Source organism: Acanthopagrus latus, chromosome 21 (genome assembly GCF_904848185.1).
Source record: "Acanthopagrus latus isolate v.2019 chromosome 21, fAcaLat1.1, whole genome shotgun sequence".
NCBI lineage: Eukaryota > Metazoa > Chordata > Actinopteri > Spariformes > Sparidae > Acanthopagrus > Acanthopagrus latus.
The window spans coordinates 13,738,065-13,880,301 of NC_051059.1; the positions used below are offsets into that span (position 1 = coordinate 13,738,065).

Here is a 142,237-nt window from a genome sequence, read left to right on the forward strand (position 1 = left end):
TAAGGAGAGAACAGCCTGAAGCTTCATAAATCAACCAAGACTACAAAAGGACAGAAGTGGAGGTTTTTTTTTTTTTTTTTTATAGCACAGGCAACGTTAACAGACATCTCAATTTGATCCTAATAGACCAGAGGAAACCATTAGGAAATACATTTAAACCCACACATTATAGAACAGTTTGTTTTAGTGATATCCTCGGTTCAAGGAAAGCCTCAAATAAAAAGAATACAAATTACAGTATGAAGAATTTATAGCATGTCAGAAGGAAAACGAAGGGAGAAAAGGCCTGGAGATAACTGGAGGAGATGGGAATAATACATGGGTAAGGAAGAAATAAGACAATCAATTCAAGGTTACAAGGTCATCTTTCTGTTGGAAAAACACAAATCCAATATTTTTTTACTTGAAACTGAAATGTATACAAACAAGCTTCCAGAGTCAGAACCAAAGCTGGAGGCAGTGTGGTAAAATAATGCCTTGGCTTGACCTCTAATTTCTGCAACTATTTTTACAGCCAATCTATAAATCGTGTGGCTTTTCAAGCAGGAATTCTAAAACTTTGCTCGTAGCCGCTTCATTTTCTGCTTGGCTCTGTTTCATATGGTTGAAACTGATTATGTTGAGGTTTTGGACTGTCTGATCTAGCAGAACAAAACATTTGAAAACATTTTTTATTTCTGAGATGTTGTGACGGGCCTTTTTCACAGTTTTTTTCACAGAACTTTTTCTGGTGATCCATGTAATAAGTCTGATCAAATGTTTGTCTCTCCTGTGTTTATGAGTTGAGAACTAGTGGGGAAGTGAAGTTTTGCCAGGATAATCCCTTTTTTTTTTCATCACTGAAATTTCTCAGGAGGATTTTCTACGGTTGTGTAAAAAAACAAGTGAAAGTCTTTTTCATTTTTTTTTTTTTTTTAATGAGGGACACTAACACACTGTTGGAAAAGAATCTCTTGAATTTCCTAAACACATAAGAAAAGAAAGAAAGGAATTTCTCCTGAATTTTTCCTTAGTTGAGCTGCTGAAGTGTCGGACGTGCACCCTGTGACGAAATGGGTACTAAGGTGACCTGCACTGACCTACACTGTGTCAACCTGCTGATGTGGTTATTGAAAATATCAACACAGTAAAAAAAGAAGATAAAGTAGAAGAAGAAGGTGGGAGAACAGAAATCAGTTTGGTACCTGTGGGATCTGCAAGAGTTTTCAGGGTTCCCACACCTTCTTGAAGACCAAATTCAATGACTTTTCAAGAACTTTCTATACCCAATGCCCTCAAATTCAAGGACCCAATTTTTTATAACTCGAGACCTTTTTAGAATCTTACAGAATCTTTTAGAATAACTTCCATTTATATTAAAAATATTTCAAGGCCTACTTTTTCCCACTCAAATTCACAAACTTCAAGGGATCTTAAATGCAACATGGGGAGCCTGTTTTGTTTTTACGAACAGACCCCAGAGCATCAGCTCCTGACTTTCATTCATGTTGTAAATGTGGTGACCTTGTATGATATGATTTATTCATGCTAATAATAAATCTCTGCTCTCTGCTTTACATTGTTTTATAAATTCATCAAGGTTTCATTGTCGGCCTGTGTCGTGATCGATGACATCTCGATTGTTGACAGCGGCGTCCTCGTGCTGTCAGCCTAGATCCCGAGAAGTTGCGCAAGACCTCATCACATTCATAACAAAAAATCTTTGTTATCAAATCTAATCCCAATAAACTTGTTTTTAAAATCACATTAGTTCACACTAGGTCTCCATTTCCTATTAAGCAGTGCTGCAAAAGCCAGACCCGTCCTCGACCTAGTCTTGACTAGTCACGCCTCGACTTGACTTGCTCACTCGCCTCACAGAATTCTCTCTATCTCAGTTCCAACCGCTCCGGGGCGTTAACAGCAATAAAACTTGGATCACACGCTTCCAGTTTTAAGTTCACTCCTCTCCATTGGCTTCCTATTGAAGGATTGATTTTAAGTGTTTGACTTTTGGCTTACAGAAAACAACACGGTCAGGCCCCTCTGCACGATGTTGTTATGCCCTCTAACCACTGGGAGGAGTTCACATCCTCAGAGTAGGAATTTCTGGCTGAATATTACAGGTGAGGCAACTGCTGTTTGTTTTCTCTGGCTTTCTCTTGATTTTTGGTTTCACCTTATAGTTTGTAGTTTGCGACATGTAGACCCTTCACTTCCTTTTTCTTATCTCCCTCTCTTCCTCCCAAAAAGCAGTGTGAAGCTCCAGTTTGTAAAAGTTCTATTTTCTATTTCCACAAAGTTTCACTTGTGTAGCTGCTCACAAAGAGTTCCTATAAGTTTGTGAAATCAAAGTGAGGTGAAACACTTCATGGAAAACCCCTTAAAATTATGCATATTTATTCTGCATACTGTCCCTGTAAGGTTAAAATTATTTTCATTTTGTGACTTTCACTAGACCACCGACCGCACGTATTTACAGGAGACACCATAGAAAAATAGAGTAACCACAGAAATGTAGATAAGGAGGAGAGTTTGGGAGCAGCAACTATGTTTCCTAGTTTGGATGTATATGATTGTGTCGGGCTGTTTTGATAGATACATGCATCAAAAATTCATGACCTTGGGCATGATGCACACTGCACATAAGCAAGTTTTGCTCCAACTCCTGCCCGATGCAGTCAGAGCACAGCATACATCAACCTGTAGGCCAGATCCAACACATGAATACAAAACAGATGAAGCACCTTCCCTGTCTAAAGCTGTTGTTTTGATTTAATACAGCCACAGAAGACTATGTCAAAACCATACATTGATATCTTACTCTGACTTTGGATTTTAAAGTTCGTATCTTGCACAGAGAGCCATGCGTCAGAAGGAACAATCCCAGATGTCAGTCCAAAATGGTTTATTTTGTAAAGGGGGCAGTTGGAGGAGATGAGAAAACATGGTGCGCTACTAAATGATAATATATTCAAATGTACATGACATTCAAAAAAGGTATTACAGTTATCACTCAAATTTTCCACACATGAAGTTAAGTCTTCATTCCAATACGATTTCCAAATGTAAATGGATAAAAAGTTTGTATATTTTTCAAAATAAAAAAATATGTAACACAGTAAACCCTTGGGATGCTGAAAAGAAAAGAAATAACAGTTACATGCAGAATGTAGACTGATGACTTAAATTTTCTCGACTTGGGAAAAAAAGAATTTAAAAAAACACAAGGTGAATGACTAACGCATCTGATTAATTTAGAGAATAATCTGAAGTGAATCCTTCTGCTCTTCTGTCCTCACATAATTAAGTCACATTGTCGCATTGTTTCACTCGTTTATTCAGTATAATATAGGTCAATAGGAAATATAAGAAACTGCTATTAATGACAACATGAGTGGTCTTGGCTAGCCAACACAAACGGCACATATGTGTTGAGATGCCTCATGACAATGATGATCCAAAATAAATTACATTTGCCAAAACCAAAACGCACGCACTGGTTGGGATGGGGGGAATAGGAGGGCTGGGCTCAATGTAGGAACAACGGACTCATGACTAGTCAAATACACTGTGAATGAAGCTCCTCTGGATGTGTGGCGTCCAGAGATACAACTGTAGAGTGAGTAAAAAGGTCCCAAAGTAGAAACTGCAGTCTTAACATGTGCCATACTTTAAAATGTAGAGGAATACACCCTTACACTCATCAATATGATGAGCAGAAAAGTCCCAAACCAAAGCTTTGAAGTCTTTATTTTTGCTATCGGGGAGAGGAAAAAAATACTCGAAAACAAAAATAAAACACAAAACAGGAGAGGGAGGGAAGAAAAGACTCCAGATATTACGCTGAATGCAGAGAAGATGAACTGCACGAGTTGGGTGAGACACTCCGGCACAAGGGGTTATTTCCTGGAGCTAGACTTCTAATATCCAAAAGTACTGGTCTGGAGGACCCATGTTGGTCAAGGGGTGTCCATGGAGATGCCTACAGCAAAATGCCTCAACAGCAGCATCTTAGCAGGCTGTCCAAGAGTGACGCTATGTGCTTCCTGCTGCCTGGCTCTCTCCTCCCTCTGAATTACCTGCAGGAAGAAAGTGACAGCAAGTTTTTTTTTTCTTCCTTCTGTGGTGTGAATGTATATCACAAAAAAAAAAAAAAAAACCTGGTGCAAAATGAAGGCTCAAACGCCACCAACACTCCATATGACCACATTCATTTGACTTTTAAGGAAGTAAAACATGGAATGTTGAAACACACACATTAAGGATAAAAGTCACTCACTTGTAGCAGGAGTGGAGGCGGAAGCTGAGGCAGAGGCATTGTCTTCCTCATCGCTGTCATCCTCGTTGGACTGCGGTACCTCAGCCTCAGGGATGGTTGTTGTTGGAGTCTCAGGCTCTTGCTCTGCCCTGCTCTTCAGGGCTAAGATACGGTGATGTAACGCTGCAGCCAGTTGACCTACGTCCTTAGAGCTACCCTGAAAAAAGGAGAAAGTGGGAGAGACCATTCAGCCACATCAAAAACAACATAATTCATCTATTTACATTAGACAATTGATATCTTGTGATCAGTGGAGGAACTCAAAGCTCCATGAAGATGTTTCCCAATTTTGCACCAATTCAAGCAAAACAGGAGCTGATCGGGAAGCAGTAATGCTTCTTACTGAATATGAAAATACAGTATAAAGGCCTGTCATGAAGATGAGCCCATCTTAAATTTGGCCCCGATTCCAATTTCGTGCCTCAGTATCTCAGCACCCTCCAAAGTTTGAGACTGTTCTAACTCAGGACAGTTACCTGGCTCTCGCAACTTCCAGCAAATTAAATAGGGTTGTTGATTGGTGAAATGCTGATTCTACATATTCACTGAATATTTGAATCGGTTACAATATTCATCTTCTGCAGAATAGTTACAATAATGCGCGGCGCCTTCTTGCTCTCTGTTCTCTCTGACACACACATAAATATTTTTATGGCCTGCTCTAGTATAATGTTTGGCAATACATACCGATATTAGGAAGACCTTGACCCCTTGGTCCTCTGTGTCCATGGCAGTGATTCGTACGCTCTTCTCGCTGGCCTTGTCCACCTGCATCTGGGGCCAAAGTTTAGTGTTGAGGATCAACCGGAGGCTGCCCTGGGTCCTCATCACTGGAAGGGTTTAAACACAAAAACACAAAAAAATGAACCACAGGCCTAAGCAGCCACTTGTTTGACTATAATAATTTGTAGTCCAAGATAGTCTACCTGAATCTATGATCTCAGCTCTGCAAGTTATGTTCAAGAAAGATAAATTATATACTCTTAATAGGAGGAATAACTATAGTCCTAAAGTGCCAGCAAGTGTCCTTTCAAAAAGTGACAGGATTTTTTTATTTGCCATGAAAACTAATTATATGTGTATTAACCAGGGTAAATAAAGTGTCAAGATTTTAATCTATGCAATTCTGGTCTGAAATCAGTTGGGGTTATGCCAAAAAGCCTTTAAAAATCCACTTCTCAGGAAAGCTTTGTCCTCTTTTCTTTCTTTGATGACCCAACACTTCATGCTTCACATTCCACCATTAGTGTATTTAACAGCATGCTGTGGTGTCTAAGCTACATACATGTTTAACAGAGGAGTGGCTCCCCCATGTGTTCAAAGTCAGGTATTGTAATAACAGTGGCACTGAAAAGCAGGTAGCAAGTAGCTGAAAGCATTATCTATTCATCCCATGTCTAGCACAAACATTCAACTTAAAACATTACTATGCACTTTTCAATTATTGAACCATGAATGAATGAAGCTGTGCACATTCTTCACAGCAAGATGTTAATATACCTTTCTCAACTTCCATGAAAATGAATACACAAGAACACATGAACATTTGTGAGGTGTGTTTACCTAAACGAGACTGTAGCGTGCCGTCGTCTGTTGATGCCATGTCGTTGAGCCTCAGCAAACCTCGACCTCTCTCTATCCACGACTGAGCAGTCTTCTCAAATACATATAACTTGCACTGCATCTGAAGTAAGAAAGAGACGAGAAACAAGAATTTAACTTCTTTCTGCCATTATTTACTGCATGTGTTAAATCAAGAAATAACCTAATAATCTACCTGTAAAACATTGCTTTCTGATTCTTCTCCAGTTTTGACATCGACCTTCTCTAAGATGCACTTCTTGGCTGTGGCTTTGGTGTAAGCTGCTGCAGACTCCTCCAAAGACTCTGACACACTGTTCACTGCTGAAATAAGAAACAGTTAAATTGTGAGCGTTAAACTGGGTTACTGATATTTGCTTTCATCAAAAATTGATGTTTGAGAGTCTCCTCTCACTGTGAAGATGTTTTATATTGACACACAAACGACATTCTGCACAGTAGATTTTGTGCTAGCTGGCGCTGAAGGGCGATCATGAAGCACCCAGGCTGGCACTCCATCACTTAACACAGAAGCTGCACAGGCTGCTGCAGATCATTTGCAGAGAAGAGCCACTTCACTGCTAAGCCAACATTAATAAATGCCTATGAATGCAGCAGCCATGAAAAGCTGAATCTCCTTTCATTGTCACTATACAAAGAGTCACTGAAACACACAAAAAATGCATGTACAGTATCATCTCTGTAGATGACGTAGCCTTGTATGTTTCGCATAAGAACATGAAATTGTTTCCACACATTGACCTTGGATACAAAGCATGAGATCATGATTGAAACCAACTAAAGGAAATGTCATTCTCCAAAACAGAGCTACACAGTACAAACTACTATACTACAAACAGTAGTATAGACAAACATTTATCAGGTCAGGTCAGACAGCATGAAGTCTTGCATTTATACTGTGTTGTTTTTCTCCTAAAAACAAGCAGACCTTTTTTTCTCATCTGAATTATTTTTTCTTCACACTTTGGGCAGATGTGGAATAAAATCTGTTGTACCTTATTTCTGTTTGGGAGTTATTAGCATTTGCTGAGAATAAACAGGGACTCTGATTATCTGATTTGGTCGACAGGTGTTGTTTTTACATGCGGTCTAGAATTAGACTTAACTTTGTGTCACAAGATATGATTATATCAATGGCTTTACAACCAAGAAAAAAGGTACCACTACTCCTCGAGTTATCAAATTCAATGATAGTACTTACAGACAGACTGTCTGGGAAATGTGCGATATATCACTAGTGATGCATCTCAACTCACAAAGTGCAGTGTTTATTACACCCACAGCTCTTTATGGAGTGCTAATCAAACACAAGTGCCCAACTACATTTTAAGCAGATATTAACAGACTTTACATAACTTGTTGAGGAAATGTAGACATTCTTCAGTGAGTGTATCTGTTGAACTGCTTATTTGACTGTCCCAGGTCTTGTTTTTCTCGTTTGCTGTCATCACTTGAATGTAGCCAAGTGACTTAAAAATATCAGTCATCAAGTCGAACATGAAACTTGTATTCAACAATAAGTGGCTATGTGTCTTTACCCTTCTCTGGGGTGGTTTCCTGTGATGATGGCTCTGAAGCTGGGGGAGCTGAAACTTCTTTATTTTCCTCATTTGAGGACTCACCCTTCGGGGGACTCTGAAAAACAACAAAGCTGATCATTGGCACTCGTTCAAAGCGCAATCATTAGGCAATTTGTCATTGTGGCAGACAGTAAACTCACTACCCAACAAGCTCTAACTCACCAGGACTCGTTCGGACATGTTCTGCCCAAATACAAATTTTGCCCCACTGTCTGTACTGTTTGTGGCATTTTTTGAACTGAAAGGACAGGAAAGTAAAAAAAAAAACATTAGTGAGAGGATGGAAGTTAATCATGAATAAAGAGGATGGCTATAAATATTCAAATGATGACACAATTTCATTACCTTGGGGTAGAGATGTACTGTAAGAAATAATTAGTGCCCTCTGATTGCGAGTCCAGTGGCACACCATCCTTTGACTTGCCTTCTGTACTGTTCTCTTCCAACTAGAGTAGCAAACAAATTAATTAAATTTGGAGTTATGCCTACAGAAACGACCCAAAAGACAAGTAAGATGACAAAAGGTATATTAATCTGTGTTAATGAAAATCCTTTAACACAACAGCTGCAGACTGACCACATCCTCAAACAAAATCATTAAAAAAAAACAAAAAAAAACTAATTAGACATTGTACAAACATCACAGGAAATGCACCTCTAATCAGGAAACGGAATCACAAAACAACAGGAAATTCTCTAGGCAAGGAAACTGAGACCCTGTTCGTAATGTTACTAAACATACCTATAAAAAGGCAACTCAATATTCAGACTCATCTAAAAAACCCTCCTGCTTCTCTGTCTGCCAAATTCAACTGTGTTTCTGTTTGTCACACATTCTCGCCTCAAGTTTGCATGCTCACTGTTGCAGGCAGAGGTGTAAGAGAGGAAAACAACCTACCTTTGCTCTGTCTTTGATATTCTGACCAAACACAAAAGATATTGCTACATCTGCCTCCTTCTTCTCTATTCCGCCTCCATCTTTGTTACCACTTGCTCCATCTTCCTCATTTTCATGTTTCTGAAATGGGAACCAAAAAAATAGCACACGGTCAGCTTTACATTTCTTTTTCTATATGGCAATTCTCCAACAATACTTTTCTGCTCTGAACAGAATAAAAGCATATTTACTAACAAATGTCACTTCCAATACAGCAATTCTAACTAACATTTGCATAACTTTTTGTGAATACTACACTCAATATACTTCCATTACTAAAAGGTGCATGAAAACAAGCTCTTCTGCAAATGACCCACAGCTTTATACTTTCCCACACTCTCTGATGTCTTAAACAAAGCCTGTACTGAGCTGACTGGCATTGTTTTTTTAATACCAAGCCCTTGATTATAATACGCAGAGATTAGGCCACTCCTAACCAGTGACTTGGCCAAGGAGGCTGAGTGCTCTGTGTTGTTCAGGAAGAGGGACTGGGCCCCAGGTGCCCCATCTGATGACTTTTTCACACCATTGGTTCCACAGCTGGAATCTAAATGAACAGACAGAATGGACAAAGATCATTTACAGGGTTTTTCTGTATTTATTTACTGTGCTGAAGAAAATTTAGAGTGAAAGGCACATGCAGAAAACAAACTCTGGAAGTTAACAATATTAAACATTAAATGAGAAGTCAGGGAAAAAAGATGTTACAGGTTGACTGAGAATAATTCTAAGCTGCACTCACTGGACTCTATATGTGATTTAGAGGGTGGTGCCTGGAGAACTGCAGGGCGGAGGACACTGCGTTGCTGTTCCTTAGGTTTCTGACTTGGGACACCTGAAAAAGAACCAACTTGTCTCATACTTTTCAAATACAGTATGATGTTCTGTGTCTACATGTTGAGATGTTCCATTTCTAAAAAGGGGGCATATAAAAAGGGTGCAAGGCTAGGTTCAAATTCAAGTCTTTCTTTCCATTTCAATAAAGTCGGTGTGTGAAAAACAACAAAGAATGCTCTCGACTTCAAACACCAACCTGAACTTGGTGCCTGTCCATGTATGAGAGTTGGTGGCTTTAAACGGAATCCCATAGGCTTCTCCTCTGGTGAGATGGAACACAAGAGCAGACAGACATTAAAAAAAGATCCAAGAGTCACACAGCAACTTCTGAAGGGTACGTTCCTTCTGTCTTTGCACCTTTCTAACCAAAGGGCCTGTTACCACAGCAACCCTTATAGAGCCTCAGGAGTTGCAATCCAACTCTTGTGCAGTAACATGGCGGGCTCTAGGGCCTCTGATCTATTTCTACCACTGACTCTCCATGTCGGTGGCTTTATTAGCCCGACATGACCTGGCCCTAATCAGTGCTAAAGCAAAAACCTGAAAGCACTTTCAGAAAGTGCATCCTCCTTTCACCAGGTTCACTACCGTGTCTAGTGAACATCAATATTGAAAAGAAAACTTAACAACCTAGACCTCATTTTCATTTTACTAAAAGCTGTACAGAAAAACAATGACAAAAGAAAACTAAACTGCAATTTAACCAAATGAACAAAATCACCACATACTTATAAGATTGATCCTAAATTTATGCTAAAAATTGTTATCAATTGTTCTGTTTATTTGCTGAAGTAGATGCCCCCTCCTCTCTGTAAAGCTGTGCTAATGGCAGAATGAGTAAGATTTGTCTGTTGTGGTTTGTAAATGCAACATTCAGGGTCTGCCTCTCCTCCCTGGCTCAACAACACCAGAATTACATACCCCCTGACTGCAGTTGCCAGAACACTGCCCAAAGTAGGCTACCACCTGGTTACTGTTTTAACAGTCCTGCTATTGGTTACTGGCTGGGTGCTACACACCCACTTCTAAGAGGTTGCTGCCCAGAAACATCCTGAAAACAGCATATTGAGAAAAGAACAGCACAGATCAGTGTCTCTGCAGATAAATATGGACACACTTCCAGTGGGTCACAAGTGATGACTGAGAGGGATTACTTTTGAGTTAGTCCAAACACTTTTCCTACTCATTCTGCCTTTAACTGGTGACATCATCCCTGCAACCAAAACAAGCAAGCAATCTGGAGCAAAAAATAAATAAGACATCTTATGAACAAAACTTACACTTCAAATAATTCACATATTACACAGTTTGTAAGTCCCACTGCAGTTGTGATTTTACCATATTTTCATCTTGCCTATATAACACAGTGAAAATTGCGGCCTGTTTTTAAGTAATGTGAATTTGTGTACATTCAAATATGACTGAGATGCCTCATCGACAAAATATTTTAATCGGTTTTGAATGTCTTTGCATGTCTAAAACAAATGTTCTGCCTGAAATGGTGAACAGCATACTACCAACTGTTCCATACACTGTATGTGTGACCCACAGAGGATAACCAGCAATTTGAGACACAAACCGAAAGCAACATTGTATTCCTCTTATTTGGGAGAATGAAATGCTTTTTCACAAATACAAAACGACTAATGTGGGAATGGCTATAGGACATGTAAGGTCTATACAAGGCAAGATAAGACACAGGAGCCCACCAGTGTGAAACAAAACAGTCTAAGGCTTTCCTCTGACTCAGTAGCACTACACAAACTGCAGCCAACAACCAGCACATGACACTATGGCGTCTTACAACAATAAACCATCTGTAGCTACCAATATCAAGCTTACTTTTCTTCACAATATTGCCATCATAAATTTGGCTTGTAAACGCAGAATTTGTTTCTCAGCTCAACCTGGCAGTTCACATAGTCATAATCCAGAACAGAACTACATTATGTACTGGCAAGACTACAGGTCATACAAGGTCATAATGTTCCCAGTACTACCAGTAATTCTGAGAAGCTAATCTTTAGCCAATTGTTTTTCATTTAATACTGACCAATAAATTACCCAAACGAATGCAACTAATACATTTCACCTCTCTCTGCTGGGCATACTGCATGTTTTACTTGCAACACATGACACAAACTGCCACAGACCACTGGTCCAGCCATACACAGAAAGAACGGAAGACCAAATTCTTTTGAAATGACCAAACCTAAACCAAAAGCTTAACACAAGTAGTACGCTGAGCTGTGCATTCTGTAACTGCACATTTTCCTCCATCCATTTCCTGAATTATGTCAGACCTCCGCAGGAGATACTTAGCGGTTTAGCTCCTAAGTATAAATACAACATGTGAACCTTCACTGACATCTTATATGCAGCTACTTATGTGCTGAAATTAGGAATCCTTAACACATGTTCACAAATCATCACGCAATCAATGCAAAAGTTATTCTTTACCAATCTCAGTCAATTTATCAGGTTTGTCGATATGTCTAACCATTGAAGGTAAGATTTTACTGCAGGGGGGCTTTAAGCTGTGAAGACTAACTAATGGCGGTCTAGATGCCTCACCTGGCTCAGAGTCAGAGTTCCCAGTCGGAGACTGGCAGAAACTTGAGGGCATGAATACATTGTTCTTGGGAACTGCAAAGTAGCAAACAGGCATTGCACTCAGCATACAAATCAATGTGTACACCACAAGCAAGAACCAAGAATACACAAATGCTCTGCTTAGTCACCACGTGCCCTTACCAGAATGTGGGGGTGGGAACGATGAGGTCCTTTCCCTTTTCACAGGGGGGATATAGCTTCCCTCGTCTTTATCTGAATCTGGAAATGGTGACAAAATATTAATAAATACATCTATGAGAAAGATAATATTAATAAAGAAAGTAGATGGTTTGACATTTAGATTTACCTTCTCCATCCTCTGCACTTGAGCCCTCCGCAGATCGCTACAAGAGAACACAATGAGCTTTTTAGTTGATATTAATTCCAAAAGAGTAGTCTTGGTCATTCATATTATTTAAAAGAATACGGCCACTTCAAAAAAAATAACACTAGTCTGCATCTTGCTTGACCTCAGTGGTATTCAGTCTGGAGCTGAAATAATAGGAAACATTAAAAAGTGGTATCAATTCAAGCAAATGTACCTGATGTCACTAGATTTTGACATTTCATCAAGACTTTTAACAGCCCTGCAAACGATCAGAGATTTTAACTACCAAATCTTATGCAATGTGTCAAGAATGCAGTCCAGACTCAATAAACAAAGTCTGCAAATCATAATAATGATCTTAATACATGGCTTCAGCTTAAACAAATACTTGAATAAGATAGAGAAACTTACCTTCTGTGCTTTATCTTTTTGGAAAACAAACACAGGGGGCGCTATGGCAGGCTTGTCTGTTAAGAGAAGATGTAAGCTAGTCATCCAAGCACTCAAAGTGTAGCAAGTAATCCGGTCTGTTTGGTTCTTCTTCATAGTTTACAGTGGAAAACAAATGAGCTAAGGCTGCAGCCTACTCATTTCATGGCCCTGATACTCTTCTTTAAAAAGCAGTGGCCACATGGGTCTTGATAAAGCTAGTTCTAAAAGCATAATCATTAAGGACTGAATCCAACACCAAAGTCCTATTGCACATATGATACCAAAAGACATCCAAAATACGCAGACGTGAACTTAGACATCCCATTTTTCACAGATGGTATATCAGGTGATATTTTTGTTTAACAAACCTGTGGCGCTTGCCTTAAGAATTACCTCCACTGTTATGAATTTTCCCTTGGGGTTAAACACAAATGCTTACAGTATATTTGAATGTCAGATTTATCCGGGGTCAGTGTGAAAACAATCTAGTGTCTCAAAAGAATACTGCTGAACGATGTGTAATTTCAATGAGCATCAGCAAGTAAAATGAAATCAACTCCTTATCAGGCTATACAACAGTTAATCATGCAATCCTATTAGGAGCACCAGGAAAATGAGATCACATTAAGGCAGTATGGCCTTAAAATAAAAGACAATCAAAACCACCAAAACCATCAAATCACAATATTTTTTGACCAAATAAGCCCAGTATTTTTATTATGACACTATTGTAGGAATGACTATTGGTAATTTCAGATAACATTAAAAACAACTGGGTTTATGATACATGATCATCAGTTAGATGGATAAAGTGACAGAGTCGGTAAAGACAAGTATTAGTACAAGTCTGGAAAGTTCAGAAAATTACATAATTTTACTTTGATGCAGCCTTTAAAAAAAGGAAAATACCACACTTATGCCCTATCAGGATATCATGGTCTCCAAATCTCAGATGGTATATAGTCTCATATCTCGATAATGATATACATTGCCCAGCCCTAGATCACATAATGCTCACCTAATCTGAACAATTCTCAAATACCAAAACAATACGGCCGAATGTAAAATTAACTTATGTAAATACCCATATATCAAACAACCATCCAACTTTCAGCCATTCCACATGGACAAGCAGCACCTATAGCTACTTTTGCCATCAAAAAGGGAGTTTTATTTAGCCCACCACCAAAGATGCTGTTGCTGCTAAAAGCCATTTTCATGATCATAACACGAAAACCAATCGCCATCCCAGGTAATAACTGATGTCACCACGCGTCTACCTTCACACTGTAACCTCTCTAAGATGTGTAATCCTATAATGTTAGCAGACAAAGGTTTTCCTCCGTCTGGGTTGGGCCTATTAGACTGAGCAGGTGTAGCATCGTTGTCGTTGTGAGCCTTGCCGGGGCATAAAGGCATGCGGTAAAAGCAAAGTAGCCGACAGCACACGGCCAGGATTGTTTACTGCACCGACGTGCACCATCTCTAACACAACCCGTCGTTGCTAATACAAGCTGTTTATGTATGGAGCGCGTTTTATGGCAGAAAACTTGAACATGCTGTGTGACCTATATTTAACATCAGGTTTTGCATCTCCCTGTGACGTGCAGTTAGCTATTTTGGCCACTGAATGCAATAATTCCAGCATGCAACACTGTTATTCATATTAGACATTCAAGCAACCCGAGATGTTCCCGGCGTATGTTAACTAGCTAGCATTTACACTATATGACCCATTCCAGCAAATAGTCGGCGCCACCGGTTGTTCCCCTAAGCACCGAATGTAACCTAGCTTACTGGCTATAGTTAGCTTGCTAATTCGCTCCATCCCGCATGAGTCATCTCGCCTGACAAGCAAAGGCAAGATTCTCACTAATTTCTCCCGTAGTCAACAGATCATCACAATGACAAACATGTCTGATTAGACTTAATGGAGAGCACACAGGAAACAGTGATTACAACCAAAGCATCGTCTCTTAGCTGACGTTTTTCTCTCTGCGCGCCTAAATGTAAGTCAAGCAATCATGCAACTGAGTGCTAACTGCATAAAATAACAAGTCGATGTCGGGCTACAAACGTTTCCCATCACAAGTCACAGCATATATCTGCCATGGAGATCATATATGAGCTTTTCCGCTTTGGCCTAGCAAGCTTTGGTTTATTCTCACATTAAATCTTTTAGCTAACCACAAACGGCAAAACACACAGCCTATAAATAGCCGGGTGCTAGCGTGAGGAGGGAAGCCAGCTAGTGACAGGGAGCATTCGAGGGCGTTCCGAAGCATTCCAGGTATTACCCGCAGCCCAACCGTTAGCATTGTTAGCCCGCTTGCTATCGTTGTAGTCTAATGAACGCCGCGAAGCTATAAAGCTCCTGAACTCGCGGTTAACATGCGGCCAAGCAGCTTCATTCCAGCAATCAAATGTGCAGACAATGTATAGGCGCCGTTCACAACGACACAGAAGCAGTATTGTTTTTCTTACACTGCCACTTACTCACCTTCGTTTGCCAAGTCCGCCATTTTACTTCGACGCTCACACACCCACAACCCACCGCGCAGATAATACAAGTTGAGGCAGAGATGTTTCAGTGGCGGCGAGCACATTGCCGCCGTTTACTGGTGCAGCCAGCGACCCCCTCTCATCTCCAGTGCCCCCCAGTAAGCCAGAAAGATACTGTCTCCACATGTCTGTCAGTGACTATGTTTTCTTTATTGAAAATAGCGTCTTTAGCATCCCCAAGCAGCAGCTTAAAGTTTGTTTGGATAGCCCAACTCACCCAAGGCCCATACCAATATGAATAAGGTGATATGCCTTTATCCTTGGAAAGAGCAGCTAAAATTAATTAAAGATGCAATATGTCTTTTTTTTGGGGGGGGGGGGGGTAAATCAGAAGAGACAAGTCTTCAAAGACTTTTTTTTATTATGGTATTATGGCTAAATACACTAAACTAAGACTGAACAAACTGAGTGCAGAGTGCAACAATATCAGATGGATGAGACCTAAAAGTGAAGCTGATTTTTTGTTTTTGTTTATACTCAATCTTTAGCAGCAAAGGTAAGTACTACAATTGTATGTCACAGGGAGGCAGGTGAGTCAACGGCAAAGGTGGGTCATAAATAACTTATAAAGTATATTTATACATTATGTATAAAATGGACTGAGGAGAAATGTGTCTGTCTTCCAGTGGATTTTTTCTGACACCTTTTCCACACTGAGTCATTCTATTCATGGACATAGCTTTCATTTTTATTTATTTATTTTCCTTTCCGGTTGCAGCTGTAGCTCTGCACGCTTCTCCAGAAATGTTACTCAACAGGTAGTGGTGCTGGTGGTGGTATGTAGTATGACAGCCAAAGATGAGAAGGTAAACAAACAAGGCATACCTCATATTTCATGGATTCAGATTGTGTTTCTCCGATAATCATCATCACGTCTGCATTTATACACATTGAGGCGCAGTGCCATCTCACAGTGAGGATGTTGACAGCTTTAAAGTCAACAGGAGAGGTGTGCCTTACTATCAGAAAAATATCTTAATTATGAAATAAAAAAAAAATGGTTCTGATGTTCACCGTCATGGTTTCAGATGTTTTTTCACAATGGAAATTAGAGAAATAAAGAAAATTAAAACAAAAACTGACAGCCCTTTGGCAAATGGTCTGCAGTAAGCTCAAGAATGAGTGATTACGAAACAGATTCGATTAAAGGAAGTATCTTGAGTTTTATCGACGGCCATTGTTCCCACTGAAAACAATTATGTGTGTATCCTTGAGGTCTGACATACATGGGGAATACATTCACTACCTCATAAGCCTTTCTGAATGTTTTGAAACAAGCATTGTTTACACCAGCTTGCGCGCTCATTCTCATCTTTTACGGGTGCGCTACCTTTTATTGCCATGTTGTGAATCAGACATGAAAGCCTCGATGGGCCGTTCTGCTGTGCTGATTGGTTCCCAGAACTGTAAACACGGAAAGGCCACTTTACTCTGATCGGAGCCAGGAGTGCCACATGCTCAGACACTTAGTAATCAAGTCCAAATTCACAATTTGACTCCTTTCAGTCTGTCGTTTCTGCACTTCATTGCTTGAAGTATTTATCAGACCCACCTGTTTTCATGTGGATCTCTTAACAGCTCTGTGTTGTTTACATACTGTCTGAGCTGACTGGCCTGTGGGATCTTTTTCTAAGCCAATGCGGTTCCTTTAACCTGCCACCAGAGGGGAAAATAGTACTGAAAACTGGAGGTACAGTGAGTCTTCTTTACACATAAACATCACATACTATAGTCTGTATCAGCTTTTCAGAGATGTTATTCAGAACATACAAAACGTACTAATTGATCACTGCTTTACATTCCAGTGGTTTGTGAATCATTTTATACACATTTTCCAACACAACACAACGCAACTTAACACAACATGATGTAACTTAATATAACATATTAATGTATACTTTTCAGTGCCTTTAATTATTGAGGTTTGCGAATACTTTTATACACGTTTTCCCCACATAACATAATTTGACTAAACATGACATAATGTAACATAATATACAGTTCTAATGTATAGTTTTTCAGTGCTTTAAATTCTCTATCTTTAGATGCGTTAGATTATGCTTTAAATAATCTCATGCACATGTCCTCCATAAAATAATATAAAATAACATAACATAAATAAATGACTTTCCACGCTTTAAATTCTCGAAGTTTTAAATAAATCCTGTACATTTTTACCATATAAATGTACTTCATTAAAAATGTTCAAGATTCAAGATTTTTTAGGAGAACATCATTACGTTTGCGTGTGAATGGGCTCATTATCGCAATCCGTTGTCACACACCCTAACGCCTAACTGCCTTTCTGTAACCTTTTTTTTCTGGTGGTAAATAGAAAGTTAACCTTTTTTCACAAGAAAATGGCACTGGCATCTATGCATAATGAGATAATAATAATTTGAATCGTAGCTGCTCTCTGTTGAGGAATGAAACCTACTTTTTGCCGGGCTCTGTCTCTCATCCTCATGTGTTGTGTAATAAGGGTCAAAGCAACACCTCCAACACAAACATGTTTTAAAATGTTTGAGTAAGAAAGTGACCATGTGCCAGATAAAGACACAAGTTGGTCAGAAAACCAGGGGCAAGTACAGAACACACATAAACATAAACCAGTTGTTTGTCTTGTTAGTTCAATTATGGGTAAGGAACACAGTGTAGAGCATGTTTCATAAGAGTTTGTGTTGCACAATACCAACCAAATGTTTTCAGAAAGAATCATTCTGCAAATTTCCCCTTCAGGCACATCTCAAACAAGCCACCGCTTGTGTTTTATGCTGTTTGACACAGAATGCCATAGTCTGTCAGGAGAGCTTGGCTTGTGCTTCGAGCCATAACAGTTTCACTTCTTCTCATCTTCAGTGTAGCCAATGTCCAGTGTCCGCTGTAAACCAGTGAGTCATCATTTGTATTAGTCGTAGGCCAGTGAGCTTGACTCAGATCAGAATATAATCATAGCCAAGCTGAATGTTTGTAGATGTCTTGTTGTGCTTGACAAAATGTCCCAACTGAGTGTAGCAGATTCCCAAACAGGCTCTGTAACACTGTCCAAATTGTACGAATGGCTACCTAATCTCGTGTATAGTATGCGTGCAACTTTGAAGACCACCTCTGACACCCTCCGTTATATAACAGCCTTCCTTTTTCCGTTTGATTGTAACTAATATCTAAAGATGAAACCCCACAGGAATTCCACTGGAAAACAACAGGGGTTATTATGACGCAACCATTCTTCCACAAAACCTCAAACCATCTCATTTGTTGAGTGGGTATAATATTTGATCTTATCATCTGAGAAGTGTGACCTGAAGAACACAGTGTCTGGGTAGTGCTAAACACAGCACAGCAATGAATATGTTTACAATAAAAATGGAAATGGTAGCTTGAAAGCTGCACTCACAACAGTGCAGTGGATCAGCTCCAAAAAGAGTAACTTAGCCACATTTGGTATAAAATGAGCATAAATATTCATACCCATGTGAATTTTCTTTGTAAGCAACACTGCAGTGGTGTGGCGTCACAATTTGCAAGTGATACTGAGACGTAGCTTTTTTTGTGTGTGTCCCCATCCTGATGCCGGAAAGAATTCTAATATTGGAAAACCACAAAGTCTATTACTTCTGTCTGCAATATCTGATTATGGTAAAGGATTTTAAAAAAAGATAGAATTAATTACAGGTTTCATAAGGGACAGGACCTCTGGTATCAAAAGTCAGACGCAATCATACACCAACGCAACCACTAAATCCTTTGTTACATAAGAGTTTCACTACTTTCTGCGTTGGCTGGCAAATGACAACTATGCTATGCGATAAGTATGCTATGTTTAGACTTCTGTTCCAAAGCGCTTTTTGGAATTACTTGTAAGAGGATGATATTACGCTATTGCAAAAGATAACCAAGGAAGGTTGCGTTGATTTAAACAACAGACATTTAACTCTTACTGTTGGAGCTTTTTGTTTGTTGTTATTGATAATGTTTGATTTGTAGAATTTTATTTTGATTCAGTTGGTGATATTATTTTCTATTATTAGTAATTTGAGGTAAATATTTTTGTTTTGTTTAGCTAATTTAGTTTTTTGTCCTCTTTGTAAATTGGTAGCACTGGGCACTGGAGATTATGTAGGGATGAATGCAGGTGGAGGACCAGAATGCACCTGGGTAGGCACATGGTTTTTTACTAGCGCAAGAGAGGCATGCAGGAAACAAGATTTGTTTGTTTTATTGTTTTGCTTGCTTGCTTTTGGGAAAAATAAATCATCAAGAAGAAACGAAGAAAGAAGAAGAAGAAGAGAAGAAAGAGCTTTTACTGGACATTATGACTTGCCTGCGTACGATTCGACCCCATGGTGCCAAGTGGCCCTCTTTGATTTTGATAAGTGTAGTTATTGATTTTGGACAAACGGCCACTATACTTACATTTGTTAAAGAGCTCTGAAATAAGTATTTAATCCAATCTTTGGACAAAGTCACCAAACTTATGAGTATGAGTAACTGTATGAGGTTTTGTATCAGAATTGACTGGTGATTTTATTTATATGACACAGTGACCATTGAAATTGAAGCTATGGTCTTGTTTATTCAGATATGGGCCAGGTCCATTAGCCTGAAAATAGCGATGGAAAGATGGCTGCTGAGTGTCTTGTCTGAAAAGGGGACTTTGAAGAAGTTTGATGATGTGTGGAAGTAGTGTCATGGGATATTTCACTTTTCAGTAACACCCATTTCCAGTGAAAATGAATAGTCGTTCCGATATGAGCAAGCAACACAAACAATAAACAATGGGGGGGCTAGCTAGCTAGTTCACCGACTATCTTCCGAGCTCTCTGACACATCATCTCACATTTCACCTAGAAGTTAGAGCAGCTGAAGTTGGTCATGAAGCTATTGACACGCAAAACAATGTGCAAAAAAAGTCAAGTTATTGTTTGGCATTATAATGTGTAAATGTTACATATTATGCACATCACATCACATATTATTATAACAAATACTTCACTCTAAAGATTCATCAGTCGGGGTCTAATGTCTCAATCTCAGCTCTCCACACGAGGATAAACATCCCCTCACAGAGGTAATGATGCCATCTCCTGTGAATATACTTGTGGCTGTCATTTATCTCTATGTCATGTTGTTTATAGTCTCTGAAAATTAATGGCTGGATTGTATTGAAGAGTGCTCTCTACATTAATGCCCCAAGAGTGAAAAACCTCACCTAATGATGTTTCCTAACCTAAAAAAAGCCAACGTACATTTATCATGTTAACTTATCTCCAGACACCTTTGACAATAACATAGACTTTTTTTCTTGTTCCTGTTCCCAGCATAAGAGAAACTACTGATTTCACAACTCCCTGACTTTTCCGTTTGTCATCCCCCCGACCAGGAAACCACCCTCTGATGCTTCATAATCAGTATAAAATGAAATATGACAACCGGAAAATTATTTTTTGATGGTTTGCTTCCATTTTTCTCCTCCCAGGGGACATGCAGTTTACAAATGGATGGTTGCAACACAAGTAAATGTTAAATAAGTGTCATCATTCAGCCTACAGCAGCTTTGAGACAGCTCTGTGTACATCTCTCCAGCCTTTTTCTTCTGTGTGCCAAGATAAAGTTTCTCACACACGGATAAATGGCTTCTTGGACATGTCTCATTCATGTGCATGCATAACGACAGTAACAATGGTAGTATTACACAAAGCACCATATCGTCTGAAAGGAATGCTGAAGACAACATACTGTATCATCGCACGTTCTCAGTCCAGGTACCCTTGGCAGTGGACCATCCTTCTTCTGACAAGTATTAAATTCCATTAATCCATCAGGATATTTCAAATATGCAATCATAACCAGGAACAGAGAAAATCACAGCCAACTCTTTTTTTTGTTTGTTTTGTTTTTTTAATTTATGGTCTGTTTTGGCAACGAGCGTTAAGATCTCTTTCATGCTGTGCTGTGATGGAAGCCACGCTGCTAGCAGGGAGCAAGACCAGAACTGCACAAAAAGACTGAGGCAATTTATGGATAAATCATAGCATGCCAAATTTATATGAAACTCTTGAAAGCTTGGGTGGCAAACGGGAAGGAGCGCTGAATTCTCCGCTTCTTTCTGTACAATGCACAGCCCTCCATTCTGTGAGTGGAAGTGTAGTAAACAACTGAAGTGAGCCCCAGTATCCTGCAGGCGAGGGGGAATGGGAAGGGCAGGCCTGTGAAACGCCTCATTGACCTTAAGCACGGTGTTTGGATGTGAGTGTTGGTAAGTATAAACAGTGAACAGTGCTATCGGATGTCCACTCAGGCACTCAAGGCTCATTAATATCTGTCACAGAGTGCTCAGCCAAAATCTCTGTGAAAAGTATACTGTGGCCTGTTTGCAGGAACTAAAAGGAAAAGCTTTGGGCGGATATGCAATATGGCAACGCTGACAAGTGTTTTCAATGCAAGGCTTTTCAACTGTCAGATCCCAATGTGACGAAAGGAAGAATTCTTCATGTCTGATTCTGCATAACTGATGATTCATATGCCCCAAGAGTCAAGTCCGGTCAGTTGTATTTATACAGCACGGAATCACAAGCCATATTTGTCAGGAAACACTCCCACAAGTGTTTCATTCATCACACTTTACCTGAGTTGATTTAACTAACATCAGGCTAATTGACACATGTTGGCCCATTAATTCTATAATGACAATAATAAAATGCATTGACCAGTGCCAGCTGTTTGGTCTTCTTTTCCCGTCAGCTCCAAGGGTCAAAGAAGGGCTATAATGATTATCGGAAATGGCCTTTATGGCCTGATAAACCTGTGTGCCATCTGTTGGGGAATTCCATACACATTAAAAGTCAATAAGCAACAGCAACACTTTACTGTGTGCACCAACAAAATGTTCTCTAATAAAATCTAGCGTTTATCTAACGTTTCAGGCCAACCACAGACAGTGAACAAGATTTATTCTCTGAATCAGTATGAAATGTAACATTGTTGATTTATGTAAGATAAATAGAGGCTTCATGTGCAACTACTAAAATAATACCCATAAAACGGTGACAGTGTAATTTCTGCGGTCGAGGTGATCATGCTTCATGTCATCAAATGAAGCTACGAGGTGATTTCACAACAGATCTAAAGACTGAAATTGTGATTGAGTCGGAGTGCAAACAACACAAACCCTGCTTTTAAGCTTTTAAATCTTAAACATACTACAATGAACCTTTAACTGGTAATAAAACAGTCCCTTCCTGTGACCTGCATAAGTAAACAAGTCCATCAGCTAGAAGACTGGCTATTTCTGTGTAATCAGCTCCACTGAGGAGATCATGGTTTCACCCGTCTCCATATGTTGGTTGGTTGTTTTGGCAGCAGCATTACACAAAAACTACCTAAAGGATTTCCACAGATCTTGGATGTAGGATGGGTCTCAGCCCAGAATAGACCCCATTAATTTTAAGCATGGATCCAGGATTTTTTTCTTACTTTCTTTAACGTTGTGAGAAATGTTGTCACAAATCAGGTGAATCAATCTACAAGGGGGTACAACTTGACACAAATCTCCGATCTGCTGAGCTAGGTAAGCAGTGTGATTGATACAAGACTGTTGAGTCTGACATGTGATTAGGCCTCATTCGATTAAAGGAGACTGTTGGGCCTTGGTATGGTATTCAAACAGCAGTGGTATTAATTAATGCTGTTTCACCATCCTCATTTTCTGTCCAAAGGGACATCCAGAATCAACAGAATATCTGATCTGTAATTATGTTAATACATTACTCTTAAAAGTAAGCCATGGATTTCTGCAGGATAAGCTTCAACGGCTGCATCTCATAGTACAATAAGTCACTTGTTTTGGCCTGTTATTTCAACCTTTTTGGTTAAATGCTGTTCTTAACCACTTGGATTTTCTCAGCAAAACCATGTGGACACAAACTGAGAACAGGTTATGTAAGAACAATGGCAATAAAACCCTTCATTCAACAGTCGTCATTCAAGACTTAGTATTTCTCAACATGTTGGTGTCAATGTGAGGGGCTGTTCAAACCTTAAAGTGTTTAACAGGCCAGACTCCAATTACAACATCCTAAGGCAACATGCAAGATTATTTTATGGGGAGATCTGTTTCCTAGGAGACTGAGAAAGACACATGTCATTTGTCTACCACCACTACATACATGCATTTACAACTTTCAGAGAATTCAATGTCGACCTATTCAGCTAATTTTTTTTGTTGGGCCAGATCTGAAGAAAGCGAGGTGCCAGGAGCTGGAGATCCCTATGTGTGACCTGTACAGCTCATATTCAGATGTGTTAAAACAATGCAATACTTTTCTGTTTATTAGTATCCACAATTAAGATATAGGTTATATACACAAAAGTACAGGAAAGAAAACAATGCACATTTTTAATCTTATGAGTAAGTTGTTGGTTTGATTCTTGTAAGTTTCCACTGCTTGACCGGCCTGGGTTAAGCTAGATGTGTTTTTTTGCGATACATCTAATAAAGTGGCTGATGAGCCTACTACAAAAATGATCAAAAGGCCAGAATAAGGTTGTTAAACGACTGCCAGGTGAATAGGCCTGATTTCAGGGACTCTAACTGCGCTCGTTTAAGTTGAATCACAAGCCTCTCCAGCTCTCCCTCTAAGAAACCCCTACATCAGGTGGGGTCACACGGTTAGACTACTATTTGGATTCAGCAACATAAAAAAAAATCCTCACATGTTTATCATGAACTCTTGGGCGGAACCCTTTAATGTCAGGTTGAAGTGAAAGAGAAAAAAAAAAGAAAAGAAAGAAGGATGAGTACAAAGGTGCGCTGCGTGAAACAAGATCCATGATCGAGCGGTTTATAAGAGCGCCTCGCCTCACCTGCACAGACACAAGACGAGAGCTGCAAATCGCACGTGCATCTGAGCAGCAGAGGTGAGTTACCTGTAGTCCTAAAACGAGACACGGCACTCTGTTCTCAGGAAGATTTATGTGACTATTATTATTATTAGGGTTATTATTTACTTTTCTTTCTTTTACTAAAATATGTACATAAATGTGTCAGATTTAACAGCTTTATGTTTAGAGTTTTGTTTGTTGTGTTTTATGCCTTAAATTAAAAAAAAAAAAAAGAGTTCAGAGTCAGTTAGCAAATGTGATCTTTATTTTTACATTATCACATTAATTTAGATTCTAAGTTTGATATTGTTTTTCACCAAAATGTGTTTTAAAAAGCGAGTAATGAAAACAATTATGGATTCTTAATGTTTGAGATTGGCTGCTTTATTCAGCATTTGCCTAATGAGATCTGTTTAACAATCAAGAGTTTTCAAGTTAAAGAGGTCAAAGTTGTTAGATACTATAGGACGCACATGTGCACATACACCCACAGAGCTGATAGGAAATATTTGCTCAAGGCTCAAGGTTTTGAATGTGACCAGGGAAGGTGTGGGAGTACAATAATTACAGAGCGATAAGGCTTATTGCTGGCAAACTTAATGGCAAATTGTGATTCTTTGCATCCTTCTGGCTTTTTTCAGATTTGGGACCACAGACTGCGCCATGGGGTTCAACACGCTGTTTTTCCTGCTGATCACATCTTGTGTTTGCCTTGCATTGGCACAAGGTAAGATACTGTAAACAGGACTATTCAGTATGATATTATATCGGACCACATGTCAGAACCAGGAAATGTAGATTAGAAATTCATTTTCAGCAGCCTTTTAAAACCTGTGTGTAGCTTGTATATAGCTAGTTAGTTAGTATGTGGTGATTTTTTTTACGTGATATCCATAAGCTATCTGTTATGTTTACATATTTTGTAAAACATGAGGTTTATGTATGCTTGACCACTCTGAGGTTGCTCCCGAGCCAGATGTGGCCAAAGGACGCTAATTTGATAGGCCTCCTGTAAATGATCAACTTATATCTGTAAGACTGTCATTTCATGGCATGTAATATAAACCTGTGAACGCACTGCAGAGATAAAATGAGGGTCAGTCAGGAATTTATTGCTAAGTACGTGCGTGGGCAGACACGCCTTCACTGTGTGCTTTTGTTGAGTGCATTTAGCAGTCCCTAATTGTGTCGATCACCTGTCTATTGATTTACTTGCCGTGATGGACTTTGTCTATGTTATACAAGTGATGTTGCATCAATTTCTGACTCTATTGCTGGATTTCTGTTCCCCCAGTAGCATATGATGACTGCTGTTTGAAATATGTGACAAAAATGGGCCATGGCGCAATGAAACATGCAGTGGACTACAGAGAGCAGGTGACTGATGGAGGCTGCAACATCCCTGCTACAATGTAAGTAGATGATAAAAACAAAAGACTTCCACAGTTTCCTATAATTGACACTCAAAATTAATGTCTGTTTGCATCAATTATTCTCTAGCTTCAAAATGAGGAGGGGGCGAGAGGTATGCACAAACCCCAGAGAGTTGTGGGTCATAGAACTGAAGGAGAGGATTGACATCAAGAAAGCCAGAAGGGGGCCCTTCAGGAAGGTGGGTGATGACTGAAGTTTTTGCAAAACATTCTGTCTTATCAAGTCATGACTGTCTATAATTGAGTCCCAACAACCTTGTTTTCTTAGATTGAGAGAAAGAAGAATGTTTATATACGGCAAAAGAAGGAATAAGGCATTTGCTCCACCAGTATCAATAAAAATGATGAAATAATGTGACATTTGCTCTTCACAGGCTGGTTCACGACGCCCGTATAAAGGCTGAGGGCAGCCACCTGCAACAATGATTCCTACTGTCCTCCCTCTGCCAGATCATTAAGCAACAAGCAGTTTTATGGTATCTTACTGGAAGCCAAGCGAATAAGGCTGGCCAAGGAAATCTTGTAGCGCTACTTTTACTTTCACTGTGCCCTAAGACAAAGGTCAAAAGCTTGGATGGAATCGCAAAAGCGATTGGACTGCTGATTCGACTGGCCAGCGCACGCTACATAAAAGATATATATATGCCTAGCATGACTGCTTTGACCGCTTTCTTGCCTCCTGAGACATCAGATATTGAATAAGCTGTTAATTAATGGTGATGGATTGTAAAATGATGATACATATTTGTAAGACTGAGAGTATTCGTTGCACAATGTTTCCTGATGTCGATCAAAAACTTGTTTATGTGAAAGCTTCAATCGTTAAATGTAAATGCCTCTCCGAATGTGTGTCATAGAAAAGGAGAAACTGTCTTAATTGTCTTCTTAATGGTTTATATGTCTTTTTCATACATTTTGTGTATAGATATTATTACAGTATGTTTGTCATATAAGCATTATTGCAATAAACTTACTTAAAACTATCCGATTTGTTTTTTTCTTCAAACAAGCAGTGCCGTGTAAAAGAAAGGGAACGTTATCTAATTAAGTCAACGCAAACTCTTATCTCTTTATTCAATCATTACATATAAAGTTAAGGTCAACTTCCACATAAAGATAATGTGCTTTTTAAGTATTGTACATAAAAGTAATAGCACCTCTAGTAGAGCAAGTAAGTAAAGCAAATACAAGCAAGTATTTGACAACCTGGGAATTTGACTTAGTCATCAACTGTCCTTTTGAAAAATTGTCTACTAAAGTTTAATTTATTCAGTACGGACTTTGTTCACTGTAGATATAGACTCATCAGTATGGACCATGTTGTAGTAAAAGTGACCCCTTACATTGAACCCATGTAATGGAATTAGATGGGAAAATGATTTTAAAATACTTAAACTCAAACACAGCAAATTATTAATTGAGTGTACTCTCACCTTATGCAAACCTTTGAATACAACCAGTTATACATTACTTAGCACTGCAGTCAGCAGCCAGTTATAGTAAATGAAGCACTGAAGTGACGCATTTACCATTTTTACACAATGTTTCACCATTTGTATACAAATTCAGTCACAAAGAAGTTAATGTGAATCTTTTCACATGTTGTGCCCATTATGCTGCATAAAGTCATGCATTTTGATGCTCTTGCACCACATGTTTCTTCTACATGTTTCTTGCGTTTCCCTGATTCCCAGCCAATGCACGCTGGGATAAGATCCATCCCCCGCTGTAACCTCGAGCAGAGGTTATGTTATGGTTATGGTTGAATGGTTATGGTTGAACATTTTTCTTGATTTGGGTTTTTCTTCTCTTCTCTTGCCATGAAAATTTCACAGCCAGCAGGGCTTTGACTGCTTTGCATAGGATGCACAGCTAATAGGACCAAATAATGAAGAAGTTAATTCAGCAAAATCCCCCAGATTTAAATATGCTGATTGCAGCTGCAGTGCAAAATGTCTGCAGAAAGCGAGCAGGCACACAGAGCGCTTCAGTGAGGCATCTGTGAATGTGTAGTGCTGATTTACAACCTGCAGAATCTGATCTGACATGATGCTGGATTTACTCACTGATCTATTTTTTTTGTGGTCTCATTTTCATGGGTATTCACACGAACTGCCGGGACATGCAACAGATAAAATCTTTCACTGAGTAATGCAATGTGTTTGACTAGTCTGTCTGTGTAGATTGATGACCTCTACACATCCGTGCCTTGCAGAGACTTTATCTTGCAAAATTTGAGTTACAGTGTGCCTCAAAAACAACACTATCAGACTCTACAGGCCCCTGCAGTACACTGTATCAATTATTTGATGTTTGGTGATTAAAAAAAAGGTGCGAGTACAGTACGGTTTGAAAGTAGGGCAATCAATGTTGAAAACAGAGAATCCCCCACACACGCAGTTAAAGTATTTGTTTGAATAGGCAGCCAACTTTGCCCAAAGGCAACACTGATGGACAACTTGACAAGTACATAATAATTATTAAGACATTATTGGCACATGCAATACTGATGGACAACCAAATGACTAATGGATGTACCACCTTCAGAGGTCAAAGAATTGGGTTGCAGCTTGGAGAGGGTTTTGGTGCCGAGGCTTCGTTTCTTCTTGTTTATATGACAACAATGCTGACAAATGTGCTGCACTCTTTGCTCTTGCATGCTAGGGCAGAAAGAAATAGCTGTCTGGCATCGTGAGCAGTCATTTTAGCCCTCTTTTATCAAAGGGAAAAACCATGAAAGGAAAGTATGAGATTGAGAAACAAAATGTGGGGGGGAAAAAAAATCACTTCACACTGAAACAAATGCGATGAATTACAGGAAACAGGATGATTGAGCGGAGAGAATGGCAGAGAGAATGACTTTCTGGAGTGTTGCAGGAGGTTTTAAAAGACAAGAAATTAAAGTGTTTAAAAGATGCAGCGCAGACCTCTTGTTTCTAGCTGTGGAATCTTTGCCAACTTCATGGCAAAAAACAAAAAAAAATACTGTAGCCTGTACATGTTTGGCGAGATTGACACGTGTCTCATGAATGAATCACTGACTCCTGAAAGTGAAAAGTAGAAAGGGCAATAGCTGAAGGAAGATGAAAGCGGTTGTAAAACACTGCACACCACAAAGTTATTTGGAACTGACATTATATTTATTGCCATAATATTACGTGCTGTTTAACCAAACCCCAAATCCGTCAGAACACTTTTCTCTCACCGTGAGCTGTGAACTCTCTTTGTCAAATCATAAATCCCCAGACTATCTTATGGTAATATGTGACATATGAGATGAGATATTTTGCACTGCCATGAATGTACTGAGTAGCGTTTGGCATTTTTAAAGGTCAGAAAAGGTCAGTGCGCTGTATGTAGGCTTGAGGAAATCTCTCAAGGTCAAAATATTTGATTATGAAATATTCATAGGTACATACATACACATATTTTAGACTTTTTTGAAAGTCAAATTAAACATACAGTACATAGAAAATATATGGCGATACAAGAAAAAACCCCATCAATTTCCAAATTCTGAAGACTTAAAAAGGATCAAATTAAATCGCCTCCTCAATCCATTTAATCATCTTATAAAAAACAAAATAGCTAACACAAAGAATAAATAACCTATCATCCAGCAAATTTAATTTATTTACTAAAATGGGATTGTTTAAACACTTACAGATCCCTAGTAGTCATCAGTATGGCTTGCTTTTCTCTGATTGATGTTTCATTCATGAATAAAAAAAACACCTTTGTATGGTTTTGATTTCCCCACATTCCTATTTCCTGACTACAAGGGGGATCTCAGGGTAACTGTCAGCCCCCTTGTGAAACTGCTTTCATGCTCAGTTGATCTTGTTGCTCATACTGTGAAAAGTTGGATTTTATCATAGTTGACAAGAGTGCCAAGGATGGTCACAGAATATGCCATCGGGTCTCCACTTTCACAGTGCCATTCAGAGTGATTTACTTAAGCGTAAGAATCTGTATTCAAAATCAGACTGGAGTCAAAAACCACTTACATGCCTTTTAACGTTGCTAAAAACAGTACAGTTATCAATAATTCAACATTTTGGGATATGCTTGTTCATCCACTTCATCCAAGAGGTGATTAGCCTAGCTTGGTGTAAAGACTGGAAGAGGGGGGAGACAGCTAGCCTGGCTCTCTCTAAAGTACGACCGCTAGCACTGTTACAGTGAGTAAGTTACACGTTGCATTTGGTGTTGGTGAATATCAGCTGATGAATCCAACCAGCACTTTGTGTGACAAAAAGGATTCTAGGCAGACATTGCTTTTACCTCTTGTCTAACATGTATTTCATGAGACTTAACTTTCCCCTCAAACCACACATTTTGTTTTGAATGGACAGGTATGTAAGATTAAGTACCATCTAGAGGTGAAATTGTAACCCACTCAGCACTCTATTCGCCTCACCCTTCCCGATGATGGCCACTAAAAATATAAAAGTCAACTAACTAGCCAGTGTTTAGTTTGTCCATTCTGTGCAACTGTAGAAACATGGCAGGGCAACATAACGGTCTCTGTGGAGGAGGGCCCACTTCCTGTGTAGATATAAGAGGCTCATTCTAAGGTGACGGAAACACATCAATTTGTTGTTTCAGGTGATTATGCACTAATGACAAGAGAATTATGAATATCATAATCCATCTCTGCCTATTGATCCGCCTAAATCCTAAACACTGGACCTTCAAAATTGTTGTTTATGTCAGGATTAAACAAACAAAATAACAAACAAAAATGTGTTGATTGCGTTAAAGTGTTAAAAGTAATGCGTTGTAACAGCAAAACTATTATTTTCCTCTCATACAGTGCGCCTGGGCTGTGATCCTGTCTTGCTCTGTCTGTTGCGTTTTCTCTAGCGGTTTTTAGAAATTTGAGTATTTTCAGCCTTTTCCGCAAAAGGCGCAGAGTCACATTACTTTTTCCATTCATTGCACATAGTGGCTGGTTGGGCTCCCAGCCCTGCTCCACAGGCGCACAGTGCTGTTTTGTCCAAAACACACTTTTCCAAGGCGTTGCTGAAGCGAGCCTCTGTGTGATCAGGGTCTTCGAGGTGCTCATAGATCTGTATTTGTAACTTCAGTGAGGGCAAGACAAGGTGGCAGTACAACGGTAAACAACATGAGACTAATGCACACCAGAAATAAAACCAACAAAAAGATTAAAATTATACAACAACTTCAATATAACGAGAATTTGACAAAATAAATACGAGATCACAAAATTACGAATATCAATTACAGGAAATAGAACATTTTAAAGCATGATTATTATAATCCCAGTTTAACATACAAACATGAGAGTGCTATCAATCTTCCCATCCAACTTTTAGAATGACAGCTACTAAGAAGATTTCCCCAAATGTTTCTTTAAGAGGCTAGATTACATGACGATACAGACCGCAGAGTGTCGTTTGCTCAGCAGGCCATCGGACCCTGCTCTCGCTGTGAGTCTGTTGTGAGACCCCCTGCTATACAACTGGCTGTAGCCCACGGCTTCCACAGACCTCCTCTTCTGGATGCGGTGTAGCAAAATCCGGTAAGTTCCAGTGACGGGGCTCCTCAAGTCCACGCCGTTGTTCAGGAGCTGGACCTTGTTAATGCCGAGGTCCTCCAGCGCTGCCTTCACGCTCAGCTCATCTGAGCTGAGGATGTGGGAAGGCTCGACCAGGTGGTGGGGTGTAGGGCTACAGGATGGATAGGCCTGGGGGTATTCAATACCTCTCATCCAGTCACTATCTATGATGTCTGCCAGAGTGAGGCGATCCACAGGAACCGGCCTCAGGAGGCCCTTAATGATCTCCTGGCATGATACAGGTACATAAGGGGGGATTTCATAGGAGCCCTGCAGGATACAACATTTGAGCCTGCCTGTGTTGGTAGCTTTAAATGGCATGGAGGCAGTCACCATGAAGTACAGCAAGATACCCAGCGCCCAGATATCTGCGTACTGCCCAATGTAACCCCTCTCTTTGAAGAGCTCGGGGGCTGCATAAGGCGGAGAGCCACAGAAGGTGTGTAGGACATCGAGGGGGTGGCAGGAGGTGCTGAAACCAAAGTCGCCCACTTTAATGCAGTAGGTGTTGGTGTAGAAGACGTTCTCAGCCTTCAGGTCCCTGTGCACGATGTTGTTATCATGCTGGGGAAAGAATAAGAACGTTTAAGTTTGTACTTTCATGTGGTTTTCTTACAGGATCACAAGAAAGTTAAACAGCTCTTGTTTTATTTAAAGTACGAGAACTTTCAAATGTGACATCGCAGGCATTCTTGAGTGTCACCTTAGCCACTTTAAAGTATCTCAAATTGATGTTCAGGATTTTAAAACCCCCTTTGTTGTCATCTGAGACTGCTGGTCTTACCATGTGCCTGAGTGCAGACAGGACCTGAGAGAACACAAGCTTGCTCTCCAGGTCCGACAGGCGCCCCCTGGTGCTGATGCGGGAGAACAGCTCTCCTCCGCTGGCATACTCCATCACCAGGTAGAGCCGCTTGAACGTCTCCACCACCTCGTACAGGCGCACTATGTTGGGGTGAGCCATCTTCTCCATGCAATAGATTTCAGAGGGGAAAAGCGCCTGCGATCGCTTGTCCAGACGCACTTTATCCAAGACTTTTACTGCCACTCTCTCTATCAGATGAAGACAGATATGAGCAGAGGCGGTGAGGCAACAAAGAGTAATCTAGTACTGGAATGTGACCTGGCAAACTTACTCAAATTATGATCTTGAGTGCAAAATAGATACATCTGTACTTGATATTTTCTTCTAATGCCAATTTATACTTTTACTCTGCTGTAACTCAAAGGGAGATGTTGTACTTTCTGCTCCACTACATTTATCAGACAGCTTTATTTACAAGTTACCTTACAAATTAAGATTTCTGCACACAAAACATGTGAAAATGTACAACTACACCTGAAATGATCAGTCCATTCATATGAAATTAATTTGCAACTGTTTCAGTGATCGTTCCAGTCATTTTTTCATGCAAAAACATTTCATGGTTCCAGCTTCAGGAATGAATTGTCACTTCTGCTTCGGATTATTCTTATTCATTCTGAGGTTGCTGGCTGTGAAGGCTGTAGACAATATGGATTAGTGGACAGCCGGTTGATGTCTTCCGACACCTGGACTAACCCAGACTGGACTTACGTTGTGTAATATGACACACTGAGCTGCCTTAAGTGTCTTACATGAAATGAATTGATATCTGCACACTATATGTTTTGACTAATATTGAGTTACTTGCACTTGCAGAAAATCCTCTGAATCTACAACAGTATGAGCCGCAGGGAGATACAATAACAGTTTCCTTGTGAAGACCATGTAGATGAAACCCTGCGTCTCTAGGCTGTAAAAGCATTATGGCGATATTAAACTTTATCTACTGTCTATATTGCATACAAACCCTCTTTTTTAGCCGATGCATCACTTTATTCAGCATTGTTCTACTACAGCATCATTTTTATGATATTTAAAGGGAAATGCTATTTAACACAAATGCCGATAACATAAACACTTAATGGAAAAGTATTCAAATTGAAGAAGTGACAGATGAGAAGAGCTCCAGAGCACCTATCTGAAATTATTATATGACCCACTCATAATGCAGGGGTGGTTCAATTTAACCTGGAGGAGATATGAGAGGTGTGGCCTGACCAATATGTCATTACTTTCACAGATGTACTGAAATAACTCTGTTGCACATGCAATTTAACTACATCGGCTCCAGACAGAGACCAACTAAACTCATCATAGTAGTTCATCATTTTTAAGCATCTACAGAAAATATAAAATGCGGGAAGCTTGAGCAGTGTCCCTTTGACCAAAAAAGTTTTTGATTAAATCTTTTGCAGCAGTCGAGGTGTCAGTCGACAGCCTCGTGTCCTAACTGATGTATGAAAATTTGAAAATTGGTGTTTAAAAACACTAATCTCACCTTTGGTCAGGTCGTGTATCCCCAATTTAACCTGGGAGAAGTTTCCGGAGCCGATCTCCCCTCTCAGCTCGTAAAGCCCCACCCGCCGTCCAAAAGTCAGGTCATTCATCACTTTCTCCGAATGGGTCAGATCGTAGAAGGCCTTCTCATACACAGTGCGCTGCGTCTTCTCCTGCTCCTCCAACATGTTCTCCTTTGTTTCCACTTTCCCTCCCACGTTGTGGGTTTTCAGGTTGATGATGTCCTCCTGACGTGGAGACGTCTTCAAGTGAGTCCCTGAGAAGGAGTAAAGAAGAAAGTTGGTGTCTGTCTAAATCATGAAATAAAATAAAAATTTAATTCATCTAAATTCTGTGGTGTGTCTATACTCACATGATTTGCCTCTCATGCTCCTCTTTTTCCTCTCTGTGTTGATGCCGTTATTTCTGTTGCTCAGATACATGATTTCCAGGCGCCTGGAGGTATGTCGCTGCTTTGCTTTGCAATCTTCTTGAAAATTTTAGAAAACAACAACGCGGTAAATCACCAAGAAAAAAAACTTCCACTAACCAAAAACTGACAGAAAAACCTGACTGGAAATGACGTGAGCCGCATGATATGAATTCAAAACCATCCACGTGCATGGGTACAAATGTTTCCCTTGTCCAGATGCTGTTGTAGAACCACTGCTCTTTTCGCCTGCCGCCTCCCTACATTGCAGTCTCGTGTCCCAGTGTATAATCCAGAACTGCTGCATGACATCCTGTAATCCCAGAGTGTTGGACTCCTCCCAAGCAGACAGACAATAGACAGGCTTTACAGAGGCTTCTTTAACCCCTAGACCGATGCAGGTGCATGAGTGAGACATTGATGGGATTATGTCTACAATAGACTATATAACTATCATTACTGTTAGAGGTCATGGGCCTGAGGGGAGTTAATACATCTGCAGATAAAGTCTTTCAGTGTCCTGTACTGGACTGGCTTTGAATTGCTTTTTATATAAGAATTTAAACTTTATTAACTATCATTTTTTCCTGCTTTGACAGAGACAGGCATTTTTTTTTTGTTGATGGCTGCACTAGTACCAAATAAATCAATGTTCTTTCCTCTTTTACCACCAAACCAAAACAAGCAAAAAAAAAGCTACTGTATCTTCACAAACCCCATCAAAAACTAAAGGAAATTGCGTTCAGAGAGTCTGTAATTGCGGCCTTCGGACCCGACCACACAGTCACACACTGACCCAGACACTGACCATGACACCAGACGGACACAAGCCCAGACGGCCTGACCAGACGTACTCATGGATCTCTGCTGCAGAGACTTGACACACTGGGACTGTCGGACAGTTATCATACATAAGCTGCGCAGTTATGCCGCAGGTGACTCATTATAATCCAATCATCACCTGAGCGATCATCTCAGCACGTGCAGTGTGGAATTAATACCAGGAATCTACTGAGCAAGGGTTTGGCTGGGAGGGGAGAGAGGCGGCTAACAAACAGGTGTGACTGTTACAAAAGGTGGGGGTGATGGTGGGAATGAGAACAACAATATCAGCTGCTTGGTTCTGAAAAGATTGACCCAATTTAAGATTCAGGGTTTCTCATTTTCTCCCAGCCCATATAAGTGCAGCAGAAGGAAAAGACACCAATAAATATCTAAAGCATATCTGGAAAAAACTAGAACATAATCTAAAAACGGTACCACGGGTAAAAGTAAAAACAGAACAGTTAGCAGAAGAGTGTGCCAAAGTGCAATTCAAGAAAATCACTGTGCAGTGTATTATGTGTGCTATTTATAAAGAGGAACGAGAGATGAGTGCAGATGTAAAAATGCTTCTAAGGTGTCTCAAGGCAAATTATAATATATAGGAAGCCAAGACAGAGATTAATAAGCAAAACTGTATGTGACACCAATTTTATACAGCCAAATAAATAAATAAATAATAACTTTTAGATTCTAAAATCATCCATTTCCAAATGTCAAAGACAAATAAAAGCATGTTAATATAATACAATGACATGATATTATATTTGTATGGTGATATGACACTATATATTATAGATCTAAGATATTGGTGTATTGTCGGGGTTGTCTTTTTCCTGGATTTAAGTCGTTGGTATCCACATTTTTGATGATTATTTGTCAGAAATTGCACTGTCACCAATAGTCGTCCCTACAATGTTGTCGCAATACTAATTTGGAGGCATTTGGTCACGATCAAATACACAGCATTTAAGGACTAAAAGTTCAATACAGTTGTTTAGGCCCTCAAGAGCCTGAAACCTAGTTTGAAACCAATTCATCTCCACAGAGTTTTATAGTTTTCTGTTAACATATCACATGATCAATGTAATTAAATCAAGTAATTAACTACTAATCTGGGTTTTAGCAGGATTATGATAGAATTTCAATAAGATTTGTTGTAACTTTGTGAAAGGAATCAACAATTGAAACTAGTTGTAGGCGTTACCTTAATCATGGTGTCTGAGTGCTGACGGCTCTCTGAACGATGATCCGTTGATCCCGCTGAAAATGAGGGGATCACATCAACACTTCAAAAGGAGGACTAACACCTTATTAGGGTATGGATGGCAAACCAGTGAATGGCAACATTGTAATAAAGCTAAACTTTTATTCCTGTCACTAAAATAAGATTATTCTAGTCTGACAAAGGAAAAAAAGAGTATTGAGACAATGCAAGTTTCCCCTTCAGATGAGCTGCATTCTGGGCTGATTTCGCCAGTTGACTTTGTTCTTAATCAAGTTTCCATTTCACCTTTACCTTTAAACGCGTCAGAAAATGTCACACATACAGGAAATGTTATCACAATTCTCAGTTTTGCCTCCTTCCCCTGTAGAGAAGCTGAGGTTTGAAGGGCAGCTCTGAGGGGTCTGACCATTTGGTGTCATGTTGAATAAACACAAAGGTGCTGGAGTTTTCTGAAGGGCCCCCACGCTGATCCTGTTTATGTGTTTGGGCCAGGTCTTGTTTTAAGTCGGAGGTGCTAAACACCTTCCCCCTGAGATAAAAGATGATTAATGCCTTTGAATGAGAGACGCTTTAATGGCTCGAGGCTACTTAAGCACTTCATTGGGGTGAGCTCGGGCCTGTCGACACACTCGAGCCACTGGGTCTCTCGCAGCAGAAACAGAAAAGCTGGAGAGCTTTCCTTTGAAGTCGGCCCTGCTTGTAAGAACTCCATCCCACAAAGCATTCGGCATGGAAATTTGATTAGCTCCCACTTTTTTTTTTGGCTCCACACCACTTTGTTTTCAGGTCACATTTGGGGCTGAAGCTCGATCCCATAAATATCGGCGGTATCAGAGAGCAGAGGGACACTCAGGATCTGGCAGCTGAAGAGCCGATTTGGATTAAAACAATGGACTTACTGCAACCATTCCTTCTCCTCCTGTGTGCCCTCCACCTGACCCGTAAGTACTGTTTGCTCTGTTCTAATCTACTGCTGCTGTGATGTGTAAAGAGGAAGCTCTTTACCAAGTAGACTGACACCAAACCGCTCAAATATCCCTGTTCATCCGCTGCAATATGACTGGAAACAGAGAGTCGTAGAAGAGGGTGTGATGCTGGGAACCGAATACTTCATAAATATTGAAGTTCCCCATGCAAATTGAATATGAATACTTCACATATGGGACTATTATGTACTATCTACTCAAGGACTTTTCAAGACATTTGTACTTAATTTGAGTATTTCCATTTCATGTTAATGTTTACCTCTCGTGTGGTTTTCACAGGGCAGCCACGCTGCAAACATATGATTGTCTAACAAAATATGAGCAAGTTGTAGGTTAAACTACACAAGAGTATATAAAGTAGTTAAAATTAGCCCAACCCTTAACTTCTAGAGCGGCAAAATGACACACACACATCAATGGAGCAGTAATATGAATCCAAAAAGCTCCCATACCATGGTAAAACACTGATGGGCAGCATTCTAATGTATAATCAATATATACTTTTACTTGAATGCAGGATTTTTTTAAACTTTAATTGAGTATTAAAAAAAAAAAAATCCCAACACTGTTTGAGGCAGTCATAGTCATGTCTGATACACAAATTCTTTCAAAATAAAGTAACTGAGAGTGACTTTTTTCTTGGAAAGCCATTTCTAAATATTCACACACTCTCTTCACTTCATAAACAACTAATGAATAAATCACTTTATTTAACAAAGGACCTCAAAGAAAATATTGTGTTCTTGTAAGTCTTAAACTGCTCATCCATCATGTTTTAAATCAGTCTTAAAAGAAACATGTCAAGTCAAACCATGCTCATGGTGTTGCTCTGTTTTGTTTTCCAGTGACCGCAGTGTTGAGCAAACACATAGATCACAGAAACCTGTTCACGCAGAGAATGTGCTGCAAGAGACAGAGCCACTTCGTCTACGTCGGACAAGGTAAAGCACCACATTACACCACATGGTCAGGGTCACCACAGATATTTTAATGTCCCTTTAAACACACATTCACAATTCACCAACGGAAACCAAAATAGATGATCTGATCAAAAGCATAAAAAAAACTTGTGTCTGTCTGACATCCGATTTGAATTTCTGCATGCCTGCACAGACATCTCTGGGAGTCCTGTCAGTGTTGATGTGGGGATGTGCAGGTCTCACTGTGGGGGAGCATCCAGGCCCTCACCTGAGGCAGGACAGCAAGAATATTCCAAACATTCCTCAATGCTGGAATTTCTGAGGAGCAAGAAGGTGAGTGGCGTTTCCCCCACACGGCCACAAGGGCGCGCTGTGACTTTGTGACTGTCTGCAGAAGTTTATGAAACTCCAACAATTGTCATTACCTCATCGTTAAGATTTTACTTAAAGACTCATTTTAGTATCCAAAGCACCATTCATATAGTTTTAAATAAATAAAACTAATCATAAACTACAAGTGTCAAAAAGACTTGACTCTCCTAATCATTTACATTAAAGCACATGGAAAACATGTTGTGACATGTCTGAGCCGAGCATTTATGTCTATGTCGCCTCGCTGAAGATGAGAACGCGCGGACCAGCAGCCGCAGAGCGCCCGGAGCCGCCGCACCAGCTGCCCTCCTGCGGGGTGAACCACGTGTGCGAGCCGACCGGGATGCGCGTGGACCGGGTGCTCCTGTTCGAGGGGCCCCGGGAGGTGGAGGTGATCCAGGACTGCAACTGCGAGATCAAGCTGACGCAGTGCATCCGTGTGCCCGCACTCCGGACGTACTACTCCGAGACGCCGTATGAGACTGTGATCGACGTGGGTGGATGCTCCCGGTCCAAGGGCTCACCAGGTGTGTGTGTGTGTGTGTGCGCGCTTACCTGCAGCGAGCCTGTTTGCTTTAAGTAGCAAGGGATCAAGACAGGAAGAGCGGGCACAGCTGAACTGGTCGACCAATTAGCCTGTTTATATATATATATATATATATATATATATATATATATATATATATATATATATATATATATATATATACTGATGTCAGGACAGTTTCAACAATTTAGAATGATTTAAAAACCAATTTCACTGGAGAAAAAAGCCAATTAAGTCAGCCTGACTCACACAATTTAAATTTTATGTCCAAAAAAACTCAACTTTATTGTTTGTTTTAGTGCATTTGAACCTGTAAAACTCACAAGGCGGTGTCACTGTGTTGATGCACTTCTTACAGCACACATGCTTAGCACTGATAATTACCAGAGGCCTTCAGTCAAAGCAACCCACTGCTCAAAATAAAGGTCTAATCCATATTATAGCATCTAAATATTTCAGCTTGGAAGTATAGACAATGTTCAAGTTTAATTTAGTGAGGAATGATCAGATATGTGGCATTAAATAATAGTGAAACTTATATGTTTGTCCTCAAGTGTTTTAAAGGTCCGTCTGTCAGTTTGAGATGGATGAACATCAGAGGTTATGCTTGTTTACATCTGCTCTTCCTGCCCTCATTAAACCCTCATGTTTCTGTTCTCAATCCTTCACAGAGGGATTCTCCTGTGTCCCCACAAAGTTTGACTCAGCCTTGGTGGAAACCCCCAACAAAGCGGACCTCATCCAGACTGTGGCGGCCTGTGAGCTGAAGGAGAGCTGCTACCGGGTCCCATATGTGGAGTATTACTATGAAATAGTCCACCATGAAGATGGAATCAAAGAGGAGAAGCTTAAAGTAGGTCCCAACCTCTAAACATGTTTTCCTTTTTTTACTTCAATCATAAGTCATGTTGATCCCCAACAGAAGTGCTCGAATCTAACTTTGTATCTAAATCCGTCCTTTCACAATAAGCTTAATTTCCTCTTAGCAAGACATAATTAGCACTAGAAGAGTGATTCATTTGCAACACCGGTTTCACACCCTCTTTTATAATCAAGTTGAGAGGAAATGGGGGCTCTAGTTGGGCGCCAGACAGTAATGAAGTATCTTTATTCATCAGACACATGTGTTGAAAACAACACTTAATCAGGCTAATCCACTGGCCCGGTGGCTGGCACCGCACAGCCTGGTGTGAAGGACTCCAGGCTGTGCTTATTCATGCAACAATACACATGATAGACTGGCAGATCTGAGTGCAGTCCCAGTTCATTTTTGATCAGGAAGATACAATTAAAACCTGATTTAAGCTGTGTGTCGGCCATGCCAGATTTAGACTCATTATTCTCCCTTAAACGTCCCGTGGTTCACCAAAGTCCCGCTTTAAAGCACGTGCTAGGAGCGGTAATCAACAGCCCTCACAATATCACAGCTGTCAGGGTAATCGCTTGTGATTTTAACACCAGACTTTATGTGCTAAATAACATATTAGATGGAAATTTGAAAGAAAAGACGAGATTTAAGCTGAATTCCGGCATAGTCTGTCCCCTGCTCCAAAGGTGCGAGCGCAGCGCAAACACAAATGGCCCCCGCAGGTGTCAAAACAAAGCAGTTAACTTGCTCAACAGCAGCTGGTGACTCAACCGGGTCAATATTTGTGAGCAGCTGTGAACTGATTGCCCTCTCTCTGTGCTGCTAATTTTCCACAGGAAATAGATGTGGGCAGATGTTTGGGAGGCTGCACTACAGGAAACCGATGCCTTCTCAGGTACGTTTGAACACAGCTGCCACACACACACACACACACACACACACACCCTCTACCCCTCTCATAACAATTGCCTGTGAGCTCTGACACTTTCTGCACTCAGCATGTGTCAGCACCTTTTAGTCCCCCACCAAATGTCCCTGTTAAACCTTCGGCTTGAGTTTGAGACTGAACAGGATTGTAGCAGTGAGTGATTTTAGTTCATCTTTAATATACGGTTAAAAAATAAAAGGTTCACACAAAATTAACACTAACAATGCTTGAGTCTCACTTCCAACCTGTCAAAAATGTACAAATAGAACCTTAAAAGTTTTTCATCGTGTAGTTGTACTGCACGAACAAATACAGAAAGTCCTGAATTTGCTCAACCCCTCATCGTACAGTTTTCCCCATTTATTTCCATTTAAAGCTCTTATAAAGAACTGTCATTATTTGTTGATTCAGGCGGCCCCTTTGGAAAAAAAGATAATGATGGTGAGACAAAAACACAGCAGCCTCTCTCCTCAGGCTGTCAGACTCCTCAATTCGTCCACAGCACTCAGCCATAAAAAAGTAGTTTAAATTTATGACTTCTCTGACCTGGGTGAGTCAAATTTTAATGACAGGCATCAAGACTTACTATAGGACTTCTGTAGAAATGTTCCTTTCAGTATGTTAAAGTAGTGTTACGGTTGTAAAAATACATAAATAATCTCTATCATCCAGTTCCAACACTTCCCTGGAGCCATATGTTGTTTACACTGAATTATCTGTGTTTTTATGGCCACACTTTTCTATCAAATGTAAATATACAAGATGTATTGTATCTTATTTTAGACATGTTTTCCCTAAATTGTGCCTGCCATAATCTGTTTCTTTGGAAACTTTTGGCTCAGCTACAATTCAAAACAACCTTTTGTGCTATTTATGGCTGCATAGCATGAGTTTGTTAGTTGTGAGTGGAAGGTCCTATTTGTAAATGGTGGTGGCCAGGTCTGTCCTACAATCCCAATGTGTCAGTATTTAACAAGCTGGGAATGAGGTTAAAAATCAACTTTTCTTGCAAATAGGTCCCTAAAGATGTTAAAACATGGGAGTAATTTTACCAGCCCTTTATAAAAGCACAACCTTATATATTGCATGATTGTAATACACTTATATCAGCAGATTTGTGATTTATCATAATACCTTCATAAAAACTTTACTGAGGAATCATCCCAGTTGAAACTGACAGCAAAACAAAAATGGCAAAATGCCAAATGATGACTAGAAACGTAACAAATACTCAATTTAAAGCTCGAGATAGTAATACTTTTGCTGCTGGGTTGTATGAGCCTCAGTATTCTAACAGTTGGGCATAATATCAACTATCAGGACCCCAGGATTTTTACATTAAATTCAAATTTGAACTCTCAACATGTCAGTACCTACCAACAGTAGGCCATATATTGATAAGGTGTTTAATTGATATTTTTTGTACCCTTTGGGCGACACATACATTATATCATGTGGTCCTCTGATGTAATGCACATGGTTTTAATGTTCCTGCCATTCTCTGCCGCAGGAGTCCATCTGATCCAGAAATCTGCCACTTATGGGCCGAGCGACAGCCCAGCTCCTGTGCTCCTCAGGGCTACGACAGCCACAGCTTCCTGAACCAGCATGGACAGATACGCACTGTGCTCTCCATCACCTCCTGCATCTGCCAAGACTGAACACTGCGCCCCCTACTGGAAGGAAACACAACAACCTCCGGTCGCTTCACCATTAGTGGCTGCAGCACATTGGAGACCAACACCATATGCTGTGACATTTATCTCAGAATTTGCTACCCTAAAGTATTATTGTATATTATGTAATATATGTAAAAATGATAATTTTGTAAATAAATTTAATACAACAAACTGCAAGGACTCCTCATTGGACACCTGTTCAACACGGGTGTCCCAAACTGCAAATAAAACATTTGCAAAAGATATCCCAGGTACACTTGTAAGAACATAAAGTTTAAATGGCACTGAACACATTCTTCCACAGAACACATGTCCACAGAATGTATCCTTCTTTAAAATGATTGTTTAAACAGAAAGCAATTTCAACAGAAACAGTCTTTTAAACGTCTCAACTAATCGAACCATTGGATAAAGTCTGAATGAACTTTGAATCAACAGGTCAACAGGGTCTGAAGTTTCAAAGAGCCTAACTGAAGCTTGGAAGAGCTGGATCACATCAAGAGTCCCTTTGAACAAACACACGTGCAGTCGATAGCTCCTGAGTTTGATATGAACGTGTGAAACAACACTGCCGTTTCTTCTGTCATCTTAACAGAAGAGGTTTTATGACTTGCTTTCAAGGTGTCAGAACAATAACTTTGATCTCTTAAATGTTTATTACAATGGGGGGGCAAACCTGTCTTTCGCTTGTGCGTAACTGTGCGTAAGGATCAAAGTCGCCAAACGGCACAGTGCGCTATTTTTGAGTTTCCAAGGGAGGAATCGGGGAGTCAATGAAAAATGACAAAGCTGACGAAAATAACGTGGGTTTGGATTTGTGCTCAAGGTCAATAATAACAATTAAACTAACAAAAAAATATATGTGTAATTTATGTTTTTATTTATCCAAAGCCTTGAAAGATAAACTCAGTGTACAACCCATCCTCCATGTAACATTTTCAAGGAACTCGTGAAATGCGTTCAGGTCGAATTCTGCTTTACAAGACCTGAAGAAAGTTGTCTTCTCATGGGACACACGAAAAACCACACGGTGCAGTTGGAGTTCTCCCCAAAAAAATGTAACTGCGAATTTGGTGATTATCCAGCTGTGACTGGATAAGCGATTATGTAAATGCTGCGACGTGTAGACAGCGACACCCGTCTCTTTATCGAAGTAATTGGTTTCCACCTAAGACACAGTGCCCATTATTCTACATTAATGGATTCATTTAGGCGCAGTTAACCTCCCGTGGTGAGTGCACTTCCTCAGGAGATCAGCTCCAAATTGTCTTCATTCCATTTCTCTATGAAAATGATGAAAAATTGACAACGATGGAGCCACTTGTCCATGAGCACCGAGCTTGTCCAAAGGCTGGATTTAGTTTATTTGAGCCTTTATTGCCAGACGTGAAGACAATGGCCCTGAATAAAATCTCCACTCGGGTTCACACCTTGTTAACACCGCCATTAGTCTCCCTTTACATTCCCTGATTGGTGATTTACATTTGCGACCAAATAGCATCTTTACTGCTGTTTACCGAGGCTTTGAGGGGCGCCGAAGAGTGAAGGGGAGCATTTCATATAAAAAGTGGGCCTTCCAGGAGCCTGCAGTCACTCCAACTCCAAGCTGCTGGACGGTTGTGTGGACCGAGGACCCCGAAGCGCCAGGAATCTACTCAGACCCCCGAGATGTTGATGTTTGTGATCAGCTTTGCGTCTCTGCTGTGCGCCGCCGCCGCACGGCCTTCGCTCAGCTACCTGGAGAATCACTTCACCGCCGAGAACGAGTCGGAGGAGGTCCGCTCGGCTGCCATCAAGAGGCTCCTGGAGGTGTTTGGGATGGAGGACCCCCCTGCTATCATCCATGGGCACAAGCAGGCACCCCAGTACATGCTCGATCTGTACAACACGGTGGCTGACGTGGACGGCGTGACCAAGGACCCGTACCTCCTGGAGGGCAATACCGTGCGCAGCTTCTTTGACAAACGTAAGATCAGATTTCTGCGCGCACACTGTTTGCGCCTTACTGTAGAATGTGAGCCACGGCCGCGTTTGTTCTGGTGTCTAATCACACAAATTCCCATTTGCAGTGCGCAGCGAGCAGGTGGAGTACAGGTTCAATTTGTCCACGGTGGCCAGGACTGAGAAGATCCTCACTGCAGAGCTCCATCTCTTCAAACTGCGACCTCAGGCCTCTCTGACATTCAACAGGCATCACTTCTGCCAGGTGTGTAGCATTAAATACAAGAAACTGATCAGCCTCGTGAGTTAAAGTGGAGTCCATGTCTCCTTTGGACATTGCTGTAATCCTCCACATCTTTCTGTTTTCCTCCAGGTGAGTGTTTATCAGCTGCTGGACACCAGCGTGAGCAACAACACACAGGAGAAGAAGCTGCTGTCCTCTCGCCTCATCCCAGTTCACTCTACTGGTTGGGAAGTGTTCACCATCACACAAGCTGTAAGTACCCACTTCTCTTTAAGGCCTGTGTTCACTCCTAAAGGGGAAATCTGTACAGAACTGCTTGAATTCTGTGTTTTAATCGACCCATGTGAATTATTATTGTTTGTTTTTGTTTTGTTTTTTTTCATGAAGGTTCGCTCCTGGATGATAGATGAAGGCAGCAACCTGGGGCTCCATGTGGTGGTTCGGACCCTGGGAGGAAGCCAGATGGATATGAAAATGATCCGCTTTGCTTCAGGGCGCAACCACCACCAGAGCAAACAGCCCATGTTGGTCCTGTTCACTGATGACGGCCGCCGCTCCACTTCTCTTGAGAGCTTAGGTGAGACTTAAAAATGCCATTTCAATGCACCCAGTGACAGTTAGAATACACAGTTCTGGCATTTTTGTGGTCTTACTCAGGATGAGCAGGAGTGTAGATTAGAATTATGCGGCCTCAGGTAAACCATGGGTCCCCCAAACACCTTTATCTCTTCATCACTGTTACTCAGTTTGTACATTTTATACTTTACAATCAATTATAAGATGTCTTTCTTGAGAAAGAGCTGACATCTAATGTTGATCAGGCTACGTTATTGTCAGCTGTCTGCTGTTAACAAATTTGTTTAAAGGTGTTATTTGTAAGCAAAGTAGATTTTTGAGTCTTATAACAAATACCGATGCATTGGGATTTTAGGTCGGGCACTTGTAAGCCATCTCGCTACACTGCAATCCTAATCATTCCAGTTTGTCACAATTAAACCAAAATTTGCTCTGTCATAGTCATGAGGAAGTTCAAGTTGATTTCAGTTTTTTAAGAGAATTGTGGGAAGAAAGAAAACAAATATTTAGAAAACAGAAGACCACAAACGGTTCTTTCACTTGCACACCAATTCACCTGTAACACCTGTAAAAACTCTTATTACTCATGACACATACTGTATAAATAATTTGATTTCTAACAAAAAAAAAAACTTGTCTTTCCTTCACCAGACCCAAACGATACCACTGCCACGTCCAGCCTCCCCCAGGCCCCCATGTCCGGCCCACCCTCCCGCAGCGCCCGCTCCGTGGACTACAGCGAGGAGGAAGGTATGTCCTCGCCCTGCCAGCGCATGCCCCTCTACGTCGACTTCGAGGAGATCGGCTGGTCGGGATGGATCGTGTCACCCCGGGGCTACAACGCGTACCACTGCAAAGGCTCCTGCCCCTTCCCCCTGGGCCAGAACATGAGGCCGACCAACCACGCCACCGTCCAGTCCATCATCAACGCCCTGAAGCTGATGAAAGGCATCGATACGCCGTGCTGCGTGCCGGACAAGCTCTTCTCCATCAACCTGCTGTACTTTGACGACGATGAGAATGTGGTGCTGAAACAGTACAACGACATGGTGGCTGGAAGCTGCGGCTGCCACTGACGTCAGCTAGTCACTGGTGTCGGACTGCACAGATGTTCATAAAAATACAGACAGGGCCCACTGTCCTTTAAAACTCAATCGCAGCTAATGAATAATGTGCAGAGTGCCATGTGTGGCATTGTAATATATGTAAATATCCATAAATTATAATATATGGCAGTGATATCCTGTGAGAGATGTGAATGTGTATATTTTATGATTTCTGTTGTGAATTATTACAACAAAAAATAAAAGATGTAAAAAAAAAAAAAATTAAGTTTAACATGATTTCGTTCTTAAAATACTTTATTTCAAGAACATCTGAAATAATAATGACAGCAGAAGAAAGTATTTAACCATCAGAACAATCCGTATGGTCACCCACTGTTCACTGAGGGTGGTTTATTTATAACCTTGTAATGACAGGAACGAATCAACATTCACGATCTTTGAAATACACCCAGAAAAAAATGGTCAAAATGGAAGAATATTTACAATCTTTTAAAAGGATAACAGTTTCCATAATTTGATGATGTCGAAATGTTACCAACCAACTTCAAACTAAATTAATCCTCAGTCTTCAACCAACTTCTCACCTACATTACATCAGGGAAGTTGTTGCAGACCTGGGATTTGTATTTAAGACAGTGGCGTTGCTCTCATAGAACTATGGGGGGAGCCAAATCACACACTCAATGCCAATTTCTACATAACGTTGCTTTTAAGTTCAGTCACTAGCTATCTTTTCTATAACGCAGACTTTATTTAAGACCACATCCAAGTAGAGGTAGCTGTAGAAAGTTATTGTTGTATATTAAAAGTAATTTGAGATAAATCTGTACAGGCACCATCAGGTATTTCCTCAACATTCCTTTTGCTTGGCATCAATAAACAAAAACAAAAGTCAAAACAAAACTCCACAGGGACTGAGGAATAGGAGGGGATGCTCTCTGGTGTCGCGCCTCAGTTGAAAGTCGTCACTCGGTTCTCTGCCACGAAACACTCTTCTGTAGAACCGTGGCTCTGCAGCTCGTGTTTCGAGAGATGCTGCACCACACACACGCCGATGCAGTCACCAAGCACATTGGTGGTGGTCCTCAGACGATCTCTGTCAACAAACACACGGGACGTTCTGAGGTAAGGAGTCTAATGCGTGACAGTAAACACTCCAGCAAGACTGCATGGTTGACAGCAGATCGTACAATGTTAGCAGCACGTGTGCGGACTCATCTTTTAAATGACCTTGCCGCAGACGCGCGAACATGACTGGTCGCTCCCAGCATGCTCACAGACAAACAGACACACACTTACAGCATCCAGTCGACTGTGATGATGAATGAAATGCTTTCAAGGGGCAGTCCAACTGATGTCAACACGATCGTCATGGTTACAATGCCGCCCTGTGGGATTCCCGCGGCCCCGATAGCCCCCACTGTGGCTGTGATGCTGGAATTACACAAAACGCATGTATTTAGGAAGGTTTCGTTTGCAAATGGGACGGGGAAAAAATATCTAAGCATCGTACAAAAAAAGACCCAAATTAACAACTCACCCAAAGACCAACACTTGAACATTCTATGTAGCTGTTGGCTACAACATTTTTATATGCCTTGCTATAAATAAAACACATTGTTTTACTTATACTGTCCAACGCGTCTATTTGCTCTCTGCCTGAACGCTCTGCTCGAAGGCCTGTCTCTTTAAGGCATCTTGAAAAGTCCCACCACATATTGTCAGTTGTTACTTAGCTTAGTTTAGCAGTAAGAAAGTGAATTTAACAAATTATGTTAAAGTAGTTTTTAGAGGTGTAGCAACAGAACATGTGTACACTCTGCATTTCTTCGTACCTGATAATGATGATTTGACCCAATGTGAGCTCCACATTATGAACTTGTGCTATGAATATGGAAGCTACTGCCTCGTAAAGCGCTGTGCCGTCCATGGTCATCGTGCTCCCTACAGGCACCATGAAGCGCGTCACCCTTCTGTCCATGTTTAGATTTTGCTCCAGACAACGTATGGTGATGGGTACGGCCACAGAACTGGGAGAGGAAAAAAAAAAATCACATTTATCTAATACAGACTATATTTTCATAGTCCAGAGGCATCTTGCCTTAAATGTGTGTACTATAGCCTGTAAACAAAATGAAAGAGAAACGAACTTGGATGAGGTCCCAAAGGCAGCGGTGAGAGCCTCGAGTATGCCACCCACTAACTCGAAGGGGTTCTTGCGTGTGAAGATGATGTAGATGAGGTGAAGGGTGAAGAAACAGTGGATCAGTAGGCCAGTGATCACAGTCAGAGAATACATGGCAAGCTGCAGACCGATAACGCTAATGTCCTTCGGCTGCAAAATCTGTCCCCCAACCAAGAAGACGATCGCCACTGGGGAATACCTGTGGGATTCAGCAAAGGCAGCATATATTTCAAAGACTGAGGCATTTTGATTATGTGTTGCAAAACAAAGTCAACATGTTATAATCTCCATTTTCACGTAGAAGCTTCTTGTTCTTACCAGATGACTATGTTGATAAGATGGATGATCGCTTTATTCAGGCAGTTGACAAAGTCTCTCACAGGTTTTCCCTCATTCTCCATATAGCCCAGGATGAGGCCAAAGGCGATGGAGAGGACTAATAAACCCAAAATATTGACCCCGTCTGAGGTGCCTGACATCGGAACTGTGTCATCTGTCGGGGTCCAAGAAGTGCTGTTACAGGTCATGATAACAGCCACTCATGAAATAAAATGAATGCATCACAGTCACATGAAGGGACACTAAAAGTCCCGGTGTACTCACTCGTCAGATTGATTTTGGAATAAACAGTTTTATACTGGAAATAAAAAAGAAAAAAAATCATCACTGTCAACAAGTACCATAAGGGAGCACAAAAACCAAAAACGTTTCACGATTGTATCTTACATGACTGTGGTACTATTGCATGGTCAAAACCTGTCCTCACACAAAATCCTACGCTGGTAGTTCCTGCTACGAAAGGTGTATCCAGGACCAAATTCTTACGTGATGACACACACACACACACACACACACACACACACACACACACACACACACACACACACACACACAGACCAAAAAACTGAAAACATTACCAGCTGGCGCTGTTAGGGCTGCTAAAGCAACCATGACCGCTGCAGCTCTCACCTGTCTGAAGCAGGCAGCCACCACATTCGGGGGAAACATGTTTCTGCGAAGCAAAACCACTGAGTAAGCTTTGGACTGAATGCTGACATCCGATTGAGTGGATTGTTCTCTTTTCAAAGAGACCTGATCAGATCCAGAAAGGCATCCACAATCTGCACAGCCTCCACTTGACCACCAGAGGACGTTGATGTGTCACGGGGTAATTTCCCTGGCCGGATAAGAACAACTAGGACGATGCCTGTGGACACAGCCATGGTGGTGGTCCCGATGTAATAGCAGAGAGCCCGAAGTCCAATTTTCCCATAAGACTTCCTGTCCACAGATGCCATGCCTGAGATAAAAAGAAGTTGTGTCACTTTAACATAACTCCATGTATGTAGAATAGCAATGTCACAGTATGGAGATATTAGATTTAAAAAATAAAATTTGATGTAAAATAATATGCATTAAACGGTTATATATGACAAAAAAATTCTACTAGAAATAGAAATATAAAGATGCATGCCTCATGATAAACTCGAGCAAAAGAGTTAATAACATTGAGTAAGGCAGCAAAGAAGGCAGACATCTCATCTAGACAGCTGAGCTCTGCAACTCACACCAAAACAATCCAGATGGGTACATAACACTACAAGTAGAAAAATGTGGCATTAAATCCGCCATGGTTAAGGGCATTTTTCCCAACACATCAAACAATGCTAATCGTGTGCAAGGTGACATGTCCGGGATCTAACCTGAAATCACACTGGTGGTGATGAGAGGAAGCACCAGCATCTGTAGCATTTGCAGCAACAGCTCTCCAGGAAAAGTGAAGTATTTTATAGCTGTGGGTGTCATCTTACTGGGCCGCAGAGCCAAGCCCAGGCCAACCCCTCGTAGAAACATAGACAAAGGTCAACATGTCACCGGTGGCTATCAAATGCTAAACACGCTGATTCATGCAGAGAAAATGACAAATGCAGTAAAATCAAAACAAAAAACACTGCAGGAATAATATCATTGCATCTCATTACGGCACCAACTCAGTTGCAACAGTCCACAAAACGCAGAAATTGACGCACATGACAGACAGAACAACAGTGTCAGCCATAGTTTGTTAGGTACATTCCTGACGTACTGGCGGCTGGCATGACATGAAACTTAACAACACGAGTTAGCGTTCAGGACTAAAAGATTAGAGGACGTACTGTGTCAGAGAGATCAATTCAAATAACTGACAGTGGTCCATAAAGAGACTTACCGATAAAAATAGCAGCTGTAGTGAGAAGAACAAAAGCACTTCTGCGGAGAAAACCTTTAATGTCACATTTATTCTGGTTTAAAGACTCCAGACTCGAGGACTCGGAAAGCTCCCGGCATGTCTCGGTAGTGTGGAGATCTGCGATGTCCATTGTGCTCAGCTTAGGCAAACCATTAGAGAGGAGAGGCATCACCTTCATGGTTCATGCAGTGACACAATATAAACTGCAAAAGAGAAGACAGAAAGGACATTAATCTTCTTGATGGGGCATTACAAATTATGCCTGTTCATGACAATTATCTGAAATAGTGTATAATATTGAAAAGGGAGGAAAAGAACAGGATGTACTGTTTTTAGTGAAAGAAGATGCAACAGTACACTCTGTTCAACATGAACATGGTTAGAAAATAATACAAGTGAAGACTACAGAAGTGAAATCCCCTTATCATTTTCTATCAGTCCCAGTGAAGAAATCAATGAGTCAAACCTTTTAAAGACTGGAAGGTTCCAGATGTCTTCCTCTCGCTACAAGACTCGGTTTTACTGTAAGTTCAGTACTAATATTCTTCTTTTGATCTACTTTCTATTCCTCCCATTCCCTCGAGCCATCTGTTATCTCATAGTTTGCCTTTCCATACAAGTTTGTTGAACAGGAAACACTGGATATTTGACTTCAAAGAAAGTACACATCTGGAGGCAGCACCACTGTTTGACTTCTCGGCACCGCTCATGCTCCAGAAGCTCTTCGGGAGCAAAACTATGCTGACAAACATGACTTTGTAAGCCATATCCTTGTTAGAGGGTCAACTCAGGAACATAAACCCTCCAGGCAGGGAGCAAACAAAGGTGGCGGCTGCTGGAGGAGAGGAATCTCGGCAAACAGCAGCAAAGCACACCTCGACTTAATTCTCTTTATTCTAAATGTGTATAAACACAATTTCTTTATGCTGGAAGACATTTTGGGTCCCCCCAGTGTGTCCAAACTTACAGAGAGCACCCTGACTACTTTATGTTGGATTTTACATGCATCCTTTCTTTTTGTCACTTAAACCACTAACTGTTCCACTTAATGTCTGTAATTCTACATTATTATAGCAGGATAAAAGGCAATGTTTGCTTCCCCTACATTTTCACGTTTAGTTTAGCTCAGCATTGTTTTATCTGACCTACATGTAACATCTGACCTAAAAGCAAAACTGAAAAATGTTTTAAATAACTAGATTAATATCCAGTGATCTAGTTCTCAGCTGAAACAAAACTTGTCTCGCATCAAAAAGTCTATTTGCCGGCTACAAAACCCTGTCTCTAAAGAGTGTAACCTGAGCAGTGACCGAGGCGTTGGCCATAGAGTGGCACTAAAGGGGGTTGATACCACTTGGCATGATGCTGGACGACAGCCCTTATTCATTGTCAGAGGGGCTGCTATTCACAATGGAGAAAACGATGAAATGCTGCCATTATAATGGGGACCAAATGGCCCTGTGGCAGCCCGACACCTGATCTCCTCTTTGGCTCTGGCTTCCTTTTGTCCCAGTATTTCATATCTGACATATCCACACACCCTGAAATAAGCCTTGGATGTCGGAGCAGCGATGGACCTGAGGCTTGGTGTTTGCGCGCTCAGACATGGGGAATAAACAGACCATCTTTTCGACACAGCAGCTGGACGCCTATCAGGTTGGTGTCAGTCCTGTTTCTGTTTGAATGAGACGATTAGCCTCAGTCACTCTAACGGTGCTTCTCTTATCAATTCTAGCTACCAGCATCTGGAAACAATCTTATCAGACTGATTTGCTTTTTTTTTTTTGTTTAGTAACAAATTCCAGAGTCGTGTGCTGCACCTCCTCAGGCAGCAGAACAGTGTTGAACCAAGTCAAAGCTCTCCTGATAGTGTTTGTTGATTTGATATATATATATATATATATATATATATATATATATATATATATATATATATATATATATATATATATATATATATATATATATATATATATATATATATATATATATATCAAATCAACAAACACTATCACTATGTATTTGTCTTTAGAAATTTTACAGTCATTTGCTCAAGGGATGCATTAACTTAAGGGTGCACTATGTAGTTTTGGTGACGACATTTTAACAAGATGAGAAAGATTTTCCTTTACTGATATTTGAATGCATGACAATAAATAAATAAACAAACTCATTGTTTTCATGAGGGAATAAACATAATTTCAAACTGTTTTACTTTGTTTGTATGTGGCGGGCCCTGCCACCGCTCTTGCTTCAAACAGTATTCTGGGGGAAAAAATAAATATTTATGAGTTTGTATTATTACCTCATTAATATCATGAATATTAAAACTTTGAGTTTGAATTTATTTGCCAAACAACATGGTGGCCATATTTTAATAATCAAACATTTAAACATTTTAATGATACTATCTGTATTCGTATACATCCAGCGATGGAAGGTTACTAAGTACACTTCCACTACTCGATGACCTTCTTGTGGTAGTGTACTTTATTTTTATTTTTTATTTATTATTTATTTTTCAGGTACTTTATGTAAGTATATTCATTTGATGCCACAATGTTTCAGAGAGAAATACCGAACTATTTTCACTCAACTCTATTTATTTCATAGCTTAAGTTTGTGGCTACTTTGAGAATTGAGATTTTACCACAAAAAAAAAGGAAATGAATATCTTATACATAAAGCACTAGATGGATATAGAAGTACATAAAGTAGGTAGACAAGTGCTTACATGTTAAAGGTGCAATATGTAAGAATTTTTGTTAAAAATGTTCCCAAATTAACTACAATTATCAACAGAATGTAAAGAGATGACAGTTTAGATGTCACTGCGAAGACATCTCGGTATTGTGTTGCAGAGATATCAGCCGGAGTTAGCATGCTAAGTAGCAACAGTACTATCGCTAACTAACAGTAGCGATAGTAATGGATGCATAAACAGGATACAGTCAACAATTATTCTGGTGATATGCTGCTACTATACAGTGAGCATGAATTCAACAGGTGGCCAATTCTTACATAATGCACATATTAACCAACAATGTAACAACATAATCCTGCCGCGGATAACTTTGCATAATCACTTATTTCTGATTTTGCTGCCAATATATCTGTAGTTCTGCCACCTGAAACAATAAACCAACCTTAAGCTTAACACTGATGTAGCAGCAGCAGCCTGTTTGAACAGCTACATTGCAATGCTTGTTGGAATAACTCCACTTTCCTGCCATGATCTCACTGTATTTGCAGGACTGCACGTATTTTACAAGAAAGGAAATTCTGAGGTGAGCAACAATGTCACTGAATTCAAAAATATACTACATTTTAACACACATTTGCATCACTGGTGTGAAACAAACACATTTTTGTTCTGCTCTGCGCAATAGTGTACTGTAACTCTAAACTACAGTATCATTACACCCAGCAACCGTTGAGACAGCGTGGTGTTTTGAAATCTCTCTTTTCGAATTTTACTGTGCTGAAACTTTCACTCTATTCTCACTCTTGAGCACAATAGAGAAAAATACCCTGCATCTGAACAGGGAATTCTCTAAACTTCCAAATGCCAAAAATAAAACGTGCAGCTACATGGAAGATATCTTGTAATTTAATAGTAAAGTAAATTTTTTAAACGTTTCCCTAGGCTCTTCTACCGCTATCGGGATTTGGCTCCGCAGCTCGTTCCTCTTGACTACACCAACCACCCAGATGTGAAGTTACCATATGAGCTGATTGGCAGCATGCCAGAGCTGAAGGTAGACCCACTGGTCCACACACACCCGGCAGACCCGCTCTCTCCCTGTGTTCCCAATCCATAATTAATGGCCAACTAATCGACAGAATTCTTTGAAAGGTTATACGTTACCCGACTCCTTTAAACTTGAAGAATGCTGGTGAGTCTCTCGGGGCACACTTGTTGGAAATGAGTCAATTATATGCCTCTTTACACAATGACAGCATGGTAAACATCTGTGTGTGTGTGAACATGCTAACATGTTCTGAGAAAGAGAGAGCAAGGGTGTGAGGATTATACTTTCCCTTGTGGTACTTGATCAGTCCAATCAGATCAGTCTGATGATGAACTGCACTAAATAGTGTGTCTTCTCTGTCTAGGACAACCCGTTTCGTCAGAGGATTGCTGAGGTTTTCTCCGAGGACGGTGAGGGGAACATGACACTGGACGACTTCTTGGACATGTTTTCAGTCCTGAGTGAGATGGCTCCGCGGGACCTCAAGGCCTACTATGCTTTCAAAATTTATGGTAAAATATTCAAAGGAATGGTTAATTAAAAAAAAAAAAAAAAAATCATATCAACTAAACTTTTAATTCTTGCAAGTCTGAGACTGAGACCAACTTTCCCCAATGAGCATGCGCTACAATAACAGACTGCCTTTTAACAGGCAAAAACCTCAGAGCAGATGCAAACTTGAGGTGGGGGCAATCAGACTCGACTGGTTGGGTTGAAAGAAAGAGAAAGATCTTGAAGTCCCACACACCCGACTGATGTGTATGAGACAAAAATCAACACATTTTTTCTTTTAAATACCCTCCTGCTTTTGTTCACACCTCATGAAAACCCACCATATGGAAAAGAACATTTGGTGAAGGTGACGAAATACAAAAATGAGCACCAAAAAATGATATTTTACTCTTTGTTAAACTTCAGTACCGGAAATCCAAACAGACTTATTCAGAACTTGCTTAACCCTACCTAATTAACCCTTAACCCTTACCTAACCCTGAGTGTGAACGTAGGTGTTCACTATATTTAGCATCCATGGAAACAGTTAAGCTGAAATCTCTCATCGAAGATTGAAGTCTTTTTGCCTATGCAAAGAGGGCCTTGAGTTAGCATGTTAAGAATAAATATAAACTAAAATAGGATTCTGAAAGCCTTCACCTGAACAGCTAATATTTACCCATGGAAGTTAAGCTCAAGATATCATTTTTTTTTATCTGAAAGGGGAGCGGGGTTGAAGGGTTAGGAGCTGTAAGCATGGCGGATCGTGCATAGGATGTTATAAATGATTAAGTAGCCCATTACAGAGGCAAAGAGCTTGTCAATGCCCAGTTTGTGCTCAGCACCAGGGTCCCCCCTAATTAACAAACGCTGACTGATGAAGAAGTTACGTACACATGACCATGGTCATGGGTCAGGGAAACGTTTCATTTATTATTTGGACCAATAGAGGAGAAAAAACAAGGGAGGGGTGACACGCAACAAAGGTGTGGTGTGTTATGAGTGAGACTGATGAGGATGCCTGAGGTGAACTCTCTAACAAAGGACTGAGCGTGTTGAGTAAATATGTGAGTCTTAGCAGATATGTTTTAGCCATGCTTTAAAGGGGCATTACAAAAGAATTGGCCTCCTGTTGAATGAATTACTCAAAACTGTCACTACAGTAGCTGCTAACTGCTGCTAATTCTAGCTGCCAGCTAATTAGCTCAGTTAGCCATGCAGCTAGCAGCCCAGATTAGGAGTTTGGGGAACCACAGGATTGTTGATCAGGATGGGACAGGGATAGTGGGTTAGCATGCAAACATAGGTAGATATCTTTGTTACATAAAACATAAACAACATGGCTGTTACTTACACCTTGTTGATAATGAAAGGTAATTTTCTTAAAAATGTTTTCAACTTAAATTTGAATATATTGCTCCTTTAAAGCATATCAATATGGTAGTTTAACATTGCAGTTTGCACACTGACAAAAATTGGGATGCAATTTTAAAAATCTAAATACCTTGTTTTGTCCAACTTGGCTGACCACTTTTGCAAAAAATAAAAAATAAATGACATAAATGATTAACTGAACTGCTTTCTTCAAGATTTCAACAACGACGACTTCATCTGTAAGTCAGACCTGGAGAAGACGCTGAACAAACTGACCCGTAACGAGCTCACAGAAGACGAGGTGAGGATGGTGTGTGAGAAGGTGATAGACGAGGCTGACCTGGACAACGATGGGCGTCTGTCACTTGAGGACTTCCAGCACATGATTGTTCGAGCTCCAGAGTTCCTCAGGTAGGCCAATCGGAGCCACAGAGGGTAATTCCATGTCAATACAAAAGAAAACATTTATTATAACATATATTTGTTATTTAATCTAATGTGCATTTACCTGACTGCTAATGAGGAATTTAAACTATTCTAATTTCTGTTCACAGCACTTTCCACATAAGGATATAAAGGACTGAAGGAATCATATGTACATAACTACATACATACACAGACTTATTTTGATGAAGAATGTCTGGAAAGTGAGGGGAATCTTGACACCGCAACACAAATGATTATCTTGTCAATGTCTACAGTAGATTTTTGCTTTTTGTGTTTTATTTTGTAAAAGATGTATAACCAAAAACATTCTGATCTTCATCACAGATCATCAGACTTTGATACTTTGCATCCAGAGTAAATTCCGAGTAACTATCAATGTTCTTGTCTTTCATGGGGACATCACTGTACTTGTATTTGTTCGACCTGTACCAACACACCGAGCCCACATCCGATTTCCTTTTTAAAATTGCAAATGCAGAAATAACACCAGTCATGGTGTGACTGCAGGTCTGTCATCAGGTGGCAGCATCAACCAATCCATCAAGACAAGGCTCATTAGTTATGACCATCAACAGTAGATTTGTGCCTTGTATCTGAAGGGGTTCAGTTACATCAGACTATAAAAGAAACACATGCCAGAATATTCCAGTGGCTCCCAGCGAGCCAATAAAAGGAGAGCCATTTGTCATGGAAGCAGTCAAACTCCATTGTGAGAGCACGGGGTCAACTGACGGCGTAGTTTCCTCTGACAGTCAGCCAATAAACACAGTGAACATTACATTTTATAATCTCGTTTTATTAAATCAAAAAGTACACATATCTACAAATTGTAGATACATTTTCATATTGGGTTTAGAAAGTACAGTACAATTTAAGTAGATCTCTTTTTTCAATGTGATATTTACAATGTTTTTTTTTTTCACCTTTTTTTTCCAAAACTTATTCTATCACTCTCCCTGTGTACTTCACAATCGCTGGAATGAAAATATGGCTGTAAAAAGGGATGTACAGTATATGATGATGTGATAGGAGTCTTAAGAAAAAAGGATATGATTTAAAAACAAAATCAATGAGGGAGTATCATTTCAGTTGAAAATGATACAGCTCAAGTCCTGCAAACATCTGCTCCCTATGTTTCTGTTTAAGACTTAAAGCTACAGAATCACTCGAATGAGACGACAGCTACCTCCACATTTCAACGCCCAGGACTCTTCCTACTTCATCTGCCATCATGCTTAAGATTTGCTTGCACTGATGCAGCCATTTCTCCAAACAGAGCGTGTCCTGTTTTTGGCTCAGTGAATGACAAAACTAAAATAAACAACAAAAGAAAAAAAAAACCCCATACATTCAACTGTACAGGTCTACAAGTATGTCTGAAAATTGTGTTACACACATATGCACAGGTCCAAGATTCACAATGCATAGCTCACCTATGACAGAACTGAGTATTAGCGGTTAAGACAAATGGCCATGGTCGTCATGAGGTCCCAAATTATTTGATATTAAAACAAAACATAAAAAAAGGTGCAGGCAAGCAAAAGCAGATCCTCCCTCGATATTGTGCATACAGGAGTTTGATTTTCAGACGAGTAACAAATGAAGGAAGGAAACGTGAGGAACAATGGAAACAGACTCAACATCAACGTTAAATAGTTGGTACACGTTTGGATCGCACAAGTCTAGTTCACTGTGGCTCGAGCTCTTAATAAAATACTGGATAGAAGAGTTCAGGTGGTCACCTATAATGCATACTGTGCCTGTGGTGCCACCTAGCTGGCAAACTGAAGTCCCACAATCAAACACACACACACACACACACACACACACACACACAAGTGAAAATGTACAATACTAATGGGAACAAACTTTCAGCTTGGGTTAAGCCAGCATTCATGTAATAAGCCAAGAAAACACCACTTTTAAACTAGAATTTGGCAGGGCAGTAGCATAGAAACAGGCTTGCAAATTCTTTTTTTTTTTTTCCTTTTTATAAATATATAGATAGCTGTTGAAGTACATTAGGGCAATGTTTTTCAGTGAACACTGGACAGTGGATCACTAGCAGTGAAATAGCAAAGGAGATCATCAGTAGGTGTAATAAAATTTAGGAATTATGCCCATTATACTACCAAGACTCAATAGATCAACACAGTTGTAACTAAGTCATCGTATTGCAAATCTATCACTTGGCACAGACTACACACAAAACACGAGTTACTGGTAAAGTGCAAGGAGAGCTGCGTGGATAGCAGGAGACGGGACTTACAGTGTGAAACTTTAGGATAAGTGATTTAAATTGGTCAAATAACCGAAGACATCATTTAGCTTCACTGTGAATCAGAGCTGCTACAAGACCTTCAAGTCAAATTAAAGGCAACGCTTAAGAGTCATCTTATTAAGAGTTGAAACATTTAGTCAACTGAGAGCATAAAAAAAGTTTAGTATTTTGATATCTGACAGTTTTAAGTGGATTTTCAAGCAAGAATGTCAAACATTTTCTGCCGTCCTGTCTTATGTGATAGTTCACAGAATTTCTATGCATTCTATGACATCTGAAAACGTCATCTCGAACTTTTGAAAACTTTTAGAAGCATTTTTTAAAGACTAATCGGGGAAAATAAGAGGCAGAATAACAGATTATAAAGAGGACCAATTAAATGTCATTCTATTTGTATTATACTGTACTGAATTGTGAAGGTTTATTTAAAATATACAGCCTGCATATCTTAATATTGTCCTAAACTGTGTTCTTTGAATACAATGTGCTAACACTGCATTGTTACCCACTCTACAATTTTGTATGTACAACTCGTTGTTGCTGGTCACTACACCAGAGAAAGTCTAAGCAGAAATGTCAGCTCACAAATGTTCTGATGATTTGATTAATCTAGAGGAGAAGATCTGGATTACATCTATTTTTTTTGTAACCAAACTGTCTTTGAACACCTGAAAGCTATTGCAGAAAGGTTAAATACAAATGTGGGTGGTGTGTAATGATCTGAGCGAGACCACACACATTTTTAGTCATATTAAATGATTGTCAAGGACTACATGCAAAACCTTTTGGTCAAATTCCTCTCTGATCCTTGACTGCAATACTCGTGACAGGATTCTCAACTGCTGTGATGAAAATGAAAGCATGTGCAACTCTGTTTCACTAGAGTGTAAGCCTTTCAGTCGCAGGTTGACATAACTTAAAAAAGGAAAGCACTAATAAAAATATATCTAAATATCACATTTGTATTTGCAATCCCAAAACCTTGACATTAATTTAATGATTTCTCATCCTCGGTTGTGCTACTGGCTGTGTGAAATGTAAGTGCGCATTACAAAGAGACTAACATTTGAAGTAAGAGCCTGTCTTTTGTGTGATAAGGAACATCTGGACAATGCTCCTGGTTGAGTCCTCGACCAGTCAAGCACTCTGACCCATGAAAACAAAAGATCTCCTTAAAATGGAAGAGATGCACCACTGGAAGCTTTCAGAAGAGGAAGAGAGGAGGAGGATTCCTCCACTTACTGGGAATATAATGGTTTGTGTGTGGACTGGGAGGACAGGCCATAGGTGGGTTTAAAGAGGAAAGGGGAAGGAAGTGCTAAGAGCAAGCACAGTCCATTTATGTCCAGCCAGCTGGCAGCCAGTGTTGAAGCAGGCCTTGGTCCTCAGAGGAGGGTACAGCGGAAGAAGCTGGTCTTTTTCTGAGGCTCTGAGATCTTCACTCCATGACTGCTCCCCTGCGGCGTGTTGCCCTCCTGTAAATGTAACAGAGGAACAAGTCACTTATCTGTCATGTAGAACTGTTGTTTCAGTGAATGGTCACATATGGATCAGCAGTCACAGAAGTCCTCATGCTTTAAATCATTTATCATGATGCAAAGAGTGCTTCTTACCAATTTCGTGTCCATTTTTGATTTGATGTCTCTGGCGAGGGTCAAAAATGCCTGTGAACCAGATCAAACACATATATTGTAATACTTGAGACATATGGTCTCTTAACCATTTTATAATTCAAAGTAGAATTCCGACTTACATTTTCCACATTGATGTTGGCCTTTGCACTCGTCTCCATGAACTTTATCCCGTACTCTAATGCAAGCTGTAGGAAAAGGGGAGAACAGTGTTGACATGTTTTGTTCACAAATCATCAGCAAACACAATTATTTAAATAACAAATATAACCTAATCATGTTTAATTTTTCTAAATTCAACCAAACTCTTACCTTCTCCCCCCTGTCTTTGGACACCTGCCGTTTGTCATTGATGTCACACTTGTTGCCAAGGACCATCTTCTCAACATCAGAGGATGCATGCTGGATCAAGAGAAAAGTAAAAAATAATTAAATAAAAACAATACACCGCATTATATAATCTGGTCTTTTAAGAGGTAGCAAGAAGGTAAAGGAAGGACTATTTGAGTGAGTGAATACCTCTTCTATGTTCCTTATCCAGTTCTTGATATTCTCAAAAGACTTCTCGTTGGTGATGTCGTAGACAAGCATGATGCCCTGTGAAGAGGGGTCGATAAAATGCGTTAACAGTAGTAACTCAGTTTCAGAGCCATGGCTTCCTCAGAGAGTGGTTTTATGTTCCATGCTCCTCTAAAAGATATTAAGACACCCACCATAGCTCCTCTGTAGTAGGCTGTTGTGATTGTTCGGAAGCGCTCCTGGCCAGCCGTATCCCTGAAAAACACCATAATTGTCACATCAATGTATCTTAAAGATTACATGTGAAATGCCTTTAAGATCAATATTTTGATAAATCATGTGGGGAAGTTTGCATCAATTTCTTAATGCACTTCAGTGCAATAGGTGGCGGAGGTTTATCTTGTTCATCTTTATGGAGTGGAACAAATTCCACTAAAATCAATATTTACCTTTAATTTCATAAAAGTTATGTAACTTTTAAGGTCCTGTGGTCCAGGGGTAGACTGATTATCAGCCCTGGCAGATTACTGGGGCCAACCGTTTTTATATCAGATTGCCAATAACAGCTCTGTTTAATGCAATCATTCAAAAATGTGCTACTTTTGCTCTTGTGCAGCAAACTTTCACACAACGTCTCACACACAACACTATCTGACCGATAACATCTCACCAATAACCAGTGAATACTGAATTATCTGAGTTCGCAAAGTACCTAATAATTAAATTATCGCATAAATGTAGTGGAGAGGAGGTATAAAGTAGCAGTGGCAGAAAATGTGAATACAGTAAAGTACCTAAAAATTGTATTGGGCTGTAGAAATTTCAGTTTCATTTTTAATGCTAATAAATACCAGTGGTAATTTTTTTTTTTTTTTGTCTCCTTTATTTCTATTAATAAGAATCGGGTATGAAATATATCGGCTGACCCCTACTGTGGTCACCCTGCATTTTGAAAGGAATCATAAATCACTTTGAGAAAAGTGTGTGCCATCCACACCTTATTAACAATATATTGATAAACTCACTGCCATTATGTCACAAGCCCTGTAATAATGGCTTTAAGATAAACTTACCATATCTGTAACTTTATCTTCTTGCCGTCGAGCTCTATTGTCCTAATCTTGAAATCAATGCCTGCAGGGATAAAGAAGGATCATGCATGTCAATCATAACGTTAGCATGCTAGCTTAACATAACTATCAAACACTGGCTGACACTGCTTTGACACATCGAATGACATTCGTGTACTGTGAATACGAAGCGACTCGGCTTCTTGTCACGTTAGACGGCAGTAATCTGTGCATATGGGAACAACTGTGCTTTTATAATGGTTAAATTAATCAGCTATATCGCGCTCCAGATCAGCCTTTCCGGTGTCTTACCAGGATGTAGACGGGGCCTGATGGCTACAGTCAGAGCTATTTGGCTAATTGCTGAAGTTAGCTAGCAGGCGCGCCACCCGGCATGACTTCATAATAACGCTGCCACTCCAATATTTCCGCCCGTGCATTAGCCTCACTCAAAACACACAGTTAGCAGTGTCCCCTTTGCCCTCTCCTTTTAACGAGTTAATTACATTCATAACAGCTGAGAGCACACGGGTTTTTTTTTTTTGTTTTTTTTTTATTAATGACAAACCGAAACTAGCGGTACTTCCAGCCGTCAACGTAGCATAAAACAGCATTCCAGCAACTAGCCCGCGCCGAGGAGACAGCACCATTGGCGTATTGTAAACAGACGGAAAGCCACGGATAACATCACAAAAACCGTACCTATGGTTGAGATAAAGGTTGAGTTGAAGGCGTCTTCTGAAAACCTGAAGAGCACACAGGTCTTCCCGACACCGGAGTCGCCGATTAACAGTAATTTAAACAAATAGTCGTATGTCTTCGCCATACTTGATATTATTGCGGAAATCCCGCCCGGCGAAGCAGTGATGTGAATGTGCAGAAATGACGCCCCCTGCTGGCCCGGAATCGACCTGCAGTTTATATGTATCTGGGTCCAGAGGGCGTTCACCCCTCCACTCACTGTAGTCTGCAGGGCAGGAAGTACCTACGTACATGTACTCCAGAGGCCTCGTCATCTTCAGCGCATGGATATTTGCCTTTATTTCACTTTGCACTTTTCACTCCACTACATTTTATTCTGCCGCTATAGTTGGGCTACTAGTTGCTATGCAGATTTGCAAAACATATGTGAAAATACAGACAATGTGATGCATCCCAATGTTAAAATGCTGCTTGCACAATAATGCTAACATACAACCTATCCACTTAATGTGAGCCCCTCATCAAACTCGATAGCCCTTTATCACACCAAATTTTAAACTACCCATAAGCCAACCAGAGCTATCACTGAATTTCAGTCACTCATAGATACCAGCCACCTAAACACGCCTGATTTCTTTCTTCATCGACCATGAAACATTTGCTGAGTAATGACCAAAAATGTCAAAAAATGTCCCCATGTCAAGGTGTCAAAGAAAGAGAGGAAACATCTTGGATCTGTGTCTTTATCTCAGGCACTTGCAGAGTGGGGAGCTTAGGGAGCTTGGGTACTTGCCACACTTATTGGTCTTTTGGCATGTTAAGAGAGGAAAGCATTATATTTGAGGAAGAATATTCCTACAATTTACATGAATCTGCAGATTTTGCTGAATCTAGAATTCAGATTTAAAGCTGGTTAAGAGAGATTATTGTGTCATTAATTGTTGACCCTGCAATTTTACGCAGAAATAATCAGGTCTATTTTCTTTTAATTTGTTTTCATATTTATCATACTTTGTAATTATCAATGTATCGCCTGTAGAGTGGGGATTGTAACAAGGAGCTGGAACAAACAAATATGTTACCGCTGTGTTTGAAAAATAAGCTAAATTAATAGCAAAGTTCTTTCGATTTTGAGCGCCTGCCCCGCTAAAGGTCTCTGCGCAGCCCTGTCGAAAGTCAGTGGGATCTATTCAAAACAGAGACCCACCCCTTTTCACTGAAATCTATTCAGTTGTTTCTGTGTAATCCTGCTGACAAACCAACACATGAATGGCTGCAGGTGAAAACAAACGACGAAATCACAAGGGGCCGTTTTGCATAGTATGGATTTAGGATTAGCTGGTGAGATCTGGTGCTTCTTCCCTTTCGACAAACTAAATCACATGGCCTTTCTCAGATTAAAGTTGCTCAGGTGTCATGGATGTGGTACAGTTATGTACCTACTGTGGTTTTGTATTTATTACTTTTACTATGTTTCTACAGTAGCCTAGAACAGACAAACCAAACACTGGCCCTAGAGAGGGCCTTCTGCACTTTTAGTGGCCAGGGTAAGCTCTCTTTAACGAAGAGTAGTATAGAGGGGTATTCAGCTAGTTACAATTTGCAAATTCACTGCTAGATACCTCTAATTCCTACATAATGGACCTTTAACATTCACCCAATGTGGCGATACGTCGCTCAGTCAGCGGCATCAGTCTTTGTGTGACAGAGGGGCCCAGCAGCTCATCAAGATCTCTAGTTTCGTGTTTGAGGAATTTACCATCTCAGCCGAGCAGAACGGAAAACACAAAGCGTGTTAGCACACGAAAACTAGAAGGTGAGCTCATTCTGCTCCCTTGTGTTGCAACTCCCCGAAGCACCCATACACACAAACACATAGGCAGATCAGTGCGTACGCAGACGGAGGACAAACTCAAGTCAACCAAGCCCATAAAACTCACGTCATCAAAATCATCATCAGTTTTATTTGTGCTCAGAGTCTGGTCTACAACACAATTTCTAGCACCGAAAACTGAACATCATATGGACCCAAAACCATTTTTTTAAAAAAAGGAAAAAGAAACAAAAAGAACCATAAATATGTAAAAAGGGGTACATTTGTCTTAAACGGGAATAAGGGGGGGGAAATTACAGAAAATGGATGGCATGTAGAAGATATCTTTGACAAAACAAAATATTTTTTTGTTTGTTTGTTTGTTTGATGTTCTTCTTGGCATTTTACAAGCTGTTGAGCTCCTGCAGTGTTTGGTCCAGGACTTGGTGCATTCCAACATTCTCCTCTTTTGCAGTTGATAGGTTCTCTGCAATAAAAAGCATCAGCAGATATTAAATGCAGTGGGTGTGTCGGTGAACTGATACATTTATTGCACGAGTGCATTATAAAGATAATACAAAGTGAGCGTGAAGAGCACCAAAAGCAAAAGAAAAAGAACTGGCTTATAATATGGAAACCTACAAACATGGCCTTTTCATAGTGGCTGACAGATAGATATAGAAACTGATTGGTGAAAACTGAAATGACAGAGGACAAGGTAAAAGAGAAAAATATCTTTATTGAGCTTTAGTTGAATGCAAGAGGAGCGAGGGGCAGTGACAGCAAAAGGGAGAAGAGAAGAGACAAAGTGCTTCCAGTCAGCTGAATCAACGAGAACGTGACATCACGAGCCTGACGCAAAGGTTTACAAGGTGTTCATATCATTGAGGGCATTATCCAGCTCCTCGCTGATAGCCTTGAATTTCAGCTTCTGAGTGTACAGTTCGTCTGCAGATCGAAGGGCAGAGAGAGAGAGAGAGAGAGAGCAGGCGGAGGAAAAGTGCAGAATTGTGCAGACCGTGAAAGGGAATCAGGAGGAAAAAAAAGAGAGAAATCAGATCAGCGATCAAGAATCGGGAAATCAAGTATGATAAAGATTTGAATAAAGCAAAGAAACAAGACTGAAGAGAAGGTTTCAAATGAAGTGTACCTTCTAGGTCATCTATGGTCTTTTCCAGCTTGGCCACCGTCCGTTCTGCAAATTCCGCACGCGTTTCCGCCTTTGAAAAAGAGAGAGAGGAAAAAAACAAAAAACAAAACATATTAATCACCCAGACACAGCTTCCCTCAGAGAATACAGCTAATACAGATATGAACTTACCTCCTTAAGTCTGTCATTCAGGACTTTAATCTCCTCCTCGTATTTGTCCTCTTTCTCAGAGTACTATAGAGACAGAAAAACACATGAAGAAATTAATCCCGTGGAACAATATATACCTTTTTTGTTCCAGGCTTATGTCAGAATTTTTGCAGGTTAATGCTCAGAAAACGCCTGAATGAATTAATTTTAAATGGCAGATCAAACTGAAATCCTTTTTTTTTTTTTACATTTCTTTTTAAATCTATATTACTCCTTGACATTACTGCTTTTGTTTAGTCAATTTAGTCAGTTTTTGTTTTGTTAGTCTAGTTGCTTAAATCCTTTTATTTGTTACTGTATTTTTTTCTGAATACTACACTTCTAATTCAGGTTACTGTTACTATGTATAAACATATCAATAAATATTTAGTGCATCAAAGAAAATACCTTTACAGTGTTTAAAGCTTTTTTCTAGTGGATAAATGGTCAGGTGAACTTAATGCATAAAACTTGCTCTACTTAAAGGACAACTCCGCCAATTTTATTCTAGATGACCTGCAGTTTCCTCTGGAGCCACACAAGGCTTTATATGACTTTTTCCCCACATATGCAGTAGTACTCCTCACGACCTGTAAACACACTTTAAAATGTGTAAAATTGGTGTAGTTACCCTTTAAATCAAATCTTCAGGATAGATACACAACACTTGCCTTATCAGACTGAGCCTCTAGGGACTTCAGGTTGTTGGTGACATTCTTCAGCTCCTCTTCCAGGTCACCACACTTACTGTATAAAAAAAAAAAAAAAAAAGAAAGAAATGTGCGGTATTGAAGTTTTCTGAATGCGTTTGACATTTCTATGAACAACGACCTCAGAGTGTGCATGTAACTGCACAAGGTATCCATACTTACAGCTCTGCGATCTCTGCCCTCTCCTCTGCTCTCTCCAGCTCACCCTCAAGGATCACCAGTTTACGGGCAACCTGGCATTAAAAAAAAAAAAAAAAAAAGACATAAAATCACAGTTGAGCAGAAACAGAAACGACTTCAGAGTCACGTGAATACTGAGAGTCAACGGAAAATGTTTTCTGTGCGCGCACCTCCTCGTATTTGCGGTCCGCCTCCTCAGCGATGTGTTTGGCCTCTTTGAGCTGCATCTCCTGGATCTCCATCTTCTCCTCGTCTTTCATGGCCCTGTTCTCGATCACCTTCATGCCTCTGACGATTGGACAGACAGACAGGCTTCAGTTCAACAAGACAACATAAATTTGGGCACCAAGGTTACACACTTGCCTTTCCTTATGACTGTTTATGGGTACTTTGTGGCGATATGCCGATGATGGGGTTCTGTTTTTGCAATTCTTGCCGGCATGCTGCTCTCCATGCAAACTAGAAAGCGAGGGTAGCTGGAGTGCTTGGGGTTGTTTTTTGTTCTTTCAGCATGTTTGGGTTGTATGTTGTTGTTTCAAAGATAAGTAAATCTGTTTTCATATCTTGTGTTTCACCTTATAAAAAAAAAAAAAACCCCACAACAAATTACCATTTTTCCAATGATATCTCAATTCTTAAATCAACATTCCCAAATGCAGCAACCCTTTTTTTCCCCCTTTTGTATATTTACTCTGTTTAAAGCAGATAAAGATTACATACATTACAAATAACCACAACTACAAAAAAATCTATTTCCGCACTGAAACCATCATTAAAAAAAAGTTAAGTTAAAAAAAGGACCACGCTGTTTGCCTCCATTCACTGGAAGCTATGTGCTCCATTCAATCAGATGACTCACTTTATTCAAATTGAGGATTTCGTTTGAGGGTTTAGAGGGGGATGAGGTCATAATATATGAAGACAGACGATGAAAGCTCCATTCGGAAAGCTAAATAAAACTGCTCCGGCTCTACAATCGTGGTCTACTCGTCTCATTAGCGTCTACTGGACCCTTTGAATCCAAAACAAACACACAGCTCTCTGCATTTTCAAGGTGGTTAAAATCTACATGCATCGGGTTGTCTAATGGCTGGACCCTGCTGGACGCACACTGTGGACAACACATCACATCATCCATAAGCCATCGGACGATCGTTTGTCTGTCTTGCAGCTGATGGTATGTCCGGAACTCTCACCTTTCACTCTCATCAGCGGCCTTCTCAGCCTCCTCCAGCTTCTGCAGGGCCGTGGCCAGTCTCTCCTGAGCGCGGTCCAACTCCTCCTCCACCAGCTGGATCCTGCGGTTCAAAGATGCCACATCGCCCTCCGCCTACAGCAACAAGGAGAGGAAGAGGGACAGAGTGAGAGAGAGAGAGAGAGAGAGAGGTCACAGGTCAGAGATCAGCCAGGAAACATGCAGCTGCCATGAGCAGGATGACAGGCCGACTGAGCCGCACGTTGGAATCCAGCTATACAACATGAAATCATTGATTTTTAAAAGAGTTTTTTTGTTGTTTGGCTTTGAGTGTCTCATTAATACTGCTGCTGGCCCAACTTCCTGTCCAGCCCGTCAGATTTCTGGCACGTAATCAGTTTCAGTCTTAATGACCGTGATGAGTTGTGGACTTTGAAGCTTGCACGGACACTTCGAGAACTGCTGATGTCGAGCAGCACGGCAGATTTTAACCCTGGCACGTCCAAAGGCCTTCCGTAACGTAAACCCGTGTACGTTTATGGGGACAGAAGATTGCTTCTCCTCCTCGGCCTGTTTCCTGTGAGACCGATATCACAGATAACCAGTCTGCTCTCTTCTTCCTGTGTGGGGGCTGAGGAGGAGCAGGAGGAAGAGGGGGAGGAAGGATTGCAGCTCCTAATTTCAGATAATGTGCCCAAATGTTGTTAAGTCAAAAAGCTGGGAAAACAGGACAAGCAGAGACAAAGACAGCTGGATGCTTGACAAAAAAAACAAAACAGGGAGGAACCATTTTCCAACTGTCTTCCAAGCCTTTTTTAAGACATATTAACCCCCTGCCTCTGTACTTAATGTTTAAGCAACCACGCTGACAGTTAATGTAATACCGACGGGCCCCCCGTTGCTTTCCAAGGTGTTCGTGACGATATAGGGCGGGTTTCGGTTAGATAACACAGCCGAACAAAAGTCGACCAGGGAGTGTCACTACACTGATGCCCCCGAGTTCCCATAAGCGTTTAAATCGACTAAACTGACGCATAAGAAGATAAAAAACGACACATTTGCAAACGGGACACGCAGCGGAAGTTCCAAATTCCTCCTGGGGCGTTGTTTGAGGGACCATTACCGCTACCTGTTCTCGGCCAATACCGCGTGTTAAGTCCCTAACAATCCCCACCAACAGGCGATGGAAGGTGGTACGTGGAGGAGTACAGGTGAATGAGAAGGCAGAGACGAGAATGAGGTTGGAGAAATGACAGGATGTCTCACTTTTTCGCGCAGTTCTCGCTCAGTGTCCAGCTCCCTTTGTACCGCCAGTTCACGCTCCTCCGCCTCATCCACTTGTAGCTGGAGGGTCTGGATTTTCTTCTTTACCATCTCCATGACCGCGACTGCCTCGTTTTACTAAACAAAACCTAAAAAAAAGAAAAGTGACGAAGGAGCACCAAAAAACGGCTGTCTGTGAGTCTGTGATTCGCGTCAAAGTTTCAAGCTCCGAGGGAAAAAAGTTTTTTTTTTCCTCTCTCTGTCTCGGGCAGGAAGTCAGGGACGTGAAGGGTCGGGATGGTGGGGGGAGAGAGAGAGAGAGAGGGAGAGAGAGAGAGAGAGAAAAAAAAGGGCAGGGAGTTTTCAGGAAATTTATGGCGAGATCGTCCAATCCTGTGGAGGAGCCCGGCCTCGGATGACATCACAGGATTTAGGAGGGGACGGCGCTGCTGTTTTCCTTCCACAAAAGAGGTGTGTAAAAAAAAAAAAAAAAAGTCGAGAGAAGCCCTGGAGTTGGCCATTGTGGACTTATATGGCAAACACAAGGTGTTGCTAGGGCTTGCATTTTTCCCCCGCTCTGATTGGAGGCAGATCAGAACGGAGGAAAGGGCGCAATCTATGATTCACCACTCACTAGTCTGATTCAACAGATGTGAATCATAATGCATGGCTGGATGTGTGTGTGTGTGTGTGTGTGTGTGTGTGTGTGTGTGTGTGTGTGTGTGTGTTAAAGAGGAGAACAGTGAAAGTATTAACAAAAAAACGAGATATCAATAAAAGCACATAGGTTTACTCCTGTGAGGGGGGGTTCAGGGTGTGGTGGGGCTGGGGGTGATAATCCTCCTCCAACAGGGGTTGCTGACCTGCAGCCGACTGGAATGTAAATTGATTTGGTTGCAAACATGACCGGCAGCCATTGGGTGGCGACACATTCCTTCAGCGCCCCCTTCTGCCACATCCTCCTCCTCCTCCTCCTCCTCCTCCTCACTCCTCCTCAGTTATTTCCTCCTTCTGTCCTCCTTGTATCACATTTATGCGTATCAGCACCCGCTCATACGCAGTGTGAAACACATTAGAAGAAGACGCAGAGTTTGGATAAATCTGCAAAAACTATTTTTGCGGGCATCTGATAGGTCATCAGAGACAGAAATCACATGTGATCTCACCTTTAACCTTTTGGGGCCTTATCTCACCTCCTTTCACTGACTCACTGTCTGGACTATTTTCATTTGATGATATATTTAGTTCAGTTTTGGTCTAATTGCCAAAGCTGAAGCGTTAATTCCTGAGCGTCATCAGCTTTATGTAGACTAAAAGTAACACAGATACATTTTTTCCGTAACATCCCTCTGTTCAAAACCCAGACTCCATTGACAAAAACCTTAATTTTACCTTGCAGAACACAGGAGTCGCTGGGTACGGCGTCTTCAGTCAGCTGATTTGTTTGTGTTATTGTGTGACCTCACTGCAGTTATTTTCTCCTTCTGTCCTCCCTGTATCACATTTATGTGTATCAGCATCCCTCCTAAGCAGTGTGAAACGCATTAGCAGATGTAGAGGTTGGAGAAACCTGCAAAAAGTAGATCTGCGGGCATCTGCTAGGTCATCAGAGACAGTAATCTGACCTTTAACCTTTGGGGCCTTATCTCACCGGCATTCACTGGTAGTTTTAGAGACACTGTTGGGGTTATTTTTATTTAATGGTATGTATTTAGTCTAAAAGTCAAAGATGAAATATTAACTAGCATATTTATTAGCCGATCTTTTGTCTATATTATGACGATTTGCTGCTTTTTAAAATCTTTATGTGGCCTAAAAGTGACGTAGATCAACCCACTTTATCAGGGATGTCAGAGGTCAAGTACTGGATCATGTACTGTTGTTACTGAGGGGTTTCAAGTGTTACATTTTAGTAATTATACACGCGCACAACACAACAAAAGCTCTTGTTACTCCCGGGTGACGCATTTATCTAACAGTCTGAGACAAGAAAGAAGAGAATCATGGTGCGTCACTGTTAAAACCCCATCAGAAAAGTATATCTGGCGTCATATAAATAATCTTGGTCATTCATTCAGCCCACAAAAACAAACTCAGTCTAGCTGTCTCCACATTTTTCCACTGAACCTTTTGCTTTTGATAAAAGACAACGTCTGACCAGATCTCGTCTTCTCCAGGTGAGATATTGCTGTAAAAGAGAGATCCTAAATGAAGTGGGATGCTCTTTAAAGGTGACCGGTCATCCACCATTGTTTCCGATAAGTTATGTTCTGTGAGTCCAGACAGACCAGAGTGTAATATCTCCACCCCAAAAAAGGCCAGAGCATTGATTTCATTAGACACTGCAGTGCGGGGTTCTCTGTTTGCTTAAGCCGCATTCCTGGGATTCCTGGTGGGCTGCAGGCTGGCCGAGTTTTGTCTGTGCTTGAGAAATAGCTCAGTTACAGAACTCAGTCAGACACCAGTAACTCTGTGATACTCAACAGTATCTGGGTTAGTGGAGTCATCTCAGGACTATTTTCAGGGTTTTTAGATCTACGTTGTGGTCGATCAGTAGGTGCTGGGTAGCAGATCGAAAGTAGGAATTTAGAGTGAAACGTTTCCAGCACATCGTAACGTACACTACCAGTTGGTGTGTGATACACAAAAGGGGATTTTTAAATTCTCATGCTTGAATTGCTGGCATGAACGTCCTCTAGATTGAATTCTTTTCTGCCTTTTTTTTGGTTAAAATCGTAGAAACAAAGGGACATATTGTGCGAATAGTTTACATGAATATAACTGGACACTTAACTAAACAAATGTTTTTATTCATGATGATTTCTAAATATCAGTGTTTCAGCTAGTCTGCTGCTGTGTTTCATCACCCTAGAAATGAGCCAGCATTACGGTAAACCCATGAGACGAGTCCAGACATGGCCTTTTTTGGGAGTGTATGCAGGGGAAGCAGCACTCAGTGTGTTATCAGCACTTCATTCAGCTTTGTTGTTGTTGTTGTTTTTTAAAAGAAAGTTTAAAAGTTCTGTGAACAAAACCTTCATTAATCTCTACCACTGGTCTTTTTTTCAGTCGGGGGGCGGGGCGGGGCGGGGCGGGGCGGGGGGGTGGGGGGTATTTAGTTCGGTCCATCTGAAAGAGTGGTGATACCTTACCACACTGAAACTTGGACGTTGCGGTGTTCCACTCTGCAATGAGGATAATGTGTTTCAGATGGCGACTTTGTGGTTAACTCACATCTGTGGCCTTCTTCTCCGACAGTTCCAGTTTCTCCTGAGCATCCTTCAGGGCCTCCGAGTACTTGTCCAGCTCGTCCTCCGTTCCCTTCAGTTTCTTCTGCAGACCGAGCAGCTCATCCTCAAGCTGAAAGAAGACGAACATGACAGAGAATCAGGGAGGATAACAGCAAAAAACCAAACCACGTCTGAGTTATGTTGTCAGGGATTACTTGACTACTTTTTTGATTATGACTGTAAAATATGGCATTTAGTTTAAAACAGCAAAAGTATTCAGATTAGAATGAATCTTTTGATAATCCAGTGGATTCAAATATTAATAACAAGAAATCCATGTGATTTTGTACTCAGTGGCTGACTCCATTTGAAAGTGATCTGACCCGGTCCTGCTTGAACTGAGTGCTGCCACACTCACGAGGATTATGGCAACGAGCTGATGTCTAGCAGGTATAATGTTTACATCACCAGGGCTGTTGACATGTGGGTAACAGTCAGGTCAGTCGTCTTTGGCCCTGGGTCATGGGAAGGCCTGAACCCTCACAACCCTTACAATAATCTGCTGATGGGGCCTGTGGAGATTATCTTGTCCACAGCACAGGCAAGACTATTCATGGCCCTGTTCACCATTTTAGTTTAGTTCAGATCGGGCTGATGGGAGTCTAAGCATTAGTATTTGACGAGATATTTTACTGAAAACCACAAATATGTTGTAAAAAGTACCCAAAAGTCATGTTGAGTATAGTAGAGATATCAGGTGTTACTCTGTTAAAAGTGAAAGTCAACCATACAAATAGTATGTGGGTAAAAGTCTCAAAGGTATCTGGCAGTAAATGTACTTAAGTGTTCAAAAGTACAAATAAAAGTTAAGTATACATATATTCATATGTGTCTAGATCAGGGATCACCAACCTTTTTGAAACTGAGAGCTACTTCATGGCTACCGAGTCATACGAAGGGCTACCAGTTTGATACACTCTTCTGAAATAACACATTTGCTCAGTTTGCCTTTAGTTACATATGATTATTAATGATTAATGATACTCATCTATGTGACGACACAGATCACGCTAATGATTTCTCACAATAATTATCAACAATGACTTAACGACCTGGGAGACAAATAATATCAATATTCAGTTTTCATTTTTAGAACAGGCCTGAGGGCTACTCATGTGGTCCTTGGGGGCTCCCTGGTGCCCGCGGGCACCACGTTGGTGACCCCTGGTCTAGATACTGTATGCAACTAATTACCCTCCCGGACAATTATCCGATCTGATATCTAGCTTTTTTCCCCCTGATTTTTTTGATCATCAGAAATAAGTGAATTTAAATGCATTTTATAATTTGCAAAGTAACTAGTGACTTAAGTTAGCAAGTAATTGCAGGGTGTAAAAGGTACAACATTTGCACCCAAAATGTAGTGAAGTGAACGTATAAAGTAGCAGAATATGGAAAGTATAAGTCAGAACTGTATTTGAGTAAAGTACTTGAGTACATTTACTTAGTTACACATAAACCTCACTACGGCAGAAGAGGAAACATCAGGGGACTGCCAGGATCATTAGGATTCATCATCTGGGGAACTATGAATGTCTGAACACAATTTCAGGGCAATCCATCTTACAGTTCATTGAATATTTATCCCTGGTAGCAAAGTAGTGGAATGACTAGCAACTTTGCTGTATATCATCATTCTTGGAAATATACAGAACCTGCTGCCAAATGTCTTCATCAGGACTATTTCTTCAGTAGAAATTAAACTCTCCATTAAGAGTTCTGTGGATCATCAAGAGCATCTGGGACGCTGTTTCTAAAGTGCACTGCAGCTGAATTTTTTAAATTCTCTTGTAATTTGGGTGACCCGATCCTTTAATTGCTGCTGGAGCCCGCCGTCTGTAATGTCTGTTGATACCGAGCATTAGATTTGTGTATTTTCAGTGTGTTCCGTCCGCCTAACCCGTCGTGCCAAGAATAGCAAAGAAAGCATCTCTTAGCGCTGCTGGTATCTCCGCCATCCAAACAAACTAAAGGGCTCTGCATAATCTTCTAGGATTTCAAGCTGCCTGCTCCTTGATGTGGAAGACATGCTGAGGGTCCATGTGTGCGGTGCCACTGACAACTGTCACTCCTTGTGTGCTCTCTGAGGGTATGGTTGGGGCTTTAGCCAACAGACGCAGGATTCTTTCCACTTGCTTTACTGTAGCTCCCAGCTTTGTCCAACTGCCTGCTCTCTGGCATTCCTCTCGTAGCGGCGAGATGATGAGTCCACCTCCCACCGTGCAATAATTGCCTCTATTTAGAAACCTCAAATATCCGATTACACCTCTGGATTCTACTTTGCTTGTATCAAGTGGGATGAGTAAGCTATCATTAAGTTAGCTGTCAAAATATCAAGCTGTCTGAGGCTCCCGCACTTCAGTACCAAATATGGATGTCTGGAATCTGTGAGGTTTTCTTTGACCTAAAATTTCAGATAAGGTTGCTGGGAAATGCAGTACTCTCCCAGAGAAACCGCTGCCGTGGGGTGGACATTTTCACTTCTGGTTGTTTCACCCTCTGGTTCACTGTGGATAACACGTCCAGCAGTCGGCACTGTGCCATTCTGTTTGTGCATCCCTGTGGACATCCTCCACCACCTCCACCCACCCACCAAAAGACCAGGCCCAGGGGCTCAGTATCAGCTGCTCTCTGTTATTCAGCATTTGGTGCCTTTGGGAAATACTCGACATTTCATGTTGAGCCCCCCTGGTAGCCTGCACAAGTGGTTTGGTATTTATTAATTTGTTTTACACCACATTATCAGTAGGTTAATCTGAGACGTGACTATCAAATTAATCGCATCAAGCTGATTTAACGTAATAATCCCGCTGGTGAATTCAATTTGGTTCATCAGAGAGGATGAAAGAGACTTTCAACTGGAAGTTCCAACATCGGTGTCACAATAACCAATTTCAATATAGGGCTTTGCAATATGGATGAAATCAGTATCACAATCTTATAAATAATACTGTTTGATATTGATGGTATGGCAAATATGAACAAAATCATATACAAAAAAAGACACTTGTTGCATTGTTAATCAGTACAACACACAAAAATTCAAGTGACTCTTATTGTAGTGATGGAATGGAATTAAAGTAAGTGAGTAAATTTACCCAAGTACTGTAATTTTTGATAGTTTTAAGGTACTTTCAATTTTCTGTAACTGTATACTTTCACTCCACTGCAACTTAGAGGTAAATATTGTACTTCTTACTCAGTGCAATCATTTGAAAGCTTTGCAGATTACATAGTGGACCTGCAGTTTACAGTATATAGGTACCGGTATGTGTAAATATATGTATGCTTTACTTGTACTTTTGATGCTCAAGAGCAATTAATATCAGATGTTTTCAGATTTTTACTCAACTACGGTTCATGTAGGTGACTTTTACTTCTTTACTTTTACTAAAGTAAAACATTCGGGTACTGACAACACTGGTTATAGTTTGCCTAGATTGATTCATTTGGAGAACAATATCTTTATTATTGCTGTAGCTCTCTTTTTGTGGTTGATAGCTGATATATTATTGTATAAAACCTGTAAATAATGATGTTTAGTGCTTTATGTTGTATATTGTAGAGGCTCTTAATGTGGAAAGTGTTCAAATCTTTTTTAAAGTGTAAATATCATCCTCATGGAAGAGGACACATTTCCATCTCATCCTTCATGTGTACCCCTTAAAACTCATCAGCTTCGTCTCACCTGCTTGCATTTATCCTCCGCTGCCTTCTTGTCGGACTCAGCCTGCTCTGCCCTGTCGATGGCGTTCTCCTTGTCCAACTTCAGCATCTGCATCTTCTTCTTGATGGCCTCCATGGTGACGGTTGGGTCTCAGTGGCTTTTTCGAAAAAAGAACGTTTTTTATCTCTTTGGGTGAAAAGCCGGTGCAGACGAAGACGCCTCTCGCAAGGTTGAAGAGGAAGGGGAGAAGACAGCAGATGCAGAGAGGAGAAGAGAGGGAGTGAGAGGAGAGGAGAGGAGAGGAGAGGAGAGGAGAGGAGGATGCAAACTGAGACTCGGAGGAGCTCTATGTGATTTAAACTTGACTGGAGGTTTGGAGACAGCCCCAGTCTCTTGTGACAGCCCTTTCCCACCGTTCACCCCTTTCCACCACTCCCCGCCTCGGCTACTCTATACTGTGCCCCCCTCCCAAATCTAAACTTCACCTCCTGAAGGCTCTCTGGGGGGACAGAGTGGTGTCGATGTGGTGGCAATATCCAGCCCACCTCCTTATTTGAATCATGGCCTTTTTGTTTTAGACGGAGCAGCAGACGAACAGCAGATAAGAAGAAGCAGATTGATCCAGACATCAAAAGGACATTGTTCACATTAGTAATATGAGTTACTGTAGCCTCACATCCCCCCCCCACCACCCCCCACCCCCCATTTGGGCTGCATGTCTATATGCCTGTGTTCTTACTTAGGAATGTTCAAATTGATGTTAATACCAGAGTTGGTTAGAGAGGGACATAGTTCTCATTCTACCACTGAATGAAACGGGGCTGTATGGAAAATGATCCAGCCAAAGAAAATTCGGGGGAAAGAGCTGTCTGCGTGTGATCTACACCAGGCAGCCAGAGCTTTACAGTCGAGCTGCACAGACATAAACCATAGGTCTGCTGCAATTAACATCCTCTTAATTACTATTGGTCTGACAGACCTTTATTTAGTTCCGCTTACTGTAATTTGTATGGCGCGCAATGTAAAAAGCGGTGACTGGGGGGATGCAACATGTGTTACTGAGATGTTTCCAGGGATATGATTGTATGCACTTATGCAGATATTGGGAAAGTGGGTCAAGTATCCAGTCACTTCATTCTCTTTATTTGCAGATTTTAAAGTTTCTATCAGACTTCAAATGACAAGAAAAGTGAACGTGAATTAATGTTGGTTGATGTTTATGTTGTTATTTTGCGTTATTTTGGATTAAACTTGGTGCAAACTGGTAAATTAACTTTGAAATTATATGAGCGAGTCTGACAGGCTGTCTATGTGTGTGTGTGTGTGTGTGTGTGTGTGTGTGTGTGTGTGTGTGTGTGTGTGTGTGTGTGTGTGTGTGTGTGTGTGTGTGTGTGTGTGTGTGTGTGTGTGTGCACACTGATGACATCAGCACTAATGGACCTGTCTGCTTGCTTTCAACTCCTCTGTGCCAGCTGCCCCATCTAAAAATAAAGATTACAAGGAAACTCAAAGGAAAACAGTGAGGCATACAGAGGCCATTTAAGTGACATCTGAAGATAAACTTGGGCAAATGCATCGTGTGTTTTTCATGTTGCATCGCCCATGTTGCAGTGTGTCTACCCTTGCCTGTCGTTATTCCTTACAAGAGACATTTTCTTGGTTGTACTTTGGCACAGAGGACACCATCCAAGGCGAGTGAGATGAATCAATGTGTTCTGCAGGCGCCTTGGGTTTTGAGGTGCATATTGATGCTGAGCAATATGAAAATGTGTGTTAGCATTTTTTTCCGGAAAAACTAAAGGATTACATTTTGGTGAGAAAATGTCCACTTTGGTATCGGTACAGTTTAAGATAGTCAGTGCATGTAATGTTGGTTGAGATCTTTTGGAAAGAGTTTAGGACCAGTTGTGCTGGGAAGTGTTTCAGAAGTAGGATCATATTGAGGCAAACTGCCAAAATTTGAAAGCCGACGGATAAATAGATCCAGAAATCTTCTCTCTTCTCTTTGCACGTTTGAGATTAATAGCACTGTAAGTGACTAATAGAATTCTCCTCAGCAGAGGAGGGAAACCATAGCCTTTTTTGGTATTTTTTGTTTTATGAAAGTGGTGGCAGTTAGATAGCTTTTAAATCCTGGGGTCAACCCAAGCTCACATCATGACCGGCGATGATACAGAGCGGTGACTGTGTGCCTTATTTGGTCTGTCGGGATGCTGGCTGCACACTGTGTTATGGTAATACATCGCTCAGATACAAATATTGATTTTGGTGGTGTTTTCCGTTAATACGATTCTTCGACTTTTCTGGGCTGTATAGTGGGGGAGGGAGGAGAGAGGGTGGGTGGGTGGGGGGCTTGGAGCAGAGCCAGCAGGGGAGAATGAGAGAGGAGGTAAGGGAGAGAGAAATAGAGACAGAGTGAATCAGATGCGGAGTGAGAGAAATCAGAACCCTCCCACAGGAAACCGAGCTAAACTCCTCTTCTCCTTGTATGGTAAAAACTCCCCCAAAAGCCACAGGATCGCCTTGGGAGTAGAGTCAAAGTCCTGCTAAGTATAAATCACAAAGCCATGGGAATGGTGGAACAGATTAGAGTGTGTACGAGTGCTACCATGAAGACTACAGCCAGTGCAGTTTTAGTAGTCTTAAGTGCTTTGTGTCATGCAAGTGACATGTGGACACTGATGTTACAGTTCAGTCTTCAACTTGGCCATAGTTTGATCAGTTTTACACATGGAAAACATGTGTGTTTATAAAAGAAGTCATTGTAAAGAGACAATCATGGGCATTTTGTGCTGCAAAATTCACTTGTGCAACACCTGCGCGTCTGACTTATCAAGCATGTAACACCTATGCGATGCACTGACTCACAGTGTGCTACTCAAACAAGCCCATTTGACAGCGAAAGTAAACACACGTCAGCCCTGCTCTTAGGGCTTCTGTACGAACATGTCCGTTAACTACGCAATCACATCCAGTGACCCCGAACTACAGCGCCCCGCACATAACACTGTGTATATGTGTGTATGGTGGTGGCTGAGGGAAGTGGCAGACTGTTATATTTGGTTCTGTGGCTCAGCCCAGTTGTATCTCCGACTTCTGACAATGTCTAGACTCCATCTTACGAGCCAAGGGATCAGGGATCTGTCAGTGGGATGGGACACAGTTGTCTTGCTGCTGAAAGGCTTTTCATGCCAACGGGGGGGCGCTGTTTGGGGGGGTGTTTTTGGTAGAAAATAAACTGGGATGGTGGTCAATCATCACTCACAGTGCTGAATTTTTTGTCCCTGTCCCTGTTCTGTCCCCGCTTCAATTACCGCAATATTTACCCTTATCAAATGTCAATGCTCCCAAAATTGCCCAGCTGTTCATTTGTATTATTTTATGTCCTATCCTTCATCACTTTAGATCCCGGCCCCTGTTCACAATACACAGAGGTGAAAAGTACCAGCAGTTAGTGTGCTTAAGCAAGTTATTTTAATGGTAAGCCTGTGCTACCTCAATAAATTCACCAGTGGCTTTGTGTATTGTAATATATTGACATATCACTTAGGGGTGTATTTTTAGATGTATGAAGCAGAGTCATTTCTACTTATGTTTCAGGAGACTTTTCACCTCTGGTGAAGTCAGGATTTGTTTCTTGGGGGCCGTTTAAAAAGTAAACATCAGCATTTATTGTCAGGTGGTGATCTAGTTAGTCAAGTTTCAGTGTAAATTTAGGGTATAGGTCATATCAGCGGTTATGACACTGAAGATTTGCCCAAATGCAGTGCAGCAGAATGAATGTCTGAGTTCAGTTTTAGAGGATTTAAACACACACACTTGCATTTATTCAGTGGAAATACATAAAGAGCTGCTGATTATGTAAGATTCACAACAACAGATGGATAAGAAAGGCTATGAAAGCCAGCACTGATGGCACAAAGTATGTGGAAAGCCTGTCAGTGCTTGCTGAAAATATATATTGTAATTTCCATATTTATCCACCATAAATAAGGATACAAAAAGCAAAAACAAAAGAGTCATATAGACACAAACACAGAATGGAAACATTAAAAAAAATACAAATAAAAAAAACAACAAAACCTACTTACCTACCTACTACATGTAATTCATAACTCTGTCACAGGTAAACCACACGTCTTCATCAGAAAGTACAGAGTTGATTGGGTAACTTGATTTCTGAGTATTGCATAAAGCATCCACATTTTACTTGGACAGTCTGTTTGGGATTTTTAGTAGCATACGTCAGTTTTTCCTGGCCAGGCAGCTTGAGAAGCTTTTCAGCCATTGATTAATAGTTTGTGCTTTGGATTCCCCCCCCCCATTGAAGAGCAATACAATATTTTGCCGGTAGGAGACAAATACTGACAAGTTTTTGCTCAGAATCAAGTTAAAGGACCAATCTCAGATAAGGTCTGTGTGATTTTTAACCATAAAAATAACACAAACATCTCCTGCTGTATCCACAATACAATGCACCCCTCATCTGAGCCACAAGTTACTGGATTATGTTCATTAAAATCAGTGTGAAATACTTCTGTGGTCTTGTGGTATGGGCTCGTTTTTGTGGCCTTGGCTTTGTCATTTGTTGCAATTTTTTAGAAATCTTAATGCTACAATATAAAACGGTACCTGACACAGTAGTGTGCTTCTAACTTTTGTTGCAATCGTTTGTGGAAGGTATTTTCCTGGTAACATGACTACCCCCTTGTGCACAAAAGTGAAATCTTTGAAGAAATGTTTGGCTCGCAGGGAGCTGTCAACGCAAACCGATCGTTAACTTGAACGCTGACCGTTATCCAGACATTTTTGCCTGTCACCACTAATGCTCTTGTGGCTGAGTGGGAATATATTCCTGTTTCAAGGTTCCAAAATCATGTAGAAAGCCTGGAGACAAACACTGCTGGCAACAAAAGTGACAATAAGTAACAGGAAGGACAGGGAAAGAAATAAAATCTTTAAAAATGAGTGTCTGATATGCACACTCCAATGAAAATGTGATAATGCTTTCTTTGTAGTCACTTGATTTATTTAATATTTTTCGCTCTCTCTTGATATTTTCTATTCTTGTTTGTGTTTCTTCAGATTATATTTTAATTGCATATGGTTATATTTAAGTGTGTCCCACATGATATTCAGTACACCTCAACCTTAACGAGCTTCATTGCATTTTTATCTGAACAGCTGAGCAGTGATACCTAAAAACTGTGTGGTGCAGATCAGTCATGTGTCCAGTAGGGAGAGCTACATGATAAAAACATAAAAAAGACAATGTTGATGACAAGACAGGCACGGGTTACTGCAACACTACTCTGAAATTCTGGATGCTTATAAGACTGCTCGAAATCTTTACAGAACATGTGTGCACTGAAGTAAGTCTGGTTTTGAATCTATGTCTATCAGAATAAATGCAAATTGCACTTCAGATAATTCAAAACTCGAAATTCATATTTACATCACATCGTATTACCCAGCATTTATTACAGAGAAATATTTGTGAAAAAATCTCTTGGGGGAAAAAAGTATTTTTTGTGGGTAATGTTATGGATTGAAAAGCACTTTCGTCCTACTTCTGTCTGGAGCACTACGTCCTCCCGTCCCATAGGGGGCGCTCGTCGGATGCAGGGCTGGTGTGTTGAATAAGGAAGGGTGGCTTTTCCTTTTCGGTATTATGAATGAAAGTCTGTCCTATGATTTTAGCCCAGAAATAGTTACAAGTGAGCGCTATCAATAAGGTACTGTTACGGAGCTGAACTAAGCTCACGCAAATTAGTTCAAGATGTCTGCGAGTGCGGTGTATGTCTTGGACTTGAAAGGAAAGGTAAGTGAACGGTGCTGCTGCTGCGTTGCTAAGCTAACGTTAGCCTAGCCACCACATTCCTCATTGACAGATTATGATGTGGTTCAGTCTGCAGCAGGTTTCCAAACGTGTCATTGCTTTTTGATGCTGCGTTAAGGTCTCGGCCTTGAAATTTGGGCCATAACGATGCATCTAAGGTAAAAAGGGCGGTTTGGTGTGATGAGTAAAACTGAAAAATACAAGGCCACGTAACGCTACGCAAGAATAACGACGGATAAGCTGACTAACGAACTGGTGACCAGCTGTTGGCAGCAGGGAATGTGAAAAGGATGCCAAACCCCCCCCAAAAATCTCAAGTTTCATTTCTCACTGCGTCTTTGCAAGGTGTTACATACGTTTTGGTACTATCCTACAGCCTGTTTTTAACCGCGAACGTCTTGTAGTGAACTCGGCGGATACGTTATACGTCAAAATGCATTGAATTTAAGAAGCATCTCAAGTTTACAACCTGTGCTTCCACCGCCCACAGCTCTGTGTCAGTGGTGTTTAACTGCTTAAGTGACAGTTGCATCAAAGACAAGAGACCTTTTAAGCTGAAGAACTGTTTTAAAGGTGCTTTACTCAGGATCTAAATGTTCGAAGTCCGTTTAGTGCATACACAACATGGATCAGGACACAAATAATCTCCTGAAGCGTGTTTAAAGAATTAACAAAACTATAGGTGTGTGAGTGAACCCATATATAAATACAAAAGATTTTGGCCATAATTGAAATCCTTCAATAACTGCCAGCATTTTGACAACTATATAAACAATATATATCCATATCAGCTCTCATATTTTTGCTGCAACTCTTTACATACAGTATCAGTGATACCGCAAACTATACAATTGCTATCTGTTCTTTTAAGGTCCTGGTGTGTCGGAATTACCGAGGAGATGTGGACATGTCAGAGATCGAGCACTTCATGACACTTCTGATGGACAAAGAGGAGGAGGGGACGCTCTCTCCCATCCTGGCTCATGGAGGAGTCCGATTCATGTGGATTAAACACAATAACCTCTACTGTATCCTTTTTGTTCCTGTATTATATTTGTACCTGAGCTTCTCATCAGTACTCGGTATTATGTTTAGTTTTGCTGATTGGGTTTTCTGATCTTGTAGCCACATTTCTTAACAGACATCACATCAGTGGTTGCAACGTCCAAGAAAAATGCGAGCGTCTCGCTGGTTTTCTCCTTCTTGTACAAAATTGTCCAGGTGGGGTTGAATTGCTCTTACCTGCTTTGGTCTACAGCAGATTTAGATGACTAACAAAGCTGGCCACTCTAGAATAGAATAGAATTCCTTTTATTGTCATTGTAAGCTCAGTTTACAATGAAATCACAGATGCATCTTTTCAGTGCAATATAATACAACATAACATAAAACATCTATTTACAGTGATGGTCAGACATAGTTATAGAAACATGTCTTTGTGTTCTTCAGGTTTTTTCAGAATACTTCAAAGAATTGGAGGAAGAGAGCATTAGAGATAACTTTGTCATCATATACGAGCTGATGGATGAGCTGATGGACTTCGGCTATCCGCAGACCACAGACAGCAAGATTCTGCAAGAGTGAGTACCCTCTCACCACAATGTCAAACGTGCCTGGGCACTATATGGATTGCCTATTGTAAGAGTAAAACACAACCCCCACCCCAGTCACAGTTGGTTCGACCTGCTGCTGTCTAAATGAATATAAAGGGTTATCCACTGCCGTACCACCAGACTACTGATCAGCTTCTTTTATTCAGCCTCCATCACAAAAACATGTTTTCTTTGCAGAATAAAGGGACTACAACTTGTGCTTTATAGTATAATCCTGTGTTGTAGAATGAAAAATAGATGAAACTTGACGTTGATATCTGACGATCAAGTCAATCACAAACCCCAGTTTACCCATAACGTTACATTCATTTAGCTGATGTTTTCATCCAAAGCAAGTTATAGTAGATGCATTCAAGCCAAACATAAGAAATAAAATATGTCAAATCTGCTGAATTCCTTTTAGAGCTTTCAGTAATTATTTGAAACAGTTAAAAGGCTGCAAATCATAATAGTTGAAGAAGCTTTAAATAACAAGGTCGGCATTTTAACCTGATATTCAACGTTACCAAAACTGTCCGTGTTAAGCATGTGTTAATCAGCTGTAATCAGCAGTTTAACGAATCAGTCTTGCACATCGTGTCAATCCAGCTTTCTACTGGTGTGAACATCTTGTATGTTAATTGTTATATAGATGTTAAATCAGATTAATCTTTTAAGCTTTGTTGTACTGTCATTGACCGTTAAAACTTACAGTACTGTGGTTGACACAGACATGTAGCAAGCTAACTCTGGATTTCCCCCACTGTTCAGACTACTGCAATCAGTCAGACAGTCCTCCCTCAGTAACCATGAGACTCTCTGTTTTCCTTTGATGCTCTCTGGGAACGCACGACTGCAGACAGTTGATTTCCCCTTTTTTTTCTGTATTTTGCCTCAGTGTTTACATTTTTGTCTCGCAGATACATAACCCAGGAGGGGCACAAGTTAGACACTGGCGCCCCGCGACCCCCAGCCACAGTAACCAACGCTGTCTCCTGGAGGTCAGAGGGCATCAAGTACAGGAAGAACGAGGTCTTCCTGGACGTCATTGAGTCAGTCAACCTCCTGGTAGGAACTCCTTGTTTTAGAAGCACTGTGTTGCTTAAGGAAAGCCAGTCACAGTTTTTGTAAACTTCCTCCCAGTGTGCGTCACAACAATAGTCGGCTGATGTCGCTGTATTTCTGCACGCTCTCTGTACGCTTTCTTTGGTGGGTTTCTCTGTCCCTTTGTGACCTGCTGACACTGTAATCCCTCTGTGTTTCAGGTTAGTGCCAATGGTAATGTTCTACGTAGTGAGATCGTGGGCTCCATTAAGATGCGTGTCTTCTTGTCTGGAATGCCCGAGTTGCGTTTGGGCCTTAATGACAAGGTTCTGTTCGAAAACACCGGACGTGAGTTCTTTCTTACAACAAACTTTGGTCATATTGTATAAAAAAAGTGTTTCGGTTAATTTAGGAGCTGCCCAATGGAATTGTGATTATAATTAATGACCCTTTCAATGTATACAAAAGTGAAAATCATACATTTGTTCTTGGAACTTACTGCTTTGTCCATCCGTCACGTCACACTGATTGGAAAAACGTTATTTGCCATTTCAGTTTGACCTAGTCCTGATTTACACAAGTTGATGCAAAACAGGTTAATTCTTCTTGTATTTTTATTTTTCCTTTTAAAATGATCTGTTTTGTTTCTTTCATCTTGCAGGAGGGAAGAGTAAATCAGTAGAGCTGGAGGATGTCAAGTTTCATCAGTGTGTCCGTCTGTCTCGCTTCGAGAATGACCGTACCATCTCCTTCATTCCTCCAGATGGAGAGTTTGAGCTCATGTCTTACCGACTCAACACTCATGTGAGTACTGTGGATCAGACGCTCTCCAGCCCCTTTTGTATTCTTCCAACAGGGTCTGGTGGTTTCACGGATTGACGCATAACAAGAGTATGGTATGAAATTAACACATGCCAAGCACAGAACCATTCCACACTTGCTTGGTGATTTTCTGAGATGATAGCAGTTAAGTTCCTTTGGTTCTTGTAGCCTATTAAAATGTGTCCTAACATGCCACCATATCAACCAAAAAACCCCCCTTACACTCCCTCTCCGAGGCGGGAGTATTGCACCGTTATTCCATCTCCCGTCTGTATGAAATTTACAGAGGGCAGAATCGGGGACAGTTTTCATTCCGCCTCTGATCTGACAGCTGAGGTAAAAACAGATGTGAATTGACATGAGTGTGAAAGTGTAAGCTGGCAGGGTGCGACATGTTGATGGCCTTCACAGTCCACCAACAAAACAGATCCTCGAGTGGATGTTGCTCAAAATAAAAGCCATTCAAACTAAAAAATCTCCCACACAAAGCAACGTAACAATACCAAATAACAGTAACATGATAGCAGGTAGAGTGTCTGGCAACTAATATGAAGAAAAAATGCTGAATTTATATGTGGAAAAGTGTCTGTCACCCTGTCTGCTCTACCCACTCCTCATAACACTTCTGCTCTGAAAACCGAGAGAGCCAGGCAGCTCCCGCCATTTACTGGCGCTGATAATGCAATGTGATTTTGAGCAAAAAACAACGACAATCTTGTCCATGCTGCTCGCTCACACCACTCATGTACATCACCAGATGATGCATTGAACGTTATTTGTAACAATTCCCTGATTCTCTACTGCAATGGCGAGAGTGTCAGAGTTGTAATATTTTTGGAAAATACACCCGTTTTTTCCTTTAACCACTAGACCATCAATTCAACACGGCGTGAAATAAATTGTGATAAAAGCAGGTGAATCATGAATATATACAACAGTAAATGATTCGAGCACATTTGGTGTTCCATGTTTCATGTTTCTTTTCTGGCCTTAAAAGTAAAGCAGTCCACTAGAGTAACTTCAGCCAGTTTCTCTATGGTGTCTGGTAAAATTTACAAAAAATAATGAGCTAAGATGTTTACAACGACTTACTACAATGCACAGTTGGCGCAAGAGCTAAATCTTTGTACACAAAACTTCTAAATTGGAAACGGCGAAAGAGACTGGGTCGCAGCCAAACCAGCCTTTTGTCAAGTGGGGCTGAATTGCATCATTGTGAACCAGGCCTCCTACTTTATAAATCCGAACTGTGTAGTTATAAAGGAAGTAGAAAATCAAATATAATGAGTAATACCGGAGGCTTCAAGGAAGCACATTAGGTTAAAAAAGTTTAAACTGGCATCAAATTCTCACTAATATTTCACAATAGGGTTTCCAGTAAGCTTGTGAGAAGGGAAGTAGAACAGTGGAGCAGAGGTTGTTCCAGTTTTAGCAGGCAGTAACCAGCACAAAATGATTTGAAATGAACTACCCAAGAAACAACCATTTTAAAAATCGAATGTTATTTAGATGATATAAAGACAAGTGCAAGACTTGAAACTACAACAGTTGCACATTTCTCTTTAAAAATCTGTTAAAATTCTTTTACAAATGAAAAGACACATCCACTTCCAGAAGTTACAAATTTCTTCCATTTTAAAGTGTTTCAAACAATGTGAATTCTATTTTACATGTAATTAAAATCTCACTCACTCACCTCAGAGGTAGATATACAGGCCAGCATAATTTTATTGTGGAAAGATAAGTTTCTATTTACATGTGGAAGAAACAACGAAAAAACCAAGTGACAGAAATTTGCTGTTGAGAAATGCAAAATGAACCTTTAAATAGTTTGTCCAGCAGAAACAAATTACATGTTGCATTTCTTTAACTGTAAAATATAAGGCTCGTTGTCCATTTTGGTCACAATGGCGGAAGGTCTGAGAAATCCAATTGATTAACATTGTTGTTTGTGTTATGTTATGTGTTATTTAGTGTGTCATTATTTAACTGATACATTGTTGGTGGGTTATTTAAAACTTTCGAATAATGATATCAGTATTGGACTCAAATCTGTGAAGGGGTGAATGTTATAAATATGTATCGAAAACCAACAGTGATCAGTTAAATGTATTCACGTCGTTAATAAAATATGATTTCATAGATATTAAATACACGTTAACTTTTGATTTATAACTATTGCTCGCTGATTAGTTATATTTGATTTTAAAAAACATTACTGCAACATCGAAGCTGTATTAAGATTAGAACCCTTAATAGGGAAGAGCGTTTATTTAAGTACCTTAAAGTTCAATTTGCCACCATTTCATTGAAGAAGCCTTTGGTTTTAGATTAGAGCATCTACCCATCGGTCATTCACCAGAATAATCCACAAACTCTGTGCTGGATCATCTTCGCCTTGGTTGAAGAAAACATGAGTTGTCTTATCAAATCACGGTGAACATTGTTGGTAATTTAGGCAAACTTTGCCTTTACATAAAATGTTTTTGATTAATTTCAGAAACTGCTCACACACCACGCTGTCATAATGACAGTCACCATGTTTTAATCAAATACGGTAAATGCTAATGACCCCTCCATGAACCCAGACACTATAAACATGTTTAAGGTCTATACAGTCACAAACCTGTTGCACAACTACACAGCCTGTTAAGAGCCCTCCCAGGTTTGCGCAGTCCAGGTTTTTCCCCCTAGACTTCCTCTGCAACATTGAGATCTCACAACACTGATTCCACACAATGCAGATTTAAGTGTGTGACTACTCGCTGTTGTTGTTGAAAGTTGTGGAAACTGAGAAAATCTAAGTTCTATTCCATAACATGTTGTTAGTTGCTGTTGTAGTAACACCTGCTGTCCACTAGGTGGTGACTGTGTCATGTGTTATTTAAACTGCCATGTGTGATAAACGGAATAGAGGCTCCTGTTAAAAATCTGTTGTTTGTATCTTAGGTGAAGCCCTTGATCTGGATTGAATCTGTTATTGAGAAGCACTCCCACAGTCGGATCGAGTACATGATCAAGGTGGGTCAGTTGCCATGACTTTTATCTCGGCGTTGTTGTTGTTGTCATAAACACACTGTCATAGTTATTCATAACAGAACAAGTAAAGAGTCATTTGAGGGAAGTGCAGTCAATTATAATGATTTTCAGGGACTTTGTTCTTCTTTAGATTGTGCGTCTCATTCTCACACATCAAACCCTTTTAATGCTATAATTAAAACTATCATTATGTTTTAATACCGTGTTCAAGCGGAACATCGTGTTAAACTTGACCTGCTTGTTTCTTGTCTCAGGCAAAGAGTCAGTTCAAGAGGCGTTCCACAGCCAACAACGTGGAGATCCACATTCCAGTGCCAACGGACGCTGACTCACCCAAATTCAAGACCACAGTGGGCAGCGTCAAGTGGGTGCCTGAGAACAGTGAGATCGTCTGGTCGATCAAGTCCTTCCCCGTGAGCAGAAATTATGACTCATGAGTATCATAAAGATGGTTAAAACTTGACTTATGTTTGTGTTTTTTGGTAACACCAAAATAAGAATTGGGGTTGCAGTTTTTCCACCACGATGTCAGTTTCTGCATTTGTTCCATAGCTGATGCTTATAAAAACTTGATTTAGCGCACGCAGATTCCAGAGTCATATGGAGTTTGTGTTGTGACTTGTGTTGTGTTGCAGGGTGGAAAGGAGTATTTGATGCGGGCCCACTTTGGTCTGCCGAGTGTAGAGGCTGAAGATAAGGAGGGGAAGCCACCAATCAGTGTCAAGTTTGAGATCCCTTACTTCACCACCTCAGGCATCCAGGTACACCTCACACACATCCGCACATGACCTCTGTTAAACTCGTCGAGTAATTTGTTTAGCCTACTTGCAGCAGCACATGGACAGAGGTAAAATAAGCTTTGCAGGCAAAATGTTATCACAGGAACATTCACTAAATCTGTTTACAGTCGCTCAAACTATGTTTATCATTCCAATATAGCAAACCATCTGGCTGCACATTCAAACATATGCTGCAGTTTATTTGCACCTGCGTGCATAGTCCAAATATCTTGTGGTTTTCTGTTGTTTCTCTGTCATCCTGGATTTAGAATTTGTGGCACGTAGCAGTGTCTCCCAAATGTACTCCCTCAGCAGAGCAGGAATTTAAACAATTCATATTTGTCCTGTTTTTGGCCAGAGGGGGCAGTGAGGGAGCACTGTTAAACTCTCAGATTCCTTCTGTGGTAGAGAAAATTTCTACTGTTGAGCGAAGCAGAAAGCAGCTGCTCATCAGCTTGGACATGGCCCTCTGCTTTTTATGTTAATCACAGTCATTGAAAATGTCTCTCTGAGTTACAGGTAAGTAGATTCATTGGATTTTGATTGCGATTCCCATGAAACTGAGAGGAGAAGCTAATGTTTTTCCTCCATGTTTGAATGAAAACTCTTGCTGACCACAGACTTACACAGATACGCTGCACTTACTGTATAATCACAGTTGTCCCGTGATTATACGTGCAGCACCACAGCAACACAAAATTAAGTTTTCCCATGTCTTGATGTGAGGAAACGGTGGCAACTTGAAAAAACTCTTGAAAATATCATATTTTTGCCCGAAGAGAGAAAACAGCAGTTTTACACACTTACAGCTCAGTGCTGCATTAACTGACTTAAATTCAATTGACTTAATTATCTAAAGCAAGAGCTTTTAAACTGAAAGTGTCGTTCAAACCAGAAGTTTTAAATTACTTCATTCATCTCAATGCTAGTTTTCTAAGAACATAGGATGAGTAATATCAGCTAAGACAGACTTTAAAATGATGGATTGTATAGCTCAATAGAACAGAGTGATAATGCAGAATCTTCACCCCAAAGGATTAGTTGCATCTTCAAAGTGACCTTAGTGTGGGGTTTATAGATCTAGCTATCTATCTATCTATCATCCCACACTTGGGTCACTTTGAAGACGCATCTGATCCTCAGCTGATCCACATCTTTAGATGCAGTCATCTCCTCCACTGTTACCTCCCTCAGATTTTCACTATGGTTCTGTACATTAGTCAGTTAAGTATGTGATGAACTTCAGTCACACTGTAATTGCAAAATGTGCGTTAGAGGCAGCTGTCATCTCTGTCATAGATTTTCTTGAACAATTACTAATTCCAAAACCAAACATTCAACATGGAAAATGACATCATGTTACCCATGTACTGTTAGTAAGTGTTTCTGTTAAAGGAAGTGCAGGGAGTAGATCCGTATAGCAGCCACGTATATCACTGATGAATTTATATAGCTGTATAAACACCTCAATTTCATATGAATGTTCTGTTTCAAAACGTACTGTAATCATATTTTTAACAAAAAGCGCTTTGATCAACTGTATTCTTCTTGACTGTTGAGCTCCTCAGTCTCTACTTCCAACACACTTTTATTTATTTAACTTCTCATACTGCTTTCTGTTTAACTCTCATTAAAAGAGCTAAAAGGTCATATTTTCCAGCTTCTCCACATTTCCTATGATGCTCAATAAAATGTTATTAGGTTGTACGGACATTACGCAGCCCACTCGGAAACAAGACGCTCAGTTAATTGAAATCTATAATACTCTTAATTGGGGTGTATTTGGTGGTATAAGAATGCTTGTCATTTTCCAAGATAATTTAGCAGCTCCTTCCATCCTTTTACTTTTGTTTGCAAGAACGTTAATGAACAGATGCTCAAATAAAAGCAAGTGAAGTCAACGTGCTACGATGAAGGCAGGTGTGGAGTCACTTATCAGTGAACCAAAGACCTGTGTTGTGTTAAATGTTAACATGTCTTTCAAAGACAACTTTTCATTTATTTTCAGGTCTTTCATGGTCATCAATCCATTCAATTAGAGTAACACATTTTCACACAACTCTTCTTATGGATCTTCAAAATGTTAAAAACAAAACGTACCTCCAAAGCATTTTTTTTTCCAAAGGTAAAAGATAAAGAAAATTAACTAAAGATCTTATAAAACCAAGAAAAAGTCTCCTGATACGCAGCGCAATCTTTATAGAACTAGGTCATACTTTCTCATCTCTTTGGTTGATGGATCCTCTTTTTGTGGTTTTTGAAAAACCATTGCTGAGTTGTATTCAAATACAAAAAAAAACAGGGTATTTCCTCTTTAGATCTGGACACACCCTTTTGGCAGAGACGTTACTGTCCACAGAGATAAGAGTGAAGTGGTCAAAGTTAAAGACCATTATTGTTTTTAAATGTGGCTTTTTCTTTTGGTTCAATAACGGTATTAGCGGTACCACATCGGATTTATTTTGTTTTGAGTCATTGCAAAAATTCACACTGATATAATCATTTGAAGAAGTATGCAGTGGAGTAATGTTAAATTAATCATACTGGCAACAGATTACGAACAGAAAACTGTATTCCGAAGCAATATTCACTGTCTTAGCAATACTATTGTTACTATTAAAGGAAATTTCAGCTGACTGGTTGAGTAGTTTTTAAAAAAGTTCAGTAGGCCGTTGGAAGCAGCACTAATTAGAAATAGAAATACATGGTGAAACCTATGAAACCAGAAACAGCCTAATGTCAAGAATGATTTTTCTTCCGTTACAATCTTTAGCTTCCTGGAAGGAAGCCACCTGAAAAGGTCTGGTTCTGAAAAACCGCAGTGCGCCCTGGGGACTTTTTTTTTTCTTTTTTGTTTGTGCCCCAACTTAATTTAACTGAGTAGTAGAGATGGCTCAGGTAGCTTGAATTGAGTACAACAAAGAAGATGTGACAAATCAAAAGTTCTAGACTTAAGTAGTCGAGATAAACATTTAAGGTTTGAGTCCGAAACTTAATTTGAAGTATGCGTGGGAGGATAGGAAAATTGAATATCACAGTGATCCTGTCCAACAAAACTGTGAGTCACAATATTATCCTGACAATCATCAAAATATTCCTAAAACTTGAAAACCTAAATTGCACTAAAACATAGAAACAATATTATATTCACACATTATATATATATATTTTCTTTTTTAATAACAAACAGGAAACAATATTTTTATCCCATCACAGATGGGACATTGGACACAAAGAGCAAATCTTTAATAAGCATAAATCACAAGGTCCCCCTGCACGACTCAGTGTGTGTTTTTTTTATTGCGCTCTTAGATAGAATCTGTTCTGTCCCGTCCAAAATTTGTAGTTTTGACAACTAATATTTGAAAGAAAATAACTTGCATAGCAGTTTTATGAGTTACTGTTACTGTTGCCCGCTGGATTATCAGGACTAGAGTTTTAGATGCCAGTTCCCATGTTGTTGCAGGCCCCAGTACCTCCACTGTCTGTCAAACCAAAATCTTAAAAACGCCTTGCTCACTGTTTGTAACCACACTGTGGTGCGCAGACCATCTCATAGGCAACCTTTTAAGAGCCAGATTCCCATTGAATGCTAGTGTCAGGACAGTAACCTTTCCCTTATTACAGGGCATAAGCAGACTGGGTCTCAGACTCTAATGCAGCCAGCAACACCACTCTGTACGTGTGAGAAGAGGCTGTGAAGTTTAATTAGACACATGTAAATATCAAAGCATGAGAAAGTTCCTCTTAGCTCCACCACTAAATGTAGGGGAGAGCACATGTGAAGTGTGTATGATGCACGTAACTGCACCTTATAAATTTAACTAGAATTGGAGCAACCCCACACTTTGGCCCGAGTGGCAATAAGAGCAGAACTGTAGTTACATTTTCAAATCTCCCGTCTTTAGGTGATGTCGAGGGAACCCAAACAAGCTGGCAGATGCATTATGGGTCATAGCTTCTACCGAAAGCCTGATAAATCCAGACCACACATGTAGTCTGTACTTACCAATCGAGATGCAACAAACATCCTCCTTTCCCCTTCTCATCTGACAAGCCATAATGATATTTTGTGGAGGATGGCTTTTGATGGCTTTCTGCTGACTGCGTACCCACGGTCAGGCCGACTGCATGTTTGGCTGCAGGGTTCAGGGAGAAGTGCTGTGCCGGCAAACTTGGTGATCCCGTGTCTGTGTGTTTGTCGTCATGTGTCTGCCGGCCACGGCGCTCTCTCTCCCTCTCTGACCTCACTGTGTAGTGGAAGGTAATAACAAGGCGGCCACTACCGAGGCCCGCCACACAAATTCCTGCCCTGTCTGTCCGGCTTTCAGCTGGGAACGGGCGCAATGGAGACACGGCACGCCAGCATCTCCCAGAGAGGGGTCGCGTCAGCCTTTAAGATGGCCGCGCTCCCATCGCTTTTAATTGTGAGAGCACAGATCAGACTTTTGTGAGGTTTGTGAGAAAGTTGGTGCCCCTAAAGCACACCGAAGCTTGAACGGTATGTCTGTAATTATTTTTGGAGCGTACAGTGACAGATGGTTATTGCCACCACACGATGAAATGACATACCGCAGAAGAGTAAGTTCTTGACTCAGTGGAAAAGATATCAATTAAACAATATTTCATCTTTTATAAACCGGTCACTTTTTAAATCTAACTAATATGGACAGATTGTCACAGTGGCGCAAGTTTTGAGTGTTTTTTTTCCCCCACCTGATGGCTCATCATGTTCAGACTTGGACAGGCTGGCAGGATATTTTTAGAGTGTATTCTCGAAATTCAGCTCTGTGGTAACATTGCTGTGGTGAAATATCAGTTAATGGCTTGTGAAAGTTGTATCTCAATTATGCTGATGTGCGTTTTTTTCTTTCTCCTCCACCCTGGCGTCGAAAAACAGTATGTTACAGTTATGTAAATTCACATCGAGTGTCCCTTGAAAGCTGTTTTGTATCTGCTTCCCCCTTCTCAGTGTGACTCATACTACTGCTTCCTCATCAGCAACACTTCTCTTACTACAACCTGCATCTTGCTAAAAGCCTAAAGGAGCGCTCCACCGAAAATCTATCTTTTGAGTGTCAAATACTTCCTGTCTATAGGCTTAAAAAAGTAGCTCTTAAAAATGGGTAGCTTTTGCCAACATCTTCTGCAAAGGAGCAGTATGTGAAAAGTCAAAATATTCAAGTAGAATGTTCCTAGAAACATCTTAAACCACTCCTGCAGCATAATGCACTTCACCAAAGTAAAACTTCCAAAAGAACTGTAGAGCTATGAGGAGGTTATAATGTACATTTTCCTTTTGATCTTATTGGAGTTGTCACACAACCACCTCATTGCACATTTTGTGTAAAAGGAATTATTTTATGTCAGTAGATAATATATACAACATATATGCATACATATAAATAAACGCACACTAACGTAGCTGGTCCAAACACTGGAGTTGACGCATCATCACGCAGCAAAAGAGCCAATGCAATTCCCTCAAACATATACTCTACCAGACACCCACATGCATACAGATAGAACAGATGCTGCACTCACTATGGTTTATTTATTTGATATTTTTAATTGAATGAAACACAGACCGTTATAAAATGCTTTAAAACACTACAAAACACGATGTACCAGTCATTCATAACTATGTGCCCGATACCTCTTCAAAAACTGTTTCAGTGTGAGTTTAATTCCCAATTAAGATGATTCTAGGAATGTTCCAGGATCCTGTTAAAGTTCTGCAGGTCACAAATTCCACATGTTGATCCCCAGAACAGAAATAGCTGTTTGTTATTGCACCAAATTTTATTTGAACACACTAGATGCTCAAAAGCTCCTTAGAATTTGTACGTAATGTGGTAGTTGGGCAGTGGTTGTTCATCTGTTTCAGGTGCTTCATGTGCACTGTTGGGACTTCCTCCTCGTGTCTGTTTCCTCTTGGGTGCTCCGGTACTCCACAGTCCATAGACATGCACAGTAGACTTGTCTCCTAATTTTACCATAGGTATTTATATAGTTTGTATTGTATGTGTTGGACTGGCAGCCTGTTCAGGGTCTACTGTGGCTTTTTCCCAGTACATGCTTGTATGAGCTCCAGCATTTTTGCAGTGATGGGCTAACCAAAAAATTGTTCATATCAAAGAACTGTCAGAAAACTTTGTTTATGCCAGTCATTCATCTTTGTTTTCCCTCAACAGGTGCGTTACCTGAAGATCATTGAGAAGAGTGGATATCAGGCCCTGCCGTGGGTGCGCTACATCACCCAAAATGGAGGTAGGTTAAGAGTTCAGAAATGCTTGTGCTCACACACACAGTGCCCATATGTGCTGTTATTAGGCAACAATTGAGCAATGCAGTGCAATGTGGTGGGAACCAACCTTGTACCGATGCAGTTCTATGAAAAGGGGATACAGTGAAGAACATGAGGCAATGTGGCAACGTCCTGCGAAATGTGAGAAAGTGAACTCTTTTTTTTGTTGCGCTTCCCTCATCTTCATACTGACATTACCAAGGTTGCACATGTTGGTCTTTTTGCTAATGTTGCCACTAATTGCCAAACATCCTCATCTCATTTCCTTTGTGTTCCATTCATTCTGTGTGGAAAGCATCAGCTGCCTCCACTCGCTTTATCTCCGATTCGCTCCTTTTCTTTGTCCATTTGATTAAGTCTCGTTCATTTCCTCCTCAGATTACCAGCTCCGGACCCAGTAGGCAGCGCCTCAGCCGGCAGTAGGCAGGTGGAAATCAGAGGGGGCGGAGTCGAGCCGCTAATGTGCTATCAATGGCAGGTGTCAGTCACGAGACCAGAGGACTGTCAGTATCTACTTTTTGTTTTTGTTTTTGTATTCGTTGAAGTTTTATTGATTTCTGATCAATGCAAATAATAGATGGAGCCTTCGGTTAGACAAGGTTTGGAAAAAAAAAAAAGAAGGAAAGTAATTATGTTTTATCACTGTATGGCTCCGAATGTGAGTGAACGCCAAGAAAAAAAAAAGCAGGAGTAATGTTTACATCCAACCCAGATGGTGCGGAGACGTACACAATCTATTAGAAAGGTTCAAAAGTATTATAGTAGTATGTTACAATTCTCTCTTAAAGTTACTGTAATCACCTCAAGACAGGTTAACAACACACTCGCCGGTCAGTCTGAGTATGGTATTTTATATGAAGCTGCTTTGTTCTGCCACAATTCCTCTCTGTTGATTATCTGTATATATTTGTTACATGTTAATGGACTCCAGTGTTATTTGTTTGTAAATTTAAAAAAAAGCTCTCTTTTTTTCTGTATTATCACCTCTGTGTGATGCCATTGATACGTGCCAGAGCGACGCCTTCCTGCATGGCTGTTGTGCTTTTTGTTCATCTGGTAGACTCTTTTGACATTCAGCTTTGCAGTTAAGACTGAAACGTGGTCAGTTTAAGTTGCACGGTAAATAGAATTACCAGTTGTAAAATTCCTCTATTCCCGCCCCGATACCTGTTTTCCCTCTCTCGTCTGTAACCACATTATTTTAAATCATTAAATGTCTATTTAGAGAAACTGTTCCATCGTCTTCTTGCGTCATTTCATGTGTGATGTCACGTGAGTCTTCGCTGTCACAGTGTCATCTGCAGGCACCTGCCCCACAAACCAATGAGGAATGCAGAGGAAAGCTGTGCAGAAAAGGGTTTTTCCTGTATCGGGCCTGTGGTTGTAGCAGAATCCTGGATGGTTCTTTCCACCCTGTCCTGGAGGTCTTTTCAAACAGAGCGACTCTTAATACCCAGGACCTGTGATATCATAGGCAGTTTAGAGCCAGCACTCCGTAAACATGCAGGAGAGCTGGGAAGGATGTGACTCAAGCTGTGGTCAGCGGTCGCAGACATGCGAGAGAGAAACGTAGGATGGACCAGCACAGACTGACTATTGTTCGTGCCAAGCCAGACTGCAGTGGTCCTGCATGAGGTCATTCCTTAAGTTTGTCTTGTAAGGGGACCGTGATACTCTGAATTCATGTGAGTCACCCGCAGCAGGTGCTGAAGGGTTACTCTCACCATGACCTGAAACACCAGATTTGTTCTCATTACTGGTCACATGATGGATTTAATTGTGTCATCAGTGGGCGGTGAGATTATTCTTCAAATTCTCACCAGCGCCTGATTTTGTTGAAACACATACACAGTAACTGTTCGAAGCCTGCCTGGAAACAAAGAATGGTATTCAGCTTCTCACGACAGTCATCAAGATCAAGTTAAGTGTTAACCTGCCTGGAACCAAAACATACCAGTTTCTAGTGTTTTGTTCTTATCTTCAGATGTAACTTTTTTTTTTTTATCTCCAGACATGTAGTTTCACAGCACACTGACATTTTCCAGAGTAACGTTTTAAATATTTCAGCAATATGCGATTTCAGGCAGACATTTCCTGTCATAACAGTTTGACTTAGAAAACAAGTCAGTTAAGTCGGCTGTATTTGGAGAAGAGCAAAGCGATCTGCAAATAATGTGGTAATAGGCAGTTTCTTTGTCTGTTTTAGGACTTTTGCTGATTTGCAGAGCTAATCTCTGACTGCAGTCTGGCGTGCGAATACTTGTTGTATCCAGCAGTGATCTGACTGTCAGGTATGAGACTGCTAACAGCACCTACTCAGATTAGATGTACCTGCGCCTCTGGTGTTGGGTGGCGGGGGGGAGACAGTCATCTACAGGATCCTCTAATCATACAAAGTCTGTATCTTAACATAATATCTGCAACTCAAAGTCCTGAATTCCCAGCAGCACAGCAGTTGGTAGGACACACTTACTGGTGGACGTGTGCTTCCCCTCACTAGGGATCAGTCTCTGTGATACTTGGCAGAGAGGTATAGGTTTTGGCACATGATGAGAAGGATGCATTCATCAAGCAAATTCAACCTCCGAGGAGTCCGAGGGGGAGACCTGACATGCACCTCATGTTGCAAGATTGCTTACAGAGGGCTCAGTTGCAGCAAAACATGAGTATCCTCTCTCATGTTCGCAAATATTTACCATAAGCACATGTTCTCTTATCTAAGAGCGACCGCAGGGTAATCATAACATGTTTCCCAAAGACGCAGGTTCCTCATTCATGTTAAAAATGTGTCTGGTTAAGCTGATTATCATTCAAAGCAGAAGTATTGAGATTAATATTACAAGAAGTGGCACGCCCGTGTAAATATCCTTTTCCTGCATTCAAAATGTTACATAAGTACAGAAGTTTCATTAGCAATGTGTTCTGAAAGTATTTAAGTGAACACACCCATTTGGCTACTATCTGTTATTGTATATTAAATTAGTGACTTGTCAGTACTGATGTGTAAGCGGTTTTTAATTTAAGTACAGTAGTTTATATCTATGCATCATACTGTAAAAATAAATATTTCTTTCCCAAAAAATGGGAATGCTCAAAGTTAAATTACATCTAAGTTTGACGCTGTGTTGTAAAAAGTACCTAAAAGCCACAGTTAGTTAATGTATTGTGTTAAAATATTACTCTGGTAAAAGTCTCTCATACGAAAAGAATTTGAGCAAAAGTCTAAAAGTATGTCATATTAAAGGCACAAGGCATTGAGTAAATGTACCTAACTTTTTTTTTTTTTTTTTTTTTTTTTTACATTTTTCCACTTCCACTTTTCAAGAATTATTTAGTGAAAACTAGTTATTTTTGACTAGTCCAACTGAAAATAACCCCAAAATGTGTACATTTGAAAACAGATGCATACATGCTCTCATTTCCTAAGACCCTCTTTTAAAGATTGTCACAAGCTTAACACAACACTTTTTTTATGTCGGTTGTTTCTCATTACGTTTTATTTTATGTTTCTCAGGGTTAAATAAGGGCAGCTTTAATGATAATTAACTATAGCTTCGATATGTTACAAAACAAAATAAATGTGCTGTTTTATTCCTGCAGCGTTACGATGCTAAAAGGTGAACTAAGTAAAAGTTCACCTTTCCCCTCGTGGAGTTATTTGGCTGCCATGCCAACGTCACGCTATTGTCACTGACTTTATAGCTGATGCCTCACTGTAGTTATTGTCAGTGGAAAATAACTATGGTTACTCAACGGTGCGATGAAGCAACAGGTAAAGAGGTCTGACAGCGTGGCAGTGTCGACTTCAAACACAGGTGTGACACGAGGAAGCCCATGTTTATCCACACACACGGAACCCCGGTGCCTAGCAACCGAGGGAAACCCTCGTGTCACATCAAGACTCTGATCTCTGCGTGACGTCAAGACAGGTCGTTCCCCTCTCTGGCACGCTAAGTGCCCCTTTTAATCGTCTGTGTGAAATCTCTCGCTCTTCGTTGTGAAATACAAACAGTTGCTGAGTCACTTTGAGACAGTAACTGGGGAAAAGGTGTTTTACTATAGGTGCAGCTGAGGAATTTGAGGGACTTCCTCCCACAAAAAACCTGAAATAGTTTTTTTTTTTTTTTTTCTTACACTGGTTGAATAACAGCTCAGTGTGTGGTCCGGGCTGGCTCTACAGCAGGGTATTCCTCAAGTGTGAGGAAGTTTCCATCCTCCTGTGTAGACTTTGGAACAATATTGGTTTAAAGAGCTTATAGCTGAGTGTTCAAACCAGCTGGCCTTGAGACACTGTTGTAACCTCTGTGTCTCCAGCCCACACATCGCTGACAGATAGTGTGCTGAGGCAGCCCAGAGCCGTACGTGACAGTAGGTCACACAGCCTCGTCACAGCCTTTACGCTGGCTCGGTTCCTTCTACCATCACGGGGTCAAAGTGCACGACAGGGTAAACATTTGGCACCGTTGCTATATTTGCTTCCCATTAAGAGATCTCATTTAACAAGTGTTTTTGTTATGTCTTTGCCTTGGAAACTGACTCATCACCAGTGGAGTCCAAAGTCTGTCAGATCAGCAAGTACAGTAGAGCACGCACAACCATATTATCAACCCCATTTCATAGTACACGGACCATATTATTATGGACTACTAGAGCAGCGGATCCCAGCCTGTGGGCCGGACCCCGCAAGAGGGCCCAAGATGAATCAGAGGGGTCAGCAGATGATTAAAGGAACATTTTGGGACATTTTATTAAAGAGAAAGCTCAGTACCACTCTCATGTTTTGTGGTTTGGAAACCAGTTAGCATAGCATAGCATAAAGACCGGAAATGGAGGGGGGGGGGGGCTGCAGCTTGCCTGGCTCTGTCCAAAGGTGACAGAATCTGCCTGGTTGAGCCCCCTAAGGTCAACGATTAAGACATATTAACAAATATAATTTGACATTTTACAATCGGTAATTCTTGGCAAGGGCCATGATACTTCCGGGTTTCTCTTCTTCCCCCAGTTTATGTCTCTGTTGTCTCCAGGTAGATATTTATGCGCGACACACAAGAGTCTTCTCAGCAAATAAGCAAAGAAAAGTATTGCTCAAAAATGTCAAAACTATTCCTCCAAAAAGGAATGAGAATGGGGTAAAAAATATGACTTACTTTTGTCAGACCTCTAAAATCCTTGAAAGAAGACAAATCTGTTTTGCTGCAACTTACCAATGATACTCTTTATTTCCTTTTCATTATTCCTGATTGTTTAGTCAACAAAATGTCAGAATAAAAAAAGGAAAAATCCATAACAAATGTCCTGGGCCACTGCGAAAGTGTTCAAATTACTTAATTACTTACTTAATTGTTCAGTCATTACTCAACTTACTGACCAACTGTTCAGTTTACTATCACCGTATCCTAAAGATTTAAGATATTCTATTCATCCTTTGCTGCTTCGTGGAAAAATCTCGTATTAAACACCGCTCCGACTACTTCATGAATCACTCAGATGTGATACAGAAACTGTAACCTCAGACATTACTAATATACAGTGTGTCTTACAGAGTCAGTTCACTGAACCTAACTGGAAGTCTGACTTCATTGTTTCTTCAGCCTTACGCTCAGCATTCTGCTGCTTTTATTCCTGGCAAACCACCCTGAATACTGTCCTGGCAACTAAAAAAGGCACGTCTGTTTGTTTTGTCAGTTAGTAAATGTGTCCTCATTTAGCGCTCAATACAAGAGCTATAGCTCCCTGAACACCCCCCCGGTAGTTCTTTAGTTCTCTATATTTACATGCTTGTCTTTCCTCTGTGCTGTGGAGTTAGAGTGCCACGACATGCCCCACAGCGCTGGAGGATTATGTGAAAATGATATATCTATAATGACGGTTCTGTGCAACCTGGGGCAAAATCTACAAGGCAGTTTGAATAATGTTTTCCTTTGACAACTGTCTGCGATGGCGCTGGTCTTAAAGTAAACACCCCCCTGCTAAACAAACATAGACGTGTCCGGCTTGTGTGAGGAGGAAGTTGTGTTGTCAGATAAAATGTCGTCCTTTATCAAATACATAAAAAAAAAAGAGGGCCGTCATTTGTGTTTCATTACAAAGGAGGAAGCCTTTCACTCTTGTCTGTCTCTGGACAAAACCATCAAAAATAAATGCTGCTTGAGGCCAAATGAGAAGCCTTTTCTTGTGGCACAATGGAGGGTAAAATCCTTGTGTTGTCCTCCTTTGAGACAGCTCAGGACACCTGGCTGGTAAATGCAAGTTCAAAGGCTTGCGGAGGCTTTCAGTCACCTTCTGTTCTTGTTTTATATTAGGAAAAAGACAGACAAGTGCTCCGAGACACCTTGCGTTCTGGATAATGACTATTGCAGGTCTTCAGCTGTACCACAGAGGACAAGCCTCTACTCCCTGTCCTTCAAAATGCTTTTTTAACCGAGCACAAGGATCTACTTCAGGATCTACATCTGGATATTATCTGGTCAGACGCAGATGTAATAAACGTTGACGCGTCCGTGAGAAACCCCCTAATTCACTTTGATTGTCCACCAGAGCGCCTTTTGGTTTCGCTCACTGCTACTGAAAATATTTGTGTTTTCCCCTCTTTCGCTCCTCTGGACATTTGATAGTCCTTGGACGGCGTCCGACATACTTTCTGCTGTCTTAATGCCGGCCCGTTGCACCAAATGATATTTTAGCACAAGTGCATGGCAACAGCAAAACAAAGAGGCACAAGATGAATTCTTTGGCCGACCACTTTTTGAATTACTGATCATGTAAAAACCCGCTGTGGCTCCCAGATTGCAAACATCAGTCCTTGGAGCCTGCATGCAAACCAGTCCTCTAAATAGGCCTGTCTATTTCTGTTGGGCTGCGGGGGGAAACATGTGTTTGACATCAGTGTCACTCGCTAGACATTCTGCAGTGGGGCTTCATTGTCCCCTCGCAGCAACTCCACTTAAATGAACGGGTGACAATGGCTGATTTCAAAGGGCACCGGTAATTACAGTCCAATCAATGAGCTCATGTTTGAGGACAGCCCTGCTCACTGAGGTTAAATGGTTTTTGGATCCTTCATTGTGTCTCATTTTGAATCTGTTTGGGCTGCTGTTTATACTAGCTCTTTGAAAAGGGCTCTGGATAGACAGCAGCAAAGTAAACACACGCACAAAGTACAGCGTGTCCCGCACCGCAACAAACTCTCCAAGACTGTCGGGCCATGTACAACACGCTCGACATCAAAGGGCAAAGTCATAAGCAACTTTAAATCACTGAGGTGCTCCGAAACCTGATGAGCAGTGACACTTCGGGCAGGCGAAAGTGAACGAGCAGCTCCGTCCTGCCATAACAACTACTGTTGGGGACCTCATAATCAAAACACTCGACAGGCAAATTGCTCCAGCTGTGCTGCTGATGATGCAGTGGAAAAAAAAGCTAAGTGGCTCCCAGGTGTGGATGTGTACCGACTGAGACATGTGCTTCAGCTAATAAATAATATTAGGTCACACTAAACATTTTCTTATGAAATCTTTTGAAACGAGGGATTGAAATTCAGTCCGTGCAGGAAAAAGTCTGAGGCATACTTTTCCCAACATAAAAGGATTACATGAACGAGACATGAGAAGAGAAATCAGAAACAACAGAGTTCAGGAGGATTTGCCCTCAAATCCATCAGACTGTGACTTTTAAACTGCGAGGAGAGTTTTCATATTTCCAACCTGAAACTTCCTTCTAACCAAACCCCATTTGAAAGGCTCTACGTTTAATTACCTTTGTGATTAACATCCAGCTTGTGTAAACTTGTTGTACTTGTTCAACTGAAACCTCTTCACACGACATGCACATGGACATTTGTGCTGCTTGTGAGTAAAAAGTACCTAAAAGTCACACTGTGAGTAACCAAACATTGTAATTGTGTTAAAATATTGATCAAAGTGTAACTCTCCTATATGAATAATACTCGAGTAAAGTATCTGACAATAAAGCTACTTAAAGACATGATATGTAGCATCCCTGCGTTCAAGGTACAAGGTTCAAGGTAACTGTAAGACCGAATGAAAAGGAGGAAGATAGTTGGCAGAAAGAGAAACAGAAAGAAATGGAAATCATCAAGAGACACCGGATTATTTACACGATCGTATCATGTGTACATCATTAACATGATGTCACTTTTACATTTTGAGATATCTTGGTGTCAGTATCTAAGTCACGTAGATGGATTTTCATCAGCTATGGTAGTGGTTAACAACAAAGACAACAACAGCTCCCATGATCCCACGCTACTTCTTCTTTGAGAGAGAATCCAAGTGGCAGAGGTGATATACTGTGGCTTAAGTGTTAAAGGACATTTTCCGGGAAAAATGTACTCAAGTATCAAAAGTACAAGTACAAGATTATACATTTATTCACATATATGTATTGAATATACTGGATATTATGAGTCAACTGCCGTCGCTGTTCATTTGACCCCATGCTTGCTGATAAAATTAATGACATGAATTTGGCTCTGATGCAGCATGTAATCTGCCAAGTAACTAGTGACCAAAGCTATCAAATAAATGTATTTGAGTCAAAACTACAATAGTTGCCTCCAAAGTGTGGTGAGGTGGAAGTGTGAAGTAGCAGAAAATGGAAAGACTCAAATGTACTTCAACATTTCATCGCTATCCGTCTATTATGCAGCCCTTTTTGAGCAGAGGGGCAGAATCTTTATTGTATTCATGTCCGCAACACAAAAGCTGCTTTTCGGCGTTTCATCCAGTTTTCTGACTCAGAGCTGGATGTCAACGGGTAGTACACCACTGCTGAAAAAGAGCAGGCCTCCATTGTGACTCTCTGAATGAAACGTTCATATAAAAACTCTCCTGTTGTAAAAACAGGTGATGCTTGTGACCAGTATCCTCATGAACCCCAACCAGTCACTGTTTCCCAGTCCCAGAGAAACCTTGTGTATTTACCCAATCAGCTCATGCAGAAGAGGAGGAATGAGAGGCCTGTGTGACACCAGCTCTCTCCCCCTATAATTTCCGTCCCCATTTTCCACCAAGACCACTCAATCTTACAGCCATATGGCGGTTTGCTGCCATAACCATTCACAGCTGAGTAAAAATAAACCTTTGGGACGCATCCTCGGGACAGGGGTTTGAAGACGCATCCAGTACCACTTGTGCCTGACTTTGTGCTGGTTACGATAACCTACTGTGATTCATCCTATCTGCAGATGATTCCCCCTCATATAATTTGCGATTGGGAGTACGGTCAGGATATACAATATCCTTCAGTTAAAACTCAAGGGTGAGGCAAAAATAGAAATTCAACCACATGAAGAGGTTCAGACCAGAAATAGCTTGTTTGATGGGTATATATTTCGGTGGTGCAATGATGGGGTCTCTCTAGAGAGCTTTAAAAGCTGCCCCCATTTATGATTTGGGGAAGGGTGGTTGCACACGTGGTTAGCTCACTGTGTGCTTCAGCATAAGACGCAGAGAGTTTAAGAATTCAAATACCCTGCAGCGTTTAGTTTAAAAAAAAAAAAGAAGAAGAAGAAGGAAAAAAAATCTTTAAATGTAAATTACACATCTGCGCTCCTAAAATAAACACACGTGTGGAGAGGGCTACTTATTGTTAATTTTAGACAAGATTAATGAGATTAACTAATGCTCTTTCATCAGTCTTTGCGCAAACACGGCATGTCTTCATATCAGTCTGATGTAGTAACTACTGTATATTAGGAGGTGTGGCGGCCGCCTGCTGCCTCCCACGTTGATTAACCCGTAAATGTGGTATGTGGTGTGCAGACAGGGAGACACAACCTTCGCCCACCTCGTGGCAATTAAAGCGATTACTGTCCCTGTAATTATTGTGCCTGATTTATGGCCTAGTGCGTATTGTAACAGTTAGTATTTCACAATGGAAAAACACTATTGGTACATGTTCATTAACGGCTCAAATGCTCTCGCGCAGACAACCTGAGATGTACTGACAGAAAGTTTACTTAGGTAAGCTCTTTAAACTCTCTGATATGACGACGTCACAAAAAACCCTTTGCGTAATGGCTTTCCAAGGATATCGATAAATCCCAATGTAAGTTTGAAACAGCTTTGTCTAGACCTCCGTTTGGTCTAGACGGAATTATCCAACTATCGCCATGAAATTTTCCTACAAACATTCAGGGTGCCGAGATGATGAATCCTACCGACTTGAGTGATCCCCCGACTGATCACTATTGTGGTTATGAGTCAAATATCATCTACTGGATGGATTGCAATTCAATTTGCTGCAGATGTGCTCGGCTTCAAGATGAACTGATGCTGAACTTCGGTGATGCCTTAACTTTCCGTATAGGATCATCAGGTTTAAAAATGTAATGTACACGTGCATTCTCATAAACATGGTAGATATGCTAAATTAAAAGCTAAATATTGATATGTGAGCATTTTCACCGTTAGCATTTAATTGAAAGCACACAAGCACAGTCTGCAGACTGGACAAGTAGTGGACAGAGCTTCCAGCTTCTGAACTGCCCTTCAGTCTAATGGCCTGTAAGTACTGACTCCACTGGTTGCAAAAAGAAGTCCATATGCAAGTTTGTGAGAAACTGACCCCACTTCTCACTTCATTTGTCACCTCAGTAAAGTGTTTATTATTTACTTCCTTAGCAAAACAGATGATAAAACAGGGTATGCCTCGGGGTGTGGATACCTGATGATCGTAAGTCACTACTACAGCGTGTTATCAGGTTTTCCCTCAGATCCAATCAGGCTACAACCCCCCCCCGCTCCACCCTCTTGTCCAAATATGGTCACGTTTGCAGCAACTATAATGCCAGACTAAAGGCATGGCAGTATGCAAACCAATGAGCCACATCTAGGTGGTGTTAGAGAAAGAATGTACCAATACCTTGGACAAAACTAGGGATTCCTATGGATTTGATCTCTGTTGGAAACATTCAGGATAATGTGCTTAAAAGAAAACAAGGAAACTCAACACATTCAGTATCTGAGTCACCTGAATATTTGTCAGTGCAAAAATCCCCCTTAAATTGACCTTTTCACCCCAGGTTAATTGACTTCCCCACTCTCAGTGTCTTAGAAGCTTCAGCTGCCACCTGTCAGCACACCAAAGCCGAGGTTGTAGTGCTGTGATCACTATCTCAACTACTACACAGAGGGGCAATTTACTCTCATGCCCACAGGTGATCATAAGGCACTCAAGCGATAAATTACAAGCCTGTATCAAAGGCTGCGGCTCCAAGTGTGTGAACAGGAAATATTTGTGAAATAATGTCTGATTTGCGCAGCGCGGAATTTTTGTTTTATGTGTTACTGTCACTGTAGGATGCATTTCCTCCTAACCCTAGGCTAACCTTAGAGACACAAGGGTGATTCACTCCCTCAGTGTTAGCACAGGCATCGGCATTGTCTTAAATAAATAGACAGGGCATAATCATAAAACTCATGCAGATCACCTGAATGCCACTGCTCGACCTAACAGGACACTTGGTTGAGTCACAGCTTTGGGACAGCATGCCGATGCGTTCAGTCAGCTGCACAGGAAATCCTACCTCAGTTTCATAAGGCTACATGAGCTCTGACTTTAAATATGTGTGCAGCTGTTCAGTGTGTGAAAAAACTGCTCTAGTGTGACTTTAATAAAGTGCCTTATCTGTGATTTTGGACCTGTGGACAACAGATCACATCTGCTTTACAATACTGGCTACTCACAGCTTGCTGTAAGTTTCTAGATTTATTTTCTTCCAACTTCCTGGCACTGATTTCTAAGGTATGAAAATTAACAAAATAATAAAATCTAAAGATTTAGATGTGTCATACATCAAAATGAACATATCTCTGGCTTCTAGTTTGGTTTTTTTTTGTTTGGTTTTTTTTTTGCGTAGGATGTTTCATTGTATTGTGAAGAAAGACCATTTTGAAAACTTAGCGTTGGTGCAGGAACAATTGAAAATGTGCATGTTATGAAAAGGACGCTTTCTTGCATGGAAAGTTTGCTCGAATTCACCAACGAGAGATTCCGCAATAGTCATTGCTCACAGCTGTACCATGCAATAACCTTATTTATAACTGTATTACTCATTTTGGTGTGCTTTTGGCCATCTTGGATAGTAGCCAGTGAGAGATGCAACAGGAAATGAGGGGGAGACACCAAACTGACATCAAAGATCTAACTGTGATAAAGACTGACCGTCATGACGACTCATACTAACTATGTCTTGACCAAAAAGACGCACTTAAACACCCAACAACCAAAGGCTGGAGACGATGGCCAACGAACTCCTAGTTCTGCATCGATACGAGAGGAAATAACCATTCCGCCCATCAGCAGTAGTCTATATTCATAATTCGAAAACAGAAACTTGGGACTGCAGGTACACGCTGACATGATAGTCAACAGCATAGCTACTTCTAATTAAGAATATATCTATGTGTAATGTAAAAGTTGCAAACGTCACTGCCAAAAAACACAGTAAACGGGTGAAATCAGCAAGCTTTCTCTGCCTTTTCCTATTTCTCTTGCTGCACTGATTTTCTTTACCTGAACAGCCAATCAGAGTGATTTTTCTCACCCACGGGCTCCACCGCAGATTACATTCTACACGCTCAGTGGGCCATAAAGCCGCCGGCAAGGGCTGACCAACGCCAACAGTGCAGGGCATACTGAATAACTGTGTCGGGGACCCAAAGGGATGTCTCAAGGGAATGCAGTGGTGAGGAGGGACCACGGTGCATCCGAGAAAGAGAACCAAAGGATAACATGGATGTGTTGAAAGGGCTAAGATGGCCTTAGTCCTTTCTAGGGATTGTTGTTTGGTTGCCAAGTAGCCGTCAATCTTGTCGCATCCTTGAATATGTCAACAAGAGCTTACACAATAGTCCCTGCTTACAGCTGCATTAATGTAACGTAATTCTGAGGAAAAGCTATGATAACCTAGAAGTTGAGAAATCCGTCGCTCAGTCTAAAACACTGTGTTGTTATTTGGTAAATATCAGTCACTAAATGATGTAACCTGGCTTAGACTAAACCACAGGTATGTCTTTTAAGGAGTGTATTTGTTGGTGGAAGTGGGGACCAGTATCCATAAATGCCGTCTAAAATTCATGGCGTTCCCCCAAGAAATTACTACACAGGGGATGTTGCAGCTGTTTGTTTGAGCAACAGCGACTTCATTTAGATGATGGATCCAGATCCGCCTGCGGGACATCTTTCATAACCTCAGCATGGTGTTAAAACGTTCGAGGACTGAAGGGAATTCCTCGCCTTCCTCCTTCCTTGTTCCTTTAGCTTCGCTATCCCCGCCTCTTTCCTCTCCTCTCCCGCTCCCCTCGCACACACCTGACAGGAGAGGTGAAGCGAGGTGAGGAGCGGCAGAGGCAGCAGCATCCCTGAGGGCCGAGTCTCCGCTCCTTTGATCCTCCACAGCAGATATGATCACTGACGGTACCTCGCTGCCCCGCCCCAAAAGACCTTCAGAGTCATCCCTCTGAATTCAAGCTGTGCTAATCTCGCTGATCTCTATCTCCTCACTGAAAAAAAAAAAAAGGACCAAAGAACCAAAAAAAAAATGCTTTGTGTCTCAAAATGCAACAGAATCCCTTCTCCTGACTCCTAATGAGGAGTTTCACTACCGAGACATGAAACAGTTCAGCTGCCACCTGTTTGTGTGCTGTTTGGGCTGCACTTTCCAAGGGAGGCTGAGGGTGAGCCAGAGTTCCCCTTTTGTGTCAGACTCATAGCTTTTAAACAGATGCTGGATCGGCTGCAGCCAAACCAGCCTCACTTTTAGTGTTGACCCATGTGGTAATTCTATTTAGCTTCTTACAGACCCCATTAAATTTACCCAAAAGACTCGAGCCAAATATATCAAGCAATTTCAGTTTATATGGAGTCGACTTTAGTGAGTCACTTTTAGTTTTACCAGCGGCGTGCACAGGTTGGTTTGAAGGAATCCTCCAGGAGATATATTTTGGGGATGATTTAAAACTCAGGGGAGTTGAACTTGCTCTACTCCCACAGGAGATGTGTTAAAGTGTTTGAGTTATATTGTTAGAAGCCTGTGTGGGAAAGTCTTCGAACATGCGTTCCCTCAGCATGAAAACTGTGTATGCCGTTCGGTGACTCACGCTGCCATTCAATGTGCGACGTCCACTCCCTCCGCTCGTGACAGAAAATTGAGTGACAGATACATTTCAGCTATGCAGTAGGCGGGTTACAGAGGAAGAAATTAGTCAAATGTGTTGATGGTCCTTGTCTAATTTAGCAGAACATCCCCATAAACTCATCTGCACTCCCTCCTAATCATCCATTACCCTCCTACATGGACAACAACAACAGAAGAGCCCATTTCCCTCTGCGGATGGTTAGCTGCGATGGTTTTATAATGGCCTACACGTTGAAATGTCCTCTTCTATTTTATAGGAAGAAGGAAAAATAATAACAGCAACATTCCTGAGGGGCTGTAATTTTCTTCCGGCGGGTAAAAGTTGTCCATTATGGTCAGGGTCAAGGAACACATGCAACCCCGTCATCAGGGCCGCGTGGTCGGCCACATCAGAACCGCCCGTCACGACCAGTGGAAAGGCCCTGTCTGTTAGCACAGCACACAGCCAATCACCAGCCAGAGGCCCCAGTGCCTCAGTACATTTGCCCCCCCCCCCCAACCACGCCGTGCTCTAATTTAAGCACACATATTCCATTGAAATTACAGCATACATACCCACCCTTCCCTGCAATTTTCATGATTTGCACACTGATGGGGTGAACTCAGACAATGCTGATGCAGTGGATACTCAGGATGTTTCTTTTTCTTTGTTTTCAGTCAGTGGAGCAACTGAAAGGTCAGAGACAGGCTTATCAAGCTCAGAGGAAAACAAAAACACAAACCATACGTACAACCAAACAAAAGCTACATCAGGAATTACCTTTTTATTCTGCCAGTGATAAGGCGGCAGCGTTATCACACGGTGACGGATCACTGAAGAGCAAAAGTCACTCGTTCGCGGAATTAATTTGCCTTTATCAGATAGCACATGAGACTGGTTTCCAGACAGTTTTCGAACAAGCAATAAAAAGTGAGAACCTCTGCAAGCAAAGCACACCTGGATGGACATCACAGTGACAGTTTTAGAACATTTCAACCTTTTAATAATCTGTGAAGATTCATCTGAAGAAATGTGACATTCCTGTTGCGTTTATGAGTTTGACGGATGTAAAACATGATAAAATGCTTTTTATAATAAGATGCCAAACAGGACCATAAACCTTTCTTTATCAGATTATCAATAACAATATAATTTTCAATCCAACGTGGTTAATCTTTTACAACAAGATTAGAAGTTTAGCCTCCAAACATAAGTATGCCAAGTTGTTTTCTGACTGTTTATATTAAGGTAGTAAATACACTTCTTAAAGCAACACTATGTAGAAATTAGAATTTTGTACAATTTTCCAAGTGCGACATAGCTGTCCGAAATACAAAATTCTAGGTTTCTGTTGCAATCTGTTAAATGTAATATAACGTTACGTGCTAACTACACACAAAACTTGGCTTGTCTTATCAATGTTGTGTCTTTAAAACACGTCTTGACTGCATGCTGTCTCTTTGTCTCGCCTGAGCTTCCTCCGTCAACTAGCACCCAACTCTGCAGACCTCCACGGCGACACTGAGCGTTTTAGCATGTTTCAATTGTTTGTTTTGGTCTAACAAAGTTATAAGCTAGTTAGTGTTTCGTAAAGCATTTAGCTTGAACGAGCTGGATATCGTGTTTAGACTATTCATGCATCAACAGAGCCATGGCCAACTCAATGTTTTTTTATCAATGGAGACGCTCTTCAAAAAAAAACACAACACGGCCTGGCAGCATTTTTGAACATATGCTGGCAGAACAAACTGTCAAGAGTTAAGATGATGCTCACTGTGGGTTCCAGTCACGCAAGAGTACACGTCTTTCATCTGAAGTATGAGTGTGTTTGCTTCTGTGGGATGTTACTTGGCTGCATCAACACGACAATCTCCACTGGAATTTTACAGGTGTTGTTGTGGGAATCTGAGGCTACTCTCTACAACAAAAAAGAAAAAAAAAAAAGACAGCCTCACACCTACGCGGTCTCAAACTTTCATAGTTGTTGTTGGACCTAAAGTTATTTGGCATATCGCCCTCTGACGCGTTGACAGAGAGCACCATCACATTCTCACAAGGCCTGTCTGTGTCTAATAGGTGCAATGAAAGACATGACAGCAATTTCCAAAACACACACCTCACCCGGGAATGCCTTTTAAAAACATGGCGCTGCACTGCGTGGTGCATCCTTGGATAGCTGGTGGCAGCGATGAGTCACTGCAGCAGGCTGGGAACCTGCAAGGTGAAATATGTTGTGATGTTGTCTCTGCTATCAGATCTAGACATTGTCCCAAGGGTTTGAATTTATTTTTAGAGGGCTTGTTTGTATGTTGTGCGTTTGTGTCTGAAAGTAAATTCCACAAGTGTTTCACCTTTATATTCTGAGAAACTCATCAAGGTCTATGCACAAGCAGGTGGTAGGTTACGACACAGGAGGGTGTTTAACTCCTGGTCACAAAGGAGACAAAAATATCTGATACACTAACCAAAACCAGTGGTTTCTTCTGCTTGTACTCCAGGAAGTGGCAGCGTGGGAAGATAACTCAACTCAACCAAGCTAAACATAATCAAACAGAAAGTAGAAATTGTGATTAAGATAAAGAAGCACTGTTGGCTGTATCATGTTAAGGGGGACAAGCATCAAATAAACAGTTGAAACCATACCATAAATGCAGGTGAAATAGCTGGCAGTAATAAACCATTGAAATAGCCTGCTAGGTTTAAAAGATAAACAGTTGACAAAGTTTGTTAGAAGCGATGTAAAAAAAAAATACGTTTGAAACTGATGAAAGCTTGGTTTTGGTATTTGGATTCCACTGGATTTCTTGCAACTCATAGTGTAGCTCTGGTTAGGTCTGTTTTTCATGCAGTGCTGATCCGGTGGTTTAGCTTCCCTGGTAAACAAGCCAACCTCTTTGGCCCTCCTCTCGGTCTTCTGCAGCTCTTCTTGCGGTCACTCATCCTCCAGAGTTGCTCTTTGCTTCCAGCTGCCTTTTTTTTCCCTTACATCATCAGTACAGTACAGTGACAGCCATTTTAAATCCATCCATATGAAACAATCTTGGACATGGTGGGTGCGGTGTTGTCGATGGGGTAGACTGCTTAGCTTGTCTGGGCAGTGAGGGTTTGGACAAAAGAAAAGATTGACTACTACCGACTACTGACAACACTTCACAACACAAGTATTTTAATCCCCAGTCTTCATTTTGGAATGATGTGTCAAACTGGTTTTTGATTAATGAAACCAGTCACACGACAAACACAAGTGCATACACGTCACGGTTACAGCTCGGGTAAACTGTAAACACGCGATGTGTAACAGTGATATGTTTCATTCATTTACCCAGGTGTGTTGAAGGCAGTGCGACACAATGCTACGCTATCGCACAGTAAGTGCTTTTGAATAGGAATTTGTTCATTGTCACATAAGATGGAGAGCCGAGGGGGCCTTGGCATTTGAAAAGGCCTTATTTGAGGGCCTCCTCTGCGAGTGTTTACCTTCAAGGACAAATGAAGCCATTGAGTCCCTGCAAGCTGTGAATGAGCTCCTTCTGCACACACGGGCTTTTTGAATGCACATCAAAACAACCTCAGCAAACCCAGGGACACATTCCTCAGGCGTTTAATGTGAGGGCAAATAGGCAACCACTTCAAAAAAATACCTCTCAGATGGAATTGCATAAGTCAGAAAACCGAGCGCTGGACAGACTGGGGTGAAACTCCGGGAACACAGCCGGTTGGAGGTTTACCTGGAGTTTTTTTTTTTAAAGAGAGGGGATTTATTGTGCTGACAGCTTTACAGCGGACATACATGAAACTAGTATGTGCAGGTACAAAAACTTGATTGAGCGAGCGCCAAGGCTGTCATTTCTTTAGATAACAAGACGTATATCAGTGTCACCACCTCAAAGCAGAATTTGTTCGTCTAATCTATGTAAAATACACAGAGGAGGACGAAGAAAAACCCTCTGCCACATGTCTATTTTTACATGCTGTCTTTCTGAGGTTGAAAAGACAATAACAAGTTGAGCCCTGCGAAGGCCATCCTATTTTAATTATATTGTACCAAAGCTCCCCCGCCCCATCTCCCTCCCCTTTCCGCAAACCCCTTCCCTTCACAAACACACACAAAACGGCATCGCATTACACGCTAACGTCCCCGCTCCCCGCGCCATGTAATTATACAATCGGCAGAAAACATTTATTTTTAGGGTCAGTAAATGTTTGACTTCTGCTTGTGCATAGAAGGCTGAGAGAACAGGCAGGGGTATTTCACTATAAAAATTTTAACAACTCAAGCTTCATTGTCCAGTTTTGGGATTTTTATGATCTGTAGGCGTTGACTCGCGTTGAGAGCGTTTCCAGCTCCAACATCATCCAAGAAAAGACTCGGAGGGGCACACAATGTTCTCAGTATAACAGGTGTAACTGTTTAAAGACACTTACTGTACAATAGAAGAATTTGTTTGCATTAATAATGGATTAAATGAACATTATGCAATTCATAATACAGGTTTGAGGTAAATGTGTGTCAGATTATGATGGCCTGTGTTATGCATGTGCATGAAAAACAGATCTTCACAAAAGTAACAACAAGTGAGGCAACAATGAAAGTCAGATTCCTTCAACCTTTAATTTATTTCAATGGAAATGTGTTGCAACGTCGCTCGCTCAACTCAAAACTGTCTTTCACTGTTTGAATAGAATGATAAGTGCATAGCAAAGTGTTTGATTGTGTCATGAAATAATAGATAATAACCCAGAACAGCACTACCATGATTTTTATTATTTTTTTCTAATTGCAGTTTCTTGAAATGCTTATCGCCAGGGAGCATTTTTTGTCCACTTTAACGGAGTACTGGCCAGAGAGCGAGCTGTAAAAGCCAGAACTCTCTGAGGCCGGCAAATTAATCTGTGAGTCATCGGGATTGGTTGTCAGCTCTATCAGAGCCTTTAATATAAAATGTATTATGAACATTTTGTGCTTTGGGGAAAGTAAATTCTTAGTCATAGGATCTTTAACCTCTGCATGACTAATTCTCAGATGTTTTAGACATGAGTGTGGTGAGAATCATAAGAATGCTTTGGGTTGTCCCTCCTTTAACAGATACTGTGCGTGTTCTGATCAGCCCTGCAACAATGAAGGAAGGCAAGGTCATTATTATCTTTAAAAACAAAGCCAGCAGAACATGCACAAGTCACTTTTTCCCTTTCTTCAGTGACTAAAAGTCAAAGCGCAATAAGCTGTCTCTTCCTGTACCTTAAAGGATACCCCTGTTGATATTACCCATGCTCAGCATTAACAACACATTCTATCAAAGGGCCAAAACCAACAATAAATCATTCTAATAACAATCAATCTCTGCCTTGTCTAGTTTATTCCTTTGTGCTGCAGAGCTCCATTGAATCCATGAGCCACACTGCAGCTCTGGGTGACATGCTCCCTCTCTGAACACTGTAATTTAGCTTCAGTCAATCCCACATTAACCATCCGGCTGCCGGAAATTCTCCTTTGACCACCAAATGCGTATTAATCCGCAGCTGAAAAAAGTCCAGAACAAATGCAACATTTGCTCATAAGTGAGCTGCATTGATGAAAACCTACAGTGCCTGGATGTTTTAGGAAATCTGCCTTTTTTCAGAAATGTGAAACTGTATAATTGTGACCTGTTTTCTTTTCTATCTTTTCATGTAATTGTTGACTCAAGAAAATAGAATCATGCTAGACTCATTTTGCAAACAGATCCATTTTATATAGCACTTCCATTTGACTTCATCCTATTTGTTTGAGTAATTTTTTTTATTTGATTAGAACACGGAAAAATGTCTTAGTTAATTTCTACTTTGAGCAGCTACGTTTTGTTATTGTTTGCACACTGTCTGTTATTTGCAAATATACACTCATGAATTTGCAGCCTGCAAAGTAAAAAAAAGAGCCTCCGTGTTCAAGATTTTGTGGAATCCAGATTAAACAAGATTGCCATCCTGTATTTGTGTCTCTGTAATTGTTGCTCGTTATCATTTTGAGTAATTTTGACATGAGAGCGAACCCTGAAGAGTTACCCAGCCGAAGAGACTTTTATCAAAACAGTTGAGATCAATGTGTTGTTTTAGGTATGCCGTTATTGTTAATGTGTAGATTATTTTTTGATTTCCACGTGGTCTTAATGTGACTGTGATCCAAAGAATTCATTAATTCACTGCAAGTGTGTTCCTTTGACACCATATTTACAAAGTATACAAGCAGTGCATCAGTAGTAACTCAGGCAGGGTGAGAGTCATTCTCCTTGTGAGTCTCGCTGTTGGCAGAAACTGCAAGACTGCTAATTTCTTTATTACTCATCAAGAGGTACTTTAATGTGAACTGAACAAAGAATAAGAAGGGATAATTGCTGCGACTTGTCTCCACAAAGTCTTGCTGTCCATCACATTCTCTGGAGGTATTCACAGCTCCGCTCACTTAAGTCTTCGCTCATTGTTGTAGTTTGGATCAGACGAGATGACTGCAGAGCAAGTGTTAGGTAATTAGCACATGTTTCATCCATGAAGTTCATGTGACCTGCAGCGTAGCAGCCAGTCCGCACGTCGCTTTTGTTTCCAATCTGCATGATCGCCCAAAGCGGACTGTTTGCAGAAGTCGAGGCTTTATCTCAGGTTAAGAATAAATAAAACATTTGCAATAGAAGTTATTGAATCTGGTGAGGTGCCAGTTTTTAATCTAATCTTCAGCAGGAGGAGATTAAGTCCATGCCAAGTTGTGTAAGGCTGCAGAGAAATGATCTGCAGGTCTCCTTGTGTGGTTTATCTTATCTAGCAGCGTTTATAGCTCTAATTGTCAGAGAAATGTGCTCAGACAGATTCAAGTTATGTTTTATCTCCACTGAATTAAATCTTAGTGTGTAATGCTGACTGATTGGATCGGTTTTTGTTCTGAAATTATTTATATTCATTCCGGAGAAAGTAAAAAATCCAGGGGTGTGATGCTTAATGTTTCTCAAAGAGCCAAGGTAATGAGAAATGGAGTCAAAAGTAATATTATTCTGTCAGCCAGGTCACATAAGTGACCTGTTAATAAATACAAAATGGAAAGGAGAAGGAAACAATCTTAGCTTGGACAGAATCTCTCTTTCACAAGATCCAAATTCCCATCTTGACCAAATTCTGTTATCTCTGGTAAAGAGAGTTTGATGGGGGGACAATAATAAACGGCACACCCATTGCTGCGGTTATGGTGACTCATACTAAAAAATCAAGCTGCCGGCACCACAGACATATTCACACTCATATCTTCTCACACAGTTAATGATGCACAAGCATCCAGAATATTCCAGCAGTACAAAGACGTTTCTAAATGATTAACTGCCCATTGTCTTCAAGCCAATGTCCTGTTTGTCTGCTTATAACAGAAAGTGTGAGAAAACCTCAAATGTGTTTTTGCCGAACAGACTCAACATGTACTGCTTCTATCTAACCATACTGAGAGTTTGTTGTTTTTTTTTTCTTGCAATGCTTTTTTCTAAAAAAATAAAAAATAAAAAAAAATGTGGTAACCGATGAGCTGGTTCCTGCGAAGACGCACTGCATGTGCATTTTTTTTTTTTTTTTCTTGAGAAGCAAGAATAAATACTCTCTCAGTGTACTGGGGTGGCAGCGAATCAAAGCAGATGTCTGGAAACCTCCATGCAAACCTTCCTGTCAGCCAGTAATGGTTCACGTACTATAAATGTTCAACCGCAGATACGTTTTGTAAAGTTATATGACACCACCTGGATAATGGAAGCATTGTTTTTATTCCCTCCATCTGCCAAGACACATACTTGACACATTTGCAAAAGTTTCACGGACCAATTGATCAAATTATTTTCCCTGTAATACCAACTTTTGCAAAACAACATCCAGAAACTAACTGATGAATGTGAGGCTGGTAATGCTTCATGTTAAAGTCCTTGTGATACGCGGTAGTTCATGGGTTTTAATGCCATGTTACGATCTTATAACATGACATTGCAACATAACAGTTAAAGGGGTTATTGATAGGAGTCAGCCAACAAATGCAGCAGTCCACCTTCCCTCTTCCATTGCATTCACAACACAACACCACTGTTGTTGCAATCATCTGCTCCCTTAAGTGGCTGCTAGTTGGTTTCACTTGTTAACACCACTAACGCTTCACAAACCTTGTTAGAAACTAGAAGCATCCGTCAGAAAACTTTAACAAAAAGAACCATTTTGGGCTCGACAAATATCTTAAACTTATTACTTCACAATCACACTGTTTTTAAAGAAAATAGATACTTTTATTCTGCAGCTTTCGACAAGCTCTGTAGATGTATTATTATTATCATTCTAAAAAAGTGATTTGTGCACATAAGAAAAAATGCAGAAATCTATGTGACATCTGTTTGTTTATAGGTTCATGGTAAACTGCTCATAAATTCATTTTAAGGTTAGTTAAACTCAGTTAAACTAAACTAAACAGTTAGTGGTGTTGTTATCATCATCCATCAACTGCTAACAAGTTTCATATAAATGCTGATGTCATTAATAATGCTCCCAACAACACTAATAAGCAGCTTATAGAAACTTATAAACACTTTATTACCTATTAACTAACACTTTATTACTCTAAGGCACAAGACTTAATATTAACATTTCACCAAAACCACCATCTTAACCTTAATCAGGTAATTAGAAATGACCCTTTTCTATCTCTTCTTGTGTTTGTTGTGTCATTGCTGCTACATTTGACACCAGTTTTCTTTCTGGACCATTTATTCCTTAAAGCAACCTGAGATCTTCAGGCACAAACGTCCTGACTTTTTTTCTCTCTCACGGTTAAAGACCAAAGGTGAGCTGCCTTTTGGCTTTGGAGAGACCTGCCTGAGGAGCTCCAGCTGGACAGTCTTCTGACTCCTCCTTTCATAAAGGCTTTCTAATAATTTTTGGCTTCAGCTCTCTTCATCCTCACCTGTTTATTTTAAGACATTGTTGTTTATTTAACACGCTGTCGAGCAACGCGTGTTGAGAACGGTAAACCTGCTTCGATGTTAAATTCATTTAACATCAAAGGCGCTGCCGCTGGAAGTTAAAGCGAGTTCTACCACATGTTCAGTTTAGCAGGATGTTTAACTAGTTTCAAGAAACCACCTTGAAAATCTAGAGGAGGAAGTAAGTGACACATGTAGATGAGGCTTCTTTGTGTGCTTTGTTTACTTGAAGTAATGATCCCAACTGTGATTAATTCTGTTCGCTGGCATCTGTTCAATCAAAATTCCCCCCTGAAAAACACCCTTGTTGCATATTCCCTGAATGTTTTTTTAAATAATACAAATGAGGTTCACTTCTATTGTCATTCTTGATGAGTGGAGACAGAGGGACCTCAGGGCTACAGCTTCATTACCTGCACTTAATGTCTGGTGTTGATGGGAGAGGGGGTTACTCAACCCAAGATGCTATCAGATGACAAAGTATTTACCTCCATTGGTGTTTTCCGTAATTAAAGAGTTTGCCTTTACTAAATGCTGTGACCACTAATCACTTCAACAACTGCTGTCCTCCGGTGGCCTTTCAAGGGTCTGGCGGATCCCCTTCAGCTACACGAAACGCACAGCAGCTCTGACACAGCCATCTGAAAATGAAACGTTTCTTTCATATCATTTCTCCACCGCTAATTACAAGATGAATCTGTCGTCTTACTCTAATGTGTTTTGAATAACATTGCATGTTTGAAATATGACACCCCTGCGCAAATTCTGCAGCCTACGGGTACGCTGTGCCTCAAGGAAACCACTGAGAAGCCTTGACTGTGTTAAGTTGGACAGCTTATCTACAACACATCTCCAGGGCTGCTTAAAAAGTCTCCAATTATAGGCTGTCCCAAAGAAAAGAGATGATGAGTTAAGCTGGGGTGCTGCAGCGGCAGCTCATTTTTAAGGTTACAATAAACATCAAGTGTTGTTCTAACGCTTCATCCCATTGAATCCATTTCATTCAAAATCATGTTCAGGTTTTTGTTTTTCTTTGTGAGGTTTGATAGTGGATGTTAATGGTGTAGAACAATGCGGTTTAAGGATTAAGCCCTCTTTCCTCTAAGGTTACCTCGATTGTTATCGCAAGGCAAAGTGTTTCACACAGAATAAAACAGCCTAGACATATAGTTAAAAACAAAAAAGTATACACGTACTTAATAAAAACATGATTTTACATTAGTGCTTGTATTATGTATCGTCAGTCTCTCGAGTCAATCAGCTTCCATACTTCCAATAACGATCACCACATTTAACAGAAGTCATGGAACCTCATTACCATTTTGTTGGACACCATTTAATGGAAGCAACATTCGATATCATTATTGAACTACTTTTCCCTCCATTGTCAGCCTGGATGAGCAACATAATACCTCCACGAAGCTGCTCAATGAGAAGTTTATAATATCAAGAAACATGACCTCTGTCGTGCTGCGGACAATAATATCTGGGACAGCATGAATTTTGTATTTTGCAACGTGATATCGCCACAGCCGAGCCATGTGATGTCATTTCCTCCGGGTGTTCAATTTGGCAGGGTTGTGGGAGATTAAAGGTCCTTCCGACGTGCTTCCTCTCCCTCTGAAGAAGCGCCCGTGCGCCCCTTCTAATTTGCCTCCTCCTGCCATTTGCTTTGAGCGCAGATTGAAGCTTTTGAAGTGGTGAAGCTCCCTTTGCTTAAAATGTAAACGTGTGCATTAGCGCGGGTGTGTGTGTGTGTGCGTGTGTGCGTGGGGGTGGGGGTGGGTGTGTGTGCATGTGCTCCAGAAGGCAACAGCGCTGGTGTGATAATACAAAATATAAAAGCCAGTTTTCCTGCCGTCCTCATTCCCATGTAACACAATGCAGCTGAACAATAGGAACTGGCTCAGTCACCGTCATTGTCCACCGAGATTCACTGCGAGCTTCAGTTACATGAGTCCAGCACACATCCCTCCAGTGACTCCGCTGAAGAGGTAACCTCGGGTTTATCTGCATGACCGTCAGGATAAGGTTGCATCTGAGGGGTTCAGTTTCCAGATGCTGCTGTATGTATGTGTATATTGTACATTTGGGAATACAGTTCTTCATGTCGAATACAAGATAGAAAAAGCCTAAAGTTGAAGAGTGCCATTTAAATTTCACCTAAATATGAACATTCTGTGACTATCTTAGTTTCAGATGGGGAGGTAACATAGGGGTAACAACTGGCCCTCAACATGGAACAGTAGCATTAACTTTAAATTTTACTCTGACACCTTTCAATAAAAGTAACTAACACATCCAAAATTAGCTCTGCAGTTTCTTTTCTTCCTCCGCCAAGTTGTTCTTTTAGCATCATCCTGCGTGCTTTGATAGAGACAGAGGCTGTCAGCAGAAGCCTGGCTGCTTCGGTCTGCTGACAGATGTTAAAACGTTGCCCGATCTGATAGCAGCCGAGTCTTTGATTAGCTGAGTGAAACAATGGCTCGGCAAAGAGAGAAATCATAACACGGAGCCACAGAGAGAAAGAGAGACCAGATATTGATATGATGGTTTAATCACGGCATCCTGCAGGAACAACGTGGAGTCCAAACACAAACACGGTACATTCCATTATTCTACACTCGCAGCAGAATGAGTGTAGAAAAATTGTCTGTGTGTTTACAGTGTGGGTTCGTTTGAACATTTTACCTCAGACAGTTGTACTATTATGGATTATAGTATGTCTTTATTGGAAAATTTAATTTAAAGTTATTACATGGAACTTTTAACATCAACAAAAATAGAAGCTCCTTATAGCAGCTTTAATTGTGTACAATATTGCTGAAATTCCAGAATGATCTTATATCAAAACTACAATAAAGTGTGTTAGAATGCATTAAATGTTTATAAATCCTAAAGGTGGATTTCTAATATAAGCTATGTAGTATGTCTGTGCACCAGATGTGAAGATATTTTGATCGGGGTGAAATTAATAATTCAGATGTAAAAACACCTCAGTCATCAGCCAGCTCACCAAGCACTTAAGGATTAATTTATAGATTAAAGGTGCACTATGTAATTTTGGAAAGCAATAATTCAAACTCAGAGAGGTTTATATATGTGCTATATTAATAAAACTTGTAAACATTTGATACATTTCTATACCTATAACAAGCTGTGGTCAGAGGGAAATAAGGTCCCAGAACACTGTTTGAAGCTAGAAAGTTGAGGGTCCTGCATAAATAAACAAAGTAAAACAGCATGAAATAGTGCAGTCCTTTGTTTATGTAGTCATGAAAATCAATGAATTAACATTTTGCTTTCTTTTTCAGGCTGGTTTTGTCTGTAAGTGAGTCCTTACAGTCTTCAAAACAGTTCAAAAAAGTCCTGCATGTTTGTCAAGTATTTTCTCAAAATGAGTTCAATCTTAACTGTGGCACAGTGATTTGTTCAGACACTCATTTTCATATGACTCAACAATTACCTCATAATAGCAAAGAGACAGCAGAGAAAAACTAGACACATGTGGCACTGTGTTTATTACTAGTTTTCCCAACAGTTAAAGAAAGATCAGTTTTAGTGCAAAGTTGAAGTCAGTTATTATCTCAGGCCATTCATGTGACTGTTGTTAACCCAGACAGCAGCGGTCCCTCCACATTCTTCCATCCTGACGGGGTATTTTGGTGCCCTGATTGACTCTCAGGTGGCTCCATTCAGCACAAGACCTCACAAGAGCCACTGGCAGCCCGGTGCCCACACAGCCAATTCTTCAGCACTCTGCAAGACAATATCACAAGAGGCCCCTCACAATGCGAGTGGCCCCTCACAAAGCAGGGTTCCCATTAACAATGAGGGGAGACTAAAGCAGCAATCAATGCAGGACTCCTGATGAGGCAGACTAGGGCTGTACAGACGTCTGGGCTGGGGATTTAACCGGAGGCCTCGGGCCATCATACCTGACTGCAGGCAACCTGAGACACAACATGGAAGGAGGGGGGAGGGGTGGAGACGAAGGAATTGAAAGAAATCTACTCGGATTAACTGTTTAAAAGAAGCATGGGTGATTTTACAATGTGTTGTTTTATGTGTTTCTGCAAAATGTCTGATCAAATAGAGATATGCTCTCATCACATCCAGATGTTTTGAACAGCTTCGATGGGCAGCAGAATCTTTTTTAGTTATGTTTTCCATCAGTTCTTGAGGCTTCTTTCTAGGTGAGGGGGGGAAGTGGGATGATTTTTACGTGGACCATGGAGCACCTTTCAAACTGTCAGTGTGAACTCTCACATTATACTTGCTAAGAGCCTGCATAACTTAAGTCATGGATGGATTACCAGGCGGAGACCAAGGAGCCCGAGGAGTCGGTGGGCCCACCTAAACCAGGTCCTCTGTTTGAAATGACTGCTTTTAACTCCAGTCAAACTAGGGATGCTCTGATCCCAATCCAGCTCAGACGTTTAATATTGATTATACTCTGATACAGATTCCTTTCACATATGTATTTTATGTATAACATACTGTATTATACATGTGCACACATGTATTTCAATGTTATCTGCATTGAGCTGTCATAAAACAAAACAAAACAAAAAAAACAGGGGGCACCAGGCGATACATACAGTGGTATAGAAAAGGTTTATGGAAAAAGTTTATAAAAGTCTGCACGTCTGCTGGACAGACTGAAAAGACACAAACAAAGAGGATGTTATGGTGAAAAGAAGAAGAAGAAGGGAGAAAAGAAAAATTAAAGCAGAAAAAGGTGGTTTTCCTTGCAGTAGAGCATCAAATAGCCAGTTCAGATAGGAGTAGAGTGACTACAGAAATCTTGGAGCGGCAAGCAGAACTTGTTGAAGAATTGTGCTATTGCTGTGACTCAGTCAAATTATACCATAGCCAAAAAGTGAACATAAAACACACACAACTCTTGACTCTAAACTGAAGCAGATGAGGCAACGGTCAAACCTCCACACGGTACATTTAGCACAAAATAGTTTAGGAAATGCAGCGAACATTAGTAGTTGGTGATATCAAATGTGAGAGGGTACAAAAGGTTTAGATGTAGTGATGTTAGATTCATGACAGAATTCTTCTTTTTGAGTAAGTCTTTCAGGTGGAATAAGTTAAACTGATTGTCAAGCTGAAGTGAATCGAACATCCTGCTGTAGCTCAGGAGGTAGTGCAGGTCATCCCTGTGGCGGTCTTAAACTTGCATCCCGCCCTGAGCGCACCTCACCTTCAGTGCCCCTAAAACATAATAAAAAGGTCAGACAACATCCAGCCTCCATATGTTAATGTAAGTAAAACAAAAATCCTGGAATTGCCCCTCTATCCTTTCAAGTTTCATGGAAATCTGTTGCGTAGTTTCTGTTTCAGTTATCTGTTCATGATGCTTGCAGTCTTACATACAAACTAATTTCTGTCTCTTTTGTTTCATTTTCTCACCTAAATAAAGTTTCTAAACAGTAGTGTGTGTGGCTTTTATTTTGAAAATCAGTGGCCAGTTCAAAAAAGCCCAAGCCCTATCATTCAACCCAGAGAAGCACTTCATATCCATATACACATTCAGTGTATTCGGAATGACTCTGCATGTAGAAGCAGAGAACTCAGTAACCAAAAAGAAACAATCGAGCCAATCTGGCCTTCAATAATCCAATAAGATCTTACGAATCGAGGCCAAAACGAGCAATGAAACAGTTCCAGCTCAAACTGAAAATAAAAAAAAGGATATCTGAGCAAACGGGAGGGTACAAGTGTGCTCGCAAGTGCGTGTCTGTTTGCCAGTTGTGTGTGTTTGCACGCGTGTGTGTGTGTTTCTGCGACACGCCACATAAATATTTACCATCTCTAACCAAATGAGTGTGCTGATGTGGATTTAAAAGCTAACATTACGGAGGATGAAATAATGAGCTTGTGGTTTCAGGGAGCTGGAGGCGAACACGCTTGGACAAATAAGGATGGTGAGTAAATGGGGCCTTTGTTGAGCTCTGTGATACTTCTCACTCTGCACAAACAGAAAGGAGGTGTCGGAGGTGATTAGGAAAACAAATGTCAAGTTCTTTCACTCTGCTATCAGCTCTTTTCAGCGCAATCCTGCACAGGTGCATGGTGTGCGTGTGTGCTGAAGCGAGTGTGTGTGTGGAAGCACGCCCAGCTGAAGCAGTCCTGCCACTGATAGGAAGGGTTTGGCTCGATGTGACCTCCATCCACCTCATCTGACACTCCTCCTGTGTCTGGAAATAGAAAAGTTGACACCAAAAACTGGTTTGACACTAGTTAGTTAATTCTCAGCCAAAGGATTCTCAGTATTAGCGTCCTCTGCAAAAACAACAAGCCATCAAACGACTGACGGATCCCATGTTTCCTCCGAGAACAGGTTGAGTCAGGAGTCACATAAAACAGCACATAAAAATCAAATGCACAAGTTAGTGGCTGCGAGGAATTTTATGTGGTTGGCTGTGAGAAAATCAAACCCACAGCTGGCCTTACCTGCACGACTTGATGTTCCTCGTAAATGGTAAATAATTACAAAGTGATAGACCGATCCAGCACAGAAAACGCTTTGTGAAACACCAGACAGAACGCCGTCAGTCTTCTTTTATTTTCTCTCTCCCTGTCGACAGAAGAGCATGTTTAGTTTATGACGTTCTCATTAAAATATTTGCTTGAGTCTTAGGTAGCGTTTTACAGGGAAGTCACGCTCAAGGAGCTCCTCTGTAGATCATTTCATTACAGTTTTATTGCTCCGGGATGTAAACAACGCAGGAAAAAACACTCGTTCAAATGGTTTGCAGGAGTTTTCTCACTTTTGTTGGACGGTTTGCTGTGTTGCATGTGTCTCCAGGAGGGAAAGCTGTAATCCTGCTGCTGATTCTACATGACGCTCACCACATCAAACTGTGTTGCTTCAGTGGATTTAGGTCTGCGGGTGTGCCAGCTGCGATATCTAAAACTGTGAATGGGGCTAATGAAATTTTTTGTAACACCAACACGGGAATAGAAAAAGCCTTTCTTCATTTCCTCACAAACTATTTGGTACACTTCTGCTTCTGTGCTTCGTGGAGGAATTCAGTTCAATGAACATATAGCTGCCACTATAAAAACACTCTAATGGTGTGGGCGAAGATGAGACCTGAGCAGACAGGTAAACACACATATGGAATGTAGCAATAGTTTTATAATCCTGTTCAACACAAAACACACCTACAGTCTGACTACAAAAACATGCCCCAGGTTGATTTATTGGCCTTGCCCAACCCCAGTCTGAGAATAGAAACCTCAAGTCGCTATCGCCCAACAGCTATGTACACAATATATAGATTCAGCATTAGTCACAGTGAAAAATTAAAACTGAAGGGATCAAGTTCAAGCCCTTGACACTGATGAATCAGCTCCACCTTATCAATAAAAATAAAGATAAGTCTGAAATGAAAAAAACAAATTGCTGCAAAGCTAATGTCACGCCCAGTGCTTTGCAAACAGTTTTGACATCCTTTGAACTCTGCATTTACCTTGAATGATAGCAGGGATATTATCAGTTGCAAGAGAAGAACGAAGAAAAGCTCGCTGATTTCCTTGAAATGCACAAGAAGAGAAGAAAAGAGGGGGTTGATGAATAACAGGTTGATTTTATGTGCAATTTTCTCTTCATCTCTCTCCTGTTTTACTCATGAACCTTATCTGTCCTTTTTTTCCCACGTTCTCTTCACATTTAAGATTATTTCTTTCTTTTTCTTTTTTCCATTCCCGTTTGGACACCAAATCAGATCCAAACTTGCATCATAATATGCAAGCGTGAGTAAATCTTAGTCTTTAATCTGAGGGTTTGGCATCCTTTTGCCTGGTTGAGTCATCTTCAGCATGAAGCGGCACAAGACAGAGAAAGAAAAGAAAGTAAAACAGCCAAACTGACTAATATTTGAAGAGACAGATCAGTCGAAAATCAGAGGGACAAAGTTTAGATAAGGTATGAAACCATTTTGGGTGAGTCCCGTTCGTAGTGGCTCACATTCCGCAAGTTTCCTGTAGCAATTGATTACAGCATCGTTTAGTTACTCTGCTTCTCTGTTTGTCTTTTTTGGCTCAGTGTAGCATCCGTCAGCTACAAAAAAATTGGTCTGAAGCTCAATTCTGAGGCCGTCCTGTAAATTGTTTTCCAATGAATAATAAATATATTGCGACCTCTGATGAATGCATACCTAAGAGTCCTGCAGGGAAGTGTCCAAAAACCTGGAAGTGAGCTTGCATTTTTTTAATGGGGTTTAGTAAAATGCCTGAAATAAGGACTGTGGTTAAGACAAGCTTAAGATATTTGCAGTGTTTTTGTATGACACATCATCACGCTGAACAAGAGATACACCTAATCACTGGTCAAAATTTACAGGTGAACTATAGTTGCAAACTTTTCTAAGCCTAACAACTCACAACTTTGTCAGTTGGTAGTCATGTGTGTATAGTAAGGCGTAGAAAGGCGCTCAGCGGTAGTCTGCGATTTAGTTTGTTTGTAGCCGTTAACGTTACGTTTTTACCGCGTGATTTCATTTACGCTTCAGAAATCATAAAAGTGACGTTCATTTAGTGAAGTATAAAAGTGGCATGAAGATGAAAATAAAATGCAATCCCTTAGATTTTTGCTGAGGGAACGAGGGCGATGCTAACTTTCCAGGTAAGCCAACATAAAATATGTCATCCCTGGAGTCTCAAAAATAAACAACCTCTAGTCACTCCCCCCACCACTTCCAGTTTAAGCCACACCCATTCCAGGATGGATATGGACATCCTTAATTGAACTGGTTGGGCAGTGGTAGTAATTGTAACATTCCCATGAAATCTCCATCGTGGCTCAAGTGTGAATAATGCAGCCGTATTCTAATTTTTTGGTGTGTGAGATGAAAACCAATCATAAGACTAGAAAGTGAGGCTTTAGATATTGTTCTCTGATACTTCTTCTCTGAGCAGATTTGTCTCTGAGTGGCTGTAAGACTGCTGGATCAAAGTCAACGGTACATTACATTGAATTTCCTCCCGTCCTTGTCCTTAGAGCTAAATACCTGCCGACTTTTTTCCATGATCAAAAGCACTTTTGCTGAACAAACCCTGCAATTTTGACAGATACAGTGTCTGATATGGTGCTTATCTTTATGGCTTTCCTCAGCTCCTTTTTACGCCTCTCTCACTGCTGTCATGTCAAGTCTGTCGTCACCTGTGGAGGTCAGGCCTGGGGCGCTGCGTTGTCACCAGGTGAGAGGGGAATCCTCTCCACACACATGTTTATCACTCCAGAGCTGAGGAGCTGCTGAGTGAGGTCAGTGTAAACCGGGATTAACCCGTCCCACTTTCTGGTTGACCAGAAGGTCAGGGAGAACTCTCACGCCTCTCAGTCAGCTCCCTTGTTTTTGCTTCTTTTGTCCGGGAGAGCATCTGAAATATTTCAATCATTTAAAGAGCTTTTCTTCGCTGAGAGGTTTGGCTGTGTAGTCGCGGACCAGAGATCAGAGTTCACTCGCGCGGGAGCAGGTGAAACAGGAGATGCTGGAGGAATTCTTCGGGGATTCCTCTGTGAGACGATGATTCTTTTCAACGGTTATTGTGTCATCATCCCCTCAGTCAAGAGTTTTGGTCACCTATTATCGGCAAATAAATCAGTTTCAGTTCATGTCAGCTAGCAGGTCTCACTTTCTCAAATGATCTTTTTTTTTTTTTTCATTTTCAAACAAAAAAATAAATAAATGTGCAGCTGCAGAGTGAGGTTGTTACAATAGCTGACATCTCTGCACTGACGACTTCTCGAACAATGAATCCACGCTTGCATATTTCCTACATGATGCATTTACATTATGTTCATTTGGAAGACATTTTTCCACCAAAAGCCATCTGGATTTCAGCGGGTTTAGCTCAAAACAAGCTGCTATAATATATGAAAACACTAAAAAGGAATCTTCCTCAGCAAATATCAAAAGGGAGGTTCGGATGGCTGACAGCAAACATTAATCCTGCATTAATTCCTACCCACACGGAAGACAGCCGGCTGGCTGTGAAGTCAACATTTGCATACCTGTTTAGAAATGTCAGCCCGCTCACCTCCCTGTGTTTGTGGTTTGTTAAAGCTGTGTGTTGAGGCTCCTCTTTAGTGAAATAGTCACTGGGATTGTACTGGGACTTCAGTCCATAAATCTGACTCCATTCCAAGAAAACAGTGACGTTAGCGGACATCTCTGGTGGAGTATGTGTATGCTGCTTATCGCTGCCGCAGGTCAGGCAGCTAACTCAATATGTGAAGAAGAGATTTACAGATGTGGGAGGACACTGTTCTACCGATCACCAGGCGGAAATATACGATGTGATTCTGTGGAAGCATGCAGGTCATTGAATGAGACTTTGCACGTAAGATATAATATGAAACATTTTTCTGAATTCAAGGTGGAGTTTCAATTAGACGCCTCAGGAAACAAAACCTATGCGCTTGTTTGTATTTCATATAATTGTTCAGCTTTAGTTCATCAGTGATGGATTTCAGTCAGTTTCTGAGCAACAAAATGAACTGTGATGAACAATTGTCTTACATAGTCTAGCATTAACAGCAGAGGTGTTTACATGAGTAATTATGACTTGGACTTGAGTCACTGTTTTGATGGCTCCCAGCTTGACTTAAGACTCAACTTGGACATTCAAGACTCGACTTGACTTTTTTGTTTTCCATTAGACCAGCTGTCAGTATTTCGCTGTTTACAAGTGATGGGAGGGGGAATACTGTTTCAACTGAGAGGAAATTAAGGAATAAATAAGCTTTAATCAGCTAATTTTTGTTTAATTACATTTATTTCAACAGATGTCAATAATTAGAATACAAATTCGATTTGTCATACTACTATTCTTTTCTCTTCAAAAAGACGAGACACTGCATGTTAAACTGCTGTACCTTCAGGGGGGAAACGTGACTTGTGATTTGGGACTTGTCATGCCCAAGGAAAAACTGACTTGTTTGATTTTTGCCCCAAATAATGAGTGTCATACCTGATTAGCAGTCCAACAAATTGCATCCTTATTCTGGATCATTCAAACGTGACAGCTCTGTATCCACAGAACATATCAGCTGCCAAGCACAACTGGTGACGGTGGAATGCGCAACATGTTATCATTCCGACACATTGAAACTGTCTCATTAGTCACGTTGCCATTAACCACGCAATTAATGTGATGCGGGCGCCAAGTGTCTACAATGAGGCTTACTATGACATGCCCTGAACTTGGTCTGAGGACACTCCACAGCTTCCTGTTGGCACTGTGACCTCCCAGGCAGTGTTTGCTCTCTGGCGCAGCACGAACATGTTTTCACTGTGGATCCTGGGCTCATAAAACACAATAATTAGAGGGCATCCTTCAGCCAAGTGCAGCTATCAGTCAGTCATTTTATGTTTATGGCCATTTTTTTTCCTTTCTGTTGCTGTAAAGTTCTGGAGCTGAAGTGGTGTATAGCTGACTTAAGGAGCCCGGGGCAGAGATAAGACACCCATAACGTCTCCATATCAGCAGCGAGGGTTAACGCTGTCTCCATCTAGGCTGTAACCCTTGGTCGGGCACCGATACATGGCTCCGACAGTCGCCCACGCATGTCGCCAAAGCCAAGAACAGTGTGTTACATTACTCTGGTATTAGAAGGTAGGAGAAAGGGCATCATTCCCATGCATGTGCTCTGCATGTGCTCTGACAGCACAGCAGATTCTATCAGAAAGAGGCTGAGCAGCCTTGAGTGACACGCAAGGTGCAGATATAAAGAGAAGGGAATTCAGAAGACGTTCTATTGTCTTTGAGCTGGTTGGGAACACGTTGGTGTGCCAAAAAGGCAGAAAGGAACACCTGACAAAGGCTCAAGTCAAACGGACACTGTACTCAAGGCATGAGAAAAGATCGACAGTCCAAGTCCCATCCAGCAAGTATGCAATGAGTCACTGCAGCTTGGGCAAACAAAGTTGTCTGGCGTGAGTCATAACCACTGACACATGGGCATCCACAACACGTGGATGGGCACACAACAGGCAAGTCCAGGCAAAGGGCCGCATCTAGTCTGACAGCCATTTACACCTGGATAAGTCCCCTAATCTGTGGCGCACCAAACCACCCTCTTCAACAAAGTGTGAGTCTGTGTGCACATCGATTTTTGATTGCACCTTTTCTTGTTTGTTTTTTTTCTGCTGTCTTGCTCTTTCGTGTATCTGGATCGGTCCATTTCAATCAGTCTGCAGCAGGATCCTGCTCCTCCAGCCACTCACATGCCCATATACTCTTGTGATTAACAACCCAGTGCAAACAGCAAAAAAAACCCCTGCTGTGAGTCACTATGTCAACATGCAAGTCGTCTTCTTGTCTTTGGCTCTAAATAGCTCCCATCGCATCGAACAAGTCTGTCTTCACCGTCATCCAATGGGTGAAACAGTTACTTTTGCATTTAGTATTTCAAATATATACGTTAACGCAAATATGTTCGACTGTTTGTTTTGTTTTTGACTCATAGTTTCACGTCAAGTTTCTAAAAGCAAAAACGCACACACACACACACACACACACACACACACACACACACACACACGTGCACAAACACACCTGTCACCCTGGCAGTTATGCAGGCTTTGCATATCCTGTCTTTTCAAACAGGATTTAAAGATTAATATTTCACAGTGAACAAAGCAGCCTGCATCAACTCCAAGTTAACACAGTTCACAGTTCAGTTGTATATTTATTCGCTGTTCTCCAGGATGTAGAGTATAGTCAGCTGAGACATAAGGCTCCTGCCAGTGGAGGTATATTTTGGGCGATTGTCAGGCTGCATTGGTTGTTTGGCTGGTTGTTTTGTACAGCACATTCCCACAGGGTTGAACGGGCGAGCTTCCTTCAACCTGACATTAGATCGGAATCTGTGCTAAACACTGAATGATTTGAGAACATTCAGTTCTCGTGCTTGATGCTCTTTGTTGTACTATGCATGCTCATACAGCTGGTTATTCATTTGGCGGAATGTGGCAGTTCCTGATGATGCCTTCAGGGACACATCACTTTGAGTTTGTTTGTTTTTGAGTGGTGTGAGGTGATTTTATCTTTTTTTTTTTCAGTGCAAATTCTCAACTTCTCTATGTAAGCTGCAGTTTAGGAAGCTGTCACATTATAGCTCATCCACATTTAAAAACAAAGAGAAATACTGCTGTAAATTTCTCCTGAAGCGTTTTCTTTTCTGTGATTTTCTGTGACATTTTTTCACATTCAAAAGCACATCAAGCTCTAGCAAAGGTTCAGGCAGAAGGCCTAGTCTTTCACATGCTCGGTCCTTAGTTCAGTTCACATTCCATCCTCCAACACACTTCTCACTTGTGCACACTCACATGATTACCCGTCATTAATTGAGGTTGTCAATTCATATCAGCTGCGTCTGATGTGGTGCATCTATCCAAAAGTACAGCGACACACCTTCGTTGTTTATCATCTTGCTCAGTTCATTCATGCTGATGGGTTTCACGCGCCCTCCACCTCCCCTTCACTGCTCCGTCTCCGCAGTTTCATCGTTTCATAAGCCGATCTGTCTCAGGGGAGTCATCACCCACCAGTGTCTAGACTCCACTGGGGGGATTCCTCCTGTCGCTGCTGCTCGTAGAAGAAGCCCTTCGATCACGAAATCTCCCTGTAAGTGCCAAAGACTTTCTGACAAGACTCATTATCGCTTATCATCTTCTGTAATAAACAGTTTTCTACATCAATAACTAGTCTGCCCTCATGGAACTGAAGTTTCCCATGGTCTTGTGCCATCTGAAACTGTGTTTGACCTGTACATTTGATAAAAGTGTAACCCTGTTGCAACAAATTAAATTTTACCATGCTCTGGCCAATCTGTGCACCACAACTGAGCAAAAATCCTCCCAATTTTTCCCAAATGATGAAGCTGCTCTATATAATTAATTTTACGAATCTTGTTTCCTGACAGCTCCTTGGTCAGAAGTGTGCTCTCACTGTCCAAATGGCAGCAGCGAGAGATGAGAGTTTACAGACACCTACTCCAAACTCAGAGCAACCAAAACTGAGAGTTGAACTTTCACAGAAAGATCACAGAACAATCACAGCCAGTGTTTTGATCGACACATGGACACATCTGAAATGCTAGATGCTCATTTCAGTTAATAATACATCATGAAGATGGCGATGGTGCAGTTTACAATTTTTTGGGAAATACACTTGCACATAGTAAGGTTAGAAGATTGTTAGCATAGCGTTGATTAGCATAGCTTAGCATCAAGACTGGAAGCAGGGAATACAGCTAGCCTGACTCTGTAGAAAGTTTGTCTTAAGTAATCAACATGGATATGTAACAATGGTAATTGCGTTATATGGACTTATTTGCTGTAATTCCTCATGTGTGTCAGGTATTTTATGCTAAGCTAAGCTAACCCATAAATGGATGCAACAAGCGGACTCTTCTACTACTTGTAGCTTAACAAACAAGTATTGTGCAGTCTTTATTTCTTACCATTGGTGTAATTCATTGCATCATGAGTTAAAAACAACACAGTTGATTTTCATTGTGCCTGCAGGTTTGTATGAACCAGAGCAGCTAATGGCTGCAGCAAGAGGAACAAGTTAGCGGGCTGCTGAGTGACATGCCTTGTTTCTCTGTTGATTCCACACTGCTGATTTGTTCCTGAGACGGGAGTCAATATCCTCACTGGTTCGAGTGGTGCTAGCACTGATCGAACGCTCAGGAAGGCGGAGGACTTGGATGGACAAGTGACACAGACATTTACGGTTCAATATAATCCAGCTTCCATGGTATTAAGATACGGTACAGTACTACACAATTATTATAACAATTACAATCAGTTACAATGACCCTTAATGGAATGAAATCAGAGGGGGTTCTTGGTTAAACAAATGCCTTATTATAATTCTTAAAATGCTATATTCTGACTGACATGAATCCTGATACAATCGCTGCAACCCTCTTGCCATTGTAATTTTTAAAAAGAAGGCGGATCGCCGAAAAACATAATTCGGATTGATGTTTTCACTTTGCGTCGATAATATTGGATCATTGATCATTCAATCAATACATCAGTCCAGATCGATGGATTATTACACTGCTATCAATCATTAATGTGTCCGTAGAGAGATTGTGTTTTTATGGGTTAGGGTTCGGGTCATTTCTTATCTTTCTTATGAGTTTCACCACAGGCAAATACAGATTTTACCACTTTGAGAAAATCACATATTTGAGATTCTCACCTGTAAAACTTTTACTGTTTTGAAGTGTAAAGTTTATGCAGGTTACGGTGACAGCATACAGATGCAGCAAGTTAAAAAGTGCTCGAGCCTCGACGCTCACACCACAGCTGCTCCATGTCAAACCCCTGCTGGAAATAAAGTATCTGGTGTGTAGAGCCAAGAAACTGTTGTAGTTTAGTTACGAAATTTATGAGACTGATAAAGAGAAATCTTAATCAGGAACACATGTTATACTACAAATGAACCTTAAAAAAACAGCTGCCCGTGACATCTGCGATGAGAGCTCATAACCCAAAGGCATCTGACAGGTTGACTGGAAATGTTTCATTTTTGTCCCTTATAACCCTCGTCTAGTGTACATTTGTCACATCTGCTGTTGCACTTTCCACAAAAACCCACCCCGTTGTGGCTTGAAAGTGCAGCCACGAGCTCTCTGTGGTCACCCAGGGGGCTGAGGATGAAGACGAGGTCCCGGGGGTCCCGATGCGGCTGCTGCAGTGGACACCACAGCTCAGAGGTCGCTCGCAGAGAATGGGATATGTTTTTTCTTTTCTTTTTCTTTTTTCTTCTTCAGGGTCGCGTAAACACCAGCGCCAGACCTGAGTGGGATCAAAGTGCTCATTAAAGAAGCCCACAACCCTGAGAAATGGCAGACCAAATAGCAGCCCATGGTGGCGGGCAAAAACTAAATTTGGAACAAGGGCACGCATTCATTTCCCAGGAATGGGGTGTCTTAGGCAATTGCAATTGAGCAACGACAGTGTTTTAAACAGTAGTTTTTTAAAGCTGCAGTAACAAACAGCAAGGTTTTGATGTAGGAAAACAGAGGAAGAGTTGTTTTAGACAGATAGATGGATAGATGGATAGATAGATAGATAGATAGATAGATAGATAGATAGATAGATAGATAGATAGATAGATAGATAGATAGATAGATAGATAGACTCATCTCTGTCTGACTTGGATGTTGCTTCAAAAGGGAAATCAGTGGATGACTGATGCCTCTGAACTTTATTTGACCCCAAAAACAAAATATGTCGCATGCTTCGGAAATACCTTGAATATGCAGACAGATCACAAAGAGTCATGGACAGTATTTAGGTTGCATATTGATGTAACATTGCGTCTAAACCAGCCGTATTACCAAAAGGAAATTAAAAGATTTGCTACAGAATGCGCCATTAGAAAACAAAATGGATACCCTGCCAGCTATTCATTACACAGGTCAGTGCAGCTCATGCACCATCGACAGGTCCATAAACAGGTGACCAAATCCCCCAGTTAGAACAACATACACCTTTATGGGAACAAAATGTGCATTGCATCTAATTTTCATACCACAGAGGTGTCATAGTTTCTGCTCATTTAACGGTTTCCGCCAGCTGGGCTGAAATAGTGGAAATGCAGCGTTTGTGTGTATAACAGAAACACACTGGGGCATCTGTTGTAAGCGGGTGAACACAGGAGTGCGATTCACAGTTGGCCACTGATTGAAGGCGATGTGTTTTTCATGATCAGAATCAAACTGCCTTTTTCTGTCGGCTGGCAAGGCACCGAAAAAAACACCTTTGATGTGGCTCACAAGTGAAAGCAAGAACACAAAAGCGCAATTACATATCACCGCTTACAGGCCCCTTAAAGGCTCAATCAGAGAAATGTTAACATTTGTGCAGGGGACAATAGGTTTTCCAGTTCCGAACGTAAATCAAGGCGGCCTTGTGTAAACAGAGGGAACGAGTCAATCTGGAATCATCTGTTGATTCAGATTTCTATTTGGGTCTTTGTGATTATGGCTTTCCCACCAATGCTCTGTAATTATAGGCCTGCTCTCCTCAGCAGTAAGGTTCGCATTACAAGTGTGGTTATCAACATGTGTGTGAGAGCGAGTGAGAATGTGTGAGAGTGAGTGTACGTGACGGGCAGCGGAGGACTTACAGCACAGCACGAGCGTGCCTGTGGTTGACCTGTTAGCCTTAACGTCCACTGTGGAGGCTTAATTATCAGAGATAATGCTTCTGGTGAGACTTAATATACACAGTGTGATACATGAGTGCGCTGATGACAGGCGTCAATGTTTGTCAGGGTTGGAAAATTACTGAATACATTTACTCAGGGTCTACGTACATCCACTTCTGAGGTACTTGATGTTAACTGGAGTATTTTTATTCCAAGCTGTTTTTTGCACTACATTTCAGAGTGTAATACATTCTACCAGATTTATGTGACAACTATAGTTGCAGTGTACTTTGCGGTTTAAGATGAACTATAACACAGTGAATATGATCAGAAAAATTACCAGATTAGGCAGAACTTTATCATTCCTGAAGGAAATTCTTGTGCCGGAGATTTCTACAAAAACAAACAGTACAAACGAAAAACCAGTAACAACCAGCAGGTTTCCCCGGGGTCACTGGGCCACACACAGGGCCCAGTTTAAGACAATACATATTAGTTAATAAAAATATTAATGAAATATACAAAATAGGAGTAAATGCAAGAAAACAGTGCACAATACAGCGAGAATAGAAGTAAGAAAAGTTAAGGACAAGAAAGTTACGTGAAAGTTTCAATCGGTAAGATTTCAGTTTTGGTGGATTTGGCGACACCGGTGGTTACTGGGGGTAACAGCTGGTGTTACTTGTCAGTTCCACTTATTATAGTTTTCGGCTGCCTCATTCACTAACTCAAAGTCACTACAACACTACACTACATTGTGGGATTTTTAGCAGAGAAAAAGTACATGGACACCACCCTCTTGTTATATTGTACATTTTTTGAGAGCACCATAGCAGATCGCAGCGATAACAATCATAAGCTGGACACCTAGTAGAGACTACATACAGTGCATTGTCAGCCCAGGTTTCAGAATTTCCCTGTCAACCTCTTGGGGCGACACAAACACATCAAAAAAAGGAAAAAAAAAAACCTGCTCCGTATGCATCACATCCCCTACATGCATGCATCGCTTCCTGTGGTTCCCTTGTCTACGACTCCACCGGTGAAAATGACAACTATGAAGGAGCGAGGGAGAAACAGAATGCGGATATTATGGTATAGACGTTGATGGAAACAATCCTATGAAACTTGTATATTAGAACATTTACATAGACATTTTGCTGACACGACTGACTGACTGACTGACTGACTGACTAAATACGTTTAATGCAAGACATGTGGACTGTCGCTGAGTGAATTAGGTGCTCAGATTCATGAACTGCCCAGAAATACAAAAGATCTCAACAAGTCTTCCTAGCTGATAAAAAATATTTTCTGTGTTTTTGAGTGCTGCTGTCCCACCCAGTTCATAACAAATGTTCCTAATTCCTGTTCCTGGTTATTGGTTTTTGTCTACAGCCTAGTAAATTTTATTGAATTTAAGTGCATGCAACTCCACCCTTGTGTCTCAGTGTAACAAGATGATAAAGGAAAACTTACACATGTTTCCCGAGTTTAAACACATTTACTTCTTCGCAGTTCTATTCTGGACACCACTGATGTTTTCTTTTTGTGAATGCGGCTATAAAACCTGAAGGATTCGGCAAAACGGTGTCTCCTCCGTCAAGTGGGAGTTCTTTTGAGGAGAAACGCAGGCGTACGGGCTTTTAAGTAAAAACCCCATTTTAACTGTGGAATTTTGATTCTCCAGAGAAGTCATCAGTCAAACGGAGGACAGGACTGAGTTGTAGTTCCTCTAAGCTCAAGAGACAGCGCCAACAGTCCCACTTTTTAAGCGTAGATAGAGATATTCCCAGATGAGGCTTAGACAGGCCTAACCCCGAATGATGAATTAGGCTATTCACCTCTCTCAAATCCACACAGGCCTCTGTGTGTTTTGTCACATGAAAACACAAGGTTGCCTCTTGTACCCCGGGCCCAAGCATGTAAAAACAGAGGAAATAGCTGAAAGAAAAGGTGTCATTTTTCTTCATCTGAAAGCGCGTGCGTGTGTGAATGCGAGAGAGGGCGAGTGAGAAAAAGTGAGAGCGGCTGCATGCGTGAGAAGCACATGGAGGGAAAGTGAGAGCGCGAAGGGAGAAAGAGAAACTGGCCTCTAATTCGCTGATCTCAGCTGATTACATTTTCCCGTCCAGACGGTAGACATTCCTCCAACCTGTGGCCACAACCATCGGGCCCCTCGGTTTTCACTCTGCAGCAGAGTCCCATTAGACGTAAACAAGCCTGAGTCTACGCAGGCCGCAGAAACAGGTGGGCGTGAGGGGTGAGACCGGTCACTGAAATCCCGTCAGAGGTCGACAGACACAAAATCTTCCCCAAAAATTTGAGAGAGACACACAAGGATTCAGACATTTAGGATTTTTTTTAACCTACATACGTCTCATTTTCTCACGGACATCAAACAGGAGGAAAAAAAGACTCCTCGTGGTTTCTGTTTGTTTAGATGGATGTGAAAACACAACATCTTTGCCACAAGGAGTTAAACATCAGATCTGTTTGCTGCTCTAAACACAGCCTTTCGAACATGATCTGCCTCAGTCGATCAGGGTGAAGCTGTCATTCCCACAGGGAGTAAACCACTTCACATCTCTAGGTTGGCATGTGAAACGGCTGGATGTGCCGTCAGCCTCGACCCGTGACGCTGGGAAGGAATGATGCGGCAGAATTTACTCAGATTTATGGTACATCCATTGATCCATTGACCTGTTTGTTGCTGCATGGCAGAGAAGGTATTCAGAAATATCAATACAATCTTGTAAAAACACTTGTGTCATATGAGCGGTGTGTCTTTTTTAATCCCTTAAATGTATGACATCATAAAGTAACTTAGGTGAAGAGAAATGACAACTAATAGTTAGATTGTTATTTCTGCGATTAAAGGAACTGTTCACCTAAAAGATTTATCTGATCGGGTCGTACGATGAATAATGGAGTAGGGAAGTGAGCCTCAAACACCTATTTAAATCCTGTCTTTCTTTGGTTGACCAGCAACACGCTCTCACTTGTCCGGCAGTCAGATAGCTGCGGAAACTTTTCCGATGTCATCCGAACATTTCTTTAACTTTCAAAAACTAAAAACTTCACACCGTTATCTGCAGGTTGCGCAGGGTTGAGAAACGAGATAAGGTTGGAATATCTCTCTCCAGCTCTCTTCCTCATTGTTCCCAGAAGCATTTCCGTTGTTTTCATGTGAACAACCGAGCCCAAGTCGCATAAACTTTGAAATACTCGGGTCATATACGTATACAAGTACCTTGAAGTTGTACTTGAATAATACATATAATACATGTAGTTACTTTCCATTGTGGCTGTACACCCGCACACACACAGAGTCAAAACACACACCTCAGCCCAACGCCAGCATCAGTTTTTCCTCCCAAAGGCCACAAAGGTCAGGGAAACACTGGCAGCGTTTCAACATACCCCCCCCCCCCCTTTCTCTGTTCCTCAGCAGGCCGCAACTATCAACAGGAAACATCTTTCACGGTAAAGGAAGTGTTACTCTCTAATTGGCCTGATGTGATTCAATGACCGGACTGCTTTCAGCCAATGGGAGGGGGCTTATTTTAAGAGGAGGTATAAAAGGGAACGGAGGCCTTTCCAGAAAGCTTAGACGGCACAAAGTTCTCACACGGGCGACATGGTGTGATCTCGGCTCAACTTCTGCAATGTTGTTAAGACTGTACATAGACGCATTACTAAGCACATCTGGTTTCATTGTTGTTTCATGGATCCCATAACACATCACGAAACCACAGTCTAAGCAAAAGAAGATGGGGGAAACCCAGAGTGCAAAAAAAAAAAGAAAAAAAAAAAAGACTAACCTCGTTATGATTCTCCAGCCTTGGCAAATACATTCCTCCTCGCACATTTTATGAACAGAGAAAAATGATCCGTGTATCCAGTAGTCTGTAATATATCAAATCATAAATCATTCAGGAGCTAACAGGCATATGAATGTGACAGGAAGGCCCCGCTGAGAGGGGTTTACTGTAATTTTTAGACTTTTTGGAGCTCTGCCTCATGACAGAGTAGATGCCCCCTCAGCTGCCACTGATGCCACAGTCTCATTTTTAGTCCACACATTCCTAAAGGTGATTGTTCTTGCCAACTTTGACATTTTTTTTTTCTTTTTTTCGCTTCGGTGGACTGTGAGAGGCATGAGGCATGAGAGCAGAGCCAAAAATACCATTACACAGAGGGTGACATTAGGGGAGCGCGGCCTAGCGACGGGGAGCTATGACGGAGTTCCCTGATTAGTGAGTTACCACGCAGAGACAAAGGGCCTCTGAAATCACAGGAAACAGAACAATCAAAGAGCCGGCGCACATTCCAAGAAAAGCAGCGCGCCACAGAAACACAACATGATCCAGGACGTTGCTGCGTCTGACCATCTGATGAAAGCTTTAGCTGAGCAAGTGTAATGAATTATTAGAGGAGAGTGACGCCAAGGACGGAGCACATAGCTGAAAAATGACAGAAGCGCATACATCAGGCGCTATCTTGGATTTGCGGTTAGTCACATTTTCCTGCTGAGAGAAAGGAAAATCAAAAGAAGAAATGACTCTGAGCCATATTTGGATTAGAAGTGACTCTAATTATTACTTCCACATTGTTTGAATCTGCCTTACATTCTCACTGACAGGTATTTTTATACATTTGCAAATGAAAAAACCTACAAACCCTCAAAACTGTAGGGTCCCTGGCCCCCCAAGAAACCACCACCAGGCCCACACATCTTCCCCATGATCCATTAGATCTCAGCCTAGACTCAGGAAATAACTGGCTCCTTCCTTTTATCCAAAATGGCAGCTCTGTTTCCGCAGCGTTGGTTTGCTGGATTAGAACAATTCCCCACCAGCCCATAATTTGAGGGATGCTCATAACACGCCACACCCTGCCATACATTTCCATTATAACTCCATTTTGTCCTCCGATGAGGATATTTCGGGATGAAGGAGGACGTCTTTTATTTTGGTGAGCGACCCTCTGGTTTCGGGGGCTGCCCTGGGTTACGGCCTCGGCGACGAGCTTCTCGCTGCTAAAGGTCTCAGATTTCTCCTCAATTGTTCGGCTGCAGGTAACAACAGGGTTGGGTGGAAAAGCCTCAATGTGGGCGCACAAATTCTAGGTCAAGTAGAGATGAAGGGAATCTATTCTCAGCAAAATGGGCTGTTTATCTCTGTGTGTAAAACCAGTAGGGAACCTCTTCCCCCACAAGTCAGGCCCACTTCTCTAACTTGTGGTCCATGTGGCTACCTATGTGATGCAGCCACTACACTATCTGTTTTCTCTTTCTCCTTTGTTAGCTAGTCCTTTGTGTGTCATATAAACGACTACTAAACTGATTAACTAGAAAACACGAGCGTTCAACGCGAATGTGAAGCCTTGATTGAGTTTTGGTATCTCCCGACTTTTTCTCACAAGATTGAAAATGTGATCTGAGTCACGAAAGCAGAGAACAGAACAAGCTGTGAGTCCTTTGTCTTTATTTTCAGGCCATCAGCATATCTGTCAGGCTTGTGCAACACAATGGGGCGAGGGCGAAAAATGCCAGATGAGTATAAATCTTCGAGGAGCCGACCCCAGAGCCTGCGCAAACAAATTAGGGCCCGGCAGTCCCCTTGGCTCAGAGACACACACATTATAAACACAACTGGTGTACATGTGTTCCTTTTAATCGCTGATTTGAAAGACAACTTTCGACATGGGCCTCAGCACAGGCAAGACTGTGGTATCTCTGACGGGAGCCTGTGTGAGGTCCGCGCTGCTGAGCCGATCGTAGACGAAGCACAAAAAAGAGATGCAGAGATCATTGCGAACGCAGTTCTCCTCACATTATTGAGCCGAGCAGGAAGGTTAAAGCATGATGCCGGAGTGGTGGATGGTGCATCAGTTTCCTGATAAAGACAAAGCATTTGAACACATGCCACTCTGAAAAAAAAAAAAAAAAAAAAAAAAGGGGGCGTTTATTTTGTTCCATTGCACCACCGCTCCATAAGCACAACCGCCACGTTCACACATTTGCTTAGCTGCACACACACACACACAAAAATACAACTGTTATTTGTGCATTCTTGCCAGGTACGTTAGATCGTACTTGCAGCTCATAAAGGTGCACCGCACTGAGTAGAGAAGAACTGTGATTGTTCATTGCAAACATGCAAGCCACCTCAGCTTGCGTTAACCCACAACACACAAATGCTTGCGCTCGCTCACACACGAAACACACTTCAGGAAACTATGGCCAAACTGTGAGAAGATTCACTGTTCAAAAAACAGGAAGTGGTTACCAGCTGCATTAAACCAGAGTA

The 142,237-nt window shown here is 41.0% G+C and overlaps 10 protein-coding genes across 15 annotated transcripts; 5 read left to right on the top strand and 5 right to left on the bottom strand.

Annotated features, from left to right (window-relative positions):
* Positions 1–2,870: 2,870 nt before the first annotated feature.
* On the bottom strand, positions 2,871–15,271 carry ranbp3b (RAN binding protein 3b). 3 transcript variants are annotated; one of them, XM_037084546.1, is made up of 17 exons: positions 15,130–15,271; positions 12,609–12,664; positions 12,177–12,213; positions 12,011–12,088; positions 11,831–11,902; positions 9,453–9,518; positions 9,162–9,254; positions 8,857–8,966; positions 8,381–8,500; positions 7,828–7,928; positions 7,645–7,720; positions 7,441–7,537; positions 6,078–6,202; positions 5,864–5,984; positions 4,988–5,130; positions 4,262–4,457; positions 2,871–4,061 (listed from the first exon to the last, which is right to left on the bottom strand). In XM_037084546.1, exons 1-17 carry the CDS (start codon positions 15,233–15,235, stop codon positions 4,018–4,020), a joined length of 1,641 nt encoding a protein of 546 aa, XP_036940441.1. In that variant the 5' UTR covers positions 15,236–15,271; the 3' UTR covers positions 2,871–4,017. The 3 variants fall into 3 exon arrangements, with proteins under 3 accessions (XP_036940441.1, XP_036940440.1, XP_036940442.1); XM_037084545.1 differs by having other exon boundaries at positions 6,078–6,205; positions 15,130–15,267; XM_037084547.1 differs by having other exon boundaries at positions 6,078–6,205; positions 12,609–12,622; positions 15,130–15,203.
* An 8,719-nt stretch (positions 15,272–23,990) lies between these two features.
* ccl25a (chemokine (C-C motif) ligand 25a) lies at positions 23,991–26,490 on the top strand. 2 transcript variants are annotated; one of them, XM_037082797.1, is made up of 5 exons: positions 23,991–24,110; positions 24,716–24,801; positions 25,372–25,486; positions 25,575–25,686; positions 25,882–26,490. In XM_037082797.1, the coding sequence occupies exons 1-5, from the start codon at positions 24,022–24,024 to the stop codon at positions 25,909–25,911; spliced, it is 432 nt and encodes a 143-aa protein (XP_036938692.1). In that variant the 5' UTR covers positions 23,991–24,021; the 3' UTR covers positions 25,912–26,490. The 2 variants fall into 2 exon arrangements, with proteins under 2 accessions (XP_036938692.1, XP_036938691.1); XM_037082796.1 differs by having other exon boundaries at positions 24,007–24,110; positions 25,369–25,486.
* Positions 26,491–30,883: 4,393 nt separating this feature from the next.
* LOC119011402 (serine/threonine-protein kinase NIM1-like) lies at positions 30,884–34,772 on the bottom strand. The gene is made up of 5 exons (XM_037084488.1): positions 34,689–34,772; positions 33,824–33,937; positions 33,452–33,727; positions 31,873–32,141; positions 30,884–31,652 (listed from the first exon to the last, which is right to left on the bottom strand). The coding sequence occupies exons 2-5, from the start codon at positions 33,891–33,893 to the stop codon at positions 30,897–30,899; spliced, it is 1,371 nt and encodes a 456-aa protein (XP_036940383.1). The 5' UTR covers positions 33,894–33,937; positions 34,689–34,772; the 3' UTR covers positions 30,884–30,896.
* Positions 34,773–36,806: 2,034 nt separating this feature from the next.
* im:7138239 (uncharacterized protein LOC497366 homolog) lies at positions 36,807–42,395 on the top strand. Its single transcript, XM_037084235.1, has 7 exons — positions 36,807–36,871; positions 37,762–37,857; positions 38,030–38,169; positions 38,459–38,735; positions 39,427–39,608; positions 40,460–40,518; positions 42,062–42,395. The coding sequence occupies exons 1-7, from the start codon at positions 36,820–36,822 to the stop codon at positions 42,210–42,212; spliced, it is 957 nt and encodes a 318-aa protein (XP_036940130.1). The 5' UTR covers positions 36,807–36,819; the 3' UTR covers positions 42,213–42,395.
* A 108-nt stretch (positions 42,396–42,503) lies between these two features.
* LOC119011305 (anti-dorsalizing morphogenic protein) lies at positions 42,504–46,227 on the top strand. The gene is made up of 5 exons (XM_037084307.1): positions 42,504–44,196; positions 44,300–44,436; positions 44,545–44,667; positions 44,803–44,992; positions 45,643–46,227. Exons 1-5 carry the CDS (start codon positions 43,899–43,901, stop codon positions 46,065–46,067), a joined length of 1,173 nt encoding a protein of 390 aa, XP_036940202.1. The 5' UTR covers positions 42,504–43,898; the 3' UTR covers positions 46,068–46,227.
* A 221-nt stretch (positions 46,228–46,448) lies between these two features.
* LOC119011085 (excitatory amino acid transporter 1-like) lies at positions 46,449–56,533 on the bottom strand. Its single transcript, XM_037083907.1, is given in 11 exon segments — positions 46,449–47,154; positions 47,358–47,492; positions 47,894–48,088; positions 48,209–48,442; positions 48,562–48,791; positions 48,794–48,880; positions 49,213–49,255; positions 49,336–49,543; positions 49,947–50,084; positions 50,453–50,676; positions 56,432–56,533. Coding segments are annotated over 10 exon segments (1,614 nt in total). The 5' UTR covers positions 50,652–50,676; positions 56,432–56,533; the 3' UTR covers positions 46,449–47,009.
* Positions 53,663–58,377, top strand: cib3 (calcium and integrin binding family member 3). The gene is made up of 5 exons (XM_037083906.1): positions 53,663–53,760; positions 54,120–54,231; positions 54,590–54,737; positions 56,307–56,502; positions 56,646–58,377. Exons 1-5 carry the CDS (start codon positions 53,705–53,707, stop codon positions 56,665–56,667), a joined length of 534 nt encoding a protein of 177 aa, XP_036939801.1. The 5' UTR covers positions 53,663–53,704; the 3' UTR covers positions 56,668–58,377.
* Positions 57,317–62,943, bottom strand: LOC119011083 (ras-related protein Rab-8A-like). Its single transcript, XM_037083905.1, has 8 exons — positions 62,742–62,943; positions 62,043–62,103; positions 61,164–61,224; positions 60,970–61,047; positions 60,763–60,852; positions 60,573–60,638; positions 60,433–60,483; positions 57,317–60,294 (listed from the first exon to the last, which is right to left on the bottom strand). Exons 1-8 carry the CDS (start codon positions 62,863–62,865, stop codon positions 60,205–60,207), a joined length of 621 nt encoding a protein of 206 aa, XP_036939800.1. The 5' UTR covers positions 62,866–62,943; the 3' UTR covers positions 57,317–60,204.
* A 1,739-nt stretch (positions 62,944–64,682) lies between these two features.
* Positions 64,683–76,539, bottom strand: LOC119011418 (tropomyosin alpha-4 chain-like). Of its 2 annotated transcripts, XM_037084503.1 has the most exons (9): positions 76,220–76,539; positions 72,476–72,601; positions 67,980–68,113; positions 66,954–67,071; positions 66,766–66,836; positions 66,565–66,640; positions 65,876–65,938; positions 65,705–65,774; positions 64,683–65,041 (listed from the first exon to the last, which is right to left on the bottom strand). In XM_037084503.1, exons 1-9 carry the CDS (start codon positions 76,331–76,333, stop codon positions 64,959–64,961), a joined length of 855 nt encoding a protein of 284 aa, XP_036940398.1. In that variant the 5' UTR covers positions 76,334–76,539; the 3' UTR covers positions 64,683–64,958. The 2 variants fall into 2 exon arrangements, with proteins under 2 accessions (XP_036940398.1, XP_036940399.1); XM_037084504.1 differs by lacking the exons at positions 72,476–72,601; positions 76,220–76,539 and adding an exon at positions 69,245–69,574.
* A 5,267-nt stretch (positions 76,540–81,806) lies between these two features.
* ap1m1 (adaptor related protein complex 1 subunit mu 1) lies at positions 81,807–96,856 on the top strand. 2 transcript variants are annotated; one of them, XM_037084798.1, is made up of 12 exons: positions 81,807–82,019; positions 82,909–83,065; positions 83,191–83,258; positions 83,487–83,617; positions 84,550–84,697; positions 84,895–85,021; positions 85,335–85,477; positions 88,445–88,516; positions 88,789–88,947; positions 89,170–89,295; positions 95,508–95,583; positions 95,999–96,856. In XM_037084798.1, exons 1-12 carry the CDS (start codon positions 81,978–81,980, stop codon positions 96,019–96,021), a joined length of 1,272 nt encoding a protein of 423 aa, XP_036940693.1. In that variant the 5' UTR covers positions 81,807–81,977; the 3' UTR covers positions 96,022–96,856. The 2 variants fall into 2 exon arrangements, with proteins under 2 accessions (XP_036940693.1, XP_036940694.1); XM_037084799.1 differs by lacking the exon at positions 81,807–82,019 and having other exon boundaries at positions 83,010–83,065; positions 83,191–83,260; positions 83,488–83,617.
* Positions 96,857–142,237: the final 45,381 nt, after the last annotated feature.

Coding starts and splice junctions, on each gene's coding strand:
- im:7138239 (XM_037084235.1), top strand. CDS start 36,820: ATGGACTTACTGCAACCATTCCTTCTCCTCCTGTGTGCCCTCCACCTG. Junction 36,872..37,761: donor GTGTGCCCTCCACCTGACCC/GTAAGTACTGTT, acceptor TTTGTTTTCCAG/TGACCGCAGTGTTGAGCAAA. Junction 38,170..38,458: donor AATTTCTGAGGAGCAAGAAG/GTGAGTGGCGTT, acceptor GCCTCGCTGAAG/ATGAGAACGCGCGGACCAGC.
- LOC119011305 (XM_037084307.1), top strand. CDS start 43,899: ATGTTGATGTTTGTGATCAGCTTTGCGTCTCTGCTGTGCGCCGCCGCC. Junction 44,668..44,802: donor TGTTCACCATCACACAAGCT/GTAAGTACCCAC, acceptor TTTTTCATGAAG/GTTCGCTCCTGGATGATAGA. Junction 44,993..45,642: donor CACTTCTCTTGAGAGCTTAG/GTGAGACTTAAA, acceptor TTCCTTCACCAG/ACCCAAACGATACCACTGCC.
- ccl25a (XM_037082796.1), top strand. CDS start 24,022: ATGATCGAGCGGTTTATAAGAGCGCCTCGCCTCACCTGCACAGACACA. Junction 24,111..24,715: donor CGTGCATCTGAGCAGCAGAG/GTGAGTTACCTG, acceptor GGCTTTTTTCAG/ATTTGGGACCACAGACTGCG. Junction 25,687..25,881: donor GAAGGGGGCCCTTCAGGAAG/GTGGGTGATGAC, acceptor TGCTCTTCACAG/GCTGGTTCACGACGCCCGTA.
- ranbp3b (XM_037084545.1), bottom strand. CDS start 15,235: ATGTGCTCGCCGCCACTGAAACATCTCTGCCTCAACTTGTATTATCTG. Junction 7,721..7,827: donor CAGTACATCTCTACCCCAAG/GTAATGAAATTG, acceptor CTGTCCTTTCAG/TTCAAAAAATGCCACAAACA. Junction 6,206..7,440: donor GGAAACCACCCCAGAGAAGG/GTAAAGACACAT, acceptor TTCTTATTTCAG/CAGTGAACAGTGTGTCAGAG.
- cib3 (XM_037083906.1), top strand. CDS start 53,705: ATGATCTCACTGTATTTGCAGGACTGCACGTATTTTACAAGAAAGGAA. Junction 53,761..54,119: donor ACAAGAAAGGAAATTCTGAG/GTGAGCAACAAT, acceptor ACGTTTCCCTAG/GCTCTTCTACCGCTATCGGG. Junction 56,503..56,645: donor CGAGCTCCAGAGTTCCTCAG/GTAGGCCAATCG, acceptor TTCTGTTCACAG/CACTTTCCACATAAGGATAT.
- LOC119011402 (XM_037084488.1), bottom strand. CDS start 33,893: ATGTATCTGAGCAACAGAAATAACGGCATCAACACAGAGAGGAAAAAG. Junction 32,142..33,451: donor GATACACGACCTGACCAAAG/GTGAGATTAGTG, acceptor TTCATCTGATAG/AGAGAGTGGCAGTAAAAGTC. Junction 31,653..31,872: donor TGTCTGCACTCAGGCACATG/GTAAGACCAGCA, acceptor TTCTTTCCCCAG/CATGATAACAACATCGTGCA.
- LOC119011418 (XM_037084503.1), bottom strand. CDS start 76,333: ATGGAGGCCATCAAGAAGAAGATGCAGATGCTGAAGTTGGACAAGGAG. Junction 67,072..67,979: donor GCCGCTGATGAGAGTGAAAG/GTGAGAGTTCCG, acceptor TCCAATCGTCAG/AGGCATGAAGGTGATCGAGA. Junction 65,939..66,564: donor TAGAGGCTCAGTCTGATAAG/GCAAGTGTTGTG, acceptor CTGTCTCTATAG/TACTCTGAGAAAGAGGACAA.
- LOC119011083 (XM_037083905.1), bottom strand. CDS start 62,865: ATGGCGAAGACATACGACTATTTGTTTAAATTACTGTTAATCGGCGAC. Junction 62,104..62,741: donor AACCTTTATCTCAACCATAG/GTACGGTTTTTG, acceptor TTATCCCTGCAG/GCATTGATTTCAAGATTAGG. Junction 60,295..60,432: donor CAAAAATGGACACGAAATTG/GTAAGAAGCACT, acceptor TTACATTTACAG/GAGGGCAACACGCCGCAGGG.
- ap1m1 (XM_037084798.1), top strand. CDS start 81,978: ATGTCTGCGAGTGCGGTGTATGTCTTGGACTTGAAAGGAAAG. Junction 88,517..88,788: donor GGATCGAGTACATGATCAAG/GTGGGTCAGTTG, acceptor TTCTTGTCTCAG/GCAAAGAGTCAGTTCAAGAG. Junction 88,948..89,169: donor GGTCGATCAAGTCCTTCCCC/GTGAGCAGAAAT, acceptor GTTGTGTTGCAG/GGTGGAAAGGAGTATTTGAT.